The sequence below is a fragment of the Papaver somniferum genome, chromosome 3, assembly GCF_003573695.1.
Source record: "Papaver somniferum cultivar HN1 chromosome 3, ASM357369v1, whole genome shotgun sequence".
NCBI classification, from domain to species: domain Eukaryota; kingdom Viridiplantae; phylum Streptophyta; class Magnoliopsida; order Ranunculales; family Papaveraceae; genus Papaver; species Papaver somniferum.
The window spans coordinates 159,851,397-159,995,575 of record NC_039360.1 but is presented as its reverse complement, the minus strand read 5'-3'; the positions used below and the strand labels follow the sequence as shown (position 1 = coordinate 159,995,575).

General features: G+C 35.1%; 7 protein-coding genes across 9 annotated transcripts; 3 read left to right on the top strand and 4 right to left on the bottom strand.

The window, feature by feature from the left end:
• Positions 1 to 18,769: 18,769 nt before the first annotated feature.
• LOC113360211 (self-incompatibility protein S1-like) lies at positions 18,770 to 19,213 on the top strand. Its single transcript, XM_026603746.1, has one exon. It carries the CDS (start codon positions 18,770 to 18,772, stop codon positions 19,211 to 19,213), a length of 444 nt encoding a protein of 147 aa, XP_026459531.1.
• Positions 19,214 to 29,077: 9,864 nt separating this feature from the next.
• Positions 29,078 to 30,413, top strand: LOC113361766 (S-protein homolog 29-like). Of its 3 annotated transcripts, XM_026604902.1 has the most exons (3): positions 29,106 to 29,128; positions 29,260 to 29,300; positions 29,397 to 30,413. In XM_026604902.1, the coding sequence occupies exons 1-3, from the start codon at positions 29,118 to 29,120 to the stop codon at positions 29,567 to 29,569; spliced, it is 225 nt and encodes a 74-aa protein (XP_026460687.1). In that variant the 5' UTR covers positions 29,106 to 29,117; the 3' UTR covers positions 29,570 to 30,413. The 3 variants fall into 3 exon arrangements, with proteins under 3 accessions (XP_026460686.1, XP_026460685.1, XP_026460687.1); XM_026604901.1 differs by having other exon boundaries at positions 29,078 to 29,300; XM_026604900.1 differs by having other exon boundaries at positions 29,078 to 29,534; positions 29,984 to 30,413.
• Positions 30,414 to 45,576: 15,163 nt separating this feature from the next.
• Positions 45,577 to 48,294, bottom strand: LOC113360210. Its single transcript, XM_026603744.1, has 7 exons — positions 48,191 to 48,294; positions 48,039 to 48,102; positions 47,795 to 47,923; positions 46,855 to 46,953; positions 46,759 to 46,762; positions 46,327 to 46,643; positions 45,577 to 45,963 (listed from the first exon to the last, which is right to left on the bottom strand). The coding sequence occupies exons 1-7, from the start codon at positions 48,292 to 48,294 to the stop codon at positions 45,577 to 45,579; spliced, it is 1,104 nt and encodes a 367-aa protein (XP_026459529.1).
• A 6,343-nt stretch (positions 48,295 to 54,637) lies between these two features.
• LOC113360209 lies at positions 54,638 to 55,354 on the top strand. Its single transcript, XM_026603743.1, has one exon. It carries the CDS (start codon positions 54,638 to 54,640, stop codon positions 55,352 to 55,354), a length of 717 nt encoding a protein of 238 aa, XP_026459528.1.
• A 2,369-nt stretch (positions 55,355 to 57,723) lies between these two features.
• LOC113360208 lies at positions 57,724 to 87,871 on the bottom strand. Its single transcript, XM_026603742.1, has 4 exons — positions 87,863 to 87,871; positions 58,802 to 59,008; positions 58,022 to 58,465; positions 57,724 to 57,922 (listed from the first exon to the last, which is right to left on the bottom strand). The coding sequence occupies exons 1-4, from the start codon at positions 87,869 to 87,871 to the stop codon at positions 57,728 to 57,730; spliced, it is 855 nt and encodes a 284-aa protein (XP_026459527.1). The 3' UTR covers positions 57,724 to 57,727.
• Positions 87,872 to 90,040: 2,169 nt separating this feature from the next.
• LOC113361765 lies at positions 90,041 to 90,666 on the bottom strand. The gene is made up of 2 exons (XM_026604899.1): positions 90,339 to 90,666; positions 90,041 to 90,239 (listed from the first exon to the last, which is right to left on the bottom strand). Exons 1-2 carry the CDS (start codon positions 90,639 to 90,641, stop codon positions 90,045 to 90,047), a joined length of 498 nt encoding a protein of 165 aa, XP_026460684.1. The 5' UTR covers positions 90,642 to 90,666; the 3' UTR covers positions 90,041 to 90,044.
• On the bottom strand, positions 90,653 to 116,905 carry LOC113360206 (pre-rRNA-processing protein TSR1 homolog). Its single transcript, XM_026603741.1, has 4 exons — positions 116,897 to 116,905; positions 91,119 to 91,325; positions 90,696 to 90,782; positions 90,653 to 90,661 (listed from the first exon to the last, which is right to left on the bottom strand). The coding sequence occupies exons 1-4, from the start codon at positions 116,903 to 116,905 to the stop codon at positions 90,653 to 90,655; spliced, it is 312 nt and encodes a 103-aa protein (XP_026459526.1).
• Between the last annotated feature and the right edge of the window lie 27,274 nt (positions 116,906 to 144,179).

Here is a 144,179-nt window from a genome sequence, read left to right as displayed (position 1 = left end):
GAGATAATGAAACTGAGAGAAGATGGTGATGCAAGGAATTTAAGTTGCAGGTGCAAGTGCAATTCGAGTTGGGAGATGGAATTGGCAGTGGTTAGCAATTGCAGGTGGAGCTGAAATAAGTATGCACCAAAGAACTGGCAGATGGAGCTGCAGAGATGAAGCGCAATGATTGCAGATTAGATTTGGCATGTGCAATGGCCTTGGACAGAACTTACACCAGTCAGTTAGCTGAATCGGTTTAGACCCAACTATGACTCGCTCCTGACTCAGTCACTTTGACTGAGTTGACTCGAGGATCTGACCAGTTTGACATGTGACCGGGTGGACTTTACCGACGACTTTCCCGGTCAAGTTCCGGCCACTTTACCAGTTTTCCGGTGACATATTTTCGGCAAGATTTCTACATGGGTTTTTCTCACATATGGGCTTGGTGGATTTTCAACTAATGGACTTTGAAGATTAGACCTAATTTTGGGAAGCAAAGGGATATAAAAGAAAGACTCTGACAACTTTTAGGAGATCACGTTTTATTATTCATTTTGGAGCTTTGGAGAAAACTACTTCTAGGGCTTGCTTTTCTTTCATCTTCTTTATTATTTTATTGATCATGATAATGATGAACTCCATTATTATGAATAACTAAATACACTTGTTGGTTATGGGATAAAAGTTGATTTCTCAATGCATGTTATTTGATTCTATGGATTAGTTTTGTCTCAACTTTATTGTTTATGATTCATGGTTTATAGTGTTTTAGGATTTGATTGTTTGATTGGTTGAGTCCGGAATCAATCCGATTTGCTTTCATCTCTAGAGCTATATTAGGGTTTTCAATACGTAAAAGTTGTTTTTCCCTGATTTTAAGTAGCATAATTGTGGTTAGTGCTTGTAGTGATAGATCCTACTAGTCACATATGAATCATAACCTTGGTTAAAACAAATTAGTGCTCTTACACGTTTGTTTGCTTTGATTAGTCTTATTCCATAATTCTTAAAGCTTTTAGGGAGTTAAACTTAATTGTGCTTTTACACTTTGGGTTGCTTTCTAGGAAAAATTCACATATGCATCTTTTAATGTGGTTGTGATGAAAATAGGGAATTAGCGGGATACTCTTTCGATCAAGGTATTCTAGGACTTTTAATAAATAAGAGATTAAATTCTCAATTCTATTCAATGATGAAAAATACATGCTTGTGAATGATACTATCTCATGACCAATATCTTTTCCTTATTGATTATTCCAACTATTTGCTTTGCTTTACTTTATTTTATTTGATTTGCTAAAACAAAAACCCTCCTTGGTTATCTTAGAAACCGAAAATTGCATAACAACAAAGGTCTCCATGTGGATACGAACTCTTTCCTACCACTTTCTACATTATTGTAGTTGAGTACGGAAGTGAAATTATATTTGTCCATTGACAACCGATCAAATTTTGGCGCCGCTGCCGGGGAGGCATCGGCTTGTTATTAAGTTTTTAGTTTCTTTTCAGTATTTTTGCTTCCATATTTTCTTTTTGTTTCTTGTCTTGTTTCTTACTTGTTTGTGAGAATTGTTTTCAGGTACCTAATCCCTGTCTTCTAAAGATTGGAACTATCCAAGGTGCGGAATAGCCACTCGAAGAGGCACAATACTCCAACCAAGTCAAGGTACAACCGAAGAACAAAAGCTAGTAGTGGAAGAAGAGTTACAACAAGAGGTACCGGTTGAACAAGAACCACCTTTTGAAGAAGAAGAAGAAGAAGCAATTGATGATGCAAATCGTACACTCAAGGACTTGGCTTCTCACAAGTTGGATACACAACAAGGGTGTATTCAATCAAATTTTACTTTTGAGATCAAGCCGGGGTTGCTTAGAGAATTACCAAAGTTCCATAGCATGGTGAATGAAGACGCAAACAAGCATCTTATGGACTTCCACACCATTGTCACGACCATGCTTCCAGCGGATATTGAAGCAGATGGTGCAATGTTGAAAGTTTTTCGATTCTCTTTGATGGATAATGCTAAGGATTGGTTGTGTTATTTACCTCCCGGAAGTATCACAACATGGAATGGGTTGAAGAAACTCTTTCTAGAGAGGTATTTTCCAGCATCCAAGGCTACTCAAATTCGCAAAGAGATTTGCAGGATGAAGCAAAATGTGGGAGAATCCTCATATGAATGTTGGGAACGATACAAGAGATTGGTGGAAAGCTGTCCTCACCATCAATTCAGCGATGCAATGATCATCCAATACTTCTATGAAGGACTCAATTCAAGTGATAGGAATCTTCTTGACGCTGCGGGTGGTGGTAGACTAGTGAACAAAACGATGGCACAAGCTAGAGAGTTGATTGAGAACATGGCAGCAAACTCCCAACAATTCTTGAGTCGTGGTTCGGACGTGCTCTTAAGGAGAGTAAATGAAGTGAGCGAGGTAGAGGAACTTCCTCAACAAATGGGTAACTTGACAGCAATGTTGCAACAAGTTGCAGCCACGGTGATACCAAGTTCTTCTCAAGGGTATGAAGACTCCAATGAACAAGCTAATGTTATCTTCCCAAATCAGCAAAGACGGTATGATCCCTACTCCAACACTTACAATCCGGGATGGAGAGACCACCCCAATTTTAGCTATGCCAACAAGCAAGGAGCGGTTCAACAACCTACTTTCAACCGTCCAAGTGGATTTCAACCAAAACAACAACAATTTCAGCAACCACAACAATCAATGCAAGGTCAAGGTTCGGATATTGATGCAATACTTCAAAAGATGATGCAAGGCATTGGTACCATGTTTCAAGAGAGCCAACAAGAGACTAAGAGCGCTATTAAGGAGTTGCAGACACAAATGGGATCCATGGAGATTGAGATAAACAAATTGAAATAAAAAAATAGTGGGAAACTCCCTTCTCAACTTATTAACCCAACAGAGGGTGTCAATGCAATTACGTTGAGAAGCGGTACACAACTTGTGCAACCCGAAGTTACTGATTCGGGCAAGGTGGAAACACTTAAGGAGCCGGTGTTGGAGGAAAAGAGGGATGAAATTCCCCAAACAACCGAGGTACCGATTCATAACTCTAAAACTCATATTCCTACTTATGTTCCTCCTTTACCTTTCCCTCGCAGATTTGCAAAGTCCAAAATGGAGGAACTAGAAAAGGAGATTTTGGACGTGTTAAGGAAGATTCATGTGAACATACCCCTCATAGATGCTATAAAGAAAATGCCAAAGTATGCAAAGGTGTTAAAGGTAATGAAGTGCTAAGTGTGGGAGAGAATGCTTCGGCAATCTTACAACATAAACTCCCACTGAAATGCAAGGATCCGGGTAGCTTTGACGTTCCCGTCACTATTGGTAACACTACATTTGACAAAGAAATGTTAGATTTAGGTGCATCCGTTAATGTTATGCCTGCGTCCATATATAATTCACTTGATCTTGGTCCTCTTAAAAAGTCTGGAATTGTTTTGCAATTAGCCGATCGCTCTAATGTTTACCCAATGGGTATTGTTGAGTATGTTCTTGTGCAGGTTAATCAACTTGTATTTCCAGCTGACTTTTGTGTGTTATAGATGAATGAAGGTTCACCGGACTCATCTCTTCCATTGCTACTTGGGCGTCCATTCATGAAAACGGTGAAAACCATTATTGATGTGGATAAGGGAACGCTAACTATGAAGTTTGGTGGAGAAATAATACGTTTCTACATTTTTGAGACGATGAGATATCCTAGTGACGTCCACTCTTTTTTATCTATTGATGTTATGGATACATTAGCACAACAAGTGTTTGAATTGAATGGTGGCGATGCTTTGGAAACCGTTTTAACTACATCCATGGATAATGGTGTAGAGTGTGGTAATGAAGTCAAGGAATCCCTTGGTGATCTTAGTTCACTACAAGGATGCCCGGAAACTCATAATATCTCTTTTATTTCTTTTCCATGCAGTGATGAAAAACTTTTACCATCTATTGTTAAATCTCCAAAATTAGAATTGAAACCTCTTCCAAGTCACTTAAAGTAATTGTGCCTGGGTGACAAGGAAGAGTTACCTGTGATTTTTTCTAACGAGCTTAGTGAATTACAGGAGCAACAACTTCTAAGGGTGCTAAGGAAGTACAAGACGGCCATTGGATGGACAATCGCTGATATCAAGGGTATAAGCCCTGCCGTTTGTATGCATAAGATTCGTTTGGAGGATGATGCAAATCCTACAAGGGAAGCGCAACGTCGTTTGAACCCTCCCATGATGGAAGTTGTGAAAAAGGAGATACTCAAGATTTTGGAAGTGGGTGTTATATACCCCATATCCGACATCAAGTGGGTAAGCCCGGTACAAGTAGTACCAAAGAAATCAGGTGTGACGGTAGTGGAGAGTGATAAGAATGAACTTGTCCCAACTCGTGTGCAAACCGGTTGGAGGGTTTGTATTGATTATAGGAAATTGAATACTACTACTAGAAAAGATCACTTTCCTTTACCTTTTATTGATCAAATGCTTGAACGTTTAGCTGGACACTCTTACTATTGCTTCCTTGATGGCTATTCAGGTTATAATCAGATTGTGATAGCACCGGAGGACCAAGAGAAAACCACTTTCACTTGTCCTTTCAGTACTTTTGCTTATAGAAGGATGCTTTTTGGCTTGTGCAGTGCTCCAGCTACTTTCCAAAGGTGTATGGTGATTATCTTTTCAGAATATGTTGAAAACATAATCGAAGTGTTCATGGACGATTTTAGTGTCTTTGGTGATTCATTTGACCTTTGCTTGGACAACTTGTCTTTAATCCTTGAACGATGTGTTGAAACAAACCTTGTGCTAAATTGGGAGAAGTGTCATTTTATGGTAACTCATGGCATAGTTTTAGGCCATGTAATATCTTCTAAAGGCTTGGAAGTTGATAAATCTAAGATTGACCTTATTCGTGCTCTAACCCCTCCCACTACGGTGAGGGAGATACGTTCTTTTATTGGACACGCAGGTTTTTATCGTAGGTTCATCAAAGACTTTTCCAAGATAGCATCACCACTTTGTAACTTATTGCAAACGGATGTGGTTTTTAACTTTGATGAAAAGTGTATGGAGGCATTCAATCGCTTGAAAGAGCTTTTTATTTCAACCTCTATCATTAAACCACCAGATTGGAGAAAGTCTTTTGAGCTCATGTGTGATGCAAGTGACTACGCGGTTGGTGCGGTGCTTGGAAGCGTGTGGGGAAGTTTCTTCATGCCATTTATTATGCTTCTAGAACGTTAAATGAGGCCCAAAAAAACTACACCACCACCGAAAAAGAGTTATTGGCCATTGTTTTTTCTTTAGAAAAGTTTCGCTCTTATCTAATTGGTACAAAAGTTGTTGTCTTTTCTGATCATGCAACACTTAGATACTTTCTTACAAAGAAAGATGCGAAACCGAGGCTCATACGATGGATTTTGCTCTTGCAAGAGTTTGATCTTGAAATCAAAGACAAGAAAGGAATTGAGAACACCGTTGCGGATCATTTGAGCCGACTTGATGTGGACAAGGAAGTTATCCCATTGCGTGAAAGCTTCCCGGATGAGCAACTATTCTCAATTGCCCTTGGAGAACCATGGTATGCGGATATTGTTAATTACTTAGTTTCTAAGAAAATCCCAAAGGACTTGTCTCGTGCTGAGAGGGACAAACTTAAAAGGTTAGGTAACCAATACATATGGGATGACCCTTATTTGTGGAAACAAGGTAGTGACCAAGTATTACGTCGGTGCATTCCCGAATATGAATTTAACTCTATATTGTCTTTTTGTCACTCTTATGCTTGCGGAGGACAATTTGGGAGTAAGAAAACCGCTCCCAAGGTGCTTGAAAGCGGTTTCTATTGGCCAACCTTGTTTAAGGATGCAGATAAATTTTGCACAACTTGTGATAGGTGCCAAAGAACAGGCAATCTAGGTGCTCGAAATCAAATGCCACAAACTTTTATTCAATTTATTGAAGTTTTTGATGTATGGGGTATTGATTTTATGGGTCCTTTTGTCAACTCTCATGGGAATTTTTACATCTTACTTGTTGTTGATTATGTGTCGAAATGGGTGGAAGGTAAGGCCACCCCAACTAATGATTCTAAAGTGGTTTTGTGCAAGCAGATATTTTTGCAAGGTTTGGAATTCCAAGGGCCGTAATTAGCGATGGAGGTTCTCACTTCAAAAACAGGTTCTTGCAAAGCTTGTTAAGGAAGTACAATGTGTCGCATAAGATTGCAACACCTTATCATCCACAAACGAATGGACAAGTCGAAGTTTCCAACCGAGAGGTGAAGTCTATACTTGAAAAGACGGTGAATCCAACAAGGAAGGATTGGAGCATGCGACTTAATGATGCTTTGTGGGCTTATAGAACCGCATACAAGACACCTATTGGGATGTGTCCTTTTAGGTTTGTGTATGGTAAACCTTGTCACTTACCCGTGGAGATTGAGCATAAAGCGTTTTAGGCTATCAAGCAATGTAATATGGAGTTGGATGGGGCTGGAAAGCAAAGGAAGTTACAACTCCAAGAGCTAGAGGAGCTTCGCAATGATGCATTTGAAAGCTCACGCATTTACAAGGAGAAAACTAAGGCATTTCATGATAATATGATTTCTAGAAAACAATTTTGTGTTGGGCAGAAAGTGCTTTTTTTTATTTCTCGCTTGCAATTATTTCCGGGTAAATTAAGGTCACGATGGATTGGACCTTTTATTGTTACTAATGTGTTTTCTCATGGTGCAGTCGAAATTCGTAGTATTGCTACAGGCAAGGAGTTTAAAGTTAATGGGCACCGGTTGAAACCATACTATGAGAACTTCTCTTCCGAAGTAGTGGAAAGAGTTAATTTTGTGGATGCACTCCCTCTGGAGGAGTCATAGAAAGCAAGGAGAGAGTCGGGCTGACGACTTTAAACCAAGCGCTAAGTGGGAGGCAACCCATCGGTTTTGTATCTTTACCTTTATTTTTTTTTATTTTTTTCAGTATTCTTGTCTTGTTTTATTTTTATTTTTTTATTTTCTTGAATTTTCCACCTTGACTTACTTTGGATGATTCAATTTACATTGAGGACAATGTAAAGTTTAAGTGTGGGGGAGTGGTTAAGCTTTTGCTTTATACCTTTTTCATGCATTTTTTTCAACTTTTTTGTAAATTAGTGAATAAGAAACTCCAACTTGTAGTTAGTTTAGAGTCACATAGTATACATGTCGCTAAGATTACATCGAAAATCTCATAAGAGTGACTGAACTTAGAGATGACAGAGAACGTGATCGGGTTTCTTACTTGTATGAGAGTTAAAGTTGGATTTAACCATCCCAGTGGCAAATGAGGTGCAGATTGAATTCGGTATTAGATTTATGATCCCCTATAGTGGAGACTACCCATATTACATTATGAGAGGCACCGACCTTCAATTCTTTGTACCTGTCTAAATATGTGCTTTTAAAGTGTGTGTCACCGTACGTAAACTCCAGGTAGAATGGTGATCTACCCAACCTCCCACCATAGAAGCACTATTTTGATCTCTTGAGTGCTATTTTTATCAATCATGAATGGTGACATCTAATTGCTAACTTACATACCACTTGTAATCTTGTTCGCAGTTAGCACCTTCCACTTTATCTCTCTGTACACCAACGGGTCCATAGAAACACCATCAACATCAACAAGAAGAGCATCAAAAATTCGAAGGAAAGTTGAAGACGTTCAAGGTTTATGAGCAACGATACAGAAATGAGAAGATTTCAGATTCAAGTAAAGCAACAAGACAAGGAGCAAAATTTTTACAAGTCGAAGACTGTTGTACAAGAGTGAAGATTATCAAGATGAGAATTCAAGAAGTTTATGATATCAAGACATACAAGTTGTGAAGAATTGAGTGGTAAATTACTCATACCATGGCCTTTGCATTATCATTTGTTAGTTTGTATTTTATTTTCTCAAAAAAAAATAAAAATCCATTGTATTATATTTTGGTTTGTTTAGTTCATTTTTGGTTTTGTATTCATTCAATAATGCCAATGAAAGAAGAAATATCCATAATGAAGTTTCAAGCAACAAGGAATTAGAGGAAAGAATCACATTGTCAAGATTCAACGAAGTTTAAGAGTTATCATCAAGTGTTGAAGACCGAAGACGAAGATGAAGAAAAGTATTGAAGACCGAAGACGTTTCTATGGATGCTGTGAGAGTGGTGCTAACTGCACGCCGAACGGATAACAAGGTAAGTAAGCATATTCCCACCTTCGTAAAGTGGTTGATTTCCTTTCTAAGAGATCGTCGGAAAAAATGGTTTTCAAAATGATAAAAGATGTGGGTTTTCAAAATACTTCGAAGGGTTTTTACGTTCCTACCATTCAAGGTGTCGCAGGATTTTCTCTTCATTCTTACCTGGACACATGTGTGACCCATAAAGAGCTATTTATTATTGAGAGAAATATCATAAAACCCTTTCTTGCGAGGCAGAGTCGAGACTTTTGATCACTCCGAACCCGATTTTATTTCGATAAGGGATTGTTATTTTTCTCTCAACTTTTAAGGATGAGATTGTGTTCATTTATGTGTCTAACTTCTTATTTCTAGTGTGCAGAATTTCTATGTCTTCTTAGCGCGTTGGATACTATCTTTTTGGAGAACTAGTAAGTTGGAAAAGTAGGTTTTGTAGGCATACCTCTTGTAAACCTTCATGAGACTATAAATCGTCCACTAGGGACACCTAGGAGTTTAAAGGATTGTTATTTATGCTAAAAGTGATCGTAGCCTCGACGACACGAAGTTGTATGTATTTTAGAATTAGTTTTGTTTGATTTTCCCGAGGACTAGCAAAGTCTAAGTGTGGGGGAATTTGATAGGTGTCTAAAACACCTAATTTTATATCTAGTATTTATGATTTCTTTGCTATTTTTCTTGTAAATTATGTATCTTATTTTGAATTTGAGTTATTAGGTATTTTGGAGTCGTTTGGAGCAAAAGAAGGAGAAAACGTCCATTTGGAGCGTAAAGGAAACAAAGTCAATTCACTGGCGAGTTATACTTGGAGCGGACTAAGGTTGCACAAAGTAGGCGAAGAACGAACGGTCAGTTCCCCGCAACTGACAACTGAGCAAGAAAGAGTGTAGGCAGTCATTTCTGCGAAACTGACAGGCCATAGATGAACTGGGTGTCCCTTATCCTAATGTACCGGGCGTCAATATCAATTCCACTTCCTACACAAATTTAGAATTCAGAGAAGTTGTAATTCTTCTCATTATTCAGTCTGAAACCGAGAGATATGCTGTTGTTGGTGGTGATAATAAACTCAGGGAGATTGAGAAGAAGTTGTTACTGCTGAGAGAATCAGATCGAAGATATGATCGATTGATAACTATCGTGGTGGTTTTCTGCTAAGTGATTTCTTCGGAAGAGAAGAACATGGGAAACACAGAGTTTGGGTTTAATCACTGGAAGAAAGATGGGTTTGAAACTTTGAAACAGATCTCGAATTTGTGAATGTCTAGGTGTGAAATTTAAGATCTCAGAGAGGGGTTTCTGTTGATTTACGAATTAGGGTTTGAAATGATTCAGATGGTTGATATTTTTGGTCCTGGTGGTGAGTTAGGTCAGGGGAAGAAAGAGATGAAGAACAATGCTACAATGAAGTAGAATCTGGTGGTGACAAGACTAATAGTGGTGCTCAGCTGGTGGTGTTTGAGTAGCTTGAATAAGAGAAATTGGTGGTGGTGCTGGTTTCAGTGGAGTTGCAGGCATGAACTGCAGCTGTTGATAATGAACTGTAGGGGTGTAATTGGTTGTTGTTGGTGGTCATGAATATGAGGTAGTGAACAAATGGAAGAAATGTTAGTTTAACCAGTTGTTGCAGTTGGTGATAATTATCTGAGATGGAGTGGGGTTTGTGCTGGAAATGAAACTCGAATTTGAAGGAAGATGATGCTGCCATGGATCGATACAGATGGGTCTGAGATGGTGATGGTGTTCATGGGGTTAGACCTGATAATGGGATTATGAAGTTGCATTACAGCAGAGTTGAGCTGGTAGAAGCAGTTGAGATGGAAGCTGAGATTGTACGCTGCTTACAAGAGATGAAGGCATGTTGCAGCTGCATTTTGTGTGTGTAGTTTCCAGGGAATTTCATGGTGTTAGATGTAGCTTGGAGGATAAATGTTTTTTGGTATGATGACAGTCGATTGCAGGCACTGGAGTGGTTGTGGTGGTTGCTGCCTATGGATATTGGAGCTGTACTTTAGGATGCTACTGCAATGGACCAGGTGCGGTGATTGATTTGAACAGCTGTTGTGGTAAACAAGAAGTTGATACTGAAGTTGAGAGATGTACCAGATGCAGGTGATGTTGGAGACGGAGAATGAAACTGGTGGTAAGCTGAAATGCAGTACAGGGAAGACTTGGATTCACCTAGATGTATGCCTATGCTTTTACAGGTTATGATATGTGCAAAGTGTTTCCACTATAATGATTTATCATGGTTTGTTGAGCTGCTACAAGGTGATACTTTCAGTGAATGTGTGGTTGCAGAAATGGAGTGAATTATTGCCAGGATATAACAGGTACAGCTGAGGTGAGGAGATGGCTTTGCAGGCATGTCGCAGCTGCAATTTTGTAGTGATTATGAGGCAGGGTTGTTATGAATTGTGCTGGTAGAGAAGAGTCAATAGAATGGAACTGCAGGTTGAGTAATGGTGGTGCATTGAAGGAATGTTGGTGACTCTGTGGTTAGCTGAGATATTGCAGGTAGAGAATGATGCGTCGCAGTTGAGGATGTTGTTGCAGCTCAGATGGAACTGGTGCTGCAGTTGGTCATGGACTAAGATAATGAAACTGAGAGAAGATGGTGATGCAAGGAATTTGAGTTGCAGGTGCAAGTGCAATTCCAGTTCGGAGATGGAATTGGCAGTGGTTAGCAATTGCAGGTGGAGCTGAAATAAGTATGCACCAAAGAACTGGCAGATGGAGCAGCAGAGATGAAGCGCAATGATTGCAGATTAGATTTGGCCAGAACTGACACCAGTCAATTAGCTGAATCGGTTTGGACCCAACTATGACTCGCCCTTGACTCAGTCACTTTGACTGAGTTGACTCGAGGATCTGACCAGTTTGACCGGTGACTGGGTGGACTTTGCCAGTCACCTGAGCTACTTGCCGGTGACTTTCCCGGTCAAGTTCCTTCCACTTTACCAGTTTTCCGGTGATATATTTTCGGCAAGATTTCTACATGGGTTTTTCTCACATATGGGCTTGGTGGATTTTCAACTAATGGACTTTAAAGATTATACCTAATTTTGGGAAGCAAAGGGATATAAAAGAAAGACTCTTACAACTTTTAGGAGATCACGTTTTATTATTCATTTTGGAGCTTTGGAGAAAACTACTTCTAGGGTTTGCTTTGCTTTCATCTTCTTTATTATTTTATTGATCATGATGATGATGAACTCCATTATTATGAATAACTAAATACACTTGTTGGTTATGGGATAAAAGTTGATTTCTCAATGCATGTTATTTGATTCTATGGATTAGTTTTGTCTCGACTTTATTGTTTATGATTCATGGTTTATAGTGTTTTAGGATTTGATTGTTTGATTGGTTGAGTCCGGAATCAATCCGATTTGCTTTCATCTCTAGAGCTATATTAGGGTTTTCAATACGTAAAAGTTGTTTGTCCCTGATTTTAAGTAGCATAATTGTGGTTAGTGCTTGTAGTGATAGATCCTACTAGTCACATATGAATCATAACCTTGGTTAAAACAAATTAGTGCTCTTACACGTTTGTTTGCTTTGATTAGTCTTATTCTATAAATCTTAAAGCTTTTAGGGAGTTAAACTTAATTGTGCTTTTACACTTTGAGTTGCTTTCTAGGAAAAATTCACATACACATCTTTTAATTTGGTTGTGATGAAAATAGGGAATTAGCGGGATACTCTTGCGATCAAGGTATTCTAGGACTTTTAATAAATAAGAGATTAAAATATCAATTTTATTCAATAAATACATGCTTGTGAATGATACTATCCCATGACCAATATCTTCTTCTTATTGATTATTCCAACTATTTACTTTGCTTTACTTTATTTTATTTGATTTGCTAAAACAAAAACCCCCTTGATTATCTTAGAAACCGAAAATTGCATAACAACAAAGGCCTCCCTGTGGATACGAACTCTTTCCTACTACTTTCTACATTATTGTAGTTGAGTAAGAAAGTGAAATTATATTTGTCGATTGACAACCGATCACTTTTAGGGCTAAAGCTAGGGTTTCGTGGTGAGAGCATATTGGTGAGGAATAAGACACAAGGTTATCGTCTCGGGTAATTGTTGCGGTGTAACCAAGGGTTTGCTGGAATTCGCACGACGTTGTAATCGTTTTTCTTCATAGTGGATTTGAGTTGGTGCGGCTCAAAGTGGACGTAGACAATATATACACATTGTATGTATTAGTCGAACCACTATGAATCTTGTGTCTTGTGAGTTGATTTGTCTTTATTATATTTTCGTAGTTACTTGTGCTTGGTTTACTTATTATTCATCTAAATATATCAAGATCCGTTATTCCGTGGTTATCAGTGATTCCCTAAGATAATCCTGACAACTGGTATCAGAGCTCGGGTTAGAGCTTTAAGGTTTATCGTAGTACGATTGGAGTGGGAGTTATGGGTGATAATAACGAAAGTACGGTATCTAGAGTTAAAGGTTTTAATGGGTAGAACTTTGCGTTTTGGAAGTCTCAGATGGAAGACTAACTATATGAGAAAGACCTTGCTGATCCATTGGCTGGAGTTGCGAAAAAGGGAGCACACAAATACGATGAATGGACAACTCTTGATCGCAAGTGTCTAGCCGTGATCCGTATATGCCTAACGAAAGAAGTCTACAATAACGTACAAGAGGAAACTAGTACGACAGATCTTATGGATAAACTTGAAAAGTTGTATCAAAAGTCATCAACCTTTGGGAAGATTATGTTATGTGAACAACTATTTAATCTGAAGGTGCAAGAAGGCGAAGCGATTTCAGCACATCTTGGGAAGTTTAAATCAATTGTTTCTCAACTTTCAAAAGTTAGTATTACTTTTGATGATGAAGGTCAAGCTTTACGGTTGTTGTCGTCATTACCAAAGAGTTGGGAGACTGCAAGGACAACCATTAGCAATTCCACAGGGAGCGAGAAGTTGAAGCTTGATGATGTGCAACAAAGGTTAATTGCTGAAGATGAGAGAAGAATAGAACAAGGTTATGTTTCTATTTCTTCAAGTTCGTCCTTAATTTTGCAACAAGAAGATAAAGGAAGGAGTTCAAATAGGAACAATAACAACAAATCCAGATGGAACTCTAGAGGAAAGTATAGGGGGAGATCTCAATCCCGGACTAGAGGTGTTGTTGAGTGTTGGGCGTGTAAGAAAGTAGGACACTTCAAACGCGATTGTCCGGAAAACAAAGGTGCTAATAATGGTGGAAACAAGGGTAATCAAGAAGAGGTCAACGTAGTTGCAGCTGCGGAACCGGTGAAGGTCCTTGTTGATAACAAGAAGGTGATTAAAGAAGGTTTTCTACTACTCTCTGAGGACAAGAAAGATGAGTCTTGGATTATAGACTCGGGAGCTTCTTTCCATGCAACGGGTGATAAGAGTATTAGGATCTCTTATAAAGAAGGATACTATGACCAATTATTCTTTGGTGACGGTGAAGCATGCGACATCATTGGTTTGGTTGATGTGATCTTGAAAGTCAATGGTTCGACATGGAAATTGAAGGATGTACGACACATTCCAAATTTGAAGAAGAACTTGGTGTATGTGAGCTAAGTTTGTGATGATGACTGTGAAGTTGTGCTTACGAAACACAATTGGAAAGTGAAGAAAGGAGCTATGGTATTAGCTCGTGGAGTTAGAGTCGGTACCCTATACCGGACTTCAGATGGAACTACTTTAGCAGTGGCTAGTAATGGTGAAGACACTAACTTATGGCATATAAGATTAGGTCACATGAGTGAGAAGAACATGAAGATTCTATGTTCGGGAGGATATCTACCTAAGGTGAAGTCTGTTGATATGAGTTTTTGTGAAGACTGTGTTCTTGGAAAGAAAAAACGAGTTAGTTTCAGCAGAGGCGGCAGAGCCTTGAGAAGTGAGAAACTTGATTTGGTTCATACTGATGTATGGGGACCAATTGATGTTCCATCTCACAGCGGGTTCCAATATTATGTCACATTTATTGATAATCATTCAAGGAAGGTGTGGCTTTACTTCATGAAGAATAATTTTGAGGTGTATGAAGTGTTTAAGAAGTGGAAAGCTTTGGTTGAAACAGAAACCGGTCTGAAATTGAAGTGTCTAAGGTCAGACAAGGAATTCGTTTAGAAAGGACAGTTTCAAGGACGCCACAGGAGAATGCAGTAGCAGAACGTATGAATTGGACGTTGAATGCACGTGTTAGGTGCATGAGGTTGCAGTCTGGTTTGCTCGAGACCTTCTGGCACATGCAGCAGAAACGACTGTTTATCTAATCAATAGGACACCTAGTAGTCCATTAGATATGAAGATACCAAAGGAGGTTTGGACCGACAAAAAGGTAAATCTTTCATATTTTAAAGTTTTTGGTTGTGTTGGTTATGTTCATCTTAGTCCCGGTGAGAGGTCTAAGATAGGTGCTCAAGCAAAGAAGTGTATATTTCTTGGTTATGGAAATGACGTTTTTGGGTATAAACTTTGGGACTACGAGGGTCACAAAGTTATTAGAAGTAGAGACGTCACTTTTAATGAGAATGAGTTGTACAAGGACAGGAATAAAACACAAGTTGAAGATGTATATCTATATTGATGATGTTTCTGGAAAACACTGTGGTACAAGAAGAGCACGATGTTGCTGATGACGGAGAATTACAAGAAGGGACTTCAGTTGCAGTAGAAGTTACTCCTAAAGTTCCATAAGAAGTACGAAGATCGTCAAGAACTTCGAAACCGAACCCAAGGTATACTCTGAATTATCTATTACTTACGGATGGAGGTGAACCTGAAGATATTAAAGAAGCACTAGCGGCTGATGATTCAGGCATTCGGAAACTTGCTATGGAAGATGAGATGAATTCACTTGAGGAGAATGGCACTTGGGTGTTAGTACAATTACCAAGAGGTAAGAAGGCGTTGCATAATAAGTGGATTTATCGGATGAAGTCTGAAGCAAATGGAAATATTCGCTACAAGGAGAGGTTGGTTGTGAAAGGTTTCCAGTAAAAACCTGGTGTTGATTACAACGAGATATTTTCTCCAGTTGTGAAGATGACTACTATTCGAGTAGTGTTAAGTCTAGTGGCTTCTGAAGATCTCTACCTTGAACAGTTGGATGTAAAGACATCTTTTCTTCACGGTGACCTAGATGAAGAAATTTGCATGAAGCAGCCAGAAGGATTCATAGTAAAAGGAAAGGAAGAGATGGTGTGCAAGCTAAAGAATAGTTTGTATGGTTTAAAACAAGCCCCGAGACAGTGTTACAAGAAGTTTGATAACTTCATGCATAGAGTTGGTTACTCACGGTGTAATGCAGATCATTGTTGTTACTTCAAAAGGTGCGGTTCTTACTACATCATATTATTACTGTACGTGTATGATATGTTGGTAGCCGGAACATCTCTATAAGAAGTTGAGAATTTGAAGAAACAATTAGCAAGTGAGTTTGCTATGAAAGATCTTGGTGAAGCAAAGCAGATTCTTGGTATGAGGATCATAAGAGACAGAGCTAATGGTGTACTTATGCTTAGTCAGGCCGAATATATTGAAAGAGTGTTAAAAAGGTTCAATATGGAGAATGCTAAACCAATTAGTTCTCCACTTGGAAGTCAAATTCGTATTTCAAGTATGCAGTGTGCGAAGACAAATGAAGAAAAGGAGTACATGGCTAACGTACCATATTCTTAGGCGATTGGGAGTCTAATGTATGCTATGGTATGCACGAGACCGGATATTGCACATGCAGTGGGAGTAGTGAGTAGATATGCAAGCAACCCAGGAAAACAACATTGGGAAGCTGTGAAGTGGATTCTCAGGTATTTGAGAGGTAACACAAACATACCATTGTGTTATGGAAGAGGTGATTCTATCTTGAGGGGTTATGTGGATGCAGACTTCGCATGTGATGTAGATAAAAGGCGAAGTACGATCGGTTATGTTTATACTATGGGGTCAGCTACAGTGAGTTGGAACTCACGGTTACAGAAGTTGGTAACATTTTCTACTATGGAAGCGGAGTACGTAGCAGTAACATAAGCGATCAAGGATATGATTTGGTTACGAGGTTTGTTAGATGAGTTGGGAAAGGAACAACGAGATAGTTTTATGTTTAGCGACAGTCAAAGCGCTATACATTTAGCCAAGAACTCAGCCTATCATGCTAGGATGAAGCATATAGATATTCATTATCATTTCATTCGGGATCTCTTAGAAGAAGGAGAGTTGAAGATCGAGAAGATTCTTGGTTCGAAGAATCCGACGGATATGTTTACCAAGGGAGTTACATCAGACAAGCTAAAGCTCTGCAAGGCTTTAGTTGGTCTCTCAGAATGAGGATCTGGGAGGGGAACCGCACTGACATGAAGATGTTTTAGCACCGTCAAATCCAAAGTTGAAGAAAAGAAGAATTGAAGACAATCAATGAGTCTTCAAAGTGGGAGATTGTTAGTTATTGAAGACTAATTATTATTTCCTAAAGTTAGCCGTGGTTATTCAGGGAAGGGGTTTCCTAAACCAGCTAGGATTCTTGGTGGCCAAGTTTGTAACCTATATAAATAGGTAATTAGGCCTTGTAGAATTGTATTGTGTAGAAAACGATTAAGGGATCGGTGAGAGATTTCTTGTATATCTTTTAGGGTTAAAGATAGGGTTTCATGGTGAGAGCATATTGGTGAGGAACAAGAGACAAGGTTATCGTCTAGGGTAATTTTTGCGGTGTAACCAAGGGTTTGCTGGAATTCACACGACGTTGTAATCGTTTTTCTTCATAGTGGATTTGAGTTGGTGCGGCTCAAAGTGGACGTATACAATATATACACGTTGTATGTATTGGTCGAACCACTATAAATCTTGTGTCTTGTGATGATTTATCTTTCTCGTATTTTCATAATTACTTGTGCTTGGTTTATTTATTATTCATCATAATATCTCAAGATACGTTATTCCGCGGTTGTCAGTGATTCCTTAAGAAAATCCGGACATTTCCCACGGATGAAATGGAAGACCTCTGATCCCGATCCAGTGTTCATTCTCAACTGAGTTTGCATTATCAATATAAGGATCCTTAACTTTCCACTGTCTGACGACGATCTTTGTTTTTCCCAGTAAGAACGAAGTATCCTCCTTAAAAGAATTCCAAACAGTCTCTGATGGAGCATAAAAGAAAGCCAATTTTCCATGCACACACCGAAGGTTCAAATTTTCTGAAGAATTAAATCTTTTCCTCAGAAAATATTCAACCTTATTCCAACCAGCATGTGAGTTATGAATCTCCACAACTACAACCAAATGATAAAAATCTGTTACCTCCTGTGACTTCGATAAAGAAGGAAAATTTGAGTCATTCTTCTTAAGATTATGATTCCATGCTGATGCTTCAGTGTCCGGGTTTAGAGAACACCAAAACTTTCTCCAAATAGAACCTTCAAACCCATAAGGGATGCAAATATATTTCCAGGATGAGGAAGATCCAGAAAATTCATCAACACGTAGATAACTTCCTTCAGAATTCTTCAACCATTGAACTGGAATCACAATATCATTGAATCTCTTAGACCAAATATTACTACTCTTGAACTCACCTTCAAACGCCATCATTAAAACAGAAGAAAACCATGGTAATGCTAATCTCGGAAGAACAATCTTCGAATATTTTTTTTTGAAATTCTCAATAACTTGTAAACCAGAGAAGGTCCAAACAAACGAAAACGATTTGGAACGTAAAAATAACGGAGAAATCTGAGTCAGCTTCATTCTCGAAGAAGAAAATCAATGAAAAAAAAACGGCGACGAAAAACCCTACTATCCAATAAATCTCGGCCTCAAGGGGAAGGATCGTAGATCCGTCCTTGATCAGCAGAAAAGTTTGGATAGCACACTCCTATAATGAATCAATAACTAAGATCGAAACCAATAGGAGGTTGGGTTTTTGGAAGAAATCGCCATGATCGCGAAAAAAGATTTAACAATATTTTTTCCTAAGCTATTTTAGATTATAGCGGCAGATTTGAGTTACGACAGAAATTTTGTGTTCTGATGATTGATTCCGGATACAATCGAAGATAGATTTTGGTAAGGGAAAAATTTGAGGCCACAGGATAATTTATTTTGCCAAAGAGGTAGGTTATGCGTCTGCAAGCACTTCTATGTCATTGGCATAGTTTGGGTCACCACGTAGTAGATTTAGCGCTAGAAGGGTCATGGGACTGATTCAAGGCTACAATGCCAAACTTTGAATTTGCCACAATGACTCTTAAGGCAGATTCGGTGCAAATGGTTGATTTTTGGTCACTAAATTTTCGGTTGATGGGGCGACCTGCATGTGCAACCCAAAAAATTAATTTACATCAGAATCCCTCACCGGCATTAAAGATTATACTTTTAAAAGAAAAAATATATATCATATGTTGACATAAAATCATGATTAATGTCTTCCACACCTGTGTGTTTAATATCTTTCAGACTTTCACGTCTTTCGTATACTGTTTGTATATATAAAAGGGGTCATAGTGCCTTGACGTATATATGCTCAAAAATGGGAACTAGGAACAATGGCAATATAAGTCTGTTGTTTTTTCTACTGTTTTCGGTTCTAATTTCCAAGGGTTCATCGAAATATTTTGATCCTGTGACGGTGCATGTAGAGAACAATATCGAAGGTGATGGAGTTAAGTTGCATATCCACTGCAGGTCTAGGGATGACGATCTAGGTGAACGTACGCTCGGTCAAGGTGAGGAGTGGCATTGGCAATTTCGTGTTATTCCAACTCGTACGTATTTCTGGTGTGATCTTCGTTGGTACGACAAGAAGGATCATCGTTGGTACTCAGGCAACTTTGATGTTTACCATGCAAGTGGAATAGTAAACAAGTACGTATGGTTGTGTGCGCTAAATTGCGAGTGGTCTTATCGTCGGGATGGAGCTTATCTTTATCGTATTCATGAAAAGAAGTGGCAGAGAAGAGCTATTTGGCATTGATTGATATTGATGCACCTACATTCGATTGATAGAATCATCTTAGTATTTTCTCTTACTTGCGGGCTAATATTTAGTTAGCCTCAATGAAAATAATACAAATTATTATTATGAATTTGAAAATCGTTCCCTAAATGGGCATTAGATTAGTTTTTTTTTTATCCATAAAGAAGGATTGTACCACCGGAAGAGGGAAAAAGGAACAAAAAGAAAGGAGAAGAATTAGGGTACCACGCTATCAAAGTCCAAAAAGAAACAAAAACCTCACATACACAACCTCGGCCTATCAAAAATAACCTGCAAGTCTGCAACAAGTTTTGAACAGAAAGACAAAAGCCAGAAATATACATTCCAAAAAAAGAAGTAATTTAGGCGATGCAAACAGTGGTCAGTGGTCTCATGCAATTGAGTTCGTTCAAAATGACTATCTTAAAAAGCAGTTATATATTTTTGGTGGTTACTTCACGCACACTAGTTCTTCCAGAAAAAAATCTTGCAACTTTCTGAATAGCGATCGGTCTCATACAATTGAGCATTCCCTGAATATCCCATTTTCGATAAGCCACTGAAAATTTAGCTCCTAAATTCACATATATATAGTTAATAATAGTAATGGCATCCCATAAGCAAGGGTTTGCTAACCTTGCATCAGGCTGGCTGTGCTTCCATCAGTTTTTTGGCTTTCATTTTCGTCACCCATATATGCACTTCCATTGTTCCTAGACTTAACCAGTAACCCAAAAATTAAATTACAACAGAATCCTGCACGGGCATAAAGCTAATGTTCTTTTAAAAGAAAAAATTTGTATTAAGTTTTGGCAAAAAATCAAGTTAATGCTTTTCATTTTTGGTCAAATACAAGGTTTTTTAACACACGTGGCATGTATTTGTAATCTAAGATTTTAACACTTGTACGATGAATATACCATTAATGCTGTTTTCTAATTTTCGTAGTACGCAATCAAGTTTTACTCTTCCATTCAAGTGGAATATGCCATCAGGATAAACCCAACGCTGTGTATACATATATAGATGGATAGGGCTTCAACATACTCCTTCGTATTAAAAAATGGCTACTAGAAATCATGCACTATAAGTTTAACGTTGCTGCTATTGTTTCCGGTACTAGTCTCCAAATGTTCATCAAAATATTTTGGTCCCGTGACGGTGCAGATAAACAATGATATCGAAGGTAATGTAGTTTCGCTGGGTATGCACTGTAAGTCCGATAATGACGATCTAGGTCAACGTTGGCTCCGTGTAGGTCAGGAATGGCACTGGCAATTTCGTGTAATTCCTGGTTTTACATATTTTTGATGCGAAATGCGTTAGTATGATAACTTGGATCATCGTCTGTATGAAGGAAACTTTGATGTTTACCATGCAAATGGATTTATAAATAAGTACAAATTCTATTGCGGACTTATTGTCAGTGGTCTGTTCCTCGGAGATGGAATTTACCTGTTTCGTCGCGATAAAAAAGAGTGGCAGATAAGAGGTACTAGGCATTGATGCAGAATCGACCGCTGAAATAATCTAAATGTTTTTCCAAACTTTTTTTGAAGCATTATTATGAATAATATCCTTGATATTATCTTTAGATTTGATATTTTGAATTGGTTATTAACTACTGCGATTCATGCAAATCTTGTCTAAAAAATCTGCATGTTTTTGGGTGATTGGTTGGACAAAAAATCCATATAAATTGTGGCATGGCATGAGCAAAAAATAATGTAAAATTATGGTATAGACAGAGTCATTATGTAGATTTTGGTTTCACAAAATTGGTCAAAAAGACCAAAACAAACAATTCCTGGGTGAAATAGATTGCTAGTTTTTTATACTGTTTATATAGCCAAAAATCAGAAATATACTGTTTATATAACCAATTTGGATATTTTACCCAGGAAAATTAAAATAAAATAATATGTTTTACCTAAAATACCCTCTGACCTTTTAAACCCCTCTTTTCAAACAGTATTCTTCTTTTCCTGAAGAAACAAAACAACTTCGTCCCTTCTAAGCTCTGAGTGATTTTGGAATCAGAGATTCGAAACTTTTCTTCAGGGCGATTTTTGTTTCCCTTTCAGATTTGTGACCTCAATACATGGTGATCCACGATTGTTGAATCGAAGTTTAGAATACTCTACTTTCAAATCAGCTAATAGCATCGAATAGATAAGTTTGAAGTTTCAATCGATATAATTCTGATTTGGTTTTTGTCCAATTGAAGTTTCTCTGTCGATTTTGAAGTTTCTCTATCAATTTTTATTATGTGATTTTTGTTAATTTTTTATTTTAGTTGTTGAATTTGATTATCCAGGGTTTTACTAATAACCAATTTTGGGATTAGTAATCTTACTTTCAATGCAATATACACAGATGCAAACCAATTTTGGGTTTAGGTTTTCTCCATTTAGGATTTCTCCGTTTTTAAATGTTTTCTCGGATTCTGATTCAGTACCTATACGTTACAAAACCACTGAGATGTTATTGAAAGACCTAGAGATGTTATTGTGAGCAATTGGAATCAAAAATACCTGTATACAACCACAGATTATGCATGCAGTTGTTGATGCTTATGTTACTTTCAAGATTGCTGATGAACTCTGGATTGATTGATTGGATGGGGGGTTCTTGTTGGGGGTATTTTACTGATGATGAAGGTGTTCTTGATATTGACTTAGTAATCTAGATAATAAGAAATTGAATCTAGCTAGAGTTATATAATAATATTTTGCATTGGAGTCCTAGAGGATATCAAAGTTATGTTCAGATTTATGGTTTTTTTAGTTGCAGAGGGTTCTTTTGTTTGTTATATTTATTTTACTCCATTGTTATACAGGTAAGTTATGCAATCATGATAACTTGGTTGAGTGTTAGAGGCTTAAGGAAATAGAACTTTGCTATTAAGTTGTCAAGAACAACCCTGCGAAGGAGAAAGTACTAAATCGGTACTATACGGAACTTTTAAAGCAGTACTCGTAGAAGGTCAATTGATTGGTTCCTTTACACTAAATCTGAGGTAGTTTGTAGAAGTCACATAGTACTTATGACAGTTCTTTGGTGGTACATTGTGCCCAAAGGGTACTTTGATGGTACACAGATGCAAAACAAAATTTTGGTTTTAGTTAGTCCTCCTCACTGTTAACTCGTGTTTGTTGTCTGACAATTTAGATATTCCTTGTAGATGTCTCCATTTGGTATGTGAGTATGAGTAAATGACCTGATAGTGAAGGCTAGGCTAGTGATTTATTTTCCAGCCTTTAAAAAAGGATGAAATAGCTTCATCATTTATTTTAGTCAACTGTGTCTTTGTTTTTATCCATTGAATACATCCATATTCATAATATTGTATATATTCCTTGTAGATGGATCGTCATTTCTCTGTCCGGTTATCCGGGGTACCGATGCATGTCCATAACATGTTAATGTGAAGTCAACGTTGATGAGTTGAAGTCGCATGTTTGGCTTATTGGAATAACATTTCATCATACTCAATTCAGTTGTATTTGACTTGAGGGAGAAGCAATGTTGTTGCAGTGTTAAACTCGGTCTCTTCTTATCATTGTGTATTGTAAAGGATTTGTCTTTCTTGGAGCTCGTTTATTGAACGTGTTCCTTTGTGTTCCTGATTTTGTTTGTGAACCTACTATGAGCTAGTTTCGTTTAGCACCAGACCCTATCAAAGATCAGTTGGTTATTCCTCGTATTTCGCCGAGCAGCAGTATAATGAGCGAGTTCCGTTTAGCACCAAGAACCCTAAGCAGAGATCAGTTGGTTATCCGTCCATCTTACGAGCCACAGTAAAGTACTCGTACAACTATAATGACGGAGTTTGGGTTTAGGTAAAGGCAATAGCTCAGATTCAGTTAACCTATTCCTTTCCTCTCAAGAGGTTGCTTCGTTCAAGATATCCCCATGTCTCAAGAACGTGCATTCAATGGAAAGTTGGCAATAAAAAGATCTTTGCAAGGCGGCTGAATGGGAGTTTTATTAAAGGGTTGCTGGTCAGATTTTTATGGAGACGAGATGAAGCTCGTCTTGTTGTTGAGGAGAAATATAACCAATTTTGGTCGTAAGGTCAGAGTCGTCAAGAGCAATCCAGAACGGTATACGGTGGGGAGTGTTTTTTACAAGGAGCAATTTACTTGCGGACTGGATGTTCCATGCAGCTCCGAAGAAGACTTCCAATGTGAAGGGTCATTGTTCCTCAGACCTATAAAGAGGAACATACATGCTGCTGCTGGTTTATAGTGACAGAACAAAGGCTGATGTTACGCGCGAACTTGTCAAGAGCTTGATATTTGACCAGATCGAACAGAATCCCAACAGAAAGTCAGGGATATGTTAAGAATTCCGAAGTGATATGGGTTAGAATTGAGCTGAGTGGTGATCAGGCGCATGCCGAGAAATATTATGTTGAAGGAATTGTATGGCGAGGACACTAAATCATACACCGACTTGGTTTGGTGGTGTGAAGCCGTGAAGACACACGATCAGGTAGTAGGGATGATTTAGTTATTGAAGGGGACCAGTTTAGAGAGTTTGTTAGCCTTCGATGCTTCATCTCGGGTTTTGAATGTTGCCGCCCGGTATTGTTCTTGGATGCAACTTTCCTAACTGGAAAATTTAGGGGTTGTCTTATGGCGGCTACCGGGAAAAATGCGAATAATGGTACGTCTTCTATTTTTAGATTTCATTTTTGATGTCAGATTATAAATTTGAAAGAAATTCAGATTTTTTTTTATGTCAGATTATCACTGGATGAAACCAGTTTCATCCTTTATTTATGAAGTCAGACTAGAGAATGAAACTGGTTTCATTCTGTATAATAGCAGTTTCAGTCAGTTTAATATGATTTTTTCTTTTTTTCTTTTTGTGTTTTTTTGTTTCTGTAGGAATATTTCCTCTAGCATACAGTATCGTATCAGGTGAAACTATTGAGAATTGGCATTGGTTTTTGGAGAAACTAACAACTATCTTGGATCCTCGTGTACTAACTATTATTTCGGATCGCCAAGAGGGTTTGATCCAAGGCATTCGTAATTTTTTTCCAACTTTCCATCATGGTTGGTGTTACCATCATTTGAAGAATAATGTCTGCGGTAAGACCAACAAGAAAAAGGGAGAGCATGGTGCTGCTATGGATTTATTCAAACAATGTTTCTGTTCATCAACGTATGAAGGCTTTCATCAAGGTATGCAAAAGTTGAAGGATATGGGATGTGATGGTCTCCACAAATTCTTGAGTGACCTTCCAGTGGAATGTGGTCCAATGCACATTGTCTGGGCTGTCGTTATGGCGACATTTGTTCAAACATTGCAGAGTCGTTCAACTCTTGGATTAAGGAAGAAAAAGTTATGCCTATTGCAATGCTTGTCAACTGGATTAGACTTAAAATAATGGATCAGATGAGTAAAAGGAAATTGAATGGGGAGACGTATAAAGGATTCATTTGTCGGCTTCCATTCGTGTTGGTGTCCAGTGGAGAATAACCAAGTTTGGTGACATGGAGTGGGAAGTTTTTGATGGAAAGCACACGCGTGCTGTTAATATTGTGAAGTTTCAATGCAGATGCAGGGTTTGGTTTACTGAGCAGTTCCCTTGTGATCACGCTATTGTGTGTATGCATTCAAATAAGATCAATGTTTACGAGTACATTAATCCGTATTTCAGCATTGCTAGCTTCCGTGCTTCGTATGATCGTCCTATCAAGCTCATTCCCGATTACGACAAGCCTATTGATGTTGCTACTAGAGATCTTGTGTACCCACCAACTTTCCTAGGAAAAAAACCTGGTAGGCCGAAGAAGAAGCGGATTCCTAACACTGGTAGCGCAAGTTTCAAGAGACCAATTACGTGCGGTAACTGCCATATGGCACATCATAACAAGACGACGTGTCCTCATCCTCTTGCGAAAAAGCAATGTTAAGAACATCTCCAGCCTTCATTCTGTGCAGCGTCTTACTATGATTTCTTTATTAGTTTATTCTTCTCTGCAGCTTCTTGTTGCACATTTAAGATTCATTTACCTGGAATCATATTTTTGAAACTAGTATTTACCTTGAATTGTTTTTTTCTTCATAAAAACATATTTCTCTTCAGTTTTATAGTATATATATATATATATATATATATATATATATATATATATATATATATATATATATATATATATATATATATATATATCTTATAGTCTTCTGTTGGTTTTAATTGTACATTCTTTTCAGTTTTCATTGTAAAATTTGAATGTTTGTGAAGATTCAAATTTAATTTTACAGGATGTAACCAATTTCATCCTTCCTATTCTGGAAAAAAATGAGATTTTTGGCCAGGGTGAAACTAGTTTCATCCTTCATATTCTGACAAAAAAAATATTTTTTTCAACCTGTGCACTCTGAACTTCATACAGGATAGGATGTAACCAGTTTCATCCTAGACTGGTTACATTCTGACAAAAAAAAAATTGTTTTATACAGGCTAGGATGTAACCGGTTACATCCTAGCCTGGTTACATTCTAACAAAAAAATATATATTTTCAACCTGCAACTCTGAGAATATTCTGACAGAAAAATGTAATCATGTCTGGTTTCATCCTGCATATTCCATCACAACATTATATTCAACCTATCAGAAAATTGAAGTGGAGGCAATTTTCAGAAAAGAAATTCATATTTAATTAACCTTCAAATTCATATATGTATGCAAAGACAGAGAGTTCAACAACAACAAAAAAAGTACTTCCAAATCAACCACGTTGACAAATCCACGGATCACAAATGTATGCGAAGAAAGAGTTCAACAACAAAAAAAAGTACTTCCAAATGAGTATCCTAAATTAATAACCTAAATACATCAAACTTTCCAGCAACTATTCTCATCACTTAGGATTTCATATGCGAGATCGATTCTTCTTGTGTTCATCTTCTCCTTTGTCATATATTCTCTTTCAAAGGAGTAACCGTTTGTCATTGCCATTCCATGAAGTAGATAACATACATTAAAGAATTGGGACTGCAAGACAAATGAATATGTAATGTCAGTTTACCGATCAAAAATAAATATATATGTAATGTCAGTTCAAACTTGGTTTCAGTTTCAGTTTGTATGTTATAATTTCAGTTTCAAAGAGTTGGTTGCTTACCTTTCGCCCTGTTGTGGACAATCTGATTTCACGTCGACTTCAATTTCATCTATACTACTGCTTCCAAAATGAATGTCAAGGATCTGACCTACTCTTTGCGCCATAAATTTAGCATCCTTTAAGATGTTTGATGAACCAAGGAGAGAATTGTAGTGTGTCCAAGATCTGCCATGGATGTCAAAGTGAAGCAATGTGAAATTTTCTTTCCCGTTCAGCATTGGGATGAACAAGTGCTGCGTTTCGACATCAATTTTCTCCACTTCAGCATTTATCATGTCTGCAGCCTTCATCTCATCTCACACAATAAAAATTGATAGAGAAACTTCAAAATCGACAGAGAACTTCAATTGGACAAAAATCAAATCAGAATTATATTGATTAAAACTTCAAACTTACCGATTCGATGCTATTAGCTGATTTGAAAGTAGAGTATTCTAAACTTCGATTCAACAATCGTGGATCACCATGTATTGAGCTCACAAATCTGAAAGGGAAACAAAAATTGCTCTGAAGAAAAGTTTCGAATCTCTGATTCGAAAATCACTCAGAGCTTAGAAGTGACGAAGTTGTTTTGTTTCTTCAGGAAAAGAAGAATACTGTTTGAAAAGAGGGGTTTAAAAGGTCAGAGGGTATTTCAGGTAAAACATATTATTTTATTTTATTTTTCCTGGGTGAAATATCCAAATTGGCTATATAAACAGTATATTTCTGATTTTTGGCTATATAAACAGTATAAAAAGCTAGCAATCTATTTCACCCAGAAATTGTTTGTTTTGATCTTTTTAATCAATTTTATGAATAGGAAAGTATGACCTGAATAGGTAAAATACGACTGAAAAGGTACCATATATGTCCCCGTACATGCAGTAAGAACAAACATTTTAGCGTGCACTAATAATGCATTCCAAATTTTAACACATCTACTGGACCCATACAGACTGGTCGAGTGCCCAGTAGGAATGCGCCACTTCGCTGGACAATCATCTGGACGCGGTCGACTGTTCATATATATCACAGTAACTAGACTTAGTCAACTGGTCATAGCAAGTTAACTTAATTCTATCCACTGGTCATGGTAAGTTAATTGGATTATGTTTAACAAAACGGTTGCCGAAATTCCATAAATTCGCTGCGAAAAAATCCCTAGCAAGTTAACCGGACTCATCGGCGATAGAATCGGTATAAAATCGTTGCCAAAAGTTGAAAAAGTCGCGTTTGAAATTTTTTGACCGGAACAGTATGTACCTGAAATGTCACCTTTGTTTAGGTCCTTTCCAGGGGAACAACTCCAACTGAAAATGCGGTTGTGTTCTTATGATCACAACGCAAATGTTGATTCAGAACGGCAGATTCTGATTCGAATCAATGGTAAAGTTATAATCAGAAATAAAATGGGTACATCTTGCACATGCCAAATTAGAGAACCAAATGATGGGTTTCTACTAACGCGGCACGGGAAAGAAAACGTTCTCCTTAACCAAGTAGTTGAAAGCCTAAACGAAAAGCATTGCGTATAGGTTATTGCACAAATACAATTATTAGGCCGGCCGAGCGAAGCAATGGAGGACTCTATATATAGTGATTTCGTGTCAATGTGAAGCATGATTTTTTTTTCCAATTTGACGCAAAAAGATTGGATTTTTTTTGGTAGTGTGCACCTGAAAATCTGAAAATGCCCCTCCCTTTTAGTCCAATTACTATAACTCATAGTGTATCCTGTTTTTTAGGGGTATAATTGGCAACCAAAATTTAATATAACATATCTAGAATTCCGTGCCTTAGAATTTTACAAATTTTATCTCGTTGGAAAGGTTATTATAAAATTTATGCAATGAGTACAAACAACAATATCAAATTTAGAATTTTTACTAAAAATTCGAAAGAAATTATCATTTTAGGCATAATTTTCGAAAATTAAATGTATATGCATTATGCAAACCACCACGAAGGATACATAATACTTTATATAGCCATATTTTGGTTAATGAATCACCTTATTTTCCTTTGCAACTAATAAAATGATGTACTCATTCCGTTTTAAGAAAAACGATACTTTCACTTCAGGCACAATTTTCGAAAATTGAATGCATTACCATTGTCCAAACCCCACAAAGGATGCATTACACATTATGAAGCCATATTTTAGTTTATACATCGGGTAATTTTCCGTGTCAGACAATCCCATCGTGTCAGAAAAAATGATATTTTCATGCCGATTTCTTCGGTTGGCCGTCCCACCGTGGTAGCAATCGTCTAGTATGCCTGCTTTTTATACGTCATGGTCTGTATGTGATCACTCACTTTACAATGGTCGGTTGTAATATTGTTAGATAAAAAATGTTCAGTTTTGGCGCAATAGGAAAAAAAGACTTAATGTTATGTAAAATTTGTTAAACATACTCATCTATCGGAATTTTAACAACAGTGTATTAAAAGATTTTTCTCTTTCGTAAATGAAATGTCTAATCTTTTATTTTTGGGTAAAAATAATATTGTCAAATGTTTGTTTCTATTGAATGGTGCAATTAAGATCTATATGTTTCCTAAATTGTTCCGTCATTCAAGTGTCTATATATGTATATATCAATGTTCCTCCATTAACTTTTTAGCTGTGATCGATCAATTCTTTGTTAGCCTTAAATTCTAGAGATTCTCCAATGATTCTGCCACTAATTCCGATAAGCCATTGTGTTAATAAAAAGATAGATAGGGCGTCATTAGACTCATTCAGAATCGAGTATGGGTACTGCAAACCATGTCAATGCCGTAAGTCTGTTGTTTATGCTATTATTTCCGTTACTGGTTCCCAAGTGTTCATCATTTACATGGTTCCATTATGATATTGTGCGGGTGAATGTATGCAATGATATAGATGGTTCGTTGGATATGCAATGCAGGTCTAATGATGACGATCTACGTCAACGTACGCTCCATAAAGGTGAGTATTGGGAATGGGAATTTCATCAATCACTGATTCGTAATACACACTTTTGGTGTGATTTTCGTTGGTATGACAATCATCGTTGGTATGAAGGTACAGTTACTGTTTACAAAGGAAATGGATGGTACGACAAATTCCATAAAAAATGCGCAAATCATTGTTGGTGGTCTATTCGTCCAGATGGATTTTATCTGCAGCGTGCTGATAGGCATGGTCAGTGGGAGAGAAGAGGTACTTGGCATCATCCGATTGATAATATCATATAAATGTTTTTTGGTCAGTGGGAGAGAAGAGGTACTGTGCAAATGGTTGATTTTTGGTCATTAAATTTTCCGTTGATGAGGTAACCTGCAAGTGCAGCCCAAAAAAAATTAATTTACATAAGAATCCCTCAACGGCATCAAAGATTATACTTTTAAAAGGAAAAAGCTATATCATATGTCGACATAAAAACAAGATTAATGTCTTCCACACCTGTGTGTTTAATATCTTTCAGACTTTCATGTTTGTATATATATATAAAAAGGGGTCATAAGGCCTTGACATATATATACAACACATTCGTCTTCAAAAATGGGAACTGGGAACAATGGCAATATGAGTCTGTTGTTTTTTATTGATTTCGGTTCCAATTTCCAAAGGTTCATTGAAATATTTCGATCCTGTGACGGTGCATGTAGAGAACAATATCGAAGGTGAGAGGAGTTAAGTTGGATATCCACTGCAGGTCAAGGGATGATGATCTCGGTCAACGTACGCTTGGTCAAGGTGAGGAATGGCATTGGCAATTTCGTGTTGTTCCAACTCGTACGTATTTCTGGTGTGATCTTCGTTGGTACGACAAAAAGGATCAGCGTTGGTACTCAGGCAACTTTGATGTTTACCATGCAAGTGGAATAATAAACAAATACGTATGGTTGTGTGCGCTAAATTGCGAGTGGTCTTATCGTCGGGATGGAGCTCATCTTTATCGTATTCATGAAAAGAAGTGGCAGAGAAGAGCTATTTGGCATTGATTGATATTTTTCTCTTACTTGCTAGCTAATATTTAGTTAGTCTCAATGAATAAAATAAAAATTATGATTATGGATATGAAAATCGTTCCGTTTAGTTTTTTTTTGACCCATAAAGAAAAATGCATCGAATCTAAAGAAGGTACAGGATTGTACCACTGGAAGAGGGAAAAGGGAACAAAAAGAAAGGAAAAGAACTAGTACCACGCTATAAAGTCCAAAAAGAAACAAAAACGTCACATACACAACTGGGCCTTCTACCAAGCCCATTTTTCTTTTGCCAGGATTATTTTTTCATAGCCCAAGCATTTTTGTACCTTTTTTTGTCTCCCCTGAACAAACTTTGCCTCGTCATAGTAGATTTTCTGTCCTGGCTGCTTACTCATGTATACATAGTCAATAATGGTCAAGGGTATCCCATAAGCAAGGGTTTGCTAACCTCGCACCAGGCTGGTTGTGCTTCCATCAGTTTTTGGCTTTCATTTCTCTTCATCTATGCACTTCCATTATTCCTAGACTTAACCGGTAATCCAAAAAATTAAATTACAACAGAATCCAGCGCGGGTATAAAAGCTGAATATTCTTTAAAACCAAAAAATTTGCATAATTTTTGGCAAAAGATCAAGTTTAATGCCCTTAATTCTTAACTACAAGGTTTTTTAATAGTTGATATATGTGGCATGTATTTGTGATTGTGAAAGGACAATTGTACCACACTGCTAGATCCAACATAATTAACGTAATTATAATATGGAAGGGCCGTTCCATTCATTGTCGGTTGGTTTTGAGTTGGATGCCCACAAACTTTAACATTGTATCAGAGTCAAGTCCCAGACACAGAACTGTTGTACGTCGGGTGTAGGCCGAGTTAATAACCTAAGTGTACCGGTTTTATCGTTTATACACCCAGGGTATAGTCCGAGTAGGGTGTCGTGTACCGATTTGGTCACATGTACACATGTTACCGATTGACTGGTCTCGTACGTAGGTCCACGTGTTCGGGTCGAATGACTAGTCTTACACGTGGGGAGGCGTGTGAAAGGACAACTCGTACGTCTCATTTGTAGGTCCACGTGTTCGGTCGAATGAATGGTCTTACACGTGAATGGGCGTGTGAAAGGACAACTTTCCCCACCTCTAGATTCCACATGATTAACTTAAATACACTAATATGGAAGAGTCGCTCCACTTATTTCCAATAGGTTTTTAGTTTGATTCCGGCATATTTTAACAGTGATCTAAGTTCTTAACACTACTTGTGTGACAATAAATATATGAATATATCTAGGCAAAGGTTTAATGTTGTTGTCTAATTTATTTATTTTAGTATGCAATTAAGTTTTACTCTGTTCTTCCCATGTGAAATATTTCCACCAGGATAAACCCAATAGGTACTAGAAATCATGGCAATATAGGTCTGTCGTTGCTACTATTGGTTTCGGTACTAGTCTCCAATTGTTCATCAAAATATTTTGATCCCATGATGGTGCAAATAAACAATGATATCAAAGGTAATGAAGTTTCGCAGGATATGCACCGCAAGTCCGATAACGATGATCTAGGTCAATGTTGGCTCCGCGTAGGTCTGGAATGGCACTGGCAATTTCGCGTAATTCCCGGTTTTAGATATTTTTGGTGTGCAATACATATGATAATCAGGATCATTGTTGGTGATGTTTACCATGCAAATGGATTTATAAATTAATAGAAATTCTATTGCGGACTTAATTATCAGTGGCATGTTCGTCGATATGGAAATTACCTGTTTCATTGCGATAAAAGAGATTTTGGCGGTAAACAGACTTAAGGGGCCCAATTCTGCTGCGTATATATCAAATGTATTGTAAAATTCCAAAACCAGCCAACATGATCAAAAGACAAAATATGACCCTAAAAAAATGCCACCCATGTCCCTGAAATGATAACGTACATACTCCTCGGCATGATCAATGCACTAAAAATAATATTTAAGAGTTACATTTTTTTCAAGGAAAATTTATATTAAAAAAAGAAAAAACTTTTACACAAACCAAACGGAGTTACATGGAGTCTCCCAATTACTCCAAATTAGACTAGGAAAAACAAACTTAAACGTATCGGAATCACAAGACCATATAATTATAAGTTGTTTGATAAGATCAATAATCTCATTTGCCACCTTCTTTCTATCTCCAAAAACTCTATTGTTCATTTTCTTTCACAGTCTCCAACAAATTTCATAGTGAATAATCTCTCAAAATGATTTACCTCTACCTCTCAGAACATTTGTAGTCCAAGATTCAAACAAATCTAGTAGAGACCTTGGCATTGGTCACGAAGTATGATGTCTAGTTTCAATCAAGCAATAGTTTTCATATAAAGGAGGATCATTTTTTTTTTAATTGGTAACACTACATTCAGTTTTACATTTTCTTAAGTAAAGTGCCATGTGGAAAAACAATGTGTTTAATATAAAGGACACAATAACTTTAAAACAGAGGGACACATAATTCATCTTCGTTTTTATTTTTCCAAATTACAGACATGTCTTTCACATTAATCAACAATATTTCTCAAACAATGGGTTTAAAATGAAGAGACACAACTTATATATCAAAGTGCGAAGTATAACAGGTTAAAATAAATGGACACAACTGATGTATCAAAATATATTATGGGTTTGAAATGAAGGGACCCAACTTATATCACATTTTTCCATGTTCTTCAAGAAAAATCACATTTATTTATTACATGTTTATCACATAAATCACATTTTTATAGCTAAGTTAGTATTATTGCATATAGTAAACTTATTGTGGTAATATAAAATGATCCAAAAAGTCTTATTATTATATAAAGTTTTACGTCGATATGTTCTGTCTTATTTAGTATATTCTTTGACTTCATCTTTTTGTTCTATTATATTTTCGATCAAAGATTTAATAAAAAAAATAGTTGCTTAATTGTGTTAATAAGATATCCTAAAAAATAGTTGCATCAAAATCTCTGAAGAAAACCAAACAATAAGAGCAAGAAAGAAACTAACAGGCACATCAATAAAATAAAAATAATAAACATAGCACACCTGATTCGGGCAGATGGCCACCGCCCTCAATATCCTGACCGGGAACACCTCCATCCTCATCTTGTCGATCATCTATCCGCTGATAATCAATTGGAAGAGGAGTCACACAACCATCCTCGATTACGACCTCAAGCTGCTGAACAGGCCGTCGCAGCTTATCGAAATTGATTTTACTTGAGGTGTGGTTTATGGAGAGACCTCGGAGTCTAATCAAGTTTCATGGATGGAAAATAAACTTTACTCATAATTCCCTGCCCATAAGTTTTGTATGCCGACAATAATTGGTGATCCAAACAAATACTAAGGGTGCTTGCATTTGGTAAATGTAAGGGGAGTTCCATTAAAAGAACTTTGCAATGAAGCTTTCATGTGCACGTTCGGGAATGCAATGTAGCTTTCATGTGCAGTTTCGGGAATGCAATGTAGCTTTCATGTGCAGTGATAGCATATGCTTGTATTTCATGAATGTTAGGTATAGCTCAGCTGTTGGATTGGACAATGCCAAATAAATGAGAGTTGAACGGTGTAGGTGTAACAAGGTTAACTTTTTTTTTTTTTATCGCTACTAACTGGTAAGTGTTGTTATTAAATTTACCTGTCTCTTGATAAATTTATTCACGTAAACATTGACAATCACCAGCACCAATTACTGATATATATAAAAAGGAAGATAATATCAATTACCAATGTGACCCAATGATCTAAACATGGAAAGAAGATTAGTACATGTAAAGAATAATACGTGATTGAATACATGAAAAGACGAATAAGGAAAGAATATTAGTACATGCAAAGAATAATTAGTGATTGAATGCATGCAAAGATGAATACAGAAAGAAGTTTAGTACATGCAAAGAAGAATATGTGATTGAGAAATTGATGTGCTAATTAGTTTTAATTTCTTTGATATATTTATAGTATTAATTTCTTTGACATATGTTCACTCATGCTATATATGTAATTATACAATTAGTATATATATAATAAAATAAATCTCATGTAGTTGAGAGAGAAACCAAATCCATATTTTTTTATGGTATCAGAGCAGGCTATTTGTGTCGAGTCATTTGACCGCACCTTTACTCCGCGTCACCCGATTTACTGTCCACGTGTTAGACCCAACGAGGCTACACGTGAGGGGGAGTGTTGAGATTATTAGTTCCACATTGTTGGGTTATCTAAGATCCTACGGTTTATAATCCTTTAGGACCTCTCCACTCATAACCAATTTGTTTTCAGTTGGATGCCCGTATTCTAACATGGTATACAAGAGCTAGGTTAGTTTGTTTTTTTCTTGAACTTCATATCCATGACTATAAAAGATGATCAATCAAAATCTTCCATCATCTATAATAAGGATACCGGTTTATCTCCTACCAGTCCTTACTATGTCCACCCAGAAGACAATCCTACGTCTGTAATCTTTACTCCTCATCTTACTAGTGATAACTATTGCACTAGGGGAAGAGGAATGACAAAATCCTAAGCTCAAAAGGAAAGACAGGTTACATCGATGGCATTGTGAAGAAACCAACAAAACTAGCTGATCTTCCTTATTGAACACGTTGTGATGATTTAGTTGGAAGTTGGATCTCCAACTCCTTAGATCCATCAATTCGATACACCACAATGAACTTCCCGTCTTCTCATGACCAATGGCTAGAGATTAAGTCTCGGTTTTTGCACCATAATGCATCTAAACTTTATGCAATCAAGCAATCAATCACAATTTTGAAGCAGGATAACTTGTGTATTGCGATGTATTATACCCGCCCCAATTCTCTTTGGGATCCATTGGATACTTTCAAGCCAATTGAACCCTGTATTTGCGGATCAGGTAAAAACTATGTGGATCATTATAATAAGGATAGGGCAATGGAGTTTTTGCAGGGTTTCAATGAAAGGTTTTCTTCCCTGCGCAGCCATTTTTCTAATGGAACCTATGCCATCCTGTGCAAAGATCTACAATCATGTTAGGCAAGAAAAGGAACAAAATATATTAATTTTTTTGTCATCCCCTCTATTGAATCTGCTACTTTGAATGTGTCCCATAGTGACCCTAGAAACCAAAGATCTGTTGTCTCCAACACCAATAACAACAACAACAAGCGACCTCGACCTTTTTCTGAATACTGCAATAAGCATGGCCATACAAAACTTACCTGTCGGGAGTTGAATGGCTACCCTAAAGATCCACCAAATCCGGTACTGAATCTCACACCCTTGTTGCTGTTACTGGGTCTGCACCTGTCCCTGCTGCACCAACTATTATCGCTGCTCAATATGCTCGTCTGACGTCTTTACATTTATCACCCTTGTTGCGTAACTTTTTCTCTTTATATTTCTTCACAATTTGGGTTTCTAATATAAGGTATCTTAATGGTGGGTTCCTAATATAAAAAATTTCAAAATTGGACTAGCCATATTTTCCCCCTATACTAAATAATAAAATCAATTTCATATTGTTGTGAGAGATACCAAATTCATACTAAATAATATATATATATATATACTATATGGATTCTTATGATTATTAATACAACCCATTAAATTAAGCACAATTTTTATGTGTAACCCGACATGGATTATCAAATACCTATATCAAAAATAATAAGAAAAAGTTAATCATATAAATTTCATAATTAAATTTATGTAAAACCCGTGGAATAAAATAATAGTTAATTTAATGTAATCATGATTGAGAAAAAAGAACATCACTTTGGAATTTTTTATAGAAAAATGTTTATGGTGATTTTGAAAATTGATTTTTGACAAAATGATCAAAATATTAGTTGATTTTATTTCAATTTCCGACTGATATCATTGTGGAGAATTTTTTAAGGAACAATTAGAATATATAACCTCAATCGAAGTTAGTGCAATCATGATTTAGAAAAAAAGTACATCGTTTTAGAGAGGAGGTGAAGAGTTGGACTTAGTTTGTTTTGGGGAAAAATAAGAATTAAGATTTATAATAAGGAAATTTGTAAGAATAATGAGAAAACAATTAGAAACAAATCGAAGTATAATTTGGTTTGGACCTAAAGAACAAGTTAGGATTTATTTTTTGATTTTGGGAAAGAAGTAGGATTATTAATTTAAAAATTAGAACTTGTTTGGTAACTTTGGTTTTTTATTTTAGCTTAAACCTTTTGAGACTATAATTAATAAAATTATGAGCTACATTTAAGAGAATCCATTTTCCTATACATCAACATCAAATTCCGATCATTGAAAGGAAGATAACCCGAATTTAATACGAACAATATGACACCATACGACCATATATCAATATTTGAACCATTATAACTAGGGCTGTTCATGGTCGGTTTTGGTTCGGTTTCTAGCCAAACCAAAACCGAAACCAATACTATTGGTTTCTAAAAATCTAAACCAAACCAATCCATTAACCATTGGTTCGGTTTCCAAATGGTTCCAGTTGGTTTCGGTTTGTCCCAGTGGTTTTTGGTTAACCAATAATTATGTCAAACCAAAAAAAAAATACACAAATTTACAGATAAAAAAATCGTAGTTGCCGATAGTATTGGTTTACACAAATATACAGACAAAAAAAGAAAAATCAAGAATAGAAAGCTTACTCTAATTCTAGAGATCAAAAGAAGATACATAATATATCTTAATTTAGTTATTGACAAATAAAAAAGAAGGAAGACGGGAAGAAAAAAGTCGAGTAGCAGCAGCTGTAGTTGGGTTGGAGAAGGGAGGCGGCTGAGAGAAAGAGGGAGAGTATCATAATGAAATATTAGATTTAGGGTTTCTATTTATCCTCTAAATCAATGGGTAGAATCTAATATTTTTAAATCGACGGTAGAAACTAAGTTTAAAAATTAATCGGTTCCCCAATGATTTTTGGTTCGGTTTTCAGGTCAAACCAAAACCAAACCAGTAATGTCGGTTTTTCAACTTTTTTTACAAAACCAATCCAAATCTAAATGGTTTGGTTCGGTTTCTTTCTTATTGGTCTGGTTCGGTCGATTTCCAACGGTTAACCGACACCATGTTCAGCCCTAATTATAACCTTTCTTTGCTAAAATCTCCGGAGCTACATACGTCGGCATTCCACATAATGTAATCAATGATTTTGCACCTGCGATGTCACCGGACTGAGACCAAAATACGACACTTTCAAATCACCCATATCGTCTAGCAAGAGATTCTTCAGTTTCAGATCACGGTGGAAAACACCAAGAGAATGACAATAACCAACAGCTGAAATCAACTACAGAAAATATAGCCTACTCAAATCTTCGCTAAATCTACATTTCGCCACCTTAGCGAATACCTCACCACCTTTGACAAACTCCATCAAGAAATATATATTTGCTTTTGTTTCTAGCACTTGGAACAATTTGACAATATCTGGATGATGCAATTTCCTTGTAATCGAGGTTTGTCTCTTGATGTTCGTGATAAACCTGTCATTTTGTCCCGTTTTTATGTTTCTTGCGTGTTATACTTTGCGAATGCACCGCAACCAAGTAGACCGTCCGATATCGTTTTTTTGAGAATAAGGTGCGCTCGGTTATTGGTGATATGTCATCGTATTCTGATGATGATTCTGATGATTCTTCCATTGTTGGTGATATAACGGAATTAAGCTGAAGCTCGAAATTAAAGAGAAGTTTAGTTTATGTTTAAAGGTTGTTTAAGAAGCCGGGGTTTGAAAATGGTTGTTAAGATGGTGGTTGAAGATGAGCGGTGTTCAGAATACTCATTAAAATTGTGGAGATAGGTCTCATCACTGGCATCAGGATCTGCAAGAATGCACCCTTCATCATTCATCTACTTTTTGTTGATGACTGGATGGTGTTCTGCAAAGATAAAAAGGCTGAAGAGCCAAAATCTTTTGGATATCCTCGAAATGTTTGATGATTCTTCTGGTCAGCTCATCAACTTTAACAAATCTGGTGTCTTTTTCAACAAGAATACTGACCAAAACCTCACTCCCAGAATCCATGAAACCGGCCAGTTCCAAGGTAGCAAATCAAAAGCGGGTACTTACTACATTACCAACGTACGCTAATTTAGACATTCAAATTATTTCGATAAGCATCCAAGCTTCACATCTAAGGAAAAATAAACGCCTACATATTTTGGTGAAAAATATGTGTTGCTGGTTCGGTGTTTCTTGTTCTCCGGCCAATTATGGATCCGATGAATATAAATATTATGGTAATTCAGTGTCATTTCCTGTCGTGTTCATGACCAATTTATTTTACAATTTCTCACAGGTAAATATTATTGGAATCTTGCAACAATTAACAACACGTTAGATGTATCAAAATTATATGCAAAGAACTGAATCAAAACAACTCTACCGAAACGACTTGACGAATGAGAATCACAGGTTCAACAAATTGTCCTTAACACATTAGTTCGCGGGTATACTCGAGATGAGTAATGCTAAACCCCTCACAGTGAAGATGTGTCCAGGATAAGACTGCCCGATATAGCTCGTGTTAGCACAACGCAAGCTACCCAAACTTGAACTTAGCAACATGGATGGAAGTAAAACGTACGGAGAAACCCTAGATTGAAAGAAGAATTTTCGGTGTATCTTGACAACAAATTTTCGAGTTATATTTAAAGGAGAAGATACTTGCAAATCAAGTTAGGTATTTGTTTTCTTCAAAAACAAGTTAAACACGTACAAAGAATTTTTCCATAAATAAAACTCTTAAGAAATATTTTTTATAGTTAATTCCTTAAAGAAAAAACTTGCAAAAATAAATTCTATTAAATACGTGACTTGGTGCATGGTTTACGCGCACATGTATAGGTCGAAAAATGTATATTTCGCCCGCTCCACCATGTTTTACAATACATACATAAGAGTATGATTATATAGTGGAGCGGCTCTTTAGGTTTCCACAACGTGGGACTAAAGATTCCATTTCATTCACCCAAAAATGAGTAAGTATCCTTAGACCCTTAAATCATTCGATAAAATCACATCAAGACCAAAAACCCTTTTTATTAAAACTCATTTTCTCCAACAAATATAACACCTAGCCAGTTGGCGGTTATATTTATTCCAAAGCATTTATCCCATGATGTGTTTAAAAAATTGATCGAAGTAACAATAATAGTTTTTCTATTTCTTGTTCATTTTTATCAAGTTTGGTAACGATTCCGGCATGATTTATTTACTGTCCATAGCGTGCTTCTGCACTCTATACATTCTTGCTAATCATTTTGATCTGTGATAAATCAACGTCATCTGGTTGCGAGATGTGTCATCTAAAGATAAAGTTTCTCGCCAGCATAAAAGGACCCATCATAAAGGAGTGAGTGCGGTCCTATAAATTGATAGGAACTGCATGCAACAACGCACTCAACCATAAACACTTTCATTCCCATCCTGGAGTAAAAGGAAGGAGGAGGAGGAACCGCAGGCAATAGTGAGAGTTGTAGGAATAGAATATTGCACATGTGGTATATACGAGCAAAGGACAATCAGGTGTGTGCGAAGATCGTCGCTTAACTGAGATGTCGTGATGTATTGAATGATGCCATCCTAGTCACAAGTAAAATGTGAAGATATGTGCGAAGCTTATAGAGTCTGCGAATATAACTAATGTATATGTGCGATAATAACGCACAGGGATTCCGAAAATAAAGGATCTCTTAGCTGTCATCTACTATGTAATACCCTATATAAAGATTAGATGGTTCATTTAAAGGGGGAGTTCTTTTTAGAATTCTTGGTCAAGAAATCAGGAGAGAGAAAGATTGTAGAGAGAGAGTAAACTTAGAGTTTCCATTATCTTGTGATCTTCAGGCAATATACTTTTATTGGCATTAGCTGAACTTGAAAGTAAATTAGAGTTCATATTACTATTTACATAAGCATTAGATACTGAAAGACTTACAGAAGTTGCAATCAAGGTAGTACCAATACCTTGATTACTTATTTTATCTACATTGATAAACCTATTTAGAAAGGCTGGTAAATCTTCAGTCCAGCTATTGAAAATTGAAAATTTCCTCGCCTCCGCAGCCAGCTTGTCTGCCACAGAGTTCCCAGACCTGTGAACAAATTTGAATCCCAAAAAGTTGTTGCATTCAACTAAAACTTGCATTGCTTCCTTAACTATAATCTGGTTCCTCCAATACATTATTGTTGTCTTGTCTTTGATAAACTCCACAATTGTTTCACAGTCACCTTCCCTCCAAAAGTGTTCCAAATCTGCATCTTTGGCCCACTTAGCTCCCTGCAGAAGAGCTACAGCTTTCGCTTTTTCTGCACTTGCAGCAAGGAATACCCCAGACTTAGTTGCTCTTCCGATACCTGTATCATCTCTCAAGATTAAACCAAAGCTGGCAAAAGGTGTCTCTGAAATTCAAGAGGCATCATAATTTAATTTAAATAATGCTATGTATATTAGTTGTTTCTCAAATTGAAATTTGAACTGTAGATATGAGTAGTACATTTCGAAGTTTCGAAGGCCCAAGCCATGTGCATATAAAAAAAAGGGAAAATACCCTCTTCCTAGAAAATTAGATACTACTAGTGTACTGTTTTTTTCTTCGCGGTTTTATTTAGTTGCATCAAAATTTTGATTTACTTATTTTCATAATGCTATTGTTGTAATCATCTATGTGAGACTAATTTGGTTTGAAATAAAAATGTTCCTGATGCCAAAAATAATGAATCTGATAATTATCATTCTCTATACAATTAATATTCCTAATCTGTAAATCCAAAGAAAATAAATAAATAAGAAACCAAACTAGACTATGTAAAAAAAAAAATACAAAGGAACCCAAAATTAATTTTGACATCAATATGATATTTTTTTATACCAAGTAACCAAACTAAACTATATTCAGATTTGTAAGGTAGATTGTTTTGTATATTTATGTTCGGTATATGAAGGGAGCCAATTTTTTCTCCCAGGTTGCAGCACTAGCAAATTTAAGTCATGGGTGTAATATATGTGCATCATCCTTTTTTATCTTTTTTATGATCGGTAAATTTTTTTTGATGCTGACGAATTTGAAACTCAAATTATCGGTATCATTGTCCAATAATTTGACCATCGTATTACAGTAACACCGGTTAAATATGGATCATAAGGGTGGGCTAAAGGAAGTTTGGATCATATGTTGATTCGCAATTAAGACGCATTAACGTGGACATGGAACATGGACAACGAGATGCAACAATTTCCCAGATAACTAGGTGCAAACACATTATGGAACCCACAAACACAAAACCCACATCGTAAGCGTAACTCAGACACTATTAACGGAAGACATTCATAGTAAAATTAGCTGCGAACGTCATCAATGTGCCGATACCGGTAGGAATGTATCCCTATCGACGTTCTGGGAGAAAGTTTATAAAATGTTCGTCGCTGAAACGATGAACATTCATGGACGTGTTTATTATGGATTGGCGCATTGTTTTAGTGTAATTTCGTGTAATATATCGAAATTCGTCGCTCAACTAATGGAGAATCACAAAAATAAGATCAATGGTGAAGCCAAACATGAAATGTTTCCCAGAACTCTAGCGATGTGGCCAACATCTCACCGCGGTCGTCCTTTCGACTTTCATGCTTGTTTCAACATTCTTAGGGTGCTCATCAAATACGATCCCTACATCGCTCTAGGAATATTCCAATTCCACCACCCGCCGAGAATTGACGCCTATGTAGTAGTTGTTTTAATTTAATTTATTTCTTTTATTCTCATATATGATGTGGTTGTTCAATGCAGTATGTTTTTATTTATCAAACTGATGGTGCAATGTTTAATCGAGGAAAAATTTAAATTACTTATGATATTGATGGTTTTAGATCATCGTAATAACATAAAATAAACAACAAATTAAATAACATAATACCATAGTGAAACGATTTGTCCTTCAACTTCAATCAGCCCAATCCACCAAAAAAACACTTAGGACATTCCCAGAAATGCCTTCCATATGTGTCTTCTTCATAAGAAGTCCGTAAATCCATAAAAGTCTTGCAATTAGGCTTTGAGCATCCACTGATTCTCCGTGGACAATGTTTGTATTCGTGATCTCCATATCCATAATGCTTGCACTGTAATAACTCCTTCAATTTGGCTTTGAGTTTGAAGTTTTTGCAGAGTGTTGCAATCTTTTCTTCTTCTTTCTTTTTAATCTTCATAGCATCATCTAGCATATGTGGTTCCTCTGGACAGTTGGGATCTTAACATTGAAAAAACCTGAGCTTTTCCGTTTGTGATTCAATCTCCATTCTGATGTGTGAACAACCTTCCCGCGGAAACTTTGAATACATTCAAGGGCAGTGCATAAGACTATGGTTATCCATGAAACATAATACACAAACCTCTTTGCTTCGACATATAATATTTGCTTTGTTTTGCCTTTAGAAAGCGTAATGGAAAAATCTGTTGGTTTGGTTGAGAGGCCACCCCTAGTGTTGTATTTATAAAAAAATACGGGTTGGTAATTCACACGGGCGGTTATAGTAAAATTGCGTGGTTTCACAACAAACGCCAACTCATATGGTGATTCAAACGGGCGCTCAAAGGAAAATCGCGCGGTTATACTACAAACTCCAACGGTTAAATTTCCAATGGCTCGATTTTCTTTCTCGACCTATAAATTCCAGTCTTCCCATCTCCAAAATCACATCTTCTTCTTCTTCTTGTCTAAAACTATTAATCTCTCTCACTCTCTAGAAATGTCTGTTAGAAATCGTGGTCCCAAGTTTACTGAAGAAGAGGATATAACTATATGCAAAGTATACTTTTTTCATAGGGTAATCACTGGTATGGGCTTTCAAGACACTTATTTTTGGGAGAACATTTTTTCAATGTTGTATCACTGACGGGAAACCCAGAAAACCGAGATGCTCGTCGATTGCATGCTCGTTTTCAATTTATTAGGCTTGCAGTCCAGCCATTTATTGCTATGGTAATGGAAATTGATCGAGAAAAGTCCATCGGCGTAACTGAAGATGAAGTGATCCAAACATCTCTTGATAATTTGGAGGAAGCTCAGGGCAAACCTTTTCGTTACGAAGCGTGGTCCATCTAAAGTATATTTGTACTGCACTCGAATGCCGCTCACGGTCTTTACAATGGAATAAGATGTTACTCTTGTTCGATGTTGGTTACATCATTTGATGAGACCAATGAACAATGACTATTTCTGGGAAAGAGTATCGGGACATTTTGTAGCATCGCGGACCGAAACCATAAGAAACAGTAAGAGCCTAGAACTAAGAATTGCATTCATCACTAAGGAAGTCAAAAATTAGACGTAAGTTTTGTGGATGGTTCACCGTAGCTATTCTGGATTATCCAAAGAAGAACTAGTGAGTATCTTACCTTTTTCCTCACTGATCAACTGCATCATAAATATCTGAACTTGTTGTTTATCTGTTTTACAGAAAACCATCGCTCAGACCAAATTTACTGTAGAAAGCGGAAGAGAGTTTAAGCATTTTGAATGTTATGAACTCTACAAAGAGAATGTCACTGGATTTGATGTAGTTTGATGTTTTTGTTGTGGTTTATTAAAATGTAGTTTGATGTTATTTGCAAGTTTATATTGTAATAAATTCGCTTAATCTGAAGTGGAAATCTCTATTTTAAAATATAAATATTTTCATTCATTGATGTCAATTCTTTTAGAAGATATAAACTTAGGCAATAATAAAACGTAGTAAAAAACTTCAATAAAAATCGAGTTCAAGTTTTGGCCTCCTGTTTATCTTCATTTGACGTATCTTCCATTCAACATGCTCTTTGATAGTTTCGTCTTTGTTTTTAAATTTTTTGTTGTTAACTTCAAAAATGGAGCTCTTCTTTGCCTTTTAGCGGAACATTTTCTTGGAGCAACTTAAAAAACTTGCACTTCCCTCTTACAATTTTCCATCTTTTTAAAACTCCCACATATCTTAGAAACAAAAGCTTCAAGTTTTGCATCGCAAAAAAGTGTGATCGCCTTTTCATCCATTGAGAAATACATTTTAGAAAAGAAAATTCAAGAGAAGTGAATTTTGGTGTGAGTGAATTGTTTGAAATTGATGGTAATTTATAGAGGTAAAAAGTGAATTTTGAAAAAAACTAATCGTAGGCGTTTTTGCTACAAACGCCAACATCATACGTTCAAGCGCTGCGTTGAAGCTTTGAGCTCCATCGCTTTTCCTTCCAGCGCCCGCTCTTTACCTACAAACTCCAGCGTTTGTCTGTCGATCGCGCGCTTAATTATCTAACGCCCAGTGCTTTACCATTGTGGAAAAACCAGTTTGGCCATGCACCTGACTCAACAAAAAAATGGGTTTGTTCATTCCCATAGGAATTGCCCTAACCTTTAGAAAGACATTTATAATGTAATGGAGCGTTGGGCACACTTATAACCAATTTTAACTCTTTTACATAAGCATTTTTTATCATTAGGATTCTTCTCTTCCTTTCCACAAATTGATATATTTTTCGGTATTATTTTGTTTGCTATCCCTGTCTTGAAATTCTGGATTCGCCGCTGGTTATCGTGAATATGAGTGTACTCATTTCTAAGTCGTCAAACTATTAAAATCTAGTTACGGGTAGTTTAAAGAGATTAAAAATGACTTCCAGAGAGTTTTCAAATCTATTGTTAGTCCATAGAGATTTTAGGAGAGCCTCTTAATGTCTCTTGTTATTGGTCAAAGACATACTTTTAATTCATTTAAATTCTCTGAAACTCCAAGTTATTCGATTAGAATTTCATAAGAGTCTCTACGACACTCTTATTATTATGCGAATGAGAAATGAAAGTCATATCACTATTTCATAAGAACCACTCCAACACCAATGTTAGAGATTTGGGGGGACTTTTTCAGGAAAATAGGCATGGAAGAAATTTCTCTCCAAGAGGCGATATTTTGGGAGACTTTGAAATTTGGGGAATATTTTTTTTTGAGAGTAGGACCAGCTTTTTTTTTTTGTGTAAATTAGTGTTTGGATTAGAGCTGGCAAACGGGCGGGCCGGGGCTGGCTTGTTACGGGTTACACGGGTTCGGGTTAATACGGGCCAAAACCCGCGGGTTGATATTCTTCACGGGTAGTCATTTCTTCAACCCGTGCCCGTAACGGGTAAAGCTTGCGGGTTCACGGGTTACCCGGCTTGTTAGATTAAAAATCAAATCAAATTTTAATTAAGTTAATTTAGGACAAATTACAAAGATCAAACACAAGTATTACAATAAACAAACACAAATCCTTCCAAATCCTTCCCTATAACACCTAACATACATCTAATCAGTCCATTTTCATAACTCCATATCCTGCTTTTCAAACTCAATCTTAACTCCATATCCTGCTTTTTGATCTTCCTGCTTTTTATAGGCCTGAGATGAACATCCCGGATCATAACTCCATATCCTGCTTTTTGATCTTCCTTAAAATAACCACTCACATGCAGAAGAACCATGTCTCTACTCTTAATAGTCTCCTCTATCCAGACTTGATGGCTGAGCACCATCACTGATGGCTGAGCACCATTAGCTGCGTAGATACATCTGTGTACCAACTCTCCCAACTTTATCCCTACATAATAAAAAAATCCTGAAGACTGTAAGAAACGGGCTTCAGGATTCACCCAAAAGAGATTAATAGATATACTTTCGACATACTTTCAAATTCAATTATAATATACAAGTTGATACATAAATTAGAGCACATGATACTCTTAGATTGCAAACAAATATAGCTAAGAGATGATTACCCTAACTAACAATAAATCAATGAACCAATACTTCTGAACTTGGTAGACGAAACATCTGAAAGAATCATGTGAGTAGTTCATATCAAATGGATTTAATAAACATTGTCCTCAAAAGATGAACAATGAGGATTGAGCAGCTGATAATTACTTCAGGTTAAAAGATGATCATTCAGAAGACACTCAGAAACAAAAATGCGTGAAAAAAATAACCTTATTCACAGATCTCCTTTCGGATAAGACTTTGATATGACCAACACTCTTCCGTCCAGCACCTGGTGTTAGTGCTTTAACCTCTATACCTCTATAATCATCTGGATGGGTCCACAGATGGCTATGTTTTGCAAAGAATGGTCCCAATGCTTCTGGTTCAACCTTATAAACCACCTTGTCTTGGACAATGCAAGCTGAGGGGTGTTTGTGGAGAAGGGTGAGTGCGGCATGGTTGTTGCACTGGTGCTCAATGTGGCGGGATGATGCACAGAGTTCTTTCTTGGGGTCAGAGTGTGTCGAGTTTGTGGAGCCCCTAACTTTCTCAAGTTATGAAATGATAAGTCAACTGAAGTTTTATCTGCATTAAATCATTCAACCAGACGACACCTAAAATCTTCACATCTTTAACTAGAGTAAGGATTTAAAAGGTACAGAACTGCATTATAACAAGTGATCTAAATATTAAAGAACTGACCGGGATGCTTTTTCCGAAACCACAAAGTCCCCAATTTTAAACCAAAATTTCACAAATTCCTTCACTGCATCAGTAAGATCTTCTCGTAGATCAATATTAGAAATAATCGATTGAAGAAGATAGTTACCAATTAGTTGTTTACCACGTTGTACCTGCAAAAAATATGAATACATGACTAGGCCAAATTTTCTGTCAAGTATCATTCTGCAGTTCATCTGTGTCGATTTCTAATCAGTGTTTGCTCATAATTCATAAAACCTGCAAGCATCAGCAATTCAACATTATTAAACCATGGTCTTTGTTAAGCTGAAATGTCCAAACATACGCTTCCAATAATACCCGTCTGAAATTTTTAAGAGTCATGGCCTGAAAGTGCCCTGGCATCAGTGGACGCTGCTTCTCCTTTACCACTCCATTGGATCTGGTGAAGCTGAAAATATTCAAACATCATATATGCATATGACCATTGATCAACTTTGAAAAGAAAAAACATCATTTAAGTTAATCTACTGCGTATTGTTACTTCAGTTAATTGAACAGCTCAAGATGTTGTTAATTAAACAGCTCAAAATGCTTTTAATTGAACAGCTTAAAATGCTGCTAATTGCTACTTCAGTTAATTGAACAACTCTTTAGTCGGTTTAAATGCTGTAGACGAAATAATTTTCAAGAGAAAGACGTAGTGAAAAAAGGACAAATGACGCACAAAGCACAGAACAACTGAGGCTTTCCACGGCCGAATTCACCGTAAGATTCATTAGGTGATCAGGTCTCAGTTCCTCTTGTTACAAGCAGGACTGTGTAAGTTCAATAAATATCGAAACACAACAATCTAGAGTCATAATCTACTGGTATTACCTTCAAAAACCGTGTTGAGTACTCTTGATTGTGATGTTATCTGAACGATCTCATGCATTCTTGGATGAAGTTAACTAGCACTAGAAAAACCCAGCAGAACCAACTCGACGCTCCAAATCTCTACTCTTAACCCACAGAGTCCCCAATTTTAAACCAAAATTTCACAAATTCCTTCACTGCATCAGTAAGATCTTCTCGTAGATCAATATTAGAAATAATCGATTGAAGAAGATAGTTACCAATTAGTTGTTTACCACGTTGTACCTGCAAAAAATATGAATACATGACTAGGCCAAATTTTCCATAAATGGTGAAGCAAAAGATGAAGCAATTCAGGAACATCTAACATTAACTGAATAGATAAAATAAGATTGCTTACGAGATGGGGTGTTTCTTTCTTCCCTACAACCATCTGATTTTTGTTAGCATCATCAAAGTGATTACTGTACAGAAGAACAAGTAACAAGAATTACAAACTGACACACACTAAAACATTGCTCTGCTAAAATAAAATTAGAACTTTTAATACACACATTGATAATTACAATACCTCCTGGATTCGAATTAATGACCAGATATGAAACATCTTGAAATTTCCCACAGAAGTATATTTCCTCAACACTACCAACAACCATACGTCGATCTATATTTCCTCAATTTCAAACTCAATCTTAACCACAGAGAAAACCCAACTTTTTTCCTTTTTAATTCACAACTTCTTCATCATCTTACTTAATTAACATCAGTAACACTATTATTAACACCAACGAAACCTTTCCCCTCAACTCTCGGTCTCAATCTCTCACTATCATTTCTAATTCTCCTCCAGCCGAAGAACACAGAAGAAGAGAACGAGCAGAAGAGGCAGAAGAAAAAAAGAGAATGATGTTTTAGGTTTAGCCTTTCCTTTTTATACCTTAAACGTAAGGATATGATTAGCCCTAGATAATCCGACGGTTATGATTAAATATAACTTATTATAAGCAATTTAGACGGGTTTACGGGTTGTACCCGCGGGTTCACGGGCCGGGACGGGTTAACCCGTTTACTCACAAGCCGACATTTCTCCAACCCGAACCCGGCTTGTTTTGGAACCAGCCGAGCCGGGTTCGGGTTTTCACGGGCCGGGCACGGGTTAACTCGCGGGTTTTGGCTTGTTTGCCAGCTCTAGTTTGGATCGTAGATTTTGATACTCTTTGTGTTTGGGTCCTAAATTTGTCCGTTTTTGTGTTTGAGTCGTTGATCCGTTAGTCAACTAGTTAATTGGTCAATCCGTTAAGCTAACCAATGTCCGTTGGAGTGGGTTAATATTACTCCCTTACTGAATTCTTGTGACTATCTCTTTCTACTATATTGAAAGCTAACAGCTGCTGTCAATCAAAATCTCAAATCACTTACTAGTACTCTTTGTTTTCCTTGTCCAATTGAACCTCCCTTACCAAGTAAAGAAAAATTCTTTATCAGAAGCCTTGTGCACTTTCATTTCATCTTCAGATCACTTAATTGAGCTGGTGGTGGGAAGGGTTCTGTTTTTGATATATTTTTCCTTCATCGCTGCCACCACCGTCAACTCCACTAGTAATATCTCATCATCATGGCCGCCAACATCTCAATTCGAGAAGACCCTCAAATCCAGTTTGAGAGTGATATCTAAATGAGGAAGTTCACACGTACACAAGCTTATCACTTTTGTGATAATAACATCATAAACCCAGTCTCCAATTTTCTTTCTTCATCTTTTCTCCTGATCTCCATGTTTAACCTTTAACATTCATTATGCTTTCATTCTATAATCTTTTTTGGTTATTCTACTTTATCTACTTACATTTTTTAGGTTCTGTTTCAGTTTTCAATTTCTTCTAATTCTTTTCTCAAATCTGGTTTTTTCCTTTTCGCGTATCTGATCTTTATGTTCTAATCATACTTATTACTTTTCTATTTGGTTTTAATCTAGATAATGAGTACTTAATTCTTCTTGCAGGACCTCATCCGAGCATCCATTATTGGACCTGGTTTATTCTTTTCTTTTTTCAGACGATATTGTCACAATCAAAAACAGTATGCACATCGTCTTCGGCAGTTTTGCAGACCGTCATTCTCATGATGGATTCCTACAGTATGTACCAGTATTTTGCAAGAAATCACTTATATGATTTCTCTATTTCAACTGATCTTTGCAAGCATAAAGTTGTTAACTCCGTTCTACCGATTCGACTCAATTCTCCCATCACTTTCGAGCCAAGAAGTTTTCAAAATTTGAAAACCCTTGATTAGCGGCATTACAACTATTTATTGCGCAGGAAAACTTATACTCATTCAATACAAACTTTGACCTTTATCAACTTATCATAGCGTATCTCAAGCCCTCTGAGTCAATCTTATACCCCCTATAATGCCATATATTCGCATATTCTCTTTCCAGTTATAGACTACCCAAAAATAGAAGATCTCTCTTATCTTTCTGTAACCATCTATGGCTTTTCTGCCGCTACTACCACTCTTTATAACCAAGAAAAGTGGACATTTAGTCTTCATCTTATGCTGGAAAATCTTCTGTATTATACCCAAGAAACAACAATGGATTCTTCTTCTAAAAACCTTGTTTCTTCTATCACCAACCAGCTCCAGCACGCTAACATCCGTGATATCTCTGCGATGAAAATAAGGCGTGCAGTCGGTTCAGTGAAAGCTTTGTCTGTAGCTAAAGAGGAAAGAGGCCACACCTTGATAGGAAAACTTTTTGCTGAGGACCAAATGGAAACAGATGAACTGAGGAAAGAATTGAAAAGTCTTTGGAAGCCTTACAAGTTCAAAGAAATCCGCGCTCTAGAAAGAAACATTTCCCTCTTCAAATTTCCTACTGAATATTTGTAAGTATTATTTTAACCTCTTAATTTATGATGACACAATCCCATTAAAGGACTGGAAGTTTTCTCACCAAGAATGGACAATCCAGTTCAAAAAATTACTGCTTGAACAACATTCTCCTCAAGTCATCGATGAAGCTCTGGTGGAACTAGGTCCAAAACTATGGACCAAACCTGATAATTGCAGATCTACTTATGGCAACATGATCTCATCAAGAGTTAAAATAGACTTAAGAAAACCTTTCTTCAGAGGTGGTTGGTGGAACACAAGAGCAGGAGGTGTTACATTGGTGAGATATCATTGGGAGCGTCAGCCACATAACATATGTACTCACTGTTGGACTATAGATCATAACAAAGAGGAATGTGCAAATGTAACTCATGATCTGAAAATTAGGAGATATACAAATGATCAGTATATTGCGTATCTTCATGAGCTGGATGCAACTTATGGAGTTGAAATCTGTTATGACTTTGATTTGTTAGTTCAGAAGAATTGTGAAGCTAGTAAAAACCAATTGGCAGAACAAGGAGAGGATCCAAAGGACACCAGAAGGCCAAAAAGATCAAGAAGCTCGGAAGAAGAAGAACATGACTCTATTGATGAGAATATTGAGTTTAAGAATGAGAAAAATACTGGTAGCAATCCATCTGTTGTTGAGTTTGATGGTATGGAACACGATCTGGTTGATGAAGGAGAAAACAACACAAAGGAGAATCCCTATGCTATGGATGAGGTTACTGTGGCTTCAAACTCTACGGTAATTTTTCCTCTTAATATTTTCTCTTTATTCTCTTTACTTACTCAACAAGTTTTATCTATGTATTGGCATATCATTAACTGCACACCAATTTATAGTTCTCGTTTTTTTTCAACATGAAAATTTTAAGATGGAATTGCCAAGGCTTTCTTGCAAAGATACTAGGGATCACCTTCTTTATCTTAACAATCTTCACAATCCTGATATAGTTTTCATCTGTGAGACCAAGATTAACGACAGTAGAATCATCTGAATATATAATTTCCCAGGAATGCCAAACAAGGTTTTTGTTCCCTCTGTTGGAATAGCTGGAGGTTTAATTTTGTTATGGAAAGATGATTTTTCTTTAGATGTTGTCTACCAGGATGATAAAATTATCCATACTCGTTTAACCAATGACCCTAGTAAAGGGGAATGGTACTTAACTTGTATGTATGGCACACCTTACAATCATGAAAAGGTTTCTCAATGGTCTTTCATTAAAAACCTATGTAGGTCAATTCATAAACCTTGGGTTCTTATAGGTGATTTGAATATCACTCTGTCTCCTAGTGATAGAAATTATAATGCTACTAGTATTACTTCTAGTGATGTCTTAGACCTCATCAAAGACTCATATTTATCTGACTTAGGTTTTTGTGGTAACCCCTTTACATGGATTAGTAACATACATGGTACTGGCCATAAAAAGTCTAGGTTAGATAGATTCTTGGGTAATAATGATTGGTACTTATTTTACCCAGACTCTTGTGTTAGTCACCTTCACCAGAATGGCTCTGATAATTCTCCTATTTTGTTAGACTTATCTAGACAAAATAGAGTTTCTAGTAGAGGTTGAAAAATTTTTGAGCATTGGCTCAAGCATGAAAGTTGCTCTGAACATATTAAATCTACTTGGTCTTCTATTTACTCAGGTTCTAATGCTTTTATTCTTTCCAACAAATTATTTAATACAAGGAACATTTTATCACTATGGTGTAAAAGTACTTTTGGTAACATCAATATTCGTATCACTCAACTTCAGTCTAAATTAAATGACCTACAAGCAACATATGTTAATTAATGGTTCAAATACAGAAAAGGGTGTTAACTTGGAAGGTGAAATCAGACAGCTAAATGACATCCAAGCAAGCTCCAACATGCGAAAAGCTAGGGACCATTTCTACAGTGACATGGATATGAACTCAAGATACTTCCACATCAGGATGAATCGCAGAAGAAGTCTAAATAGAATTGATTCCTTACGTGCACATGATGGCACATGGTGTAATGATAGGGACTCACTCTTGAATCTTCTCAGAAAGCACTTCCAAGAAATCATGACTACGTTCGCTCCTCCTAAAAATCATCAGTTTCTGACGTACATTCCACAAAGCATTTCTCCAGCAGATAATGAAGCACTTGTAGCAGTTCCTACTGAACATGAGATCTACCAAGCGCTCATGACAATGCAGCCATGGACTTTTCCAGGCCCGGACGGCTTTCCACCGGGTTTTTATCAAACCCAATGGTCTTTGGTGAAAGAAAATGTATGTAAAACTGTAAGGTCCTTCTTTCGTCCTGGTTTTCTTCTTCAGAAGTTGAACAACACAAGAGTGTCTCTGATTCCTAAAGTCCAGATAACAAATAAACCAGAAGATTTTCGTCCAATTGCCATATGCAATACGGTGTATAAAATTATCTCAAAAATAATTGCATTAAGGATGAAAAAACACTTAAGTGATATTATAACCCCCATGCAATCTTCTTATGTACCAGGTAGACTGATTTCGGAAAATATATGTCTGGTCTAAGAGATTGTCCAAGCTATGAAGAAAAAAGAGGGTATGAGTGGGTATCTTGCTCTTAAGATGGATATGTCTAAGGCGTTTGACATATTGGAATGGATATTCTTGTTGGATACTCTAAAACAATTTGGCTTCTCTGAAAAATTTATTCAGCTTATTTCACAATGTATCTCCACTACTAACATTGAAGTCATGTTAAATGGATCCCCTACTGCAGCTTTCAAGCCCACTCGTGGTATACGCCAAAGTGATCCATTATCACCTTACCTCTTCATCCTATCAATGGAATCGTTTTCCAGGTATTTTGGCTCATTGCAAGAAAACTGGACAACTGACAGGTTTGAAAATTTCACGTTCTGCACCAAAGATTAACCATCTGCTGTTTGCAGATGATTGTCTCTTGTTTTGTAAATCCAATGATTCTCAAGTTAAGAAATTACTCCAAGTGATTGAACAATTCTCTCTTTACTCTGGATAGTTGATCAATTTCAACAAATCAGCTGTTTATTTTAGTTCAAATCTTGATCATGAGACTTGTCAATCTATCAGTGGCAGCTTGCAAGTCATATATCTCAATATTTCAGAAGAGAAGTACCTTGGTCTGCCATTTTTTATACGAAGGAAAAAACACATTCCTTTTTCTACCCTCTGTGAAAAAATGGACCACAGATTCTCTAATTGGAAGGGAAGAAACATGTCTGAGGCAGCCAGATCGGTGATGATAAAGAATGTATCCAATGCAATACCAAATCACCACATGACAAGTTTTAAGCTTCCTGATGTCACCATAAAGAAGATGAGCTCTAAGCAACAACAATTTTGGAGAAATAAAAAATTATCTAAGGGAAACCACATCATCACTTGGAGAAGAACACAAAAACAAAAGAAGAAGGTGGATTAGGTTTTCGAGATATGCATATCTTCAACAGAGCCTTACTGGAAAAATCAGGATGAAAAATAATTTGTTCAAGTACGGTCTCCATGATGGTATAATCCTTGTAGGCAAAATACTTTCAAGATGGTGATCTCTTCAATTTAAAGAAGAAATATAAAACAACATGGTCCTGGAGAAGTATGTGTTCTGAGCTGAAGTTTGTTCAAACAAACAGCTGCTGGTGTCTGGGTAATAGGAAGAAAATTATGATTTGGAAACACATATGGATTCAAGCCTTATTAATTCCTCCTCTTCCTAAACAAGGGTGTACTTCTCATTCTCAATATACTTATGTGCATCAACTTTTTAATCAAGACAACAGCACCTGGAATTTCAACATTTTGGAAGAATTATTTGAACCCAATACTATCAGGCTCATCTCCAGTATCCAGATATATACTTCACAAGAAGAAAGATTAGTCTGGTTGCTTGAAAAGAATGGTGTTTTCTCAGTGAAATCAACATACAAGAAGATGTATGAAGAACAGGATATGTCAGATTTTGTAGGGCCAAGACTAATCAAAATTTATAAGATATTATGGAAACTGCCCCTGCTTCCCAGGATCCGACAATTCTTATGAAAAGTTGTTTCAACTCTTTTATCTACAAGAGATATTCTTAGCACGAGAATGTCTGGAACTGTACCAGTCTTCCCTTTCTGTGAAAAATACCAAGAAACTCCAGCACATGTTCTTAGAGATTGCACAAGAGCAGTTTGGTTCTCTATTGCTGGTTTCTCTTCATCTCACTTTACATCCTTCTCGGATTGGATAAAAAACTGGTTTGATGATATACATGAAAGAAAGATATCGACAGATGAAAACTGCAAAAGGACTATCATTGCGTGGTGCTTATGGAAAGATAGATGTGACAAAGTCTTTCATAATGTTAATCGTAACCCTGAAAGAACTATTTTAAAATATCACATCTTTATCAATGATTACTTAGTTCAAAGAAGAATGACTCATAACACTGCCACTGGAGTCTGTCGTAGAAATGTGCATTGGTCCCCACCTCCCATGGATGTTGTTTCTATTAATGTAGATGGTTCTTTTTTAAACTCTAACAATACTGGAGGGATTGGTCTAATAATACGAAATTTTGCAGGTGCTCAGCAAGCTGCAAGATGCATCTTTCTGATGGGAATACGAAATGCAGAGCAAGCAGAATGTACGGGGTTGTGGGAAGCGGTAAATTGGGCTAAAAACTTAAAGCTAGAGCGTGTGCATTTTGAACTGGATGCAAAGATAGTGGTGGAAGCCGTAAACAACAATGCTTCAATTGATTGGCAATTACTCAATATGATAAAAGACATTCAAGTTCTGTTTTGTAGTTTTAACTCTTAAATGTTCTTACATTCCTAAAGAGGGTATAATAAAGTTGCTGACATTCTCTCCAAATTAGCTAGAGAGAACGCTTTATCTGCTACATGGTCTAGCTCCTCTCCCGTTGAGATTAGAGCACAACTATGTGAAGATCAAACTCATGTAATAGTCTAATTTTTTCAATGCAACTTATTTTTTCGCTTCAAAGAAAAAAAGAGAAAAAAAAAGTGATCTCTAAATGACGAAAAAGATCTTATATCAGGTAACAAACACCTAATTTGTTGTAAAGAAATTCCATTAAATTTATTAAGGGTGGACGTGGATCGATGAAAGATGTCAAAAACACATCCAGATGATGTTCATGAAGTTTAGGTTAGTGATGAGTTATTCCAATTATATCTCGAGTTCAACAATGGAGTAATGGAACTCTTTTCACCTTAACAGAAGACTTTAGATGACGTTGATAAGCCTAAAGTGTTGACCAATTGACCTAGTTTGACTAACGGGTCAACGACTCAAACAATAAAATGGGCATACGTAGGACCCAAACCTAAAGACATACCAGACCCAAACAGTAATAAACTCTTTTTTTTTTCTTTCTTTCTGTTGTTTGAGATGATGATCAAGGAGCAGAAAATTTTCACAATAATCTAGCCGACCTCATCTGAATATATTGGACATCTATTCTGTTTTCTTAACATTTTTGAGTGCATCTCCGTTCCCGTGTAAAATACAAGCTGAAATAGCTTTGGCATGTGCAGGACTACACGATTTTTTGCGCAAAAAATGTCATTCCGATGAGTTTCTACTTGATGAAAGCTAAGAGGAACCAGATTCATCTACTGATCAAAGAGATCCAGAAGGTCATTTTTCTTGAAGACGCTCACCAGTGGCGAGATGGGAAAGTATGACCAAAAGAGCAAAAAAAAAAATGATCGAAAAAGTATTATCTATGTCCCTGAAATGATCACATAGATGACCACGTGATTAATGCAGTAAGAACAATTTATAGAGTACACTAATAATGTGTCCCAAATATGAACACTCAACTGGACTCATGTCGACTGATCAACAACACTATATTCGAATGTCCAATATGAGTGCATACCCGTTCCAGACAGTCTACTGGACTCAATCAATTGGTCATAACACGTTAACATGACTCAGCCAACTGGTTATAACAAGTTAACTGGACTTTGTCAAATGGTCTTAGCACAGTAACTGGACTCAATCAACTGGTCATAGAAAGTTATCTGGACTCGGCTTAACAAAACCCTTGCGAAAAGTTCATAAAATCGTTCCCAAAAAGTCTAGAGCAAGTTAACTGAACTCATCATTGGGGTAAAATAGGTCCAAAACCGTTGCCAAAAGTCGAAAAGTGTAGCTTTTGGAATTTTTGACACGTAACAGTAAGTGCCCGAAATATTTTTTTTTTTTTTTATTTGATTGGTAAAGAATTTGATGGTAAAGAGTTTCGAACTCAGGTCACTGGTATAATCACCCAATGACTTTACCACTGTACTATAATAACACCGATAATATCTATTTTTTTTAAATCCCTTCCCGACAAACAGCTCAATCTCTAAAAATCACTTAAATAAAAAATTTATGCGAGTCTATAAAATATAAACCTCATGCAACTATCTCTGTGATAGGTCAATTAGCTCTTTCAATGTAAGAAAAAATTTATCTCATTTGCGTATTTATAGTAAGCCAATAAAAACATTGTTTAATTTTTAGTAGGCAATCACTACAAGAAAAGTTGGATTAAGCGATCAGGCATTTTTGGTTGAAAAAGCCCATATTAAATCGCTCTACCCCTTAAAGCGACTTAATTTGGCTCTCGCTCTCTAGTTGCAAAAGGTGGGATTTCAACAAGTCTAGAGCAGCTAGGCAATCGCTTTAGTAATCAAACAACTATCATGCAGCGTCTTTTTTCTTAATTGCTTCATGGCTAGACCGACCTTCCTAGAGCAAGCAAAATAGTGATCGCTTTAAAGCTAGACCAACCAAAATACAGCAAGTGAAACGCTGATCACTTCATAGATAAACCAACGATAAGAGAGCAAGTAAAACGCCGATCGCTTCATAGATAGACCAACCATAATAATAGAGCAAGTGAAATATCTGAAGTTGGTTGCTTACATTTTTGAGCTACCAAACTTTTTGCCCGCTGCATCTGTTGTTCTGGTGCCGGAAGTATCTGGCCGATTACGATTTAGATAATCCCAAATTGAAATTAAAATTGATACTAACACAGATTATGAACCAAATTAAAAATTGAATCAAGTTTTATTATCACATAGATCAATTTACATCATTTCTTATAAAAAGATAACTGCAGCTCTTAACAAATAGCTTGATCCTTAAACCGACCAAAATTTTGGGTGCTCGCTAACATTTTAGTTGCCTAAGCCATGCTTTCTTGTAGTGACTCAAGTCAAATCCAACAGGACCCTGTTTCATATCACTAGGAAGCTTTTCGTACGGCATTTCAAAAAGATGTTTCGCGTAATCTGCACATTCTTTGGCTGTAAGAGGAATGCCATCACCTTTACCAATAGCTTTACGATATATTCTGAGGTCATCCTGTCCCGAACAAAATTATATTAGCATACTTGCTAACGAAATGCCTGAAGTCAGTACATATGAAATTAATGGGAATCTGGAATCCATGGTGGTACTTACTTTATTGCTCATTCTGTAGATGATTTTATTGAACCAACCTCCACATCCACTTGGCACAGCAAAAATATTGTCACTAATTTCATAGATCTTGTCCCTCTCCTCGGTGCTGGGCTTTTGGGGTATTCCTGATCTTCTGAGAATCCGTGCTGCTCTTGGATTCAAATATTTAAACTCACAACCGTCAGTTGCAATGTAGGTTCCAGCCTCGTTCCTCACTAGGGAAACAGTTGTACCAAAAATAGGACAAATATTCACATCCATGATCTCTACACCACGACGTTGCTCAAGTCTAAGCCGTCCCATTTCATGTGGTTTCAGCGGGGCTGGTAACGAGTTGAAGAAGCGAGCAGCCTCGACTTCATGCAACACACGCATGAAAACAATGTCACTCATACGCATTTTCCTCTTAAACGTGCATTTAGCAATCCCGTCTCTCTTTGCCGCCTGCCCAGTACGAAAATCATTAGAAACACAAAGAACAAAGTTCACATGAATGCCAAAGCTCCCGATAAGACAAAAACAGATCAACCAAAGAGGATATACAACTTAGACATTCACTCGGAGAAACAGTCCATGCCAGCTGCGGAAAACATAAGAGCGATGCAACATACATACGACTCATGTATAGAAGTCGAAAGAACATTCTTTCATGACTTCTAGTATCACAAAAGAAACTGGATGGCAACCTGTAATGTATATCTAGATACACATCATAAAACTATATTAACACTCAAGACCATACACAGAAGAGAGGATTTTGTTTGTAAACTTTGCACAAACCTCGTTAACATGCCCCCGATTTCCACTCTGAGTCCAAATAGGTGAACCTATAAATTCAACAACATCAACATCTTCTGGTTCAAACTTGATAAGAGACTTCCTCTGCTTGATTTTTAGAGGAGTTCCTTTCAGCTTGATTTCCTTCATTATCTTCATCTCAGGCTGTAAGTCAAGAACGACAGCCTTTGCTGCTACCCGAAGCGCTTCCTAATTCAAAATGCAAACCGTTTGGTAAAAGTAAGTATACATGATGTGGGTCATCGCACAGCAGATAAGTAGCACCTTCAAATCGCACCCTTAGATTTACAAATTGAAGGATCGCTCATTATGAGGAAACCAGATAAGTGACATGCATGTTACATTAACCAAACTATCACACATCGACATGCAAGAAAAACTAAAATACTATTCAAAAGTTTAGAATAAAGTCTCTGGAAATTCATTATTTTTGTTTAGTTTTCTGATCTTTGTCCAAATGATTTCCAAGAATCAAGGACAAGTTATATGAACTTAAACATATGGTTGATTGTTTAACTTGTAATCTTGAAATGCTCGTTTTCATTGCAATACGAATCAAACAAGTATAAAGTTCAAATCGAATACACTAGACCTTAGCAGTGTCATTGTCCTAGAAGTGGTTATGTAACTAAGACTGAGTGGCATTGTTGTCGTAACTATTGAGCTTCATGGTTCATAGTTTCTTTGTGTTTTTGTGCTTTCTCTGTGTGTTTCCGGTTTGAATTTCGACTAGTCACATAGGTCATGAAGTAATTTATACTAGTCATATAGGTCATGAAGTAATTTCTACTATTCATTATCGATAAATATGAAGATCAGTATCGATTTGAACTTCAAATTTGGTATAACGGAAAAGAAACTATGAACCACGAAGCTCCGGGAGGGTTCTGGCTTCAAACTTAGCATGATACATCATATTTATCGATAAATATGAAGCTCAGTGTCGATTCGAACTTCAAATTCGGTATAATGACATAGAAACTATGAACCACAAAGCTTCAGGAGGGTTCTGACTTCAAACTTAGCATGATGCATCATCAAAATCGATAAATATGAAGCTCAATGCCGACTCGAGCTTTAAATTTTGTATAACGACAACGAAACTATGAACCAAGAAGCTCTGTGAGGGTTCTGACTTCAAACTTAGAAGGATACATCATCAAAATAGATAAATATGAATCTCAATGTCGATTCGTACTTTAAATGTGGTATAATGGCATATAAACTATGAACCACGAAGCTTCAGAAGGGTTCTGACTTCAAACTTAGTATGATAAATTATCGAAATCATTAAATATGAAGCTCAATGTCCATTCAAACTTCAAATTCGGTATAACACACTATCATACTACTTGAACCAACTTTGTCAATTATACCACCGCCCATATTTTCAGATCTGAAAATGAAGAGTTCTGTGGTGGTGAAGACGTTTATTTATGGTGAAGAAGATAAGGTTTCATACAGATAATGAAAATCTTTGGACGATAAAGATTTGATTTAAGACTGTCATACGGATCAAGGAAAGTGTGTTTTCTTGGTGCTTTCTCTTTGTGCTTTTGTGCTTCTCTTTCTGCTTCACACATATTAGATATGCAGTCTGTCTCTACTTCTATTTCTTCGGTCTAGATTTAAAAATAGATTCCTGATTATAAATTAGACCGGTCTTTTTATCTGAAACCTACTGTTTGGTTTATACAAGTGCATCTCAATCGATCGACCTTAGTCAATTTCTCCACATAGTTATCTATCAAATAAACCGAATTTTCGTGGCTTCACTTAATTTCATTTTTATTGTTCAATCTTACCCAATGTCAATCGGCCTCACTCAGATTTTCCCAAAAATCATTAGGTTCTTTATCTATCATTTTAATTGAATGTTCATCGACCTTAATTAATTAAAGACATTATTTATCAATCTTGTCCAATATTACTGGATCTCGCTCAATTTTTCTTAGATTCCATGAGTTTATATGGTTATCGATCAAATAAACTAAATTTCCTTCGTTTTGACTTAATTTAACTTGTTATCCATCAATCTTACCCAATATCGTTGGACCTCACTCAGTTTCTCTTAGATAGATTGGTTTATCTAGTAATTCATTATTTTAACTGAATGTCCATAAGTAGTTCACCGAGGATGGGAACTACTGACAGTAAATCGGGAAAATTGACCAAGTTCCACCGATTTTTTGAAAAAAGGGAATTAATGATAATTTTAAAATTTTCAAGGTTTTGATAAAACACCTAAATCAATTTCATGTTAAATCATATGAATCAGATTTTTCCGATTCTTTCTTTTCTCTGTCCCAAATTTTTTTAATCACGAAATTAGGATACAAATAGTATTTAAGATCATACAAAATTGTGCAAATTACAAAACGAACAAGGAATTCGATTTTTCAAATTTATCTGGCCAATAGAAAGCCAAGATCTAGGTAATGATTGGAAACAAATTCGGTAATTACCTTTGGTTGTCAATTAGATAGAATTTCGAGTAATGTATTAGAAATGGACGGGAATGAACAAGTGAATTATTATCGTAGAAAATATGTAGAACATATAAATTTTTGATTGAATACTACAAATGTGTATAAATCAATTGAATGAAAATGATTAGCAAAATGAGAAAGAATGGGAAACTCACCTCGTAAAATTAATATAGAACTTCTATTGAAAAGCCACCTCGTAAAATTTCTACAAATCAAAATTAAACATCTCAATATCAAACATCAAACCCTAGATTGGTGATCGCTTCCCTTTCCCATTATTAGAATCATCCACTTTCCTTTTCTGAATTGGTGGTCGCTATACCTTGGTTGCTGAGACAGATTTTTAGCAGCCAAACATATTTTGAATTGCTGATACATGGTAGCTTGAAGTAAATAGCTACTAACCTACTATTCCACTCGCTATGTAGTATTGGAAAAATGCTGGAGCAACCCACAAATTTAATTAGTAGCTACGATTTAATGGGAGCATGTTAATAGCAACCAAAGTTTTTGGTAATTGCAAACGTGGTTGCTTAACTATTAAAGCGACCAAAATTTTGAGATCTTACTAAGATTTTGGTCGCTTAAACCAAGTTTTTCTTTAGTGAATTAAATTTTCGATTTTGCTCCATTAATTTCTTTGCTGTAGTCGATCAAATTTTGTTGTTAGCCTTAAATTAAAAAGATTCTCTAGAGATTATGCCATTAACTCCGATAATTCATTGCGCGTATAAAATAGATAGGTTCGTAGGTCGTCAATGGACATGCTCAGATTCGAGTATGGGTACTAGAAACCATGCCAATGCCGTAAATCTGTTGTTGCTGCTACTGCTTCCATTACTAGTTCCCAAGTGTTCATAATTTTCATGGTTCCATTTTGATACTGTGAAGGTGTTCGTACACAATGATATCGAAGGTTATGAAGTTTCGTTGGATATGCATTGCCAGTCTAATGATGACGATCTAGGTGTACATACGCTCCGTGTAGGTGAGGAATGGCACTGGGAATTTAAACAATCGCTGATTCGTAATACACATTTTTTGGTGTGATTTTCGTTGGTACGATAACTGGAATTATCGTCGGTATGAAAGTACAGTTACTGTTTATAAAGGCAATGGATGGTACGACAAATTCCATAAATTATGCGCAAATCGTTGCTACTATTCTGTTCGTCGAGATGCAATTTATCTGCTGCGTGCTGATAGACATGGTCAGTGGGAGAAAAGAGAAACTTGGCATTGATGCAGCAGAATGATTCAATTGATAAAATCATCTAAATGTCTCTTTTTCTTGCTTGGTTCCTATCGATGATGAAAATAATACTATAAATATTGATCTTGAAATTGAAATTTTAAATTTGAATTTGCCAGTGAATGCTACAATTGTTCAAAGTTTTGAAGGCCCAAGCCATGGGAATTTAGAAAGAAAGAAAGAACAAAAGATCCTAGGGGAATGGATTAGAAGTGGGTAAAAATCTTAAATCGGTGACTTATATGGATGGACGTAGGACCAGATTTACATCCACCTATCCTGTTGCTCACCCCAATTAGTATCCACAAAGTTGGTCAATTAACTCAAAAACTATCATTTTTTGGGTGAAAAAGACACGTAAAATTGGATACTGTTTAAATGGACGATAATGTAAAAATAACCGGATGTAAACAGTTGCACCCTACTAATTTTCAAATATTTTTTTATTATTAATTTACATTAGGATGCATCCAGTTTCATCCCGCTCTTTTTTAAATTTAAGCCAGGATGAATCCAGTTTCATTCTTCCTATTTTTTTGGTGTCCAATTCACCCAGACTAATTTTTACTCCTCCATTGGAACCATATTTTAAAAACATTATATTTGGACAAATAACCCATTTTCTGATTAATATATACACGAAATTGGTACCTTAAGTATAATACTTGCTTAAACTAATTAAACCTATATATACCTGCACCGCCGCCACTAAAACTGCCTTGTTATGCCCAAGCGATTCACGATCTTTAACATTTTCCACATTTATGTTCCTCCACCTCCTAAACTACCTTTTTCCATATTGGACATGTGGATAACTTCGAGGTGTTAAAAGCATTTTCCCGGCGAACATAGCCTTATCCAACGAGACACACTGTCACTTTACATATTTGTAGCTATTTAATGATGTTACCTAATTCTTCTTGGTAAAATAATGGTGCAATTAAGTTTTGGATTTTCCCTGGAACGTTCCTCCAATAATTTGTTAGCTGTAATCGATCATTTTTTTTTTGTTAGCCTTAAATTATAAAGATTCTTCAGTGATTATGCCATTAATTCCAATAAGCCATTATGTGTATAAATAGATAGTTAGATTGATAGGGCGTCATTAGATTCATCCAGATTCGAGTATGGGTACCAGAAAAAATGGCAATGCAGTATGTCTGTTGTTGTTGCTGTTGTTTCCATTACTAGTTCCCAAGTGTTCATCATTTTCATGGTTCCATTATGATAGAGTGACGGTGCGGGTAACAAATGAGATCGAAGGTTATGAAGTTTCGCTGGATATGCATTGCAAGTCTAATGATGACGATCTAGGTGTACATACGCTCCGCAAAGATGAGGAATGGCACTGGGAATTTCATCAATCACTGATTAGAAATACACATTTTTGGTGTGATTTTCGTTGGTACGACAATCGGGGTTATCGTTGGTACGAGAGTACCGTTACTGTTTATAAAGGAAATGGATGGTACGACGTATTCCATGAATTATGCCTAAATCGTTGTTCTTGGTCTGTTCTGCGAGACGGAATTTATTTATATCGTGAAGATAGACATGAGAGGGAGAAAAGAGGTACTTGGCATTGATGCAGCAGCATGATTCGATTGATAAAATCATCTAAACGTTTCGTTTTCTTGCTTGCTGTGTCTTGATGATGAAAATAATACTATGAATATTGATCTTGAACTTGAAGTTTAAATTTAAATTTGAAACTTTTGATTTACTTATTTTATGATGTTTTTGTTTATCTTATCATCGGTGAGATCACTAATTTTGTTCGAACTTGAAATGAAAACTTACCTGATATCAAAAAGAATAAAATCGGAGCAACTATCTTTTTGTGGCGTAGATTGAGTCGAAATCTATTTCGTTTATTTTCTTTCTACTCTATCCGTTTCAAAAATCCAGCCTATTATTTTAAAACGCACGGAAAAAGATTTGCAGAACATTGGATCAACCTAGAGTTTTAAAGAACCTGAAATCAATTCTCACAACAATATGATATTTTCCTTTCCAAAATAGAATATATTTTCTGTGTTATAAGGCGCCTAGTTAGCAATTCGGGATTCGGCAAATGTACGGAACGACAAACGTACGAGTATTATACGGTTTTGTAAAACTCAAATTCGGTCCAAAATTCGGTCAACAAAACGTGATTCGCCAGTAATTCGGAACGGCATACGTACGTGTATAATTCGATTTATAAATGTGAGTTCGGATCTGAAAATTCGGTATCTATATATAATAAATAATTAGTATTTATAAGGTCATAGACTAATTTTTATGCATACATGTGAGTTATTTAAAGAAAAAATAAACTTAATATGATGATATTAATAATATATACAACATTAGTCATCAAAGAGGACGTGGTATAGTGGTTTAGATCTCTCTCACCTTCACCTTCAAATCTCTTATGTCATTTTTGTTTCATAAAAATTACAACAACGTCTAATATTGGGCCGTGTATGCTTGGGAGGCAGTAAAGCCCAAAAAAATAGGGCCTTTGAAAACATAAAAGCTAAAAAATTTCTGGCGAATTAAGCGGACGTATCATTCGGGATACGTAAACTTCGTGAACGATTCGCGAATAATCCGGGAATGCCACATAATACGCGTCTTGGGTTCGGAGTTGCAAACGTACGCGAATAAAACGGAAAAATTCGCGATACGGAAAAATTCGCAAATGATTCGCGAATCATTCGCGAACTTACTAACTAGGATAAGGCGGTTGATTTGTGGATGACCACCAGCATGCGGGGCCCACATTTATGTGCAAATGACACATGTATACGAAGTGTCATTCATACATGAATAGTTATCTCAAAAGGGTGATGTCTATCCCTCACTGTTACTACTATAAATAGCCCATAAGGGATACTCCCTTGTACGGTTTTAATTGTACACCTTGTTTGGTTGGAAGAATTGGAGTCCTAGGAATTCAATTATGGGGTAATCCAATTCTTGGAATTGAATTCCGTGGAATTGGATTCAATTCCAAAAATTAGCGTTTGGTTGAGGTAATCCAATTTTTTGTGTTTTTACCTTGGAATCCAATTCCATTGCACTACTAGACCAATGCAATGGAAATCAATTATTTTGGAGGGAATTGGATTCATAGGAATCAAAATTCTCAATTACATGGAGTTGGTTTGGACCGTTTGGTTCAAGGAATTGGTCACATTCCCCCGGAATTGGATTACCAGGAATCCAATTCCTTGAACCAAACGCGCTAGTAATTTAATAGAAACTAAGTTCATTAAGAAATGAAAACAGAAAACTATCTCCCTTCCATTTAGCTTGTAGTCTATATATTAGTGTTCGAGATAGCAATTAGAATAGCACTAAGTTCTCATTTTTCTTTCCCACTTTATATTCAGAAGTGGCTATACATTTGGCTAACAAGTGAACATTAATTAGTTAGCCCGTTTCAACAACATTTCTAATTGCCCATGAATCATTATTAATGGTTCATTACCTCGGCTTCAAGATATAGAAGTCACGACTATTACAACAAGTTATCAGCACGAATTGCTATATGGCAATCGTTGGGGACTGACGATACGGAAAAGGATAATTCTCTTCAATCCTTGCATATTTAATTTAACTATTTCTAAGTAGTTTTATGTATATAATTTTTATTATATCTAACTTCGTTTCCTGTTTTAATTAGGACTTGTAAAAGAGAAAGCTAGACATCTTACCATGTCCGGTATGTGCTATTTGGAGCCCAGATAATTATACGGTAGATGAAGAGATATCCAAAATAGGTACGTATTGGCAACAACTCATATTTGTAATGTTATTCGATTTTCGAATTTACCAAATATTTGAGTTTTGTAGTGTTTTGCTATTTTTCCTCTTTAGCCAGCCAACGGAAGGTTTCTCCGTGTCTTTTTGGATAGCGTAGAGAATAAAATTGTCTTTGTTGGTACACCAGTGATTTTTGGTGTTAATGGTTTTAATACCGGCATAGCGAGGAATTGTTGCATCCTGGGGGATAGCAAATTTTTAATATTCCTCGGCTATAATAATCTCCGGAATTCAAAGTCATTTCACCTAAGGTCGGAATGCGATGAAAAATGGACACCGGGTTAACATGGTTAGCCAGTCTCTATCAGCGGTCTTTGAAATGACCTGCAGTTGATATCGAGACGATTTATTTTAAGATATAAAGAATGTGTTCATATTTAAACTTTGATAAATTAATATTTCGTCTCTGTAACCGATGAAATTGGAGATTTGTCGGTATTATGTTAGAACCGTTTCACCATCGATTTTTGTGGTAAATAGTTCGGCTTAATTTTTGGAGAAGATATATGCACCGTATAAAATGTTGTGGTGAGCAATAAGGAGAGCTGCATATTTTTGCGCCCTTATGTATTCCCGCTAGCTTTACGGCGTGCATTATATGCGCCAAATTCTATGCATCGACAAGCTTTAAAGAGCTAGTGCTTAATTTGCACTTTGTATATGTTATGTCAACAACAACGAGTGCTGCAAATTTTAACTGCGCCTCGTACATATACAAACGTCGAGCGATAATGAGTGTTGCATTTTTGTAAATGATATTTAGAGTTAATATCGTAACTTCTAGTCGCCTGAGATATTACCTAAAATCCTGAATTTGTTGAATTAAATTTGTGCTTGTACCTATTCAAATATTAGTTTATTTTTGGCAAATGAATAGACACAAAAATGTGAGAAATACAATTATGGTAGGAATATTTCTGAATATGGGAATCACAATAGTTATCAGGTTTGGGAATCTGATAAACCCCGCACCACCAGAAGTGGAAAAATACTACGGGATGGTAGCATAATGATTGGTTTGAATAAGCCATCTCTAAGCCTGGTAAAGCTCTGCTATCATTATGACAGACACAATACGTGCATCTGAAATGCCGTTTATTGTTGTTGATCTCTATCGGTCGTCTTGGCAGGACTGGAACTGATATTGAGATAGTGTCTATGTTCACAAAATTCATTTACAGTTTACTGTTAATTTTACATGGTAATGTAAATTATTAAAATTATTCCAGTTGGACAGTAAACGAGAGAGGAAACCTGATCAGTTACCTCTCGTGGGTTGCGTGTTATTATTGTTTTATGCACCCAGTTTCTCCCTTGATAGGTAGAGTAATACGGAACTGGATGTTCTGTTGACGGGACATTCCCGCTTGAGGATCAGGGGAAGAATCGTCTCATCTAAAATTTTCACAGCAAGAAATGCCTGAGGTGTTGGAGATTACTCTGTTGATATATTTAGCAAGAATGCTCTTGCTTGATTCAGCATAAGTAAAGTCCTTTCAAGGCATGCCATGGAATCGCAACGATTGTTTCGTCTGAAAATATGCTTAGAAGCATAGACGAAAAACCACTTGTATGAAGTATGCCAATCTAATCAGATAACGTCCATAATCTCTTCAAGTGATGAGTTGATATCTCCTGACGAGGAGCATGTCCATAAACTTGCGTTGTTATCTCTTGGCGAAGAATATCCGCAAAATCTGGTACCAATGGATTAGAATATCCTTATACTCTAGAGAATGATGTGAGATCGTTTATTTACTGATTGTTAACTTACTGTCGATAATGTTCAGAGTATCTACTGAAATCGATGTGGATGGTTATCCCCTCTTTGCAAAGGAATTATCGACAAAGTTCATATGATTGGAAAATATGGATCATAGTCCATATTGAGTTGTTCTCTCACTTGTATTTGCTTTTAGGACCTCAGTCCTAGCATCCACGAACTTTAGTTCGAAATTTGATACTTATAAGAAAGTGTAATGAGAGAATTAAGGTCGCTTGTTGTATAGCGATAACCTTGACAACGAGTTTCCGCGGACACTAACCAGGTTCATGGGAGTATGGTCTGGTAGTCATGCATGAATCGACATATCACCTGGATGGTAACCGTGTATCTATACTCATATATATTTTAAATGAAACTTTTGTATGTCATTCGTTGATGTTGTATCATCTTAGTGGTGATGGTGAGTAATTTGTTGTTCTTTTGCATTCATTGAATGGTTTAGTTGACTCATTCATAAAGCATTTTGGAACTTATTACTCATGAAACCATTTTCATGATTACTGTTTAAAACGTGCTACATTCCATTATTATTAATACAACAAGATTTGCAAAAATTGATGAGAAAATCTTCCCACCATTAGGGGGAGGAAAGGTTATCGCCTGAAAAAAGGAGTGAAATATTCTGGTTTGCATAAGATAAACCAGGATGTATCTCATCTTGATGTTTTCAAAAATGAAAGACATGCAGAATATTTGATATCTTCAGAAATTGCAAATCAAGTTGCTTCTTGAGAAGCTGTAGTAAATGGGTCATGTAAAACACACCTTGAGAATGGATATTAGCTGACTCAAAATATTATGCTTCTCCTAAAAAGGAAAGAACCAGTCACAATCATTTAAAGATAGTGCTCTCAAGGAGACTGTCAAAGGAAAATATGATTTCTCTGAGCATGGTTCTCATTATATGAAAACATCTTTGCAACGTCTATGGAACCTCCAAATGAGAGGATCTCCATAAGTCATGTTTGCAACAGGGAAATTTGTGATCGTAATACAATGATTGTTGGTGACATACTCGAAGTATCCAATGATACTTCTATAGATGATGCTGGTATTGAACCACTCACTATATTGGGATGTCATCAAAGATATGATTGGCTAAACTGGAAAGGTGAGATTCATACAGAATAACAATTTCTCATAAAATGCATTTTTTTGGTACTGCAACCAGAACACTCGATAATGTGAGCTACTCTTATCCACAGGTGGGTGTTTGTAGTACCGACATCCGATGATGTAGCCCTAGTGGCTACAGGTGGATGTTTACGCATAATGAGAAAATCAAAGTCAACAAATGGCACAAAGTCTTTCACAGAAATATGAAATGGATTACAAAGAAACATATTCCCTATTATGGATGCAACTACCTCTTTGGTATTTGCCTGGCAGTCTTTAAAGGACTCGACATGCATCTAGACGATGCGGTTATTGCGAATCTGTATGAAATAAAGATAACTACAGCTTTCCACCTATCAGTTTAATTACCATGTCATGTGCATTTTCTCAATAAAGATGAAAACGGTCAATTGTCTAAGTGAATGCTTATATTATCCAGGGATATGTGAACCATCTTATTTGCCCATATACTATGCATTTACTAGATTTGATATATACAACATCTACTTTATTGGAACTTCTGAAGAGTTCTCCAAAGCACAAAAATGCTTAAAGCAGAAGTTCGAGATGAGAATCTCGGTAAAACAAGATTGCAGTTTGAACATTGTAACTAGCAGTCCATTAATTTCGTCAAACTTTGAAGGTGTAGAAATGTGTTTAAATGGAAAATCTAACACGATTACATTCATTCGATCTCTTACTTTAAAGATCGATCGGTTTAGATCTCAACAAAGGAGATGTATCACTCTGTGGTTTGTATTACACAAGAGATGTATAGATGGTACATTAGGTGAAATATGTTATGTATAACTTATATTGGATTTTTACTAAAAATGAAAGTCTGGTTCTATCCAGCACCAATATCGAGACATTGGTCCGAAGAAGACTTCTTCATATTCGTGGTACCATTAAGCTTGATCTTTTACATCAAAGATCGTTGAATGTCTCCCACAGAGAAAAGCTAATCAGGTTGTTTAAGTTTTGATTTTTGGCAGGTTTGTTAAAGCATCTCAAAAAATTCCCTCGCTAAATCTGGTTGTAGAGGATACTCGTTTATCCTCCGATCGATTATTATTGTTCAGACAAAGCTAGTTGAGAATAAATGACTGGTACGATCAGAAGGTCATTAAAGCATTGCACAGAGTAAAATAGGGCCAAGTTTCTTAAGCAAAGAAAGTCTTTGAAGACATTAAAGGATGGTTCGTGGTCTCTATGCAATATTATCAAGCACAATGATCAACTGGGAAGGCTACTCATCAAGGGGAGTAAAGCCATAAAAGACTATGGATATTGGAAATGTTGGACATTGCATCGTGTATTCTTTTTCCTTAGTGAAGGTTTTTTCCCACCGTGGTTTTCCTTGTCAAGGTTTTAATGAGGCATGCGAGTCCACCGCTATCCACGGTTTCAAATGTTGTACTCTTTTTCCCTTCGTCCTGGTTTTTCAGGGAAAGGTTTTAACGAGGCAACATCTGCGGGTTTATCATAGTTCTGAGAACTCATGTTTTCCTACGTTCAGGTTTTGTCCCTATGGGTTTTCCTGACGAGGTTTTTAATGAGATAACAATCATAGAACGGTGATCAACATCTAAAGAGATATATATATCCATAGATGTTCTTGAGAAGCGATATCGGATAATCACATTTATATTCTGGTTCAGGCGTACAGGTTTTGTCCCAAGTGGTTTTCCTAACGCAATTTTGACGGAGAAAGTACCTCATGGCGGCGACCAACCTCACTCAAAGCTCAAGTTTTTTCTAGATGGTTTTCTTGATGCAGTTTTGACAAATAAAGAAATTAAGGCGAGCCCGCACCATTTAAAGCTACTAGTGTTGTACTCTTTTTCCTTCGACCAGTTTTTGTCCGAGTTGGATTTTTCTGGCAAAGTTTTGATGAGGCAACGAATTTCTTTTACTTGTATTTTTCCATCGGGTCCGACAAAGTATTAATTAGACAACATATTCATACTGGTGATCATCCAAGGGGAGTGTTATAAGGCGGTTGATTTGTGGATGACCACCAGCATGCGGGGACCACATTTGTGTGCAAATGACACATTTATATGAAGTGTCATTCATACACGAATAGTTATCTCAAAAGGGTGATGTCTATCCCTTATTGTTACTACTATAAAGTTTTGATGAGGCAACGAATTTCTTCTGCTTGTATTTTTTCATCGGGTCCGACAAAGTATTAATTAGACAACATATTCATACTGGTGATCATCCAAGGGGAGTGTTATAAGACGGTTGATTTATGGACCACCAGCATGCGGGGCCCACATTTATGTGCAAAAGACACATGTATATGAAGTGTCATTCATACATGAATAGTTATCTCAAAAGGGTGATGTCTATCCCTTATTGTTACTACTATAAATATCCCATAAGGTGTACTCCCTTGTACGGTTTTAATTGTAATGTAATAGAAATTAAGTTCATTAAGAAATGAAAACAGAAAACTATCTCCCTTCCATTTAACTTGTAGTCTATATATTGGGTCTCCTTGTATTGTTCGAGATAGCAATTAGAATAACACTATGTTCTCATTTTGCTTTTCCACTTTATATTCAGAAGTGGCTGTACATTTGGTTAACAAGTGAACATTAAGTAGTTAGCCCGTTTCAAAAACATTTCTAATTGCCCGTGAATCATTATTAATGGTTCATTACCTCGGCTTAAAGATATAGAAGTCACGACTATTACAACATTCTGCTTTTTATTGTTTTTGTTTTATTTTTCACGTCATGGGAGTAATAAATCCCGGTCTAATTGAGGGTTAAAAAAAGTCTGGATCACGGTATTTATGATGGTTCACGACCAGACGCAATTACGCGAACATAGGATGTGGGCACAGAGACACCAAAATTTCTCAAATAACATTTGGCATGGACGCGTTATGAAACCAAAAAATGAATAAATCCTTAGTAATTTATATTATGAATGTAAACCATTGAGAAATAAAATAAATTGCGTATAAAGTTGCATATATGCTGATGTATAGTCAACTAGGATATGACCCGTGCCATAACGGCACGGGGCTATGAATTTCTTTTTGGTGTTGGTTATATATGACTTATCATTTAAATTGATTGTCACTTTGTGCTAAAAAAAAATTAGTGCAATTTTTTTCTAAATTTTGAAAAGTTGAATCAGAGTTGAGAACCTTCTTTAATATCCCTAAAGAGTGTTATATTTGCATTAGTTCTTTGAACCGCGGACTATTTTCAAAAACAAATATTGACTGTGTTCTAGTATCAATGTATAATTGGCCTAGTTACACATTATTGATACTCGAACCTGTTATAAAAATTTTAATTGGTTGGGTTAATATAATTTACGGCCAGTCATTTTACGTCCATTAAACATGTCATTTGCATAAATATGGTAATTAACAATCATCATTCGCTACAATGTTTTACGTTTGGGAGACGTTACACTATACTATGAAGCCTCTTGATAAAGAACTATACATGTATGGTTTAAACTAACATCTGAAAAAACCCTAGCTTACAACGTTACAAAGAATAGGAAACGATAAAAATGTAAAAGATTAAATCCTACAACATTCCTTTGGATATTAGTGATGTGATGTGTCCTTGAATGTTTCTTAGCGATGAAAAGTGATACGCTTGATGAAATTGGATACATCATATGTCCAGTATACTTTTCCTTGTAAATTAATAACACTATTTTATTGTCTTATTGAATTGTGAAAGACTCTGATTAAATTAAATGGTAGATCCAAATATAAGAAATATCCCCTATAGTACATGAATCGATAAACGATACATGTGTAGGAGAGTTATTCTTTATCAGCATATGCGTTTGAGACCTAAAAGTAAATAAGAGACTTAGTCTAAAAACCAATGGTACGGAAACTTGCAAATGGAATTGATATTACACCTTGACCTAAGAGTACGTAAGAGACCCAAAACAACCATAATTTTATACTAAAATATTTCTTGAATCGACTTTTACAAACTGTAAGATATTTGTAAGAGTTTGGCTAGCTAGTTGGTATCTTCAATAAAATAAAAAAATCTCAAGTACTAAATGATAGATGCGAGATGTAGACGGGTTCCTATGCACTAAGCTCTCGACAATTTGGTCATACCAATCACATATATGTGCATATGAACCACATCTTTTAGCAAAAATTATACTTATACCTTTCTGGAATAAAATACATGGGATGACAATTTGTGTAGTCCCAATATATAGGTATACTGACACATCCCATAGAAAGACATTTTTCATCACCGCATTGCTGCCTAAACAGCTTTCTTCATTGGCTAAAAAAAAATCTCCTGAAATTATAAGATAGTCTACTAACCATTGATGCCAACTTTATATGACTATGCATTATTTGACTATGCATGAAGAATTAGAATAAACAAATTGACTATGCATGAATATAGTCTGAAGAATAAATAAATATATGTTCATACAACCATTATTTGACTATGCATGAAGAATTTAAGATAAACAAATACTCGATTTGTAAACTATCAAAAGGTTATTCTTATGAAGTGATACAATTTCAAAGTTCACATGATACAAAGAATTAGAATAATAACAAATATAATCAAGAAACTTCAATCCATTTGATACCAACACGTACACGACTCTAATCAAAATTAGAATTTGAACTCTCCAACAACAGTAGCAATACAATTAAAAAATGTTATTTACCGACCCAGGTTAAGGGCATAACGATGAAACCATCGTTTTTTTGATCATTTATTTTCACTCCATGTAAATCCTCTGATTTTGGCCTGTAACAGTCAAAGTCTGATTGGAAACTTTTATGTCCGTAGAAAATAAAAAATAGAAACAATGAGAAATTAAATGGTATGGTAATAAAAACACATTAACATCTGAATACAGAAACAAAGAAAAAACAAAATTAAGATAACAAAATACAATATTAATGAAAAAAACAAAGAGAAATCAAACTGCATAAATGAATAAAAATTAGGCGCGATGCATCATGGATGCATTGATATTAAACAAAAAATTAAAGGGAAAAGCTAACAACAATTATCTCAATCAACCAAAACAACAATTGACCATACCTTGAGAACAGTGTTGTGCAAAGGATGAACGTTAATAATCATACCTATTTATAGAAATAAGTTAATTAAAAGAGTAGAAATATATTCTCTAGTTGTTAATAAAAAATTTGAAAATTTCGTAATTTTCCAAGGCTTTAGAAAATAAATCGTAATTTTCCAAGGCTTTAGAAAATAAATAAACAAAATTTATACAATCTTCTAGTTGATTTACTCTATTTTTTATAACCAACCTTCTATCTTGACACTGGTCTTTGGATAATTTTTAATTATCTAATTTAATTGATGTTTCAAAAAAAAAAAGGAAAAGAAAATTTAATTTTAGTGGAGAGATGTGAAGAAGATATTTCTTAGTTTTTGGTAATTATATTCCGGATATACTGAAACTGATATGGAAAGTGCAATTCATGCACAAAAAAAATACTGCCGTGTGAGGTAACCAATGTTAGATAGCTTTGGACGAATTCAAATTGAGGGTCAGTGACATGTTCTGCATTTGTATTCAAGTTTTAACACCTGATAAGGTTATACTACCTCCGTTTTAGAAAAAGATATACTTTCTCTTTTTTATTTAGCTTAAAAATAGGCCAAACTGAAAAGACGATAATATCTCTTTTTTAAGAACGGAGGGAGTATTTGTTAACAGAAAATATAGCCCTCTTGTTTATTTTTGTTTGCGATAAGAAAACTTGGATCTCACTGAACATTTGGGACCGTAATTAACACTCCTCATTTATCAGTCTAACAAAAAGAAAACTCCAATATCTTTACAAAATTATCCATTGACCGTATGTAAAAATAGAACAGCAAATGCAACATCGCAAACATTCAACAACCATTTTTGAAGGCACTATATTTTAACCTTAACTAAAGATTAATTGTGATGATTTGGAAAGTCAAAATAAGAAGACTTCATGAAGATTATACATACAAAAAGAGTCAAAAAGATTTACAAAGTGTATAAATACAACTGATATCGATATCTCAAACATCTCACTCAGGCGGACCTGATATGCTTGTCGAGGTGCCAACTGCTAGGTTCAAATCCCACTCACTGGGAACATCTCAAAGGTCCCGCCTCTTGGTTAACATCCTTTCGCCCAATATGATTGTGGCGGTATCGTTACTCTAACACAACAGTAGCACCCAATAATACATTACAATGACAAATCTGACACGAAACCTCGATTTCCTTAAACAAATTACACATTAGTTGATCAATTTTCTTGAGTACCATAAATTTAAATATTACAGTACAGTACTACTACACTCCGTTCAGCGTTTACATACCTATGCCAAATTCATTTTTTAGGTCCCTCACTAACCCGCACAAAGAGTACATTGGCTAAAAAGGGGGAAAACAATATAAAGTAGAAGTGATTAAATAGACTACTCACTTATCTTTAAAAGCACACTAACTATTTTATGTAAAAGCATACCCAGAGAAAGTTTACTTAACAGAATTCCTATCACCCAACTGAAGTTAAAGCCCATTTTGACGCCCAAAATTTGACGATAGGTTACTCCAGTGAAGTGGGTATGAATCCCACGTCTCCCTGTTGAAACTATGATATATTGGGGGAGAATCACCTTCAATCTTAGTTATAAGAACCTGTTAGGATAATTTTTGCTATTAGGGAGGTTCATTAATCTTTTGTCCAAGTGATAAAAATTTTCAGAATGACCTTCTTATTAAAAATATTAGTTTCAAGGTTTGAGTATGGAAACTGTCTCCTAATCATATGTACCGTGTAAGTATCATTTTTGATATTAGGTCTCGCAACACCTGGGCATAGTTGTGAAAACTTTGGAGCAAAAAATTGGGCCAAAAAAATGAATGTGCATTTACCTGGAAGAAAAATATCTCCCAGTACTGCGTAGGGCTAAGACGATTATTTTGTATGCGGAGGAATTGGTGGAGGAACTACATATTGCAGGAGTGGAGTCTTCTCGTAACAGGTGTGGATTTCAGTACTCATCCCCTTTTCCACAGTTGACTCACCTACAAAGTAATGTATCTTATTTCCAAACATTCAATTTCTACCTTATTCAAGTGTTAAAACTTGAATACAGAGATGTAGCCTTTTTTACTAAACCGACCAATTGCATCCAAAGAGAAAACATTTATGAATCAGTAACACAAAATTGTGCAGAATTTAACTCCTAAAAAAGCTAAAAACGCAAAATCAAAATTTACGTTTCAAAACTCAGTTGACAGAGACATTCAAGTACATAAGAACCAAATGAACTTGGAGTAATACCTGAATTTAAATACGCAAATTGCTACTAATGTTGTTACGCCTTCTCTATACTTTTTTCTTAAAACTAAAAACCCTCATGAGAATGAACAAATTTAGTCGCAACAAAAACTTGATTCATTGATTGATCGAATCACTAAAACAGAGAAAATCTATGGATTAGAAAATAAGTTAACTAGCTTTAAAATGGTAGAGGGTTTGAAATGGGATGGTCATTTTGTTCAAATCATCAGTGAAAGCAAAAAATGAAAATTAAAAAAAAAAAACTGAAATCTCCTGAGAAGAAAAGATAAGTTTCATACTCAAAAGTTTGAAACGAAGATCATGAGTTGATCAATTACAATCCTGGATTTAAGATTCATTTTCCTTTCAATGTCTTTAGGTTTCTTTGGAAACAACGATATGAGCGTTTCTTTTTCTTTCTTCTAAAATTGGATGAATGCAATTAATTTCCTTGAGAAACGGCTTTGACCTTGAAAGTAACTAAAATGCTCTATATTGAATGAGATTAGGGTGAGTAAGAAAGTGGAGAGGAGAAAGGAGTGTAAACCTAAAATGTGGCCCAATCCAGACTGTCCTTTATTGCCCAAAATGTAAATCTCAATCTTCAAGTGTCACCAAAGTGTTAAAATTTGTAGCTTAATCAGGACCGTCCTTTATATATCCGAATTGTAGATGTCTGTCGATTGGTAAAGCCACCACTGTTCCTTATAATATAGATAAATGTATAAAGATTTCAGGTTGTTAATGAGACATATTCATCCTAAAATTTACTACGACCGATGTGTACGACATCACCAATGTGTCTGATGGGCAGATACGCGTATCCAACTGTCAGACGAGCGTTTAACTTTGACACGCTCCCGAACAAGAGTGTCCGTGCTACCTAAATTTACAATGCAAATTGTCCCTTACATCAACGAAAAATTAAGTTGTTGTCAAGATCAACCAGAAATTAACAGGGGTGTATTGGATCATGTTTTATCTAGATAAAATTAGATACTAGTTTTATCAGAATCTAGTGGATTTATAATGTTTCTTAAAGAATGTTTAAGATTCTTATAGATATATGATTCTGGATTATAATGGATTGCCTTGAGAGTAGTTAGATTTTTAAAAACTAAAGTATATTATCAATTAGTAAGTTTATTTGAAAAAACCAAGGTCATCTTGATTCCCTTAAAAAAAATATCCAAAAGTTTGAGGTGGTGGTAGGCAGTGGTGGTTGGTGTATGGTGTATGTGGTGTGGTGGTGGCGGTGATGGTTGGTGTGTGTTGTGTGGTGGTGGACGGTGAAAAAAAAAAAGGAAAAGAAAATTTAATTTTAGTGGAGAGATGTGAAGAAGATATTTCTTAGTTTTTGGTAATTATATTCCGGATATACTGAAACTGATATGGAAAGTGCAATTCATGCACAAAAAAAATACTGCCGTGTGAGGTAACCAATGTTAGATAGCTTTGGACGAATTCAAATTGAGGGTCAGTGACATGTTCTGCATTTGTATTCAAGTTTTAACACCTGATAAGGTTATACTACCTCCGTTTTAGAAAAAGATATACTTTCTCTTTTTTATTTAGCTTAAAAATAGGCCAAACTGAAAAGACGATAATATCTCTTTTTTAAGAACGGAGGGAGTATTTGTTAACAGAAAATATAGCCCTCTTGTTTATTTTTGTTTGCGATAAGAAAACTTGGATCTCACTGAACATTTGGGACCGTAATTAACACTCCTCATTTATCAGTCTAACAAAAAGAAAACTCCAATATCTTTACAAAATTATCCATTGACCGTATGTAAAAATAGAACAGCAAATGCAACATCGCAAACATTCAACAACCATTTTTGAAGGCACTATATTTTAACCTTAACTAAAGATTAATTGTGATGATTTGGAAAGTCAAAATAAGAAGACTTCATGAAGATTATACATACAAAAAGAGTCAAAAAGATTTACAAAGTGTATAAATACAACTGATATCGATATCTCAAACATCTCACTCAGGCGGACCTGATATGCTTGTCGAGGTGCCAACTGCTAGGTTCAAATCCCACTCACTGGGAACATCTCAAAGGTCCCGCCTCTTGGTTAACATCCTTTCGCCCAATATGATTGTGGCGGTATCGTTACTCTAACACAACAGTAGCACCCAATAATACATTACAATGACAAATCTGACACGAAACCTCGATTTCCTTAAACAAATTACACATTAGTTGATCAATTTTCTTGAGTACCATAAATTTAAATATTACAGTACAGTACTACTACACTCCGTTCAGCGTTTACATACCTATGCCAAATTCATTTTTTAGGTCCCTCACTAACCCGCACAAAGAGTACATTGGCTAAAAAGGGGGAAAACAATATAAAGTAGAAGTGATTAAATAGACTACTCACTTATCTTTAAAAGCACACTAACTATTTTATGTAAAAGCATACCCAGAGAAAGTTTACTTAACAGAATTCCTATCACCCAACTGAAGTTAAAGCCCATTTTGACGCCCAAAATTTGACGATAGGTTACTCCAGTGAAGTGGGTATGAATCCCACGTCTCCCTGTTGAAACTATGATATATTGGGGGAGAATCACCTTCAATCTTAGTTATAAGAACCTGTTAGGATAATTTTTGCTATTAGGGAGGTTCATTAATCTTTTGTCCAAGTGATAAAAATTTTCAGAATGACCTTCTTATTAAAAATATTAGTTTCAAGGTTTGAGTATGGAAACTGTCTCCTAATCATATGTACCGTGTAAGTATCATTTTTGATATTAGGTCTCGCAACACCTGGGCATAGTTGTGAAAACTTTGGAGCAAAAAATTGGGCCAAAAAAATGAATGTGCATTTACCTGGAAGAAAAATATCTCCCAGTACTGCGTAGGGCTAAGACGATTATTTTGTATGCGGAGGAATTGGTGGAGGAACTACATATTGCAGGAGTGGAGTCTTCTCGTAACAGGTGTGGATTTCAGTACTCATCCCCTTTTCCACAGTTGACTCACCTACAAAGTAATGTATCTTATTTCCAAACATTCAATTTCTACCTTATTCAAGTGTTAAAACTTGAATACAGAGATGTAGCCTTTTTTACTAAACCGACCAATTGCATCCAAAGAGAAAACATTTATGAATCAGTAACACAAAATTGTGCAGAATTTAACTCCTAAAAAAGCTAAAAACGCAAAATCAAAATTTACGTTTCAAAACTCAGTTGACAGAGACATTCAAGTACATAAGAACCAAATGAACTTGGAGTAATACCTGAATTTAAATACGCAAATTGCTACTAATGTTGTTACGCCTTCTCTATACTTTTTTCTTAAAACTAAAAACCCTCATGAGAATGAACAAATTTAGTCGCAACAAAAACTTGATTCATTGATTGATCGAATCACTAAAACAGAGAAAATCTATGGATTAGAAAATAAGTTAACTAGCTTTAAAATGGTAGAGGGTTTGAAATGGGATGGTCATTTTGTTCAAATCATCAGTGAAAGCAAAAAATGAAAATTAAAAAAAAAAAACTGAAATCTCCTGAGAAGAAAAGATAAGTTTCATACTCAAAAGTTTGAAACGAAGATCATGAGTTGATCAATTACAATCCTGGATTTAAGATTCATTTTCCTTTCAATGTCTTTAGGTTTCTTTGGAAACAACGATATGAGCGTTTCTTTTTCTTTCTTCTAAAATTGGATGAATGCAATTAATTTCCTTGAGAAACGGCTTTGACCTTGAAAGTAACTAAAATGCTCTATATTGAATGAGATTAGGGTGAGTAAGAAAGTGGAGAGGAGAAAGGAGTGTAAACCTAAAATGTGGCCCAATCCAGACTGTCCTTTATTGCCCAAAATGTAAATCTCAATCTTCAAGTGTCACCAAAGTGTTAAAATTTGTAGCTTAATCAGGACCGTCCTTTATATATCCGAATTGTAGATGTCTGTCGATTGGTAAAGCCACCACTGTTCCTTATAATATAGATAAATGTATAAAGATTTCAGGTTGTTAATGAGACATATTCATCCTAAAATTTACTACGACCGATGTGTACGACATCACCAATGTGTCTGATGGGCAGATACGCGTATCCAACTGTCAGACGAGCGTTTAACTTTGACACGCTCCCGAACAAGAGTGTCCGTGCTACCTAAATTTACAATGCAAATTGTCCCTTACATCAACGAAAAATTAAGTTGTTGTCAAGATCAACCAGAAATTAACAGGGGTGTATTGGATCATGTTTTATCTAGATAAAATTAGATACTAGTTTTATCAGAATCTAGTGGATTTATAATGTTTCTTAAAGAATGTTTAAGATTCTTATAGATATATGATTCTGGATTATAATGGATTGCCTTGAGAGTAGTTAGATTTTTAAAAACTAAAGTATATTATCAATTAGTAAGTTTATTTGAAAAAACCAAGGTCATCTTGATTCCCTTAAAAAAAATATCCAAAAGTTTGAGGTGGTGGTAGGCAGTGGTGGTTGGTGTATGGTGTATGTGGTGTGGTGGTGGCGGTGATGGTTGGTGTGTGTTGTGTGGTGGTGGACGGTGGAGGTGGTGGTGGGCGGTGGTGGTTGGTGTGTGTGGTGTGGTGTGGTTGTCTGGTGTTGGTTGGTGGTGGTGGTGGTTTGTAATGGTGGTGGTGGAAAAACATAGCATGTTGTGATAAAAAGAAAATTGTCCATAAGAATCCATGTAACTCTTGTGGTTTGGGTTAAGATTGATATCAGATAATAACATACATATTTTCCCTACAAATATCCATATGAATCCATATATATCTTGTTTCTTAAATATCCTAAGAAATTTTAAATAAATTGAATACCTAAGATATTTGTGAAATCTAAAACAATCCTGATTGAATATCATGAATATTTAATGATTCCTTACATATCCTAGTTGAATACCTAAGAATTTTTAGCATTCTTAAATATCCAAATAAATCCCAATCCAATACATCCGTGCAAGTTGTATTTAAGAATAAGAAATGTGACATCTTGGAAACTTTGGACTTCCACCGGGCGCGATTCTGCCTAATGGAAACCCCAATTAAAAGTCATCTGTTTGTGAGGGTTTGTCAGGAAACCAACGGACGTCCTAGACGACCTTCCATGGGAGGCCACCTACGGTTGGATTGACATCGTCCCAGACTTGTGAGGGTCCAACGAAATATCAGGATTGGTTTTGGTTCCATCAACTGAGGGGTCTTTCATGAATTGCCACCTATAATGGGATGCGAATTAAGACCTGAAAAGTTTCGTCTTCCATGTGGTGGGATGCTCAATAGGTGGTACGAACTGTCAGCTAAGTACCAATAGAAATCATCCCTCGCTTAATGATATAAGACACCTCATAGAGATAGTAACCTTCGCCAGATCAAACTATGTGACTCGATAGTGGCAATAAGCAGGAATACGCACGAAGTAATTTATAGAGTAAGTAACAAAAACATTGGTTGTGTTTAGACCATTCTCTATATAATAACATAGTTTTTTCGAGCGTTTTCATCCATCGAAGCTTGTGGTTGATTCTCTATTCTGGTTGATTCTCATTTCTGATTGATTTTGACCCCACCAATATAATTATTTTAAGTAATAAAATTATATTTTGATCAATTAATATAAGAAGAATAATATTCGGTCACCAAAATATATTTTTCTACCAAAAACAAAATTACTATAATTGCGAAAAATATATCCAAAAATATGGAGCATATTTAATTCTAAATACTAAATCTAAAATGTTGACGAATAAACAAAAATCACTCGCATCACGATGTTAATAGTTCATCATAATTTCGTTACAAAGACAAATCAATCATAAAAATAATTAAAATATTAAACAAATCCAAAATGGTCCAATGTCCAATTACACCACTGATAATCAAACTAATCGTATTTATAGCCGAGATTATCAATAATTGCATAATTATAATTTTAATTAAATCAATTATTAAAGTAGAGTTGTGGACATTTACCGGTAAATAGAAGCATCTTCCTCTTTGGTGAAGAAAATGATTGTTAGCCCTGTCCAATAGTAGAGATACGAAATCATTAGAAATCGTAAAGATATGAAAACATGATATCAGTTAAAAAATTTTAGAGCGATTAAATAAAAAACATTAGTAGAAATTAAAGTATATTAATTAAAATGAGTTTCAATAGTATTATTTTTCTCAACATTATTACTTCCAATAAAAAATAATCATAATAATCCTATTGCTAATTAAAAACGTAAAAGAATAGTAAATACGGCAAAGAATATCAACATCATTCTTATGGCTATTTTACGTAATATTTTTTTCTTAAAAATACTAAGTGCATTAAAGAAAGGTATTTTGAGTAATTATGATAAGATAAAAAAGTAATCCATGGTTGAAGTATACCAAAATTAAACAATACAATGATCACTACACCCGGAAAAAATCTATATATTTTGGATATTCTTGATGTCGATTAATGTTATTTCCAAAAGGATAACACCTTTTTATTATGAGTTACAAAATGTTCTTACAAAATCTATGTATTTTTAGATATTTTTAGATATCAATTAATATTATTTTCAAAAATAACTTTTTTATTTATGAGTTCGTACCTTCATTCCAAGGAAGGCTATCTCGAGAGCAATTTCGCGTAAACATACCAAATATTTGTCTGAATGTGGTTCTCATGGTTTTGGTTTAGGTGTCTTAGATTTTACTGCATTAGGGGAGCTTAGTGAGGATTTTATTTGTTTTTTCAAGCGTCTGAAGAATTTTTTAGTTAATAATGACATTGGTAGTGGTTTAGGCAGTTTTATCTTCCATAGGCTGGTTGTTGTTATTCAGAAAGGGGTTGGTGCTCAGCTTGTTGCTGGCTGCCAACCAAAGGTTCTATATTTGATTTTTATGAGTTGGTTTCTTTCGATATAAATTTAACATTCCAGCAAAACCGAAACCCCATTTATTTTGACGCCGCTTTTCTCTATTTTTTTATTTATGATTTTGTTATCTCTTTCGGGTTCTTTCGTCTGATTTTTCATCTGATCTACTTTCATCATTTGCAGGTAGGTACCTGGATCCTGCATCAGTTGTAGCCGGGCATGTGTCAAGGTATAAACTCATTCAACAAATAATATTGCAGTGAGAATAGTGAATAGATTCGGTTAATCATCGTAATATCAGGTTTTAATTGATTTTTGTTTCTTTTTCTTTTTTAGTAAAGCAGACTATCATTATTTTTTGTTTTCATATTATTATTATATTCTCTTTTGATTTTGTTACTGGTGTCCGGCAGCTTTGGTTAGATAACAAAGTAACCAATATCAACTCAATTTTGGGTTTCAGTATTTTATTTTCATTTTTGTAGTCGGATCAAAATTGTAATACGCAGATAGATATACAAGAGGCTTGAAAGTTTGAATCTCCCATCAGAGTAAACAATTAGAAAAACAAGAATAACTTGAATGGTGTAGTGGTGTTCAAAGCATGACGTTCTGATGCCAGAAGGAAGCTGGCGAAACATCACATGAGAACTAATAATACTCCATCTAAGTGTTGTGTAACTCTTCTTTGCTTCATCTTTATATAGTATTGTTTCTCTAATTTTACCCGTTGATAATTGGTTAGCGATACAATAATGTTTGCAACCATAATTGATTTAATTTGTCTCTTTACTACAATTGTATTTGCAATCAGATTTAGTTCATTGGGTTTTTCTCCTACTATGGCAATGTATTTATGTTCTTCAAGAATAAGTTCGTCTTATTATCTCATCCGGCTGCTGCTCTTATATGAATTGGCTTAACCTAATAATGTCATGTTCTGGTTATTTTATGAAGTATAATAACCTAAGATTGTGCAAGTTGTGGTGTTGTAGGTTCTACATAGCTGGTCATTGTTGTTTATATTGCGCATGGATGAAACAACCAGGTTTGTCATACAGAATATTTAGTGTTGAAGAATTTTTTGATAATTAATAGGAAAAAAGTTGTTTTGAAATAGATCTTCTCTGGGCATTTTAGTTTCACATTGTTATTGTTCTCGGGGGTTCTTGGTATATATTCTTAATCGGGTTTCCTTATCCTGGCTACTACTGCTAACCCGTTTTCTTGAATTTTTTGGTTATTTAGCTTAGCAGATGTCGTCAGGAAAGACAACTTTGTGGCCATCAACTATGTAAATCTGAGGATTTGTGGGAGAAAGTTGTTGTTTTTCTTTTCGCTTCAAAATTTTGTCCAAATTCTTTTGGCAGTCCGGTTAGTGTTCCCTGCATATTAGTGGTCTGGATACTCCTAACCTGCTCCAATAACATCGCTAAGTAGTATAAATTGTCTTCAAGTGGAATGAAATGTTCCACTTGCAAAAGTCTTTTCTCTTTTTTGGTCACTTTCTTTGACTTTCTCTTTTGTGCCCTCTCTTGAGTAAATTCTCTTGCGTTGTGTGATTGTTTTCTTTGGCAAGTTTTATGCATCTAAAAACTACCACATTGTAATAGACCAGCAACACAGTATACTTCCATAACAATAACATTTTATAAGCCTTTTCACATTGATTTCTTATGGAAATCTTTACAAGTGCATTAAAGATATACTCCATTATTTCTAAGGGACAACTTAGGCAGAAGAAAGTCTGTCTGGTGCGTAAATTTAACCATTATTTCAAATATGTAGCAAAGAGATGTGCATGTGAAAAAATACGTGTACTAAGATTTGTCAAATACGTGTACTTAGGTTTATATACCATTGGCCTACTGCTAATAGAGTCTTGATCTCCCTGGGTTTGTAGTTAACGCTTGAGGGAAAACAATCACATCCCAAGTTGTCCACATAATTGTAAGATATATTTAAAATCGAGATACTTAAAAATTTAAAAGAAATCTCAAACGGGTATCAAAACATGCGGCTCTTAAGTCCCCTACAAGGGCCCTGTTAACTCGTATACCTATATACGGGTTAACAGGGGTATAATAGACCTTGATTTGCATAGGAAAAATAAATCAGTTACTCAATGAACAACAAATTAACCTTGTCTGCAATCGAGATTTATTTTCCGTCAATGCCCTTAAATTATTAAATAAAAAAAATAAAGGTAGTCAAACCGGCAATTACGAAGTTCCCTCTTCCTTATCTCACTTTTCTCTGCTTTTCTTCTTCTTCTCCGATTTAATCACACTGTTAACCTCTAAACTAAATATCTGTTCACCTTCATAAACAATACCTATCCATTGATGTCGTTATCACACTCCCTTTCTTTCTTTTTTGCGATAATTTTTAGAGAATTTTTTTTTTTTGATCGGTATCATCAGGTTTTATAATTATGAATAAGCTAAGAGAACTGAAAATAAGAGATTGAAAGATTACGATTCCAACGGGTGTAAGTTGTTTTTATTATGGGCTGAGATTTTATGTGTTTCCAATTCTCAACCATTCCACCATTAATGGTCATCAGTCGTTCACCTTCAAAATCCTAAATTCACCCAAATTTGGCAGATTTAATTTTTCTCAACTGCTATGGGTGATTAAATGTGAAGAAAATAAATAAACTAACAATTGATATTGCAATCAGTAATTTTATTTTGGATTTTACGATGTTGGATCCATGGTTTATGAACAAATTTATTGATTTGAATCATGATATAGATTTCTCTTGTCAAAGGTATAATCTTAATCGTAAGTAGTTGATTTTATTCAAAAGGTGTTAAATTTCAACGTATTTCGGTGTTTTTTCAGAGATTTTTTTTGGCCTTGAGAATTTACGGCTTGAAGATTTGGTTTAGTGTGAAGTTCAGTCAAGCTGTGTTGTTGCTGGTAGCAACAATAAAGATGGAGTATGGTAGTTGAGAAGAGCCCAAACAAGGTGATGTTGCGATTGACTGGCAGTGATGATTATGGGTTTGAGCTTGGTTGAGTTTGAGAATGGTGATGAAGATTGCTGCCGTGATGATTATGATTAAACGGTGACTGAAGTTTTACAGACGAGGAGAAGCAGTCATGTAAGAATGAGAATTTAGTCATGAACGGACGGTAAGAACCAAAAATAAAAAATTCCCTACAATTCCAAGGGTATTTATGGAAAAATGCAGCATTTGTTAAAACAATTTCTTATAAGTCTAATCGCTGAAATCCAAGTCAAAAATTGATACAATCTATATAAAATATTAATGCTAAACGTATAGCCTGGTATACAAGTTAACATTTGCCCTACAAAATTGAGGAGTCGTAGCTACGGTTGGCAAACCGTCAAAACTAGAAATGGCCGCCATAAGTAGCCCAATAGCCGTCAGAAATATGCATTTATGAGGGAGGACTAACCGTCATGTATGGAGGCGTCACAAATGTTTTTTCTGACGGATTTATTCTATATATTGATGGTTTGTCAACCGCCAAAAATAGATCATCCTATAATTGACGGATTTTTTTCCGCAAGAAATGAATCATTAAACTGATGGAGTTTTTTTGCCGTCAACTGCTAACGACTAACCGTTTTTCTATTTTCAAGGGTTTTGAAACCGTCGCTAGTGTTTAAAATGAAATTAAAATAAAAATAGTAGGCAGAATGCCTTCCTTTATTTCCTGTCACAACCTGTTACCATACTGCCTCAGAGAACATATTTAACAGGCAATCACCTTAACAAACAAGTTACTAACATTGACACATAAAAGAGATTCACATTAAGATGCTATCATTTCTGTCAAAAGACTCAGAACATTGAAATTCTGGGCAGAAGGTATATCATCATCTTGCCATTGAAAGTAAAGCTATATTAACTAAACCAAAAAAAAAAAGGAACACATCCAAAATGGTTGTGAAGGATTGGAATAAAATCAAAATACACCTGCAAGCGGGAAACCCCAAAAAGAAATGCCACATTCACTTGTATTCAAAAAGACAAACATCTAACCTATGTTGTTTTGACTTGTTAGTAGTTACCCTTATATGCACCACCCCCTTCTATACATTGATTCTTGCTCTCCAAATTAGGTTCGCAGCATATAGCTGATACGAAAGTCCTACAAAATAACATCATTTTGACCATAGAGAAAGATTGTTTAATATGGATTTGGTGAAAGTTGTGGAACAAATAACACCTAGTTAACTTTACAACTGAAATCTTAAGGAAATCAGCTAAGCGCCATTGCGTTAAGAGAATATATTTCTTTGTTAGTGTCACATAAAGATGTCATGCCATGCTCAAGGTTTTAGTCAAGAGTAAATGAAAAAAACCTAAAAAAATTACGAATTGCAAGCTTGATTGAAGTAAATTAGTTACCTGAACCATTTTGAGGCTTTCAACTTCTTCCTCCAATTCTGCTATCTTCTTTAAGGCTTATTGAAGAGGCCCATTGGCAGTTGCGATTTCATCACGTTTAACAAGTTGTGCCTCCAATTCAGATATACGTTTCATTGCAGCTTGAAAATCCCCAGTAGTAATCTCCAGTTGTTGTCTAAGGTTCACATTTTCAACATTTAGATCATCGGTAGCTTGAGATGATGATTCCTCACCCCAGTATTTCTTTGGTTTTACAGCATTTCCAAGACAACGAACGCGGCCCTCTTTATCTCGTCCCTTGATTTGTGCAAATGAATCATTTCGTCCTTGTAGCACAATAGGAGAACCTGGTAGGCTTGCTTGGTACTCTACTTCCTCCATTTGCTTCTATAAACATGTCAATTTTCAAATTAATTTCGGGGTCCATTAATACTTCGTCCGTATCTTCTGTTTTCCTTTTCCTTGTATGTGTAACACCATAGAGCTCACAACGTTTCGGAGGTCATCCTAGTTCCTTCGCCAACTACAAATAAATATTTAAGCATCTGGTTATATATGCAAATCCCCATAAACATTACAAATATTCGTAAACATAACTGTGAATATACTCTTAATATCTTTTCCATCTTAACTGAACATAAATTTTTACCTCTACTGCATAGTTTGCATGTGGTCTGGAGCCTGTGGTATGTAGATTCTTTTGTTTTGATCTGTTTTGCTTGGTTTTCTCACTTATTTCCGAGAACAATAGAAAGATCTATGTTAAGAATGCTTATTCTAGGCTTATCATTCAAAGAAATTAGTGTCACTTACTTTTTTCTTGGCATCATTTTCCCAAACATCAACTGATACCCTCCCTCCATTGGCTCTCAACAACATTTTTTGGTGGATTAGCAAGACGTTGTTCCGGAGTTGGCCACTTATTATACGCGTCCACTTTAAGAGCATGTTTGTAATTTTTCCACCTTTCATGTATTTCCAATCATGTACTGTCAAACTTGGTTAACCAGGATTTCATATAAAACCATTTTTCCAGCATCAAATGGAACCTCAATTAATATTACTCTATAATCAAATTGAACTTTCAAAAACTCAACATCAAACATATCCAATTTGATTCAACTATTTAATTCCTACTGGAAGTATGAAACTTCAAAATCAAATCTAAGTTACTAAAATTTCAAATCATAATAAATCAAAAAATTGAAATCCAAACTTGTGATTCTGTAATCTACAGACCCCTTATCATTAGCTTCTAATCTTGTTTCAAAACTTCAGGAAAGATTAAAACTTGAGGTTTGAAATATAAAAGCCCCAAATTTCAAAAACCCTTAAGGTTTGTTCACATAGTAAAACCCCCAAATTTTCAAAAACCCTAACCATAAATAAAAAATTTATGCGAGTCTATAAAATATAAACCTCATGCAACTATCTCTGTGATAGTTCAATTAGCTCTTTCAATGTAAGAAAAAATTTATCTCATTTGCGTATTTATAGTAAGCCAATAAAAACATTGTTTAATTTTTAGTAGGCAATCACTACAAGAAAAGTTGGATTAAGCGATCAGGCATTTTTGGTTGAAAAAGCCCATATTAAATCGCTCTACCCCTTAAAGCGACTTAATTTGGCTCTCGCTCTCTAGTTGCAAAAGGTGGGATTTCAACAAGTCTAGAGCAGCTAGGCAATCGCTTTAGTAATCAAACAACTATCATGCAGCGTCTTTTTTCTTAATTGCTTCATGGCTAGACCGACCTTCCTAGAGCAAGCAAAATAGTGATCGCTTTAAAGCTAGACCAACCAAAATACAGCAAGTGAAACGCTGATCACTTCATAGATAAACCAACGATAAGAGAGCAAGTAAAACGCCGATCGCTTCATAGATAGACCAACCATAATAATAGAGCAAGTGAAATATCTGAAGTTGGTTGCTTACATTTTTGAGCTACCAAACTTTTTGCCCGCTGCATCTGTTGTTCTGGTGCCGGAAGTATCTGGCCGATTACGATTTAGATAATCCCAAATTGAAATTAAAATTGATACTAACACAGATTATGAACCAAATTAAAAATTGAATCAAGTTTTATTATCACATAGATCAATTTACATCATTTCTTATAAAAAGATAACTGCAGCTCTTAACAAATAGCTTGATCCTTAAACCGACCAAAATTTTGGGTGCTCGCTAACATTTTAGTTGCCTAAGCCATGCTTTCTTGTAGTGACTCAAGTCAAATCCAACAGGACCCTGTTTCATATCACTAGGAAGCTTTTCGTACGGCATTTCAAAAAGATGTTTCGCGTAATCTGCACATTCTTTGGCTGTAAGAGGAATGCCATCACCTTTACCAATAGCTTTACGATATATTCTGAGGTCATCCTGTCCCAAACAAAATTATATTAGCATACTTGCTAACGAAATGCCTGAAGTCAGTACATATGAAATTAATGGGAATCTGGAATCCATGGTGGTACTTACTTTATTGCTCATTCTGTAGATGATTTTATTGAACCAACCTCCACATCCACTTGGCACAGCAAAAATATTGTCACTAATTTCATAGATCTTGTCCCTCTCCTCGGTGCTGGGCTTTTGGGGTATTCCTGATCTTCTGAGAATCCGTGCTGCTCTTGGATTCAAATATTTAAACTCACAACCGTCAGTTGCAATGTAGGTTCCAGCCTCGTTCCTCACTAGGGAAACAGTTGTACCAAAAATAGGACAAATATTCACATCCATGATCTCTACACCACGACGTTGCTCAAGTCTAAGCCGTCCCATTTCATGTGGTTTCAGCGGGGCTGGTAACGAGTTGCAGAAGCGAGCAGCCTCGACTTCATGCAACACACGCATGAAAACAATGTCACTCATACGCATTTTCCTCTTAAACGTGCATTTAGCAATCCCGTCTCTCTTTGCCGCCTGCCCAGTACGAAAATCATTAGAAACACAAAGAACAAAGTTCACATGAATGCCAAAGCTCCCGATAAGACAAAAACAGATCAACCAAAGAGGATATACAACTTAGACATTCACTCGGAGAAACAGTCCATGCCAGCTGCGGAAAACATAAGAGCGATGCAACATACATACGACTCATGTATAGAAGTCGAAAGAACATTCTTTCATGACTTCTAGTATCACAAAAGAAACTGGATGGCAACCTGTAATGTATATCTAGATACACATCATAAAACTATATTAACACTCAAGACCATACACAGAAGAGAGGATTTTGTTTGTAAACTTTGCACAAACCTCGTTAACATGCCCCCGATTTCCACTCTGAGTCCAAATAGGTGAACCTATAAATTCAACAACATCAACATCTTCTGGTTCAAACTTGATAAGAGACTTCCTCTGCTTGATTTTTAGAGGAGTTCCTTTCAGCTTGATTTCCTTCATTATCTTCATCTCAGGCTGTAAGTCAAGAACGACAGCCTTTGCTGCTACCCGAAGCGCTTCCTAATTCAAAATGCAAACCGTTTGGTAAAAGTAAGTATACATGATGTGGGTCATCGCACAGCAGATAAGTAGCACCTTCAAATCGCACCCTTAGATTTACAAATTGAAGGATCGCTCATTATGAGGAAACCAGATAAGTGACATGCATGTTACATTAACCAAACTATCACACATCGACATGCAAGAAAACTAAAATACTATTCAAAAGTTTAGAATAAAGTCTCTGGAAATTCATTATTTTTGTTTAGTTTTCTGATCTTTGTCCAAATGATTTCCAAGAATCAAGGACAAGTTATATGAACTTAAACATATGGTTGATTGTTTAACTTGTAATCTTGAAATGCTCGTTTTCATTGCAATACGAATCAAACAAGTATAAAGTTCAAATCGAATACACTAGACCTTAGCAGTGTCATTGTCCTAGAAGTGGTTATGTAACTAAGACTGAGTGGCATTGTTGTCGTAACTATTGAGCTTCATGGTTCATAGTTTCTTTGTGTTTTTGTGCTTTCTCTGTGTGTTTCCGGTTTGAATTTCGACTAGTCACATAGGTCATGAAGTAATTTATACTAGTCATATAGGTCATGAAGTAATTTCTACTATTCATTATCGATAAATATGAAGATCAGTATCGATTTGAACTTCAAATTTGGTATAACGGAAAAGAAACTATGAACCACGAAGCTCCGGGAGGGTTCTGGCTTCAAACTTAGCATGATACATCATATTTATCGATAAATATGAAGCTCAGTGTCGATTCGAACTTCAAATTAGGTATAATGACATAGAAACTATGAACCACAAAGCTTCAGGAGGGTTCTGACTTCAAACTTAGCATGATGCATCATCAAAATCGATAAATATGAAGCTCAATGCCGACTCGAGCTTTAAATTTTGTATAACGACAACGAAACTATGAACCAAGAAGCTCTATGAGGGTTCTGACTTCAAACTTAGAAGGATACATCATCAAAATAGATAAATATGAATCTCAATGTCGATTCGTACTTTAAATGTGGTATAATGGCATATAAACTATGAACCACGAAGCTTCAGAAGGGTTCTGACTTCAAACTTAGTATGATAAATTATCGAAATCATTAAATATGAAGCTCAATGTCCATTCAAACTTCAAATTCGGTATAACACACTATCATACTACTTGAACCAACTTTGTCAATTATACCACCGCCCATATTTCAGATCTGAAAATGAAGAGTTCTGTGGTGGTGAAGACGTTTATTTATGGTGAAGAAGATAAGGTTTCATACAGATAATGAAAATCTTTGGACGATAAAGATTTGATTAAGACTGTCATACGGATCAAGGAAAGTGTTTTCTTGGTGCTTTCTCTTTGTGCTTTTGTGCTTCTCTTTCTGCTTCACACATATTAGATATGCAGTCTGTCTCTACTTCTATTTCTTCGGTCTAGATTTAAAAATAGATTCCTGATTATAAATTAGACCGGTCTTTTTATCTGAAACCTACTGTTTGGTTTATACAAGTGCATCTCAATCGATCGACCTTAGTCAATTTCTCCACATAGTTATCTATCAAATAAACCGAATTTTCGTGGCTTCACTTAATTTCATTTTTTATTGTTCAATCTTACCCAATGTCAATCGGCCTCACTCATATTTTCCCAAAAATCATTAGGTTCTTTATCTATCATTTTAATTGAATGTTCATCGACCTTAATTAATTAAAGACATTATTTATCAATCTTGTCCAATATTACTGGATCTCGCTCAATTTTTCTTAGATTCCATGAGTTTATATGGTTATCGATCAAATAAACTAAATTTCCTTCGTTTTGACTTAATTTAACTTGTTATCCATCAATCTTACCCAATATCGTTGGACCTCACTCAGTTTCTCTTAGATAGATTGGTTTATCTAGTAATTCATTATTTTAACTGAATGTCCATAAGTAGTTCACCGAGGATGGGAACTACTGACAGTAAATCGGGAAAATTGACCAAGTTCCACCGATTTTTTGAAAAAAGGGAATTAATGATAATTTTAAAATTTTCAAGGTTTTGATAAAACACCTAAATCAATTTCATGTTAAATCATATGAATCAGATTTTTCCGATTCTTTCTTTTCTCTGTCCCAAATTTTTTTAATCACGAAATTAGGATACAAATAGTATTTAAGATCATACAAAATTGTGCAAATTACAAAACGAACAAGGAATTCGATTTTTCAAATTTATCTGGCCAATAGAAAGCCAAGATCTAGGTAATGATTGGAAACAAATTCGGTAATTACCTTTGGTTGTCAATTAGATAGAATTTCGAGTAATGTATTAGAAATGGACGGGAATGAACAAGTGAATTATTATCGTAGAAAATATGTAGAACATATAAATTTTTGATTGAATACTACAAATGTGTATAAATCAATTGAATGAAAATGATTAGCAAAATGAGAAAGAATGGGAAACTCACCTCGTAAAATTAATATAGAACTTCTATTGAAAAGCCACCTCGTAAAATTTCTACAAATCAAAATTAAACATCTCAATATCAAACATCAAACCCTAGATTGGTGATCGCTTCCCTTTCCCATTATTAGAATCATCCACTTTCCTTTTCTGAATTGGTGGTCGCTATACCTTGGTTGCTGAGACAGATTTTTAGCAGCCAAACATATTTTGAATTGCTGATACATGGTAGCTTGAAGTAAATAGCTACTAACCTACTATTCCACTCGCTATGTAGTATTGGAAAAATGCTGGAGCAACCCACAAATTTAATTAGTAGCTACGATTTAATGGGAGCATGTTAATAGCAACCAAAGTTTTTGGTAATTGCAAACGTGGTTGCTTAACTATTAAAGCGACCAAAATTTTGAGATCTTACTAAGATTTTGGTCGCTTAAACCAAGTTTTCTTGTAGTGAATTAAATTTTCGATTTTGCTCCATTAATTTCTTTGCTGTAGTCGATCAAATTTTGTTGTTAGCCTTAAATTAAAAAGATTCTCTAGAGATTATGCCATTAACTCCGATAATTCATTGCGCGTATAAAATAGATAGGTTCGTAGGTCGTCAATGGACATGCTCAGATTCGAGTATGGGTACTAGAAACCATGCCAATGCCGTAAATCTGTTGTTGCTGCTACTGCTTCCATTACTAGTTCCCAAGTGTTCATAATTTTCATGGTTCCATTTTGATACTGTGAAGGTGTTCGTACACAATGATATCGAAGGTTATGAAGTTTCGTTGGATATGCATTGCCAGTCTAATGATGACGATCTAGGTGTACATACGCTCCGTGTAGGTGAGGAATGGCACTGGGAATTTAAACAATCGCTGATTCGTAATACACATTTTTTGGTGTGATTTTCGTTGGTACGATAACTGGAATTATCGTCGGTATGAAAGTACAGTTACTGTTTATAAAGGCAATGGATGGTACGACAAATTCCATAAATTATGCGCAAATCGTTGCTACTATTCTGTTCGTCGAGATGCAATTTATCTGCTGCGTGCTGATAGACATGGTCAGTGGGAGAAAAGAGAAACTTGGCATTGATGCAGCAGAATGATTCAATTGATAAAATCATCTAAATGTCTCTTTTTCTTGCTTGGTTCCTATCGATGATGAAAATAATACTATAAATATTGATCTTGAAATTGAAATTTTAAATTTGAATTTGCCAGTGAATGCTACAATTGTTCAAAGTTTTGAAGGCCCAAGCCATGGGAATTTAGAAAGAAAGAAAGAACAAAAGATCCTAGGGGAATGGATTAGAAGTGGGTAAAAATCTTAAATCGGTGACTTATATGGATGGACGTAGGACCAGATTTACATCCACCTATCCTGTTGCTCACCCCAATTAGTATCCACAAAGTTGGTCAATTAACTCAAAAACTATCATTTTTTGGGTGAAAAAGACACGTAAAATTGGATACTGTTTAAATGGACGATAATGTAAAAATAACCGGATGTAAACAGTTGCACCCTACTAATTTTCAAATATTTTTTTATTATTAATTTACATTAGGATGCATCCAGTTTCATCCCGCTCTTTTTTAAATTTAAGCCAGGATGAATCCAGTTTCATTCTTCCTATTTTTTTGGTGTCCAATTCACCCAGACTAATTTTTACTCCTCCATTGGAACCATATTTTAAAAACATTATATTTGGACAAATAACCCATTTTCTGATTAATATATACACGAAATTGGTACCTTAAGTATAATACTTGCTTAAACTAATTAAACCTATATATACCTGCACCGCCGCCACTAAAACTGCCTTGTTATGCCCAAGCGATTCACGATCTTTAACATTTTCCACATTTATGTTCCTCCACCTCCTAAACTACCTTTTTCCATATTGGACATGTGGATAACTTCGAGGTGTTAAAAGCATTTTCCCGGCGAACATAGCCTTATCCAACGAGACACACTGTCACTTTACATATTTGTAGCTATTTAATGATGTTACCTAATTCTTCTTGGTAAAATAATGGTGCAATTAAGTTTTGGATTTTCCCTGGAACGTTCCTCCAATAATTTGTTAGCTGTAATCGATCATTTTTTTTTTGTTAGCCTTAAATTATAAAGATTCTTCAGTGATTATGCCATTAATTCCAATAAGCCATTATGTGTATAAATAGATAGTTAGATTGATAGGGCGTCATTAGATTCATCCAGATTCGAGTATGGGTACCAGAAAAAATGGCAATGCAGTATGTCTGTTGTTGTTGCTGTTGTTTCCATTACTAGTTCCCAAGTGTTCATCATTTTCATGGTTCCATTATGATAGAGTGACGGTGCGGGTAACAAATGAGATCGAAGGTTATGAAGTTTCGCTGGATATGCATTGCAAGTCTAATGATGACGATCTAGGTGTACATACGCTCCGCAAAGATGAGGAATGGCACTGGGAATTTCATCAATCACTGATTAGAAATACACATTTTTGGTGTGATTTTCGTTGGTACGACAATCGGGGTTATCGTTGGTACGAGAGTACCGTTACTGTTTATAAAGGAAATGGATGGTACGACGTATTCCATGAATTATGCCTAAATCGTTGTTCTTGGTCTGTTCTGCGAGACGGAATTTATTTATATCGTGAAGATAGACATGAGAGGGAGAAAAGAGGTACTTGGCATTGATGCAGCAGCATGATTCGATTGATAAAATCATCTAAACGTTTCGTTTTCTTGCTTGCTGTGTCTTGATGATGAAAATAATACTATGAATATTGATCTTGAACTTGAAGTTTAAATTTAAATTTGAAACTTTTGATTTACTTATTTTATGATGTTTTTGTTTATCTTATCATCGGTGAGATCACTAATTTTGTTCGAACTTGAAATGAAAACTTACCTGATATCAAAAAGAATAAAATCGGAGCAACTATCTTTTTGTGGCGTAGATTGAGTCGAAATCTATTTCGTTTATTTTCTTTCTACTCTATCCGTTTCAAAAATCCAGCCTATTATTTTAAAACGCACGGAAAAAGATTTGCAGAACATTGGATCAACCTAGAGTTTTAAAGAACCTGAAATCAATTCTCACAACAATATGATATTTTCCTTTCCAAAATAGAATATATTTTCTGTGTTATAAGGCGCCTAGTTAGCAATTCGGGATTCGGCAAATGTACGGAACGACAAACGTACGAGTATTATACGGTTTTGTAAAACTCAAATTCGGTCCAAAATTCGGTCAACAAAACGTGATTCGCCAGTAATTCGGAACGGCATACGTACGTGTATAATTCGATTTATAAATGTGAGTTCGGATCTGAAAATTCGGTATCTATATATAATAAATAATTAGTATTTATAAGGTCATAGACTAATTTTTATGCATACATGTGAGTTATTTAAAGAAAAAATAAACTTAATATGATGATATTAATAATATATACAACATTAGTCATCAAAGAGGACGTGGTATAGTGGTTTAGATCTCTCTCACCTCACCTTCACCTTCAAATCTCTTATGTCATTTTTGTTTCATAAAAATTACAACAACGTCTAATATTGGGCCGTGTATGCTTGGGGGCAGTAAAGCCCAAAAAATAGGGCCTTTGAAAACATAAAAGCTAAAAATTTCTGGCGAATTAAGCGGACGTATCATTCGGGATACGTAAACTTCGTGAACGATTCGCGAATAATCCGGGAATGCCACATAATACGCGTCTTGGGTTCGGAGTTGCAAACGTACGCGAATAAAACGGAAAAATTCGCGATACGGAAAAATTCGCAAATGATTCGCGAATCATTCGCGAACTTACTAACTAGGATAAGGCGGTTGATTTGTGGATGACCACCAGCATGCGGGGCCCACATTTATGTGCAAATGACACATGTATACGAAGTGTCATTCATACATGAATAGTTATCTCAAAAGGGTGATGTCTATCCCTCACTGTTACTACTATAAATAGCCCATAAGGGATACTCCCTTGTACGGTTTTAATTGTACACCTTGTTTGGTTGGAAGAATTGGAGTCCTAGGAATTCAAATGGGGTAATCCAATTCTTGGAATTGAATTCCGTGGAATTGGATTCAATTCCAAAAATTAGCGTTTGGTTGAGGTAATCCAATTTTTTGTGTTTTTACCTTGGAATCCAATTCCATTGCACACTAGACCAATGCAATGGAAATCAATTATTTTGGAGGGAATTGGATTCATAGGAATCAAAATTCTCAATTACATGGAGTTGGTTTGGACCGTTTGGTTCAAGGAATTGGTCACATTCCCCCGGAATTGGATTACCAGGAATCCAATTCCTTGAACCAAACGCGCTAGTAATTTAATAGAAACTAAGTTCATTAAGAAATGAAAACAGAAAACTATCTCCCTTCCATTTAGCTTGTAGTCTATATTAGTGTTCGAGATAGCAATTAGAATAGCACTAAGTTCTCATTTTTCTTTCCCACTTTATATTCAGAAGTGGCTATACATTTGGCTAACAAGTGAACATTAATTAGTTAGCCCGTTTCAACAACATTTCTAATTGCCCATGAATCATTATTAATGGTTCATTACCTCGGCTTCAAGATATAGAAGTCACGACTATTACAACAAGTTATCAGCACGAATTGCTATATGGCAATCGTTGGGGACTGACGATACGGAAAAGGATAATTCTCTTCAATCCTTGCATATTTAATTTAACTATTTCTAAGTAGTTTTATGTATATAATTTTTATTATATCTAACTTCGTTTCCTGTTTTAATTAGGACTTGTAAAAGAGAAAGCTAGACATCTTACCATGTCCGGTATGTGCTATTTGGAGCCCAGATAATTATACGGTAGATGAAGAGATATCCAAAATAGGTACGTATTGGCAACAACTCATATTTGTAATGTTATTCGATTTTCGAATTTACCAAATATTTGAGTTTTGTAGTGTTTTGCTATTTTTCCTCTTTAGCCAGCCAACGGAAGGTTTCTCCGTGTCTTTTTGGATAGCGTAGAGAATAAAATTGTCTTTGTTGGTACACCAGTGATTTTTGGTGTTAATGGTTTTAATACCGGCATAGCGAGGAATTGTTGCATCCTGGGGGATAGCAAATTTTTAATATTCCTCGGCTATAATAATCTCCGGAATTCAAAGTCATTTCACCTAAGGTCGGAATGCGATGAAAAATGGACACCGGGTTAACATGGTTAGCCAGTCTCTATCAGCGGTCTTTGAAATGACCTGCAGTTGATATCGAGACGATTTATTTTAAGATATAAAGAATGTGTTCATATTTAAACTTTGATAAATTAATATTTCGTCTCTGTAACCGATGAAATTGGAGATTTGTCGGTATTATGTTAGAACCGTTTCACCATCGATTTTTGTGGTAAATAGTTCGGCTTAATTTTTGGAGAAGATATATGCACCGTATAAAATGTTGTGGTGAGCAATAAGGAGAGCTGCATATTTTTGCGCCCTTATGTATTCCCGCTAGCTTTACGGCGTGCATTATATGCGCCAAATTCTATGCATCGACAAGCTTTAAAGAGCTAGTGCTTAATTTGCACTTTGTATATGTTATGTCAACAACAACGAGTGCTGCAAATTTTAACTGCGCCTCGTACATATACAAACGTCGAGCGATAATGAGTGTTGCATTTTTGTAAATGATATTTAGAGTTAATATCGTAACTTCTAGTCGCCTGAGATATTACCTAAAATCCTGAATTTGTTGAATTAAATTTGTGCTTGTACCTATTCAAATATTAGTTTATTTTTGGCAAATGAATAGACACAAAAATGTGAGAAATACAATTATGGTAGGAATATTTCTGAATATGGGAATCACAATAGTTATCAGGTTTGGGAATCTGATAAACCCCGCACCACCAGAAGTGGAAAAATACGGGATGGTAGCATAATGATTGGTTTGAATAAGCCATCTCTAAGCCTGGTAAAGCTCTGCTATCATTATGACAGACACAATACGTGCATCTGAAATGCCGTTTATTGTTGTTGATCTCTATCGGTCGTCTTGGCAGGACTGGAACTGATATTGAGATAGTGTCTATGTTCACAAAATTCATTTACAGTTTACTGTTAATTTTACATGGTAATGTAAATTATTAAAATTATTCCAGTTGGACAGTAAACGAGAGAGGAAACCTGATCAGTTACCTCTCGTGGGTTGCGTGTTATTATTGTTTTATGCACCCAGTTTCTCCCTTGATAGGTAGAGTAATACGGAACTGGATGTTCTGTTGACGGGACATTCCCGCTTGAGGATCAGGGGAAGAATCGTCTCATCTAAAATTTTCACAGCAAGAAATGCCTGAGGTGTTGGAGATTACTCTGTTGATATATTTAGCAAGAATGCTCTTGCTTGATTCAGCATAAGTAAAGTCCTTTCAAGGCATGCCATGGAATCGCAACGATTGTTTCGTCTGAAAATATGCTTAGAAGCATAGACGAAAAACCACTTGTATGAAGTATGCCAATCTAATCAGATAACGTCCATAATCTCTTCAAGTGATGAGTTGATATCTCCTGACGAGGAGCATGTCCATAAACTTGCGTTGTTATCTCTTGGCGAAGAATATCCGCAAAATCTGGTACCAATGGATTAGAATATCCTTATACTCTAGAGAATGATGTGAGATCGTTTATTTACTGATTGTTAACTTACTGTCGATAATGTTCAGAGTATCTACTGAAATCGATGTGGATGGTTATCCCCTCTTTGCAAAGGAATTATCGACAAAGTTCATATGATTGGAAAATATGGATCATAGTCCATATTGAGTTGTTCTCTCACTTGTATTTGCTTTTAGGACCTCAGTCCTAGCATCCACGAACTTTAGTTCGAAATTTGATACTTATAAGAAAGTGTAATGAGAGAATTAAGGTCGCTTGTTGTATAGCGATAACCTTGACAACGAGTTTCCGCGGACACTAACCAGGTTCATGGGAGTATGGTCTGGTAGTCATGCATGAATCGACATATCACCTGGATGGTAACCGTGTATCTATACTCATATATATTTTAAATGAAACTTTTGTATGTCATTCGTTGATGTTGTATCATCTTAGTGGTGATGGTGAGTAATTTGTTGTTCTTTTGCATTCATTGAATGGTTTAGTTGACTCATTCATAAAGCATTTTGGAACTTATTACTCATGAAACCATTTTCATGATTACTGTTTAAAACGTGCTACATTCCATTATTATTAATACAACAAGATTTGCAAAAATTGATGAGAAAATCTTCCCACCATTAGGGGGAGGAAAGGTTATCGCCTGAAAAAAGGAGTGAAATATTCTGGTTTGCATAAGATAAACCAGGATGTATCTCATCTTGATGTTTTCAAAAATGAAAGACATGCAGAATATTTGATATCTTCAGAAATTGCAAATCAAGTTGCTTCTTGAGAAGCTGTAGTAAATGGGTCATGTAAAACACACCTTGAGAATGGATATTAGCTGACTCAAAATATTATGCTTCTCCTAAAAAGGAAAGAACCAGTCACAATCATTTAAAGATAGTGCTCTCAAGGAGACTGTCAAAGGAAAATATGATTTCTCTGAGCATGGTTCTCATTATATGAAAACATCTTTGCAACGTCTATGGAACCTCCAAATGAGAGGATCTCCATAAGTCATGTTTGCAACAGGGAAATTTGTGATCGTAATACAATGATTGTTGGTGACATACTCGAAGTATCCAATGATACTTCTATAGATGATGCTGGTATTGAACCACTCACTATATTGGGATGTCATCAAAGATATGATTGGCTAAACTGGAAAGGTGAGATTCATACAGAATAACAATTTCTCATAAAATGCATTTTTTTGGTACTGCAACCAGAACACTCGATAATGTGAGCTACTCTTATCCACAGGTGGGTGTTTGTAGTACCGACATCCGATGATGTAGCCCTAGTGGCTACAGGTGGATGTTTACGCATAATGAGAAAATCAAAGTCAACAAATGGCACAAAGTCTTTCACAGAAATATGAAATGGATTACAAAGAAACATATTCCCTATTATGGATGCAACTACCTCTTTGGTATTTGCCTGGCAGTCTTTAAAGGACTCGACATGCATCTAGACGATGCGGTTATTGCGAATCTGTATGAAATAAAGATAACTACAGCTTTCCACCTATCAGTTTAATTACCATGTCATGTGCATTTTCTCAATAAAGATGAAAACGGTCAATTGTCTAAGTGAATGCTTATATTATCCAGGGATATGTGAACCATCTTATTTGCCCATATACTATGCATTTACTAGATTTGATATATACAACATCTACTTTATTGGAACTTCTGAAGAGTTCTCCAAAGCACAAAAAATGCTTAAAGCAGAAGTTCGAGATGAGAATCTCGGTAAAACAAGATTGCAGTTTGAACATTGTAACTAGCAGTCCATTAATTTCGTCAAACTTTGAAGGTGTAGAAATGTGTTTAAATGGAAAATCTAACACGATTACATTCATTCGATCTCTTACTTTAAAGATCGATCGGTTTAGATCTCAACAAAGGAGATGTATCACTCTGTGGTTTGTATTACACAAGAGATGTATAGATGGTACATTAGGTGAAATATGTTATGTATAACTTATATTGGATTTTTACTAAAAATGAAAGTCTGGTTCTATCCAGCACCAATATCGAGACATTGGTCCGAAGAAGACTTCTTCATATTCGTGGTACCATTAAGCTTGATCTTTTACATCAAAGATCGTTGAATGTCTCCCACAGAGAAAAGCTAATCAGGTTGTTTAAGTTTTGATTTTTGGCAGGTTTGTTAAAGCATCTCAAAAAATTCCCTCGCTAAATCTGGTTGTAGAGGATACTCGTTTATCCTCCGATCGATTATTATTGTTCAGACAAAGCTAGTTGAGAATAAATGACTGGTACGATCAGAAGGTCATTAAAGCATTGCACAGAGTAAAATAGGGCCAAGTTTCTTAAGCAAAGAAAGTCTTTGAAGACATTAAAGGATGGTTCGTGGTCTCTATGCAATATTATCAAGCACAATGATCAACTGGGAAGGCTACTCATCAAGGGGAGTAAAGCCATAAAAGACTATGGATATTGGAAATGTTGGACATTGCATCGTGTATTCTTTTTCCTTAGTGAAGGTTTTTTCCCACCGTGGTTTTCCTTGTCAAGGTTTTAATGAGGCATGCGAGTCCACCGCTATCCACGGTTTCAAATGTTGTACTCTTTTTCCCTTCGTCCTGGTTTTTCAGGGCAAGGTTTTAACGAGGCAACATCTGCGGGTTTATCATAGTTCTGAGAACTCATGTTTTCCTACGTTCAGGTTTTGTCCCTATGGGTTTTCCTGACGAGGTTTTTAATGAGATAACAATCATAGAACGGTGATCAACATCTAAAGAGATATATATATATCCATAGATGTTCTTGAGAAGCGATATCGGATAATCACATTTATATTCTGGTTCAGGCGTACAGGTTTTGTCCCAAGTGGTTTTCCTAACGCAATTTTGACGGAGAAAGTACCTCATGGCGGCGACCAACCTCACTCAAAGCTCAAGTTTTTTCTAGATGGTTTTCTTGATGCAGTTTTGACAAATAAAGAAATTAAGGCGAGCCCGCACCATTTAAAGCTACTAGTGTTGTACTCTTTTTCCTTCGACCAGTTTTTGTCCGAGTTGGATTTTTCTGGCAAAGTTTTGATGAGGCAACGAATTTCTTTTACTTGTATTTTTCCATCGGGTCCGACAAAGTATTAATTAGACAACATATTCATACTGGTGATCATCCAAGGGGAGTGTTATAAGGCGGTTGATTTGTGGATGACCACCAGCATGCGGGGACCACATTTGTGTGCAAATGACACATTTATATGAAGTGTCATTCATACACGAATAGTTATCTCAAAAGGGTGATGTCTATCCCTTATTGTTACTACTATAAAGTTTTGATGAGGCAACGAATTTCTTCTGCTTGTATTTTTTCATCGGGTCCGACAAAGTATTAATTAGACAACATATTCATACTGGTGATCATCCAAGGGGAGTGTTATAAGACGGTTGATTTATGGATGACCACCAGCATGCGGGGCCCACATTTATGTGCAAAAGACACATGTATATGAAGTGTCATTCATACATGAATAGTTATCTCAAAAGGGTGATGTCTATCCCTTATTGTTACTACTATAAATATCCCATAAGGTGTACTCCCTTGTACGGTTTTAATTGTAATGTAATAGAAATTAAGTTCATTAAGAAATGAAAACAGAAAACTATCTCCCTTCCATTTAACTTGTAGTCTATATATTGGGTCTCCTTGTATTGTTCGAGATAGCAATTAGAATAACACTATGTTCTCATTTTGCTTTTCCACTTTATCAGAAGTGGCTGTACATTTGGTTAACAAGTGAACATTAAGTAGTTAGCCCGTTTCAAAAACATTTCTAATTGCCCGTGAATCATTATTAATGGTTCATTACCTCGGCTTAAAGATATAGAAGTCACGACTATTACAACATTCTGCTTTTTATTGTTTTTGTTTTATTTTTCACGTCATGGGAGTAATAAATCCCGGTCTAATTGAGGGTTAAAAAAAGTCTGGATCACGGTATTTATGATGGTTCACGACCAGACGCAATTACGCGAACATAGGATGTGGGCACAGAGACACCAAAATTTCTCAAATAACATTTGGCATGGACGCGTTATGAAACCAAAAAATGAATAAATCCTTAGTAATTTATATTATGAATGTAAACCATTGAGAAATAAAATAAATTGCGTATAAAGTTGCATATATGCTGATGTATAGTCAACTAGGATATGACCCGTGCCATAACGGCACGGGGCTATGAATTTCTTTTTGGTGTTGGTTATATATGACTTATCATTTAAATTGATTGTCACTTTGTGCTAAAAAAAAATTAGTGCAATTTTTTTCTAAATTTTGAAAAGTTGAATCAGAGTTGAGAACCTTCTTTAATATCCCTAAAGAGTGTTATATTTGCATTAGTTCTTTGAACCGCGGACTATTTTCAAAAACAAATATTGACTGTGTTCTAGTATCAATGTATAATTGGCCTAGTTACACATTATTGATACTCGAACCTGTTATAAAAATTTTAATTGGTTGGGTTAATATAATTTACGGCCAGTCATTTTACGTCCATTAAACATGTCATTTGCATAAATATGGTAATTAACAATCATCATTCGCTACAATGTTTTACGTTTGGGAGACGTTACACTATACTATGAAGCCTCTTGATAAAGAACTATACATGTATGGTTTAAACTAACATCTGAAAAAACCCTAGCTTACAACGTTACAAAGAATAGGAAACGATAAAATGTAAAAGATTAAATCCTACAACATTCCTTTGGATATTAGTGATGTGATGTGTCCTTGAATGTTTCTTAGCGATGAAAAGTGATACGCTTGATGAAATTGGATACATCATATGTCCAGTATACTTTTCCTTGTAAATTAATAACACTATTTTATTGTCTTATTGAATTGTGAAAGACTCTGATTAAATTAAATGGTAGATCCAAATATAAGAAATATCCCCTATAGTACATGAATCGATAAACGATACATGTGTAGGAGAGTTATTCTTTATCAGCATATGCGTTTGAGACCTAAAAGTAAATAAGAGACTTAGTCTAAAAACCAATGGTACGGAAACTTGCAAATGGAATTGATATTACACACCTTGACCTAAGAGTACGTAAGAGACCCAAAACAACCATAATTTTATACTAAAATATTTCTTGAATCGACTTTTACAAACTGTAAGATATTTGTAAGAGTTTGGCTAGCTAGTTGGTATCTTCAATAAAATAAAAAAATCTCAAGTACTAAATGATAGATGCGAGATGTAGACGGGTTCCTATGCACTAAGCTCTCGACAATTTGGTCATACCAATCACATATATGTGCATATGAACCACATCTTTTAGCAAAAATTATACTTATACCTTTCTGGAATAAAATACATGGGATGACAATTTGTGTAGTCCCAATATATAGGTATACTGACACATCCCATAGAAAGACATTTTTCATCACCGCATTGCTGCCTAAACAGCTTTCTTCATTGGCTAAAAAAAATCTCCTGAAATTATAAGATAGTCTACTAACCATTGATGCCAACTTTATATGACTATGCATTATTTGACTATGCATGAAGAATTAGAATAAACAAATTGACTATGCATGAATATAGTCTGAAGAATAAATAAATATATGTTCATACAACCATTATTTGACTATGCATGAAGATTTAAGATAAACAAATACTCGATTTGTAAACTATCAAAAGGTTATTCTTATGAAGTGATACAATTTCAAAGTTCACATGATACAAAGAATTAGAATAATAACAAATATAATCAAGAAACTTCAATCCATTTGATACCAACACGTACACGACTCTAATCAAAATTAGAATTTGAACTCTCCAACAACAGTAGCAATACAATTAAAAAATGTTATTTACCGACCCAGGTTAAGGGCATAACGATGAAACCATCGTTTTTTTGATCATTTATTTTCACTCCATGTAAATCCTCTGATTTGGCCTGTAACAGTCAAAGTCTGATTGGAAACTTTTATGTCCGTAGAAAATAAAAATAGAAACAATGAGAAATTAAATGGTATGGTAATAAAAACACATTAACATCTGAATACAGAAACAAAGAAAAAACAAAATTAAGATAACAAAATACAATATTAATGAAAAAAACAAAGAGAAATCAAACTGCATAAATGAATAAAAATTAGGCGCGATGCATCATGGATGCATTGATATTAAACAAAAAATTAAAGGGAAAAGCTAACAACAATTATCTCAATCAACCAAAACAACAATTGACCATACCTTGAGAACAGTGTTGTGCAAAGGATGAACGTTAATAATCATACCTATTTATAGAAATAAGTTAATTAAAAGAGTAGAAATATATTCTCTAGTTGTTAATAAAAAATTTGAAAATTTCGTAATTTTCCAAGGCTTTAGAAAATAAATCGTAATTTTCCAAGGCTTTAGAAAATAAATAAACAAAATTTATACAATCTTCTAGTTGATTTACTCTATTTTTTATAACCAACCTTCTATCTTGACACTGGTCTTTGGATAATTTTAATTATCTAATTTAATTGATGTTTCAAAAAAAAAAAGGAAAAGAAAATTTAATTTTAGTGGAGAGATGTGAAGAAGATATTTCTTAGTTTTTGGTAATTATATTCCGGATATACTGAAACTGATATGGAAAGTGCAATTCATGCACAAAAAAAATACTGCCGTGTGAGGTAACCAATGTTAGATAGCTTTGGACGAATTCAAATTGAGGGTCAGTGACATGTTCTGCATTTGTATTCAAGTTTTAACACCTGATAAGGTTATACTACCTCCGTTTTAGAAAAAGATATACTTTCTCTTTTTATTTAGCTTAAAAATAGGCCAAACTGAAAAGACGATAATATCTCTTTTTTAAGAACGGAGGGAGTATTTGTTAACAGAAAATATAGCCCTCTTGTTTATTTTTGTTTGCGATAAGAAAACTTGGATCTCACTGAACATTTGGGACCGTAATTAACACTCCTCATTTATCAGTCTAACAAAAAAAAACTCCAATATCTTTACAAAATTATCCATTGACCGTATGTAAAAATAGAACAGCAAATGCAACATCGCAAACATTCAACAACCATTTTTGAAGGCACTATATTTTAACCTTAACTAAAGATTAATTGTGATGATTTGGAAAGTCAAAATAAGAAGACTTCATGAAGATTATACATACAAAAAGAGTCAAAAAGATTTACAAAGTGTATAAATACAACTGATATCGATATCTCAAACATCTCACTCAGGCGGACCTGATATGCTTGTCGAGGTGCCAACTGCTAGGTTCAAATCCCACTCACTGGGAACATCTCAAAGGTCCCGCCTCTTGGTTAACATCCTTTCGCCCAATATGATTGTGGCGGTATCGTTACTCTAACACAACAGTAGCACCCAATAATACATTACAATGACAAATCTGACACGAAACCTCGATTTCCTTAAACAAATTACACATTAGTTGATCAATTTTCTTGAGTACCATAAATTTAAATATTACAGTACAGTACTACTACACTCCGTTCAGCGTTTACATACCTATGCCAAATTCATTTTTTAGGTCCCTCACTAACCCGCACAAAGAGTACATTGGCTAAAAAGGGGGAAAACAATATAAAGTAGAAGTGATTAAATAGACTACTCACTTATCTTTAAAAGCACACTAACTATTTTATGTAAAAGCATACCCAGAGAAAGTTTACTTAACAGAATTCCTATCACCCAACTGAAGTTAAAGCCCATTTTGACGCCCAAAATTTGACGATAGGTTACTCCAGTGAAGTGGGTATGAATCCCACGTCTCCCTGTTGAAACTATGATATATTGGGGGAGAATCACCTTCAATCTTAGTTATAAGAACCTGTTAGGATAATTTTTGCTATTAGGGAGGTTCATTAATCTTTTGTCCAAGTGATAAAAATTTTCAGAATGACCTTCTTATTAAAAATATTAGTTTCAAGGTTTGAGTATGGAAACTGTCTCCTAATCATATGTACCGTGTAAGTATCATTTTTGATATTAGGTCTCGCAACACCTGGGCATAGTTGTGAAAACTTTGGAGCAAAAAATTGGGCCAAAAAAATGAATGTGCATTTACCTGGAAGAAAAATATCTCCCAGTACTGCGTAGGGCTAAGACGATTATTTTGTATGCGGAGGAATTGGTGGAGGAACTACATATTGCAGGAGTGGAGTCTTCTCGTAACAGGTGTGGATTTCAGTACTCATCCCCTTTTCCACAGTTGACTCACCTACAAAGTAATGTATCTTATTTCCAAACATTCAATTTCTACCTTATTCAAGTGTTAAAACTTGAATACAGAGATGTAGCCTTTTTTACTAAACCGACCAATTGCATCCAAAGAGAAAACATTTATGAATCAGTAACACAAAATTGTGCAGAATTTAACTCCTAAAAAAGCTAAAAACGCAAAATCAAAATTTACGTTTCAAAACTCAGTTGACAGAGACATTCAAGTACATAAGAACCAAATGAACTTGGAGTAATACCTGAATTTAAATACGCAAATTGCTACTAATGTTGTTACGCCTTCTCTATACTTTTTTCTTAAAACTAAAAACCCTCATGAGAATGAACAAATTTAGTCGCAACAAAAACTTGATTCATTGATTGATCGAATCACTAAAACAGAGAAAATCTATGGATTAGAAAATAAGTTAACTAGCTTTAAAATGGTAGAGGGTTTGAAATGGGATGGTCATTTTGTTCAAATCATCAGTGAAAGCAAAAAATGAAAATTAAAAAAAAAAACTGAAATCTCCTGAGAAGAAAAGATAAGTTTCATACTCAAAAGTTTGAAACGAAGATCATGAGTTGATCAATTACAATCCTGGATTTAAGATTCATTTTCCTTTCAATGTCTTTAGGTTTCTTTGGAAACAACGATATGAGCGTTTCTTTTTCTTTCTTCTAAAATTGGATGAATGCAATTAATTTCCTTGAGAAACGGCTTTGACCTTGAAAGTAACTAAAATGCTCTATATTGAATGAGATTAGGGTGAGTAAGAAAGTGGAGAGGAGAAAGGAGTGTAAACCTAAAATGTGGCCCAATCCAGACTGTCCTTTATTGCCCAAAATGTAAATCTCAATCTTCAAGTGTCACCAAAGTGTTAAAATTTGTAGCTTAATCAGGACCGTCCTTTATATATCCGAATTGTAGATGTCTGTCGATTGGTAAAGCCACCACTGTTCCTTATAATATAGATAAATGTATAAAGATTTCAGGTTGTTAATGAGACATATTCATCCTAAAATTTACTACGACCGATGTGTACGACATCACCAATGTGTCTGATGGGCAGATACGCGTATCCAACTGTCAGACGAGCGTTTAACTTTGACACGCTCCCGAACAAGAGTGTCCGTGCTACCTAAATTTACAATGCAAATTGTCCCTTACATCAACGAAAAATTAAGTTGTTGTCAAGATCAACCAGAAATTAACAGGGGTGTATTGGATCATGTTTTATCTAGATAAAATTAGATACTAGTTTTATCAGAATCTAGTGGATTTATAATGTTTCTTAAAGAATGTTTAAGATTCTTATAGATATATGATTCTGGATTATAATGGATTGCCTTGAGAGTAGTTAGATTTTTAAAAACTAAAGTATATTATCAATTAGTAAGTTTATTTGAAAAAACCAAGGTCATCTTGATTCCCTTAAAAAAAATATCCAAAAGTTTGAGGTGGTGGTAGGCAGTGGTGGTTGGTGTATGGTGTATGTGGTGTGGTGGTGGCGGTGATGGTTGGTGTGTGTTGTGTGGTGGTGGACGGTGGAGGTGGTGGTGGGCGGTGGTGGTTGGTGTGTGTGGTGTGGTGTGGTTGTCTGGTGTTGGTTGGTGGTGGTGGTGGTTTGTAATGGTGGTGGTGGAAAAACATAGCATGTTGTGATAAAAAGAAAATTGTCCATAAGAATCCATGTAACTCTTGTGGTTTGGGTTAAGATTGATATCAGATAATAACATACATATTTTCCCTACAAATATCCATATGAATCCATATATATCTTGTTTCTTAAATATCCTAAGAAATTTTAAATAAATTGAATACCTAAGATATTTGTGAAATCTAAAACAATCCTGATTGAATATCATGAATATTTAATGATTCCTTACATATCCTAGTTGAATACCTAAGAATTTTTAGCATTCTTAAATATCCAAATAAATCCCAATCCAATACATCCGTGCAAGTTGTATTTAAGAATAAGAAATGTGACATCTTGGAAACTTTGGACTTCCACCGGGCGCGATTCTGCCTAATGGAAACCCCAATTAAAAGTCATCTGTTTGTGAGGGTTTGTCAGGAAACCAACGGACGTCCTAGACGACCTTCCATGGGAGGCCACCTACGGTTGGATTGACATCGTCCCAGACTTGTGAGGGTCCAACGAAATATCAGGATTGGTTTTGGTTCCATCAACTGAGGGGTCTTTCATGAATTGCCACCTATAATGGGATGCGAATTAAGACCTGAAAAGTTTCGTCTTCCATGTGGTGGGATGCTCAATAGGTGGTACGAACTGTCAGCTAAGTACCAATAGAAATCATCCCTCGCTTAATGATATAAGACACCTCATAGAGATAGTAACCTTCGCCAGATCAAACTATGTGACTCGATAGTGGCAATAAGCAGGAATACGCACGAAGTAATTTATAGAGTAAGTAACAAAAACATTGGTTGTGTTTAGACCATTCTCTATATAATAACATAGTTTTTTCGAGCGTTTTCATCCATCGAAGCTTGTGGTTGATTCTCTATTCTGGTTGATTCTCATTTCTGATTGATTTTGACCCCACCAATATAATTATTTTAAGTAATAAAATTATATTTTGATCAATTAATATAAGAAGAATAATATTCGGTCACCAAAATATATTTTTCTACCAAAAACAAAATTACTATAATTGCGAAAAATATATCCAAAAATATGGAGCATATTTAATTCTAAATACTAAATCTAAAATGTTGACGAATAAACAAAAATCACTCGCATCACGATGTTAGTTCATCATAATTTCGTTACAAAGACAAATCAATCATAAAAATAATTAAAATATTAAACAAATCCAAAATGGTCCAATGTCCAATTACACCACTGATAATCAAACTAATCGTATTTATAGCCGAGATTATCAATAATTGCATAATTATAATTTTAATTAAATCAATTATTAAAGTAGAGTTGTGGACATTTACCGGTAAATAGAAGCATCTTCCTCTTTGGTGAAGAAAATGATTGTTAGCCCTGTCCAATAGTAGAGATACGAAATCATTAGAAATCGTAAAGATATGAAAACATGATATCAGTTAAAAAATTTTAGAGCGATTAAATAAAAAACATTAGTAGAAATTAAAGTATATTAATTAAAATGAGTTTCAATAGTATTATTTTTCTCAACATTATTACTTCCAATAAAAAATAATCATAATAATCCTATTGCTAATTAAAAACGTAAAAGAATAGTAAATACGGCAAAGAATATCAACATCATTCTTATGGCTATTTTACGTAATATTTTTTTCTTAAAAATACTAAGTGCATTAAAGAAAGGTATTTTGAGTAATTATGATAAGATAAAAAAGTAATCCATGGTTGAAGTATACCAAAATTAAACAATACAATGATCACTACACCCGGAAAAAATCTATATATTTTGGATATTCTTGATGTCGATTAATGTTATTTCCAAAAGGATAACACCTTTTTATTATGAGTTACAAAATGTTCTTACAAAATCTATGTATTTTTAGATATTTTTAGATATCAATTAATATTATTTTCAAAAATAACTTTTTTATTTATGAGTTCGTACCTTCATTCCAAGGAAGGCTATCTCGAGAGCAATTTCGCGTAAACATACCAAATATTTGTCTGAATGTGGTTCTCATGGTTTTGGTTTAGGTGTCTTAGATTTTACTGCATTAGGGGAGCTTAGTGAGGATTTTATTTGTTTTTTCAAGCGTCTGAAGAATTTTTTAGTTAATAATGACATTGGTAGTGGTTTAGGCAGTTTTATCTTCCATAGGCTGGTTGTTGTTATTCAGAAAGGGGTTGGTGCTCAGCTTGTTGCTGGCTGCCAACCAAAGGTTCTATATTTGATTTTTATGAGTTGGTTTCTTTCGATATAAATTTAACATTCCAGCAAAACCGAAACCCCATTTATTTTGACGCCGCTTTTCTCTATTTTTTTATTTATGATTTTGTTATCTCTTTCGGGTTCTTTCGTCTGATTTTTCATCTGATCTACTTTCATCATTTGCAGGTAGGTACCTGGATCCTGCATCAGTTGTAGCCGGGCATGTGTCAAGGTATAAACTCATTCAACAAATAATATTGCAGTGAGAATAGTGAATAGATTCGGTTAATCATCGTAATATCAGGTTTTAATTGATTTTTGTTTTTTTTCTTTTTAGTAAAGCAGACTATCATTATTTTTTGTTTTCATATTATTATTATATTCTCTTTTGATTTTGTTACTGGTGTCCGGCAGCTTTGGTTAGATAACAAAGTAACCAATATCAACTCAATTTTGGGTTTCAGTATTTTATTTTCATTTTTGTAGTCGGATCAAAATTGTAATACGCAGATAGATATACAAGAGGCTTGAAAGTTTGAATCTCCCATCAGAGTAAACAATTAGAAAAACAAGAATAACTTGAATGGTGTAGTGGTGTTCAAAGCATGAAGTTCTGATGCCAGAAGGAAGCTGGCGAAACATCACATGAGAACTAATAATACTCCATCTAAGTGTTGTGTAACTCTTCTTTGCTTCATCTTTATATAGTATTGTTTCTCTAATTTTACCCGTTGATAATTGGTTAGCGATACAATAATGTTTGCAACCATAATTGATTTAATTTGTCTCTTTACTACAATTGTATTTGCAATCAGATTTAGTTCATTGGGTTTTTCTCCTACTATGGCAATGTATTTATGTTCTTCAAGAATAAGTTCGTCTTATTATCTCATCCGGCTGCTGCTCTTATATGAATTGGCTTAACCTAATAATGTCATGTTCTGGTTATTTTATGAAGTATAATAACCTAAGATTGTGCAAGTTGTGGTGTTGTAGGTTCTACATAGCTGGTCATTGTTGTTTATATTGCGCATGGATGAAACAACCAGGTTTGTCATACAGAATATTTAGTGTTGAAGAATTTTTTGATAATTAATAGGAAAAAAGTTGTTTTGAAATAGATCTTCTCTGGGCATTTTAGTTTCACATTGTTATTGTTCTCGGGGGTTCTTGGTATATATTCTTAATCGGGTTTCCTTATCCTGGCTACTACTGCTAACCCGTTTTCTTGAATTTTTTGGTTATTTAGCTTAGCAGATGTCGTCAGGCAAGACAACTTTGTGGCCATCAACTATGTAAATCTGAGGATTTGTGGGAGAAAGTTGTTGTTTTTCTTTTCGCTTCAAAATTTTGTCCAAATTCTTTTGGCAGTCCGGTTAGTGTTCCCTGCATATTAGTGGTCTGGATACTCCTAACCTGCTCCAATAACATCGCTAAGTAGTATAAATTGTCTTCAAGTGGAATGAAATGTTCCACTTGCAAAAGTCTTTTCTCTTTTTTGGTCACTTTCTTTGACTTTCTCTTTTGTGCCCTCTCTTGAGTAAATTCTCTTGCGTTGTGTGATTGTTTTCTTTGGCAAGTTTTATGCATCTAAAAACTACCACATTGTAATAGACCAGCAACACAGTATACTTCCATAACAATAACATTTTATAAGCCTTTTCACATTGATTTCTTATGGAAATCTTTACAAGTGCATTAAAGATATACTCCATTATTTCTAAGGGACAACTTAGGCAGAAGAAAGTCTGTCTGGTGCGTAAATTTAACCATTATTTCAAATATGTAGCAAAGAGATGTGCATGTGAAAAAATACGTGTACTAAGATTTGTCAAATACGTGTACTTAGGTTTATATACCATTGGCCTACTGCTAATAGAGTCTTGATCTCCCTGGGTTTGTAGTTAACGCTTGAGGGAAAACAATCACATCCCAAGTTGTCCACATAATTGTAAGATATATTTAAAATCGAGATACTTAAAAATTTAAAAGAAATCTCAAACGGGTATCAAAACATGCGGCTCTTAAGTCCCCTACAAGGGCCCTGTTAACTCGTATACCTATATACGGGTTAACAGGGGTATAATAGACCTTGATTTGCATAGGAAAAATAAATCAGTTACTCAATGAACAACAAATTAACCTTGTCTGCAATCGAGATTTATTTTCCGTCAATGCCCTTAAATTATTAAATAAAAAAAATAAAGGTAGTCAAACCGGCAATTACGAAGTTCCCTCTTCCTTATCTCACTTTTCTCTGCTTTTCTTCTTCTTCTCCGATTTAATCACACTGTTAACCTCTAAACTAAATATCTGTTCACCTTCATAAACAATACCTATCCATTGATGTCGTTATCACACTCCCTTTCTTTCTTTTTTGCGATAATTTTTAGAGAATTTTTTTTTTTTGATCGGTATCATCAGGTTTTATAATTATGAATAAGCTAAGAGAACTGAAAATAAGAGATTGAAAGATTACGATTCCAACGGGTGTAAGTTGTTTTTATTATGGGCTGAGATTTTATGTGTTTCCAATTCTCAACCATTCCACCATTAATGGTCATCAGTCGTTCACCTTCAAAATCCTAAATTCACCCAAATTTGGCAGATTTAATTTTTCTCAACTGCTATGGGTGATTAAATGTGAAGAAAATAAATAAACTAACAATTGATATTGCAATCAGTAATTTTATTTTGGATTTTACGATGTTGGATCCATGGTTTATGAACAAATTTATTGATTTGAATCATGATATAGATTTCTCTTGTCAAAGGTATAATCTTAATCGTAAGTAGTTGATTTTATTCAAAAGGTGTTAAATTTCAACGTATTTCGGTGTTTTTCAGAGATTTTTTTTGGCCTTGAGAATTTACGGCTTGAAGATTTGGTTTAGTGTGAAGTTCAGTCAAGCTGTGTTGTTGCTGGTAGCAACAATAAAGATGGAGTATGGTAGTTGAGAAGAGCCCAAACAAGGTGATGTTGCGATTGACTGGCAGTGATGATTATGGGTTTGAGCTTGGTTGAGTTTGAGAATGGTGATGAAGATTGCTGCCGTGATGATTATGATTAAACGGTGACTGAAGTTTTACAGACGAGGAGAAGCAGTCATGTAAGAATGAGAATTTAGTCATGAACGGACGGTAAGAACCAAAAATAAAAAATTCCCTACAATTCCAAGGGTATTTATGGAAAAATGCAGCATTTGTTAAAACAATTTCTTATAAGTCTAATCGCTGAAATCCAAGTCAAAAATTGATACAATCTATATAAAATATTAATGCTAAACGTATAGCCTGGTATACAAGTTAACATTTGCCCTACAAAATTGAGGAGTCGTAGCTACGGTTGGCAAACCGTCAAAACTAGAAATGGCCGCCATAAGTAGCCCAATAGCCGTCAGAAATATGCATTTATGAGGGAGGACTAACCGTCATGTATGGAGGCGTCACAAATGTTTTTTCTGACGGATTTATTCTATATATTGATGGTTTGTCAACCGCCAAAAATAGATCATCCTATAATTGACGGATTTTTTTCCGCAAGAAATGAATCATTAAACTGATGGAGTTTTTTTGCCGTCAACTGCTAACGACTAACCGTTTTTCTATTTTCAAGGGTTTTGAAACCGTCGCTAGTGTTTAAAATGAAATTAAAATAAAAATTAGTAGGCAGAATGCCTTCCTTTATTTCCTGTCACAACCTGTTACCATACTGCCTCAGAGAACATATTTAACAGGCAATCACCTTAACAAACAAGTTACTAACATTGACACATAAAAGAGATTCATTAAGATGCTATCATTTCTGTCAAAAGACTCAGAACATTGAAATTCTGGGCAGAAGGTATATCATCATCTTGCCATTGAAAGTAAAGCTATATTAACTAAACCAAAAAAAAAAAGGAACACATCCAAAATGGTTGTGAAGGATTGGAATAAAATCAAAATACACCTGCAAGCGGGAAACCCCAAAAAGAAATGCCACATTCACTTGTATTCAAAAAGACAAACATCTAACCTATGTTGTTTTGACTTGTTAGTAGTTACCCTTATATGCACCACCCCCTTCTATACATTGATTCTTGCTCTCCAAATTAGGTTCGCAGCATATAGCTGATACGAAAGTCCTACAAAATAACATCATTTTGACCATAGAGAAAGATTGTTTAATATGGATTTGGTGAAAGTTGTGGAACAAATAACACCTAGTTAACTTTACAACTGAAATCTTAAGGAAATCAGCTAAGCGCCATTGCGTTAAGAGAATATATTTTTTGTTAGTGTCACATAAAGATGTCATGCCATGCTCAAGGTTTTAGTCAAGAGTAAATGAAAAAAACCTAAAAAAATTACGAATTGCAAGCTTGATTGAAGTAAATTAGTTACCTGAACCATTTTGAGGCTTTCAACTTCTTCCTCCAATTCTGCTATCTTCTTTAAGGCTTATTGAAGAGGCCCATTGGCAGTTGCGATTTCATCACGTTTAACAAGTTGTGCCTCCAATTCAGATATACGTTTCATTGCAGCTTGAAAATCCCCAGTAGTAATCTCCAGTTGTTGTCTAAGGTTCACATTTTCAACATTTAGATCATCGGTAGCTTGAGATGATGATTCCTCACCCCAGTATTTCTTTGGTTTTACAGCATTTCCAAGACAACGAACGCGGCCCTCTTTATCTCGTCCCTTGATTTGTGCAAATGAATCATTTCGTCCTTGTAGCACAATAGGAGAACCTGGTAGGCTTGCTTGGTACTCTACTTCCTCCATTTGCTTCTATAAACATGTCAATTTTCAAATTAATTTCGGGGTCCATTAATACTTCGTCCGTATCTTCTGTTTTCCTTTTCCTTGTATGTGTAACACCATAGAGCTCACAACGTTTCGGAGGTCATCCTAGTTCCTTCGCCAACTACAAATAAATATTTAAGCATCTGGTTATATATGCAAATCCCCATAAACATTACAAATATTCGTAAACATAACTGTGAATATACTCTTAATATCTTTTCCATCTTAACTGAACATAAATTTTTACCTCTACTGCATAGTTTGCATGTGGTCTGGAGCCTGTGGTATGTAGATTCTTTTGTTTTGATCTGTTTTGCTTGGTTTTCTCACTTATTTCCGAGAACAATAGAAAGATCTATGTTAAGAATGCTTATTCTAGGCTTATCATTCAAAGAAATTAGTGTCACTTACTTTTTTCTTGGCATCATTTTCCCAAACATCAACTGATACCCTCCCTCCATTGGCTCTCAACAACATTTTTTGGTGGATTAGCAAGACGTTGTTCCGGAGTTGGCCACTTATTATACGCGTCCACTTTAAGAGCATGTTTGTAATTTTTCCACCTTTCATGTATTTCCAATCATGTACTGTCAAACTTGGTTAACCAGGATTTCATATAAAACCATTTTTCCAGCATCAAATGGAACCTCAATTAATATTACTATAATCAAATTGAACTTTCAAAAACTCAACATCAAACATATCCAATTTGATTCAACTATTTAATTCCTACTGGAAGTATGAAACTTCAAAATCAAATCTAAGTTACTAAAATTTCAAATCATAATAAATCAAAAAATTGAAATCCAAACTTGTGATTCTGTAATCTACAGACCCCTTATCATTAGCTTCTAATCTTGTTTCAAAACTTCAGGAAAGATTAAAACTTGAGGTTTGAAATATAAAAGCCCCAAATTTCAAAAACCCTTAAGGTTTGTTCACATAGTAAAACCCCCAAATTTTCAAAAACCCTAACCATATTTCGTTTTTCAACTATGAATCTAGATATAAACCAAAGAAAATTTTCAATCCGTCACAACTGTAAATGGTGTTGACTGAAATTTAGTATTTGCGAGGGTTATCGACGAACCGTCAAGAATAAACACTATTTTTGACGGCCGCTAAACTTGAGCCGTCTTAACAACTCCTCATTTTTGTAATGCCCTACAACCAAAATTTAAAATATTCTCGCAATGTTTCTGATTTTGGAGCTAAATTTAATGAAAAAATGGTATTGAAGCAGTGGTGTTAGTACACGGACTCAATGGAGCGAAGTGCAGGTTGTGACAATTGATACATGGATAGAGAGGCATATATCTAGGTTGGAGTCGTTAGACTGAGGGAGGACACAATTTATCAACTTATTTCTACTTTACTTGAAAAACTACTTCCAAAATCAATATGCCACATTTGTAACAATTTTCTCATTTTTAAAGATCAGTCAATACGCCACATTTGTAACAGTTTTTTTCATTTTTAAGGATCAGTAGCATGCAGCTTTTCAAGTAAAATAAATCCTTAGCTTAATAGCCCAAGAAACATGCCCGTGCGTAGTAGCACGGATGGAAAACTAGTTTACTTAAAAATGATTGCGACCTATACGAAGTAACTCATACAGTAAGTAAATAAAAACGAGAGCGTTGTTTTTTAATGAGTTGCTAATAATTAGTACGATCTTTAACATTTTCCTGCACCACCTAAACATCCCTTTTATTCAACTTCATCCACACTGTTCTCCCTTATATTGGACATGTGGGTAACTACAAGGTGTTAATATAGCCTTATCCAACGAGACACACTTTACAGTTTTGTAGCTATTTAATGATATTGCCTCGCCTAATTTTTGTTGCTAATTAATGATGTTACCTAATTTTTGTTGTTAATTAATAAAGGGTTAAGTTTTAGATTTTTCCTAAAATGTTCCTCCATTAATTTGTTAGCTTTTATTGTCAGCCTTAAAGATTTTCCAGAGGTTATTATGCCATTTCGATAAGCCATTTGCTACTGTTTTCATTTCTAGTTTGCAAGTGTTCATCATTGTTCGATTTTGAATATGTGACGGTGCATGTATCAAAGGTTATGAAGTTTCATTGGATATGCATTGCCAGTCTAATGATGACGATCTAGGTCTGCGTTCGCTCCATAAAGGTGAGGAATGGCACTGGGAATTTATGCAATCATTTATTGGCAATACACATTTCTGGTGTGATTTTCATTGGTACGACAATCGGGATCCTCGTTGGTATGAAGGTACCTTTGAGGTTTACCATGGAAATGCATGGGCAGACAAATACCATAAAAGATGCCGAAATCACTGCGATTATTCTGTTCGTCGAGATGGACTTTATCTGTTTAACGTTGATAAATATGAGTGGGAGAGAAGAGGTACTTGGCATTGATGCATTGCAGCATGATTCTATTGATAAAATCATCTAAATGTTTCTTATTTCTTGGTAGCTGATAGTAATATGTTTGTCTGGATGATGAAAATAATATATACTATGAATGTTAATTGTTCTTGAAATTGAAATTTGAAATTTGGAGTTGGCACTAGATTTGATCTTTTTTAGATTGGCTAATGAGTCCTATGGCTCAAATTTTTCAAGGCTCAATCTCTGTGCCCCTATAGGAACAAATCAAAGAAAAGAAAAAGGTCGTCATGAAGGAAAGAGAAATGCGACTGGTAGTTACTTCCGAAAGAAATCTCATTTCAAGGATCATTGAATCCATCAAATAATTTCTACCCTAACTTTGGATAGTTTCAGATATCGTGATCTTATGGAACAAAAACGTCACCTTAAAAGGTTACTCCATCAGTCCCCAATATAGGTGGAGTAGTGGGTTTCTCTTAGAATAAAATCTTTTTTTTTGGTTTCATACATATCCATCATTTTCATGTGTTTATCCTTTGTTCAGTTTCCAACATTAGAAACATTAACGTAATTGTGGTGATAACAACATGTAATAAATAAAGATAATATATGAAAAAACCCATCTTGGAACTGAAACTCCGCCTATTTAATAGGACTACAAATTTCAAAACTCCGTCTATATAATAGGACGAAAGGAGTAACTTCTTTTTGTCAGTTATTTATAAAACAACCAATGGTTGCACACGGGCTTTCGCGGATGACAATATGCCAATTTAGACTTGGTAAGTCTCGTCGCCCTAGACGGTTCTTTCATTTGTGGTGGGGATACCAATTAGGCCGTTTCCCACGGGGAATAATAAATTTCTTCATTTTCCATGGCGGTGGCCTGACAAACTAGCCACCCCATGATGGTAAAACTTTGTAGCGGTAAACATGCTATCGAGCGCCCAAGTTGACATCGTCAATCATAGACTCCTGATCGCTGGCGTCGGAGATTCTACCACTCGATCATGATATTGTCGTTAACGAATATTTTCACCCTATGTCAATCCTACATAATATGCCCCCTACTCCATCAATTTATTCGCATATATTTTTACATAAATTTTGCGTGCACTATTTACCTATTTCTTTTAACTTAATCCTCAATTTTCTTACATATAATTTCATAATGAATTCATTACTTGTTCTGATGAATAGATGTGAATTCATATGTATTTGTTTTAATCACAGTAAAAAAGCATGTTCAGATATTGTAACAACTTGATGATGCGGCATATGAAGATATAGAAACTAACCACCACTATGGTGCTCACACATTCAGGCAACATATATAGAGCTTAATATCCAAACGAAGTATTCACAAGTAGGTATACGTATCGAGGGAGGGATGAATTTTACCATAAGGTAATATATATAGAACTACAATGTCGATTCTGCATGTCCTATTGCTTGATGATAAAGTTTATTGACGATGTTTTCCGGGTCGAACCTAAATTTAATTATCTCCTCGAAGCATTGATTATTAGCGTTATAATCCTGAACAAAAGGTTACTGCGGTCGCAAGGATTATAGGTTATGGGAGACCTACGGAATCGAACTATTAGTACCTTTTTATGGACAAAAAAAAATCTTTCATTGTTCTGCGAAGCACTGATAAATCATTTTGGTCCAACATATTTACCAAAACCAACCAAGGAAGATGCATGTTAGAGAAATATTAAAGGAAAAATAGGATTGTGGATCTCGAGAATGCTAAGTAACAGCCTTGATTGTATGCAGATTGTATGCATTGAATTGGTATGGATGGGCGGATGCCCTACCTATTGGTACGGTAAATGTAATGGCTATTACCCAAAACCAGGATAGAGGATCACTTTGGTCCAATGATTTCTGGCAATAAAAAAACAGGTTAAAAAATTTATAGTTTTAGTTCTGATTGTAAGTCTAGCTATAAAGACTTAAGGGTCAAACCTATGATGAAATTGTTGTGCGATCTCGATCAGAATGACGAAGATGAAAAAAAAGAATTTTGAATACGAAACTCATGTTCAAATCTTAAAGGAACTATTCACTACCCATAAGAGATTTTAATACGATTGAATGTGGTTTTATAATTAAGTAAAACTTATTAAATTAAGTAGAATGAAGAAATATTTCAAAATTCAAACGAAATACATCAATTATCCAATTAAGAGGTTCTGTTTCATAGAGAGTGCATCATCATCACCAACGGGGTTGTCAAATATCGATTGTTGTTCCATCTCTCTTTGTAACTTATCAAAAGCAAGTTTCCATACATGTTTTTGGTTGTTTTTCTTTGTTTTTGTGTCCTCGTTAAGAATCTTATGCTTGTCATAGTCATGGACAAATTTGTCTTGAGAAAGACTTTTTTTCTTCTCTTTATTCTAAATTTTCGGTCAACCGCCTTTTGAAATTAAACTTCTTATCCTGCTCATTTTTGAGCTAATTTTCTCGATTGTTGTCCCGTTTCTCCCTAGAAATTTTCTCTTATTGGCATTACTAGGGTATGACTCGTGCCGTAGCGGCACGGGTATTGGATCATTAATGTTGTTCGTTGTTAGAATGTGGACTTGCTAGATTATAAGGTGTTTTATCAACAATTTCTTATATAATCATAATCAAGGAATTTTTTTTTTACCGGTGATATCGGTAAATATGGTTTACACCCTTATTTAGTTTAAGATTTATCTAAATATATATAATAAACTACCACAAATTTTTATGCCGCTGCATATTACTTTTATAAATCTAAATTGGCGTGGTTCTCGTTATAACGAAGAAAGCGGAAATTAAAATTGTTACCTTTGAAAATTAAAAGCGAAGGAAAATGTATCATAATGAATAACTAAGTGAGCCAAAACGCGTTAACCATTGTGAAAGTTTTGAGCATAAGAGCATTTCAGCCTCATGTCAAGAAAATATGTTTCCTCCCCTAAGCCAGATCGTTATAGATCATCTCTCTGCAAACTTAAATTACTTTCTTTGTCAAATTTTCTTTTTTCACCTGACAACATTTCATCATTTTTATTTTAAAAAATGAAAGAAATTTCAAAACATTCGATTGATATTAAGGGAGTTTGGAGTTTGAAATTTCACTTAGAAAAACCGGTTAAAATTATATCAAACACCATGTAGGAAAATGGGTAATATGTTGGGTGCGGATTGACCCATCACTAAACCCGCGTTTTAGCTGAAGGTATTGTTTCAGTCGATTGTTTCAGTCGAGGTGACTTACTATTTTCTTTTCAAGATACTATTTAACAACTCCATTATTATTTTATTTTTGAAAATATTATTTTAAAAAGCAACAGAAACACTAATGTTTTTTTGTTTTCTGTAAAGAATCGATCTAAAAAATAAATAATTTCCAACAAATTCAGTTTGAGGTTTTGGGATACATCTAATTTTCTATTTAAGGTGCACACCTTGTAAGACTATTTTTTAACACAAAATATAGCACTCCGAAAAAACTGTCTAGATTTGGAGAAAATAAAAATAGCAAATGCAACACTGCAAATATTTAAGAACCATATCCAAGGCGTTATATTTAAACCTTAACCGTGGATAAATTGTAATGATTGGGAAACAAACTAAGAAGACTTCTCGAACATTACACATATACAAAGAGCCAAGGATTTACAAAGAGTATAACTACAGCTGACATTGATATCCCAGTCATCTCCCCTTCAAACTGATCTGATACGTTTGTCGAGGTGCCAACTTCTAGGTTCATGTCCTGCTCAAAGTGTATAACTGGGTTAGATTCTTGTGAAATCCCATTTAATACGATAGGTTTGTCATCCTTTATATACAGTAACTCTAAGGAATAATTTTGCATTTCAATAAAACTCTTTACTTTGACTAGAGTTTCGTATTGATGTTCAAGAAAGTAACACCTTGATGTAGATTTTCATCTGCATTTATTTTTACAAAAATTCTTGGTGAACCGTGTGAATAAAACCACGCGGAAACCTCTAGACACAACAAACCCAAAAAAATGGGACCCCTTCTGTCCTCCGCGGGGCTCACCGGGACCACACAAAAAAAATTATGAGACATAAAGTGAGATATTGTTTTGGTGTAGTCCAGTTTCTCAGTCTGTTTAGAATCATCCTTCTTTTTAAGTGCTTTACAGACGACCCTCACTGGCTGGTACCCATTACTTGACCCCATGCAATTCATCGCCTGCATTCGATTTAGCATTAGCTTTAAAAAGAGACAACAAACGAAAGGGTTACAAAAAGGGTACACAATATAAGTTTCTTACATTTTCGCGACTAACAACGCATCTAAACTGATAACCTTAGTACACTTCCAGTCAATTTCATACCACTTACGGGTGATCCAACCGGGATCTGGCATGGATTCCGTTCGTCAATTTCATGAATTCGGTTGATATCTTAAGCATCATCCAGGCCTTGGACATATTCCAATATCACACCAAACAATGCGAACCTTCATAACACAATATCGGAGTTCCCATGAGTTAAATCTGGGGAGAAACAGTCTATATTGCTTCCACAAACAAAGAATAAGAATAAACAATCATATCTTGGTCCATCCCATTATTAAGTATGCAGTCGGAATATTATTATTTCTGCCAATATATTCTTTTCTATATTTAAATGCTCATTAATAAAACCAAAGAATAATTTGGAACTTCAAGCAGCAGAGTCAAAACCAACTCAAGGAAACATACCTGACATCTTATATAAGTAGTCACTACCCATGCCTAAGCTTCTAGTATCACCAATTAGGCTCGTTAAATGAAAAATTATAAATCAAATCCATATTTTAGTGCAAAAAAAAGATGATTAGCAATGAAATCACAATTTCAAACAGGTGTAATAGAAAATAATTATAATTAAACAGGTGTAAAGGATCACGAGTGATCATAGACACAAAAACCATGGATGTTGTAGGCAATCAGTATTTATCAAACACAGACACCGGATTATGGATAATAAAATTCCCAGTGTATCGACAATCCTAACATTGCACAATATAAATTCTGTAAGGAATGACATTTTCTCCAATCTCCAACTTTTTTTGACGGACAAATTTACAAATTATCGCTAGTGGTTTTATTTGACCTGACATTAAATTTGACAAACAACTCCATGGGCATGTGCCTGCAAACAATATCTTTCGATTAGCGCAAAAAGTCAATAGCACGAAGAAAATATAGCAAGTGCCAGAGATGCTTATCCATTAAGTTCTGCAAAACAGATCATCATTTCCCATGATGTATGTTCCGATTGGACAATAATGACCGTATGAGTAAGAACCTTTGCTTGATAGCGCGTGCAAACTAATAGCTGGTCACTGTGTATAATCCAAAACTAACAACTGGTCACTGTGACGACGGATACAGAAACACAACCCTTAAGTAGCAATAGATTTCTTAATATATCAATTCCGTTTAGATGTTCGTTTTCATCATTGGGCTTAGACATTATTCAAATTTGGTGAAAGTATTATTCAAACCAAAAGGTAAAATAGCGAAAATAAGAAAAATATTAGCCACAGGCACATTACTATCCATTGAAACCAAAAATAAAGGGATTTTTTGTTAAATATATCTAGCAATTTTGAGGTAAAAAAAAGTGAAAAATCTACAAAATCCTATAAATTAATATAAGAAGAATAATATTCGGTCACCAAATATATTTTTCTACCAAAAACAAAATTACTATAATTGCGAAAAATATATCCAAAAATATGGAGCATATTTAATTCTAAATACTAAATCTAAAATGTTGACGAATAAACAAAAATCACTCGCATCACGATGTTAATAGTTCATCATAATTTCGTTACAAAGACAAATCAATCATAAAAATAATTAAAATATTAAACAAATCCAAAATGGTCCAATGTCCAATTACACCACTGATAATCAAACTAATCGTATTTATAGCCGAGATTATCAATAATTGCATAATTATAATTTTAATTAAATCAATTATTAAAGTAGAGTTGTGGACATTTACCGGTAAATAGAAGCATCTTCCTCTTTGGTGAAGAAAATGATTGTTAGCCCTGTCCAATAGTAGAGATACGAAATCATTAGAAATCGTAAAGATATGAAAACATGATGTCAGTTAAAATTTTTAGAGCGAGTAAATAAAAAATTAGTAGAAATTAAAGTATATTAATTAAAATGAGTTTCAATAGTATTATTTTTCTCAACATTATTACTTCCAATAAAAAATAATCATAATAATCCTATTGCTAATTAAAAACGTAAAAGAATAGTAAATACGGCAAAGAATATCAACATCATTCTTATGGCTATTTTACGTAATATTTTTTTCTTAAAATACTAAGTGCATTAAAGAAAGGTATTTTGAGTAATTATGATAAGATAAAAAAGTAATCCATGGTTGAAGTATACCAAAAACAATACAATACAATGATCACTACACCCGGAAAAAATCTATATATTTTGGATATTCTTGATGTCGATTAATGTTATTTCCAAAAGGATAACACCTTTTTATTATGAGTTACAAAATGTTCTTACAAAATCTATGTATTTTTAGATATTTTTAGATATCAATTAATATTATTTTCAAAAATAACTTTTTTATTTATGAGTTCGTACCTTCATTCCAAGGAAGGCTATCTCGAGAGCAATTTCGCGTAAACATACCAAATATTTGTCTGAATGTGGTTCTCATGGTTTTGGTTTAGGTGTCTTAGATTTTACTGCATTAGGGGAGCTTAGTGAGGATTTTATTTGTTTTTCAAGCGTCTGAAGAATTTTTTAGTTAATAATGACATTGGTAGTGGTTTAGGCAGTTTTATCTTCCATAGTGGTTGTTGTTATTCAGAAAGGGGTTGGTGCTCAGCTTGTTGCTGGCTGCCAACCAAAGGTTCTATATTTGATTTTTATGAGTTGGTTTCTTTCGATATAAATTTAACATTCCAGCAAAACCGAAACCCCATTTATTTTGACGCCGCTTTTCTCTATTTTTTTATTTATGATTTTGTTATCTCTTTCGGGTTCTTTCGTCTGATTTTTCATCTGATCTACTTTCATCATTTGCAGGTAGGTACCTGGATCCTGCATCAGTTGTAGCCGGGCATGTGTCAAGGTATAAACTCATTCAACAAATAATATTGCAGTGAGAATAGTGAATAGATTCGGTTAATCATCGTAATATCAGGTTTTAATTGATTTTTGTTTCTTTTTCTTTTTTAGTAAAGCAGACTATCATTATTTTTTGTTTTCATATTATTATTATATTCTCTTTTGATTTTGTTACTGGTGTCCGGCAGCTTTGGTTAGATAACAAAGTAACCAATATCAACTCAATTTTGGGTTTCAGTATTTTATTTTCATTTTTGTAGTCGGATCAAAATTGTAATACGCAGATAGATATACAAGAGGCTTGAAAGTTTGAATCTCCCATCAGAGTAAACAATTAGAAAAACAAGAATAACTTGAATGGTGTAGTGGTGTTCAAAGCATGAAGTTCTGATGCCAGAAGGAAGCTGGCGAAACATCACATGAGAACTAATAATACTCCATCTAAGTGTTGTGTAACTCTTCTTTGCTTCATCTTTATATAGTATTGTTTCTCTAATTTTACCCGTTGATAATTGGTTAGCGATACAATAATGTTTGCAACCATAATTGATTTAATTTGTCTCTTTACTACAATTGTATTTGCAATCAGATTTAGTTCATTGGGTTTTTCTCCTACTATGGCAATGTATTTATGTTCTTCAAGAATAAGTTCGTCTTATTATCTCATCCGGCTGCTGCTCTTATATGAATTGGCTTAACCTAATAATGTCATGTTCTGGTTATTTTATGAAGTATAATAACCTAAGATTGTGCAAGTTGTGGTGTTGTAGGTTCTACATAGCTGGTCATTGTTGTTTATATTGCGCATGGATGAAACAACCAGGTTTGTCATACAGAATATTTAGTGTTGAAGAATTTTTTGATAATTAATAGGAAAAAAGTTGTTTTGAAATAGATCTTCTCTGGGCATTTTAGTTTCACATTGTTATTGTTCTCGGGGGTTCTTGGTATATATTCTTAATCGGGTTTCCTTATCCTGGCTACTACTGCTAACCCGTTTTCTTGAATTTTTTGGTTATTTAGCTTAGCAGATGTCGTCAGGCAAGACAACTTTGTGGCCATCAACTATGTAAATCTGAGGATTTGTGGGAGAAAGTTGTTGTTTTTCTTTTCGCTTCAAAATTTTGTCCAAATTCTTTTGGCAGTCCGGTTAGTGTTCCCTGCATATTAGTGGTCTGGATACTCCTAACCTGCTCCAATAACATCGCTAAGTAGTATAAATTGTCTTCAAGTGGAATGAAATGTTCCACTTGCAAAAGTCTTTTCTCTTTTTTGGTCACTTTCTTTGACTTTCTCTTTTGTGCCCTCTCTTGAGTAAATTCTCTTGCGTTGTGTGATTGTTTTCTTTGGCAAGTTTTATGCATCTAAAAACTACCACATTGTAATAGACCAGCAACACAGTATACTTCCATAACAATAACATTTTATAAGCCTTTTCACATTGATTTCTTATGGAAATCTTTACAAGTGCATTAAAGATATACTCCATTATTTCTAAGGGACAACTTAGGCAGAAGAAAGTCTGTCTGGTGCGTAAATTTAACCATTATTTCAAATATGTAGCAAAGAGATGTGCATGTGAAAAAATACGTGTACTAAGATTTGTCAAATACGTGTACTTAGGTTATATACCATTGGCCTACTGCTAATAGAGTCTTGATCTCCCTGGGTTTGTAGTTAACGCTTGAGGGAAAACAATCACATCCCAAGTTGTCCACATAATTGTAAGATATATTTAAAATCGAGATACTTAAAAATTTAAAAGAAATCTCAAACGGGTATCAAAACATGCGGCTCTTAAGTCCCCTACAAGGGCCCTGTTAACTCGTATACCTATATACGGGTTAACAGGGGTATAATAGACCTATGAAAAAGCAAGGTAGAAAGAAAAGAGAACCTGATTTGCATAGGAAAAATAATCAGTTACTCAATGAACAACAAATTAACCTTGTCTGCAATCGAGATTTATTTTCCGTCAATGCCCTTAAATTATTAAATAAAAAAAATAAAGGTAGTCAAACCGGCAATTACGAAGTTCCCTCTTCCTTATCTCACTTTTCTCTGCTTTTCTTCTTCTTCTCCGATTTAATCACACTGTTAACCTCTAAACTAAATATCTGTTCACCTTCATAAACAATACCTATCCATTGATGTCGTTATCACACTCCCTTTCTTTCTTTTTTGCGATAATTTTTAGAGAATTTTTTTTTTTTGATCGGTATCATCAGGTTTTATAATTATGAATAAGCTAAGAGAACTGAAAATAAGAGATTGAAAGATTACGATTCCAACGGGTGTAAGTTGTTTTTTATGGGCTGAGATTTTATGTGTTTCCAATTCTCAACCATTCCACCATTAATGGTCATCAGTCGTTCACCTTCAAAATCCTAAATTCACCCAAATTTGGCAGATTTAATTTTTCTCAACTGCTATGGGTGATTAAATGTGAAGAAAATAAATAAACTAACAATTGATATTGCAATCAGTAATTTTATTTTGGATTTTACGATGTTGGATCCATGGTTTATGAACAAATTTATTGATTTGAATCATGATATAGATTTCTCTTGTCAAAGGTATAATCTTAATCGTAAGTAGTTGATTTTATTCAAAAGGTGTTAAATTTCAACGTATTTCGGTGTTTTTCAGAGATTTTTTTTGGCCTTGAGAATTTACGGCTTGAAGATTTGGTTTAGTGTGAAGTTCAGTCAAGCTGTGTTGTTGCTGGTAGCAACAATAAAGATGGAGTATGGTAGTTGAGAAGAGCCCAAACAAGGTGATGTTGCGATTGACTGGCAGTGATGATTATGGGTTTGAGCTTGGTTGAGTTTGAGAATGGTGATGAAGATTGCTGCCGTGATGATTATGATTAAACGGTGACTGAAGTTTTACAGACGAGGAGAAGCAGTCATGTAAGAATGAGAATTTAGTCATGAACGGACGGTAAGAACCAAAAATAAAAAATTCCCTACAATTCCAAGGGTATTTATGGAAAAATGCAGCATTTGTTAAAACAATTTCTTATAAGTCTAATCGCTGAAATCCAAGTCAAAAATTGATACAATCTATATAAAATATTAATGCTAAACGTATAGCCTGGTATACAAGTTAACATTTGCCCTACAAAATTGAGGAGTCGTAGCTACGGTTGGCAAACCGTCAAAACTAGAAATGGCCGCCATAAGTAGCCCAATAGCCGTCAGAAATATGCATTTATGAGGGAGGACTAACCGTCATGTATGGAGGCGTCACAAATGTTTTTTCTGACGGATTTATTCTATATATTGATGGTTTGTCAACCGCCAAAAATAGATCATCCTATAATTGACGGATTTTTTTCCGCAAGAAATGAATCATTAAACTGATGGAGTTTTTTTGCCGTCAACTGCTAACGACTAACCGTTTTTCTATTTTCAAGGGTTTTGAAACCGTCGCTAGTGTTTAAAATGAAATTAAAATAAAAATAGTAGGCAGAATGCCTTCCTTTATTTCCTGTCACAACCTGTTACCATACTGCCTCAGAGAACATATTTAACAGGCAATCACCTTAACAAACAAGTTACTAACATTGACACATAAAAGAGATTCACATTAAGATGCTATCATTTCTGTCAAAAGACTCAGAACATTGAAATTCTGGGCAGAAGGTATATCATCATCTTGCCATTGAAAGTAAAGCTATATTAACTAAACCAAAAAAAAAAAGGAACACATCCAAAATGGTTGTGAAGGATTGGAATAAAATCAAAATACACCTGCAAGCGGGAAACCCCAAAAAGAAATGCCACATTCACTTGTATTCAAAAAGACAAACATCTAACCTATGTTGTTTTGACTTGTTAGTAGTTACCCTTATATGCACCACCCCCTTCTATACATTGATTCTTGCTCTCCAAATTAGGTTCGCAGCATATAGCTGATACGAAAGTCCTACAAAATAACATCATTTTGACCATAGAGAAAGATTGTTTAATATGGATTTGGTGAAAGTTGTGGAACAAATAACACCTAGTTAACTTTACAACTGAAATCTTAAGGAAATCAGCTAAGCGCCATTGCGTTAAGAGAATATATTTCTTTGTTAGTGTCACATAAAGATGTCATGCCATGCTCAAGGTTTTAGTCAAGAGTAAATGAAAAAAACCTAAAAAAATTACGAATTGCAAGCTTGATTGAAGTAAATTAGTTACCTGAACCATTTTGAGGCTTTCAACTTCTTCCTCCAATTCTGCTATCTTCTTTAAGGCTTATTGAAGAGGCCCATTGGCAGTTGCGATTTCATCACGTTTAACAAGTTGTGCCTCCAATTCAGATATACGTTTCATTGCAGCTTGAAAATCCCCAGTAGTAATCTCCAGTTGTTGTCTAAGGTTCACATTTTCAACATTTAGATCATCGGTAGCTTGAGATGATGATTCCTCACCCCAGTATTTCTTTGGTTTTACAGCATTTCCAAGACAACGAACGCGGCCCTCTTTATCTCGTCCCTTGATTTGTGCAAATGAATCATTTCGTCCTTGTAGCACAATAGGAGAACCTGGTAGGCTTGCTTGGTACTCTACTTCCTCCATTTGCTTCTATAAACATGTCAATTTTCAAATTAATTTCGGGGTCCATTAATACTTCGTCCGTATCTTCTGTTTTCCTTTTCCTTGTATGTGTAACACCATAGAGCTCACAACGTTTCGGAGGTCATCCTAGTTCCTTCGCCAACTACAAATAAATATTTAAGCATCTGGTTATATATGCAAATCCCCATAAACATTACAAATATTCGTAAACATAACTGTGAATATACTCTTAATATCTTTTCCATCTTAACTGAACATAAATTTTTACCTCTACTGCATAGTTTGCATGTGGTCTGGAGCCTGTGGTATGTAGATTCTTTTGTTTTGATCTGTTTTGCTTGGTTTTCTCACTTATTTCCGAGAACAATAGAAAGATCTATGTTAAGAATGCTTATTCTAGGCTTATCATTCAAAGAAATTAGTGTCACTTACTTTTTTCTTGGCATCATTTTCCCAAACATCAACTGATACCCTCCCTCCATTGGCTCTCAACAACATTTTTTGGTGGATTAGCAAGACGTTGTTCCGGAGTTGGCCACTTATTATACGCGTCCACTTTAAGAGCATGTTTGTAATTTTTCCACCTTTCATGTATTTCCAATCATGTACTGTCAAACTTGGTTAACCAGGATTTCATATAAAACCATTTTTCCAGCATCAAATGGAACCTCAATTAATATTACTCTATAATCAAATTGAACTTTCAAAAACTCAACATCAAACATATCCAATTTGATTCAACTATTTAATTCCTACTGGAAGTATGAAACTTCAAAATCAAATCTAAGTTACTAAAATTTCAAATCATAATAAATCAAAAAATTGAAATCCAAACTTGTGATTCTGTAATCTACAGACCCCTTATCATTAGCTTCTAATCTTGTTTCAAAACTTCAGGAAAGATTAAAACTTGAGGTTTGAAATATAAAAGCCCCAAATTTCAAAACCCTTAAGGTTTGTTCACATAGTAAAACCCCCAAATTTTCAAAAACCCTAACCATATTTCGTTTTTCAACTATGAATCTAGATATAAACCAAAGAAAATTTTCAATCCGTCACAACTGTAAATGGTGTTGACTGAAATTTAGTATTTGCGAGGGTTATCGACGAACCGTCAAGAATAAACACTATTTTTGACGGCCGCTAAACTTGAGCCGTCTTAACAACTCCTCATTTTTGTAATGCCCTACAACCAAAATTTAAAATATTCCTCGCAATGTTTCTGATTTTGGAGCTAAATTTAATGAAAAAATGGTATTGAAGCAGTGGTGTTAGTACACGGACTCAATGGAGCGAAGTGCAGGTTGTGACAATTGATACATGGATAGAGAGGCATATATCTAGGTTGGAGTCGTTAGACTGAGGGAGGACACAATTTATCAACTTATTTCTACTTTACTTGAAAAACTACTTCCAAAATCAATATGCCACATTTGTAACAATTTTCTCATTTTTAAAGATCAGTCAATACGCCACATTTGTAACAGTTTTTTTCATTTTTAAGGATCAGTAGCATGCAGCTTTTCAAGTAAAATAAATCCTTAGCTTAATAGCCCAAGAAACATGCCCGTGCGTAGTAGCACGGATGGAAAACTAGTTTACTTAAAAATGATTGCGACCTATACGAAGTAACTCATACAGTAAGTAAATAAAAACGAGAGCGTTGTTTTTTAATGAGTTGCTAATAATTAGTACGATCTTTAACATTTTCCTGCACCACCTAAACATCCCTTTTATTCAACTTCATCCACACTGTTCTCCTTCTTATATTGGACATGTGGGTAACTACAAGGTGTTAAATATAGCCTTATCCAACGAGACACACTTTACAGTTTTGTAGCTATTTAATGATATTGCCTCGCCTAATTTTTGTTGCTAATTAATGATGTTACCTAATTTTTGTTGTTAATTAATAAAGGGTTAAGTTTTAGATTTTTCCTAAAATGTTCCTCCATTAATTTGTTAGCTTTTATTGTCAGCCTTAAAGATTTTCCAGAGGTTATTATGCCATTTCGATAAGCCATTTGCTACTGTTTTCATTTCTAGTTTGCAAGTGTTCATCATTGTTCGATTTTGAATATGTGACGGTGCATGTATCAAAGGTTATGAAGTTTCATTGGATATGCATTGCCAGTCTAATGATGACGATCTAGGTCTGCGTTCGCTCCATAAAGGTGAGGAATGGCACTGGGAATTTATGCAATCATTTATTGGCAATACACATTTCTGGTGTGATTTTCATTGGTACGACAATCGGGATCCTCGTTGGTATGAAGGTACCTTTGAGGTTTACCATGGAAATGCATGGGCAGACAAATACCATAAAAGATGCCGAAATCACTGCGATTATTCTGTTCGTCGAGATGGACTTTATCTGTTTAACGTTGATAAATATGAGTGGGAGAGAAGAGGTACTTGGCATTGATGCATTGCAGCATGATTCTATTGATAAAATCATCTAAATGTTTCTTATTTCTTGGTAGCTGATAGTAATATGTTTGTCTGGATGATGAAAATATATTACTATGAATGTTAATTGTTCTTGAAATTGAAATTTGAAATTTGGAGTTGGCACTAGATTTGATCTTTTTTAGATTGGCTAATGAGTCCTATGGCTCAAATTTTTCAAGGCTCAATCTCTGTGCCCCTATAGGAACAAATCAAAGAAAAGAAAAAGGTCGTCATGAAGGAAAGAGAAATGCGACTGGTAGTTACTTCCGAAAGAAATCTCATTTCAAGGATCATTGAATCCATCAAATAATTTCTACCCTAACTTTGGATAGTTTCAGATATCGTGATCTTATGGAACAAAAACGTCACCTTAAAAGGTTACTCCATCAGTCCCCAATATATAGGTGGAGTAGTGGGTTTCTCTTAGAATAAAATCTTTTTTTTTGGTTTCATACATATCCATCATTTTCATGTGTTTATCCTTTGTTCAGTTTCCAACATTAGAAACATTAACGTAATTGTGGTGATAACAACATGTAATAAATAAAGATAATATATGAAAAAACCCATCTTGGAACTGAAACTCCGCCTATTTAATAGACTACAAATTTCAAAACTCCGTCTATATAATAGGACGAAAGGAGTAACTTCTTTTTGTCAGTTATTTATAAAACAACCAATGGTTGCACACGGGCTTTCGCGGATGACAATATGCCAATTTAGACTTGGTAAGTCTCGTCGCCCTAGACGGTTCTTTCATTTGTGGTGGGGATACCAATTAGGCCGTTTCCCACGGGGAATAATAAATTTCTTCATTTTCCATGGCGGTGGCCTGACAAACTAGCCACCCCATGATGGTAAAACTTTGTAGCGGTAAACATGCTATCGAGCGCCCAAGTTGACATCGTCAATCATAGACTCCTGATCGCTGGCGTCGGAGATTCTACCACTCGATCATGATATTGTCGTTAACGAATATTTTCACCCTATGTCAATCCTACATAATATGCCCCCTACTCCATCAATTTATTCGCATATATTTTTACATAAATTTGCGTGCACTATTTACCTATTTCTTTAACTTAATCCTCAATTTTCTTACATATAATTTCATAATGAATTCATTACTTGTTCTGATGAATAGATGTGAATTCATATGTATTTGTTTTAATCACAGTAAAAAAGCATGTTCATATATTGTAACAACTTGATGATGCGGCATATGAAGATATAGAAACTAACCACCACTATGGTGCTCACACATTCAGGCAACATATATAGAGCTTAATATCCAAACGAAGTATTCACAAGTAGGTATACGTATCGAGGGAGGGATGAATTTTACCATAAGGTAATATATATAGAACTACAATGTCGATTCTGCATGTCCTATTGCTTGATGATAAAGTTTATTGACGATGTTTTCCGGTCGAACCTAAATTTAATTATCTCCTCGAAGCATTGATTATTAGCGTTATAATCCTGAACAAAAGGTTACTGCGGTCGCAAGGATTATAGGTTATGGGAGACCTACGGAATCGAACTATTAGTACCTTTTTATGGACAAAAAAAATCTTTCATTGTTCTGCGAAGCACTGATAAATCATTTTGGTCCAACATATTTACCAAAACCAACCAAGGATGCATGTTAGAGAAATATTAAAGGAAAAATAGGATTGTGGATCTCGAGAATGCTAAGTAACAGCCTTGATTGTATGCAGATTGTATGCATTGAATTGGTATGGATGGGCGGATGCCCTACCTATTGGTACGGTAAATGTAATGGCTATTACCCAAAACCAGGATAGAGGATCACTTTGGTCCAATGATTTCTGGCAATAAAAAAACAGGTTAAAAAATTTATAGTTTTAGTTCTGATTGTAAGTCTAGCTATAAAGACTTAAGGGTCAAACCTATGATGAAATTGTTGTGCGATCTCGATCAGAATGACGAAGATGAAAAAAAAGAATTTTGAATACGAAACTCATGTTCAAATCTTAAAGGAACTATTCACTACCCATAAGAGATTTTAATACGATTGAATGTGGTTTTATAATTAAGTAAAACTTATTAAATTAAGTAGAATGAAGAAATATTTCAAAATTCAAACGAAATACATCAATTATCCAATTAAGAGGTTCTGTTTCATAGAGAGTGCATCATCATCACACCAACGGGGTTGTCAAATATCGATTGTTGTTCCATCTCTCTTTGTAACTTATCAAAAGCAAGTTTCCATACATGTTTTTGGTTGTTTTTCTTTGTTTTTGTGTCCTCGTTAAGAATCTTATGCTTGTCATAGTCATGGACAAATTTGTCTTGAGAAAGACTTTTTTTCTTCTCTTTATTCTAAATTTTCGGTCAACCGCCTTTTGAAATTAAACTTCTTATCCTGCTCATTTTTGAGCTAATTTTCTCGATTGTTGTCCCGTTTCTCCCTAGAAATTTTCTCTTATTGGCATTACTAGGGTATGACTCGTGCCGTAGCGGCACGGGTATTGGATCATTAATGTTGTTCGTTGTTAGAATGTGGACTTTAGATTATAAGGTGTTTTATCAACAATTTCTTATATAATCATAATCAAGGAATTTTTTTTTTTACCGGTGATATCGGTAAATATGGTTTACACCCTTATTTAGTTTAAGATTTATCTAAATATATATAATAAACTACCACAAATTTTTATGCCGCTGCATATTACTTTTATAAATCTAAATTGGCGTGGTTCTCGTTATAACGAAGAAAGCGGAAATTAAAATTGTTACCTTTGAAAATTAAAAGCGAAGGAAAATGTATCATAATGAATAACTAAGTGAGCCAAAACGCGTTAACCATTGTGAAAGTTTTGAGCATAAGAGCATTTCAGCCTCATGTCAAGAAATATGTTTCCTCCCCTAAGCCAGATCGTTATAGATCACTCTCTGCAAACTTAAATTACTTTCTTTGTCAAATTTTCTTTTTTCACCTGACAACATTTCATCATTTTTATTTTAAAAAATGAAAGAAATTTCAAAACATTCGATTGATATTAAGGGAGTTTGGAGTTTGAAATTTCACTTAGAAAAACCGGTTAAAATTATATCAAACACCATGTAGGAAAATGGGTAATATGTTGGGTGCGGATTGACCCATCACTAAACCCGCGTTTTAGCTGAAGGTATTGTTTCAGTCGATTGTTTCAGTCGAGGTGACTTACTATTTTCTTTTCAAGATACTATTTAACAACTCCATTATTATTTATTTTTGAAAATATTATTTTAAAAAGCAACAGAAACACTAATGTTTTTTTGTTTTCTGTAAAGAATCGATCTAAAAAATAAATAATTTCCAACAAATTCAGTTTGAGGTTTTGGGATACATCTAATTTTCTATTTAAGGTGCACACCTTGTAAGACTATTTTTTAACACAAATATAGCACTCCGAAAAAACTGTCTAGATTTGGAGAAAATAAAAATAGCAAATGCAACACTGCAAATATTTAAGAACCATATCCAAGGCGTTATATTTAAACCTTAACCGTGGATAAATTGTAATGATTGGGAAACAAACTAAGAAGACTTCTCGAACATTACACATATAAAAGAGCCAAGGATTTACAAAGAGTATACTACAGCTGACATTGATATCCCAGTCATCTCCCCTTCAAACTGATCTGATACGTTTGTCGAGGTGCCAACTTCTAGGTTCATGTCCTGCTCAAAGTGTATAACTGGGTTAGATTCTTGTGAAATCCCATTTAATACGATAGGTTTGTCATCCTTTATATACAGTAACTCTAAGGAATAATTTTGCATTTCAATAAAACTCTTTACTTTGACCGAGTTTCGTATTGATGTTCAAGAAAGTAACACCTTGATGTAGATTTTCATCTGCATTTATTTTTACAAAAATTCTTGGTGAACCGTGTGAATAAACCACGCGGAAACCTCTAGACACAACAAACCCAAAAAATGGGACCCCTTCTGTCCTCCGCGGGGCTCACCGGGACCACACAAAAAAATTATGAGACATAAAGTGAGATATTGTTTTGGTGTAGTCCAGTTTCTCAGTCTGTTTAGAATCATCCTTCTTTTTAAGTGCTTTACAGACGACCCTCACTGGCTGGTACCCATTACTTCCCCCATGCAATTCATCGCCTGCATTCGATTTAGCATTAGCTTTAAAAAGAGACAACAAACGAAAGGGTTACAAAAAGGGTACACAATATAAGTTTCTTACATTTTCGCGACTAACAACGCATCTAAACTGATAACCTTAGTACACTTCCAGTCAATTTCATACCACTTACGGGTGATCCAACCGGGATCTGGCATGGATTCCGTTCGTCAATTTCATGAATTCGGTTGATATCTTAAGCATCATCCAGGCCTTGGACATATTCCAATATCACACCAAAAACAATGCGAACCTTCATAACACAATATCGGAGTTCCCATGAGTTAAATCTGGGGAGAAACAGTCTATATTGCTTCCACAAACAAAGAATAAGAATAAACAATCATATCTTGGTCCATCCCATTATTAAGTATGCAGTCGGAATATTATTATTTCTGCCAATATATTCTTTTCTATATTTAAATGCTCATTAATAAAACCAAAGAATAATTTGGAACTTCAAGCAGCAGAGTCAAACCAACTCAAGGACATACCTGACATCTTATATAAGTAGTCACTACCCATGCCTAAGCTTCTAGTATCACCAATTAGGCTCGTTAAATGAAAAATTATAAATCAAATCCATATTTTAGTGCAAAAAAAAAGATGATTAGCAATGAAATCACAATTTCAAACAGGTGTAATAGAAAATAATTATAATTAAACAGGTGTAAAGGATCACGAGTGATCATAGACACAAAAACCATGGATGTTGTAGGCAATCAGTATTTATCAAACACAGACACCGGATTATGGATAATAAAATTCCCAGTGTATCGACAATCCTAACATTGCACAATATAAATTCTGTAAGGAATGACATTTTCCAATCTCCAACTTTTTTTGACGGACAAATTTACAAATTATCGCTAGTGGTTTTATTTGACCTGACATTAAATTTGACAAACAACTCCATGGGCATGTGCCTGCAAACAATATCTTTCGATTAGCGCAAAAAGTCAATAGCACGAAGAAAATATAGCAAGTGCCAGAGATGCTTATCCATTAAGTTCTGCAAAACAGATCATCAATTTCCCATGATGTATGTTCCGATTGGACAATAATGACCGTATGAGTAAGAACCTTTGCTTGATAGCGCGTGCAAACTAATAGCTGGTCACTGTGTATAATCCAAAACTAACAACTGGTCACTGTGACGACGGATACAGAACAACAACCCACTTAAGTAGCAATAGATTTCTTAATATATCAATTCCGTTTAGATGTTCGTTTTCATCATTGGGCTTAGACATTATTCAAATTTGGTGAAAGTATTATTCAAACCAAAAGGTAAAATAGCGAAAATAAGAAAAAATATTAGCCACAGGCACATTGTACTATCCATTGAAACCAAAAATAAAAGGGATTTTTGTTAATATATCTAGCAATTTTGAGGTAAAAAAAAAAGTGAAAAATCTACAAAATCCTATAAATTAATATAAGAAGAATAATATTCGGTCACCAAAATATATTTTTCTACCAAAAACAAAATTACTATAATTGCGAAAATATATCCAAAAATATGGAGCATATTTAATTCTAAATACTAAATCTAAAATGTTGACGAATAAACAAAAATCACTCGCATCACGATGTTAATAGTTCATCATAATTTCGTTACAAAGACAAATCAATCATAAAAATAATTAAAATATTAAACAAATCCAAAATGGTCCAATGTCCAATTACACCACTGATAATCAAACTAATCGTATTTATAGCCGAGATTATCAATAATTGCATAATTATAATTTTAATTAAATCAATTATTAAAGTAGAGTTGTGGACATTTACCGGTAAATAGAAGCATCTTCCTCTTTGGTGAAGAAATGATTGTTAGCCCTGTCCAATAGTAGAGATACGAAATCATTAGAAATCGTAAAGATATGAAAACATGATGTCAGTTAAAAAATTTTAGAGCGAGTAAATAAAAAACATTAGTAGAAATTAAAGTATATTAATTAAAATGAGTTTCAATAGTATTATTTTTCTCAACATTATTACTTCCAATAAAAAATAATCATAATAATCCTATTGCTAATTAAAAACGTAAAAGAATAGTAAATACGGCAAAGAATATCAACATCATTCTTATGGCTATTTTACGTAATATTTTTTTTCTTAAAAATACTAAGTGCATTAAAGAAAGGTATTTTGAGTAATTATGATAAGATAAAAAAGTAATCCATGGTTGAAGTATACCAAAATTAAACAATACAATGATCACTACACTACACCCGGAAAAAATCTATATATTTTGGATATTCTTGATGTCGATTAATGTTATTTCCAAAAGGATAACACCTTTTTATTATGAGTTACAAAATGTTCTTACAAAATCTATGTATTTTTAGATATTTTTAGATATCAATTAATATATTTTCAAAAATAACTTTTTTATTTATGAGTTCGTACCTTCATTCCAAGGCTATCTCGAGAGCAATTTCGCGTAAACATACCAAATATTTGTCTGAATGTGGTTCTCATGGTTTTGGTTTAGGTGTCTTAGCTTACTTCTGCATTAGGGGAGCTTAGTGAGGATTTTATTTGTTTTTTCAAGCGTCTGAAGAATTTTTTAGTTAATAATGACATTGGTAGTGGTTTAGGCAGTTTTATCTTCCATAGTGGTTGTTGTTATTCAGAAAGGGGTTGGTGCTCAGCTTGTTGCTGGCTGCCAACCAAAGGTTCTATATTTGATTTTTATGAGTTGGTTTCTTTCGATATAAATTTAACATTCCAAAGCAAAACCGAAACCCCATTTATTTTGACGCCGCTTTTCTCTATTTTTTTATTTATGATTTTGTTATCTCTTTCGGGTTCTTTCGTCTGATTTTTCATCTGATCTACTTTCATCATTTGCAGGTAGGTACCTGGATCCTGCATCAGTTGTAGCCGGGCATGTGTCAAGGTATAAACTCATTCAACAAATAATATTGCAGTGAGAATAGTGAATAGATTCGGTTAATCATCGTAATATCAGGTTTTAATTGATTTTTGTTTCTTTTTCTTTTTTAGTAAAGCAGACTATCATTATTTTTTGTTTTCATATTATTATTATATTCTCTTTTGATTTTGTTACTGGTGTCCGGCAGCTTTGGTTAGATAACAAAGTAACCAATATCAACTCAATTTTGGGTTTCAGTATTTTATTTTCATTTTTGTAGTCGGATCAAAATTGTAATACGCAGATAGATATACAAGAGGCTTGAAAGTTTGAATCTCCCATCAGAGTAAACAATTAGAAAAACAAGAATAACTTGAATGGTGTAGTGGTGTTCAAAGCATGAAGTTCTGATGCCAGAAGGAAGCTGGCGAAACATCACATGAGAACTAATAATACTCCATCTAAGTGTTGTGTAACTCTTCTTTGCTTCATCTTTATTAGTATTGTTTCTCTAATTTTACCCGTTGATAATTGGTTAGCGATACAATAATGTTTGCAACCATAATTGATTTAATTTGTCTCTTTACTACAATTGTATTTGCAATCAGATTTAGTTCATTGGGTTTTTCTCCTACTATGGCAATGTATTTATGTTCTTCAAGAATAAGTTCGTCTTATTATCTCATCCGGCTGCTGCTCTTATATGAATTGGCTTAACCTAATAATGTCATGTTCTGGTTATTTTATGAAGTATAATAACCTAAGATTGTGCAAGTTGTGGTGTTGTAGGTTCTACATAGCTGGTCATTGTTGTTTATATGCGCATGGATGAAACAACCAGGTTTGTCATACAGAATATTTAGTGTTGAAGAATTTTTTGATAATTAATAGGAAAAAAGTTGTTTTGAAATAGATCTTCTCTGGGCATTTTAGTTTCACATTGTTATTGTTCTCGGGGGTTCTTGGTATATATTCTTAATCGGGTTTCCTTATCCTGGCTACTACTGCTAACCCGTTTTCTTGAATTTTTTGGTTATTTAGCTTAGCAGATGTCGTCAGGCAAGACAACTTTGTGGCCATCAACTATGTAAATCTGAGGATTTGTGGGAGAAAGTTGTTGTTTTTCTTTTCGCTTCAAAATTTTGTCCAAATTCTTTTGGCAGTCCGGTTAGTGTTCCCTGCATATTAGTGGTCTGGATACTCCTAACCTGCTCCAATAACATCGCTAAGTAGTATAAATTGTCTTCAAGTGGAATGAAATGTTCCACTTGCAAAAGTCTTTTCTCTTTTTTGGTCACTTTCTTTGACTTTCTCTTTTGTGCCCTCTCTTGAGTAAATTCTCTTGCGTTGTGTGATTGTTTTCTTTGGCAAGTTTTATGCATCTAAAAACTACCACATTGTAATAGACCAGCAACACAGTATACTTCCATAACAATAACATTTTATAAGCCTTTTCACATTGATTTCTTATGGAAATCTTTACAAGTGCATTAAAGATATACTCCATTATTTCTAAGGGACAACTTAGGCAGAAGAAAGTCTGTCTGGTGCGTAAATTTAACCATTATTTCAAATATGTAGCAAAGAGATGTGCATGTGAAAAAATACGTGTACTAAGATTTGTCAAATACGTGTACTTAGGTGTATATACCATTGGCCTACTGCTAATAGAGTCTTGATCTCCCTGGGTTTGTAGTTAACGCTTGAGGGAAAACAATCACATCCCAAGTTGTCCACATAATTGTAAGATATATTTAAAATCGAGATACTTAAAAATTTAAAAGAAATCTCAAACGGGTATCAAAACATGCGGCTCTTAAGTCCCCTACAAGGGCCCTGTTAACTCGTATACCTATATACGGGTTAACAGGGGTATAATAGACCTTGATTTGCATAGGAAAAATAAATCAGTTACTCAATGAACAACAAATTAACCTTGTCTGCAATCGAGATTTATTTTCCGTCAATGCCCTTAAATTATTAAATAAAAAAAATAAAGGTAGTCAAACCGGCAATTACGAAGTTCCCTCTTCCTTATCTCACTTTTCTCTGCTTTTCTTTCTTCTTCTCCGATTTAATCACACTGTTAACCTCTAAACTAAATATCTGTTCACCTTCATAAACAATACCTATCCATTGATGTCGTTATCACACTCCCTTTCTTTCTTTTTTGCGATAATTTTTAGAGAATTTTTTTTTTTTGATCGGTATCATCAGGTTTTATAATTATGAATAAGCTAAGAGAACTGAAAATAAGAGATTGAAAGATTACGATTCCAACGGGTGTAAGTTGTTTTTATTATGGGCTGAGATTTTATGTGTTTCCAATTCTCAACCATTCCACCATTAATGGTCATCAGTCGTTCACCTTCAAAATCCTAAATTCACCCAAATTTGGCAGATTTAATTTTTCTCAACTGCTATGGGTGATTAAATGTGAAGAAAATAAATAAACTAACAATTGATATTGCAATCAGTAATTTTATTTTGGATTTTACGATGTTGGATCCATGGTTTATGAACAAATTTATTGATTTGAATCATGATATAGATTTCTCTTGTCAAAGGTATAATCTTAATCGTAAGTAGTTGATTTTATTCAAAAGGTGTTAAATTTCAACGTATTTCGGTGTTTTTCAGAGATTTTTTTTGGCCTTGAGAATTTACGGCTTGAAGATTTGGTTTAGTGTGAAGTTCAGTCAAGCTGTGTTGTTGCTGGTAGCAACAATAAAGATGGAGTATGGTAGTTGAGAAGAGCCCAAACAAGGTGATGTTGCGATTGACTGGCAGTGATGATTATGGGTTTGAGCTTGGTTGAGTTTGAGAATGGTGATGAAGATTGCTGCCGTGATGATTATGATTAAACGGTGACTGAAGTTTTACAGACGAGGAGAAGCAGTCATGTAAGAATGAGAATTTAGTCATGAACGGACGGTAAGAACCAAAAATAAAAAATTCCCTACAATTCCAAGGGTATTTATGGAAAAATGCAGCATTTGTTAAAACAATTTCTTATAAGTCTAATCGCTGAAATCCAAGTCAAAAATTGATACAATCTATATAAAATATTAATGCTAAACGTATAGCCTGGTATACAAGTTAACATTTGCCCTACAAAATTGAGGAGTCGTAGCTACGGTTGGCAAACCGTCAAAACTAGAAATGGCCGCCATAAGTAGCCCAATAGCCGTCAGAAATATGCATTTATGAGGGAGGACTAACCGTCATGTATGGAGGCGTCACAAATGTTTTTTCTGACGGATTTATTCTATATATTGATGGTTTGTCAACCGCCAAAAATAGATCATCCTATAATTGACGGATTT

Bases quoted from the DNA above. Each gene is read 5' to 3' on its own strand.
- LOC113360211 (XM_026603746.1), top strand. From the start codon at position 18,770: ATGGGAACTAGGAACAATGGCAATATAAGTCTGTTGTTTTTTCTACTG.
- LOC113361766 (XM_026604900.1), top strand. From the start codon at position 29,102: ATGGGTACTGCAAACCATGTCAATGCCGTAAGTCTGTTGTTTATGCTA. The intron at 29,535-29,983 runs GTACTTGGCATC...CGGTGCATGTAG, and splicing joins TGGTCAGTGGGAGAGAAGAG to AGAACAATATCGAAGGTGAG.
- LOC113360210 (XM_026603744.1), bottom strand. From the start codon at position 48,294: ATGGTTGTTGGTAGTGTTGAGGAAATATACTTCTGTGGGAAATTTCAA. The intron at 48,103-48,190 runs GTGTATTAAAAG...TCTTCTGTACAG, and splicing joins GGTATTGTAATTATCAATGT to TAATCACTTTGATGATGCTA. The intron at 46,954-47,794 runs GTGGGTTAAGAG...TATTTTTTGCAG, and splicing joins GGTTTAAAATTGGGGACTCT to GTACAACGTGGTAAACAACT.
- LOC113360209 (XM_026603743.1), top strand. From the start codon at position 54,638: ATGTCTGGAACTGTACCAGTCTTCCCTTTCTGTGAAAAATACCAAGAA.
- LOC113360208 (XM_026603742.1), bottom strand. The intron at 58,466-58,801 runs GTTTGTGCAAAG...CGTACTGGGCAG, and splicing joins ATCGGGGGCATGTTAACGAG to GCGGCAAAGAGAGACGGGAT. The intron at 57,923-58,021 runs GTAAGTACCACC...TGTTCGGGACAG, and splicing joins TCTACAGAATGAGCAATAAA to GATGACCTCAGAATATATCG.
- LOC113361765 (XM_026604899.1), bottom strand. From the start codon at position 90,641: ATGGGACGGCTTAGACTTGAGCAACGTCGTGGTGTAGAGATCATGGAT. The intron at 90,240-90,338 runs GTAAGTACCACC...TGTTTGGGACAG, and splicing joins TCTACAGAATGAGCAATAAA to GATGACCTCAGAATATATCG.
- LOC113360206 (XM_026603741.1), bottom strand. The intron at 90,783-91,118 runs GTTTGTGCAAAG...CGTACTGGGCAG, and splicing joins ATCGGGGGCATGTTAACGAG to GCGGCAAAGAGAGACGGGAT.